This window comes from Akebia trifoliata, chromosome 3 (assembly GCF_017979445.1).
Source record: "Akebia trifoliata isolate Shusen 1 chromosome 3, ASM1797944v1, whole genome shotgun sequence".
Taxonomy (NCBI): domain Eukaryota; kingdom Viridiplantae; phylum Streptophyta; class Magnoliopsida; order Ranunculales; family Lardizabalaceae; genus Akebia; species Akebia trifoliata.
Window position 1 is genome coordinate 16,053,481 of NC_141377.1, and position 144,179 is coordinate 16,197,659.

General features: G+C 39.9%; 1 protein-coding gene and 1 long non-coding RNA gene across 3 annotated transcripts; one reads left to right on the forward strand and one right to left on the reverse strand.

Annotated features, from left to right (window-relative positions):
• The first annotated feature begins 10,063 nt into the window (after window positions 1-10,063).
• On the forward strand, window positions 10,064-34,301 carry LOC147406062 (uncharacterized). 2 transcript variants are annotated; one of them, XM_086433978.1, is made up of 5 exons: window positions 10,064-10,280; window positions 10,449-10,552; window positions 32,380-32,551; window positions 32,993-33,115; window positions 33,203-34,301. In XM_086433978.1, the coding sequence occupies exons 1-5, from the start codon at window positions 10,158-10,160 to the stop codon at window positions 34,049-34,051; spliced, it is 1,371 nt and encodes a 456-aa protein (XP_086290104.1). In that variant the 5' UTR covers window positions 10,064-10,157; the 3' UTR covers window positions 34,052-34,301. The 2 variants fall into 2 exon arrangements, with proteins under 2 accessions (XP_086290104.1, XP_086290103.1); XM_086433977.1 differs by having other exon boundaries at window positions 10,066-10,355.
• A 24,545-nt stretch (window positions 34,302-58,846) lies between these two features.
• On the reverse strand, window positions 58,847-60,592 carry LOC147406063 (uncharacterized). The gene is made up of 2 exons (XR_015176269.1): window positions 59,380-60,592; window positions 58,847-59,083 (listed from the first exon to the last, which is right to left on the reverse strand). It is a non-coding gene; the product is annotated as an uncharacterized LOC147406063 (long non-coding RNA).
• Window positions 60,593-144,179: the final 83,587 nt, after the last annotated feature.

The following is a 144,179-nucleotide window of genomic DNA, read 5'->3' on the forward strand; positions in this document are numbered from 1 at the left end:
AATAGGAGTATTGTTGATACTCGAAACAGATCCAAAAGTGAATGAAATAAACGAGAAAAAAGAGAAAATGACTTACCTCGAAGGGAAACCGCAGTCCACGCGAAATCTTCGAAGCTTTAAAACTCGTCCACGAGCGTTCAAATGCAACACAACCAGTCCGCCAAGGGACTAAATCAACGAAATCAATGAGAGAACGAAAAGGCAAGAAGAAGAATTGCCAAAAGTCGTCGAAGAAAAAGAAAAATCGAAAGAAAGCGAAGAAAAAGGAGAAAATGGAGGGGCACGAAGGCTTTATCGTTTGAAATTCATATTGGTCCGTGCTACTAGCTCGGGCGAAACGAAGTTTAGCTTATTCGTATCACAAACACGGATGAAGAAAATTTGGTTGGAACCATGCCTCAAACACGGATGAAAGAAACAAAAATGCTATCCGTGTTTTGAACACGGGTAAAATCGAACCAAATGCTATCCGTGCCTCAAGCACGGGTCAGTCAATAAATAAAAGGGAAAAATAAAAATAATAATAACAAAATAACAAAAAAATCAAACGGACAGAAAAATCAAAAAAATTTCAAAAATCCTTTCAAGTTGCACACAATTTCGATTTGTTAAAATACGACCGAAAAATACTTAAATTTCAAAAATCACTAAATCTTCATCAAATCCAAGGTCTCACACAAGCTCCGCGCCATCGAGACCAAGGAATAAATAAGGTAACCTTGTCAGACCTCGTGTTTGGGTAACCATTTTCTACAAAAGTCATCAATTCAACCGGTAATTCGAAGTCGTGTTTTACAAAATTTCGTCTGGCCCGTACAAATAGGGGTTTAGTCTATTCTTTGCAGTTCTTTGCACGCAATTCATACAAAGAAGGGCAGCTGTGGACACCCCAATTTGAATGGGCCCTCACTCAAAAGGGCCCAAAAACAGTATTTTTCAATAAACTTGGACAATGGACCTCAAAAGCCCGAATCATTTATACGTGGCATCTTTGTCAAAATCAAGGTTCCTAAGACCCCCTGAAAGTCTAATGGGCCCACCAAAGGGACTTGGCATGCTTCCATTTACCTCGCTCCACTCAAAACATTGATTTTTCGACAAAATTGGCCAATGGGCTTTTTGGGGCCAAAATCACTGAAAAATGGCCTGTTGATTGAACCGAAGCCCCTAAGACCACCCAATGGTCTAAGGGACCTAGAAAAGGGTTGTGACCCATCCTACATGTGTTCAACATCACCGCTCCACCCAAGAATAACCGAGCGCTCGATGAAATCCTCCAACGGGCCTAAAAGGCCCAATTTGCCAACACGTGGCATTTTTGATCGAACCGGCAATTGCAAAAATCTTTAAAAAATTAATAAATTAAAAAATATGAGACTTGGAATGCCTACCCCTCCTCTACTTCCACCGCTCCACCCCCGAATTCGCAAACACCCTAAACACCCCAAAGCCCACAAACCCTCAACCTTTTTTTTAAATTAATTTCTCACCTTAACCCTAACCTAAAAATCAATCCCACATCATTTAAAATCTAAAACCATCCTACCTTCTCAAAACCATTTCTAAAATAGCCTCAAACAATTCTTTTAACCCAAAACCACTTCTAAACCCAGCCCAACACCTCAAAGCCTATAAAATCCTACCCATATCCAATTCATTTCCAACACACAACCTTAACCCATTATCCATTACCCACATCAACCAATCACCTTCTCAAACATCAAAAGATGACACATGTCATCACCAACCTTCATCTCCCTCATCTAATCACCTACCCCCGTCACCACTTTCTAAACAATCCATCTAACCCATATCACTTTTCTTCCAAAATCACCTCATCCCATACCCTACCCTAACCTAACCTATCCCCATTCTCTAACATCATCAATCACCCACACCTCAACCCATACCCTAATCCATCACCATTCTCTAACATCATTAACCACCCACATCACCACCCATATCTCTTACATATCAACCCATCACTTTCCCTTAAAACACTCCAACAAAATCACCTCAACCCATACTTCCCTCATCATCAACCAACTAACCCATACCCTTCTCTCTAATCAAACCACCCCCTATCAACCAATCAACCATTCAACCAATCTCATCACCTCACTCTCTCATCATGATTGTCATATGTCCTCATCCCCTTAATCCTGTCAAAAACCAATCCACCAACCTCTTACATAACCCATTCTCCTAAATCTACACACCTTACCTCTTCAACCAACCTAACACTCCTTTTCTAAATAACCCCCTTACACCCCCACTCCTCCCATCAACCATCACTCATCTCATCCCACCAAACACTCTACCCAAATGGATTTGGGTAAGATCCAAACCATTTAGGTTAAAACACAACCCATTTCCCTCATTACACAAATACCCTCACTTTCATTCTAAATTTCATACCTTCCACCCCTAAAACCTATGCCATTATCCCTCCTTTCAAACTTTCACCCCATTATACCCTAAATCTCCTCCAAATATCTATAAATACCCCTCCCCTCCTTCCAAAAATGGTTACCAAGTCTTAAGAAAAAAAATATAACTATTACTCTACCCTTCTCTCTACTATTCTCACCATCAATCTTCCAAAAAATACTTCCATACTCTACTAAGAACTCAAGAAGAACTCAAGAGGACTCAAAGACATAGAAGAAGAAAAGAGATAAAAGTGACTTTGAAGCTTTAAGGTGGGTTCAAAGTGCACCCCCCTCTCTCTCTCTACCTTCTCCTCTTCCCTCTTCTATCATCCCCCTCCTCTTCATTTCATGTTAGATGACTTAAGATGAATGGACTCCAAGGCTAAAGATTTATAAGGGTCATTTCCATTAATAAAATGACCCTATGATCAAGCCAAGAATAAAATCCCTATTTAGGGTACAAATGCACCCACGTGATACTTCTTTTTTATTTATTTTAAATCAAAATGATCGAGTTCTTTGAGGTTACCGCCACTTGACATGGAGAAAAGGGTGCCTAACACCTTTCCTTTTATCCAACCGAACCGCTAACCCCGAATCTCAAAGTTTGATTACCCCTCATCCATCGTGAGTCACTAAAATGCCAAAAATATCTTTTTTTGGAAAATGTACATCGGGTGACCATTCACACCCACTTACAACATGAATGGTGGCGACTCTAAACTTTAGTAGATGTGGCCGTTGTAATGACGAAAACCACGTATCTACATGATTTTTCCATACCTAGAAACAAAATCATAAACTTAGCAAGAAAAAAGATATACTCAAAGAACAATAAGGTGCAGATACTTCCAACTCACCTAATTATGATGGATTGATTTGTTTTGTCTGTAGAATCCACAAAATAGGGAAAGAAAAAGAGCATAAAAACTCAGAAACAAGTCATGCACTCCTTAATAAACTACAGGTAGTCCACCAAGGAATCAAATTATCTTCAAATATGTATGGTTATGTTCACCTCTCATCATCTCACTGAAAGCAGCATCTGCTATAACAAAAACATGGGGATGGTCTGTAAGTTTCTGTCTATAAGCTATGACGAACTCGTTAAAAAAAAGAAGTAAACCCACACTGCCATTTGAAAGCAAAACTAGAGCATCCTCCTTAGAAGTTGATTGTATCTTTCCAAACTCCCACTAACCATTTGAGAGTTGACACCAAATCTGAAGTTCCTGAAATAGAACCCTCTTGGGTTTATTTATGCATACCAAATGGACCACCTTAAGGAATAAGAAAGAAATCACACACACACGCACGCGCGCGCGCATGCCCCCCCCACACATGAAAAATCACAGCTTTACATATTTAACATGAAACCAAACAGTGAGTATGGGCCCAAAATGAACCATAATTCTCTCGTCATTAAATTAGATTCCTTTCACAGTTGGGTTTAAATGCCTCTTACTTGGCTGACATTATGAAGCTCTGCCTGAACCCCAGATATATCAGGGCTTAGTTTACCCAAAATGGGACTACAATAACAGGAAAAACCTTCCAACAGAAGACAAGCCAAAGTATAAACAGCCTGTCAAGGTTTTGCAACACAAAAAAGTAGCTAATGTAGAACTTGAGTGGAAATATCCTTCATTAATCTAGCATCCCAAACCTAAAATGCATTGGCTAATCTATAATTTGTGTCTTCTAACTGCCAAGTGACCTACCCATTACTCATCACGGTCACATTTTTGAAGATCAAGTATGATTATATCAGTTATCATGAAAATCTATTTCAAGGTCTTGGTTTCCCCATAAACTATGAATAGTTGATATAGTATAGAAGATTAAAACTAAAGTAAACTTATATAGCATCAAACAGAGTTTCAAAGTATTTAAATTTACTAGAAGGGTAGCATAATGTACCGTCTTCGAAAAATAGTTGGCATTGTCATCGTAATTAGACTTGATAAATGGTGGCAAAAAGAGTTCACTAGTATGGATAGTTTGTTTTCCAATGTCAAACTTTTCGAAGAGCTCTAAAATAAAGACATAACTGATCTTTTAACGAATTCAAGTTTGTTTATAAGGATATCCGTGTTGGCATTCAATTGGAATTCATGACCTCATAGAAAGTGATGGTAACAACCATAATCAACATTGAACGAAGTTGAAAAACAAATAGCCAAGACGAATAATAGTATGATGCACAAAATAGAAAGTGATGGTAACGACCATAATTTATATATGACACCCACTGAGAACAAGAAAACATATAATAAAAATTTAAATACGTAAAACATCACATAAATGGTCTATTTTTATATAAAATATTAGCTAGAGAAATGCAATTAATTTCTAAAAAATCAAGAAATCTGAGAGAAATGTTAAAAGAATGAACATATATATATATATATATATATATACACATATACATGAAAATTAAATAACGAATCGAACAACCTTACAACATCCAATTCAGAATCATCGATAGATCACCAAAATATTTAGATCAAGCATCGAAACAAAATCTCAAGTTCTAAAAAATTTAAGAAACAACTTACCTGATCTCCAAAGCTTATAATGTTTAATAAAATCCTAAAAAATGATAACGAAGTAATCGAATCAATCTCTTTTAGAGATTAAGGACACCAACAGACTATCAAAATCTCGCAGATTTAAAAAAACTCTGAAATAGATCGAGAGGAGAAGAAATATTGTTGATGTTCATGTGTCTCGCTTTGTAAATCAAATTAAAATAACATGAAATCCTAATCGGTGGGAAAAAAATCGAATAACAAAATTACCATTCAACTTGAAGGTAAATACATTTGGGAAATAGAAACCAAAATTAATATATTTTGTGGGATTACAAATCCCAGATCTCATCGTCAATAACCTAAATAGGGTTATGGATCTATCAACCTGAGAGAGAGAGAGAGACTCACCTTAAAAAACAACAGAGGACTTCACCTTCACTCCATCATTTCTAATGTTGAGAAATGAGAGATTAGAGATCGAGCAATCATATAGAGAAAGATTAAGCGATCAAATAGAGGGAGAGATGAGATCAATCAAGAGATCAAGGAAGATAGCGAGGGAAAGGGATATAGAGAGATCGAGACATTTGAGAGAGATCCGAGAAGGAGAGACACAGAGAGTGATCTTTGATTTTGTTCTTGATTTATAGAGAGAGAATGCGAAAAAAGATGAAAGGAGAGATTTCGTCACAGGTTTGTTAGGGTTTAAGCCTAAAACGAGCTGAGACGATGAGTTTGGCAATTGTGGACACGAAATTCGTGGTCCATCGACCAAGGAATTTGAGTATTAAAATTTGACGGGCCAGGCCCAATAATTTTTTTCTTTAAAATTTGAGATTTTCACGTAATGGAAAGATGGAAGGTGAAATCGAGAGTGGGCTATAGGCATTTAAGTAAAAGGTGATAGCGATGGAAAATGGGCTGACATGAGGTTGTGAATGAAATTGAGTATGAGGATGGTGGAGTGATACTGGTTTTAATAGAAAAGAAAATGAATTAAGGAGAAGAAAAATATTACGTTAGGCCAAGGCATTTGTGGGGGCTACTATTAATGGTGGTGTGAAGAAGAAGATGGAAAAGAATAGTGAGGTAAGAGCTATTCTTCTTTCTTCTTCTTATTTTTTCTTTAGATTGATCCTTTTTTTTCCCTTTGTTGTTGCATGACCTCCTCTTTTATAAAGTGAGGATGGTGATTTTATGTGAATCCTCCTAGATTCTCCAATGATTTTTCTCTTCTATTTTAAGTGTAGATTCTGGCTTGATTAGAGTGTATTGCATGTCCGAATGAGAATTTTTTTGTTGGTTGAAACATACACCCAAGATTGTGGTAGGACTCAACATGTAGAAAGGGGTTTTCCATTCATTTAGGTGAAGATAAAATCTTCTTTGTAAGATTTCTTACCAAAAATAAATTATGGCACATGGGTGTGATCTATTGACTTTTCTTTTAATTTTCCAAACTCGTCCTTAATCTTGATTAATAAAATTTGTCCCTTTTCTTGATTATTTCCATAATGGTTTGTTAAAGCCTTAGAGATTTCAAATTTAATGTTTGAATTTTTTTTTAAAAAAGGTTGGAGTTTAATGGTGGAAATGTTTTAACTAAGGTTTAAATTTAAATGTTTAAAGGTTTAATATGCCGATAAATGTTCAAATGTCCAGGTTTAAATACTTTAAGTTTTAAATAATGTCTCGGTGTTTTAATTCTCGGATTGAGGCTTCAATTTTTGAATATATTTTTTTTATTTTTTATGAGCAAGAGTGTCATTCCATGTAGATGGAAATCGTCATTTTATGTGGAGAATTTTTTCATTTCATGCGGAATATTTTTTGTCATTTTTTATGGTGAAGTATGTTATTCTACACAATAGAAGTTGTCATTTTATGTCAATAATTTCGTCATCCTAAGCGTCGGAATCTCTTGATTTTGTCAGTTTGCGTGAATATTATCGAAATGCTAAGTTTTGTCCCAAAATCAGGTTTCTATTGAAATGAGGTTTCTAAGTATGAATTGAATGCTAAGGGTACTTTAGTCATTTTTTCAATTTTTTTGAATTTCAATGAAACATTTTATTTAGTTCCAATGTGATCATTTCTAAGTTTCGTGGTCCCATTTTTCAAACGTTGCGAGGTTTCTAAGGTTATCGAAATGTGTAGTGATCCTAAACGTGTTTAATTGCTAAATCGAGTGTGGAGGTGGCAGCGATCCTAAGTGTATGTAGTTTCTAAGTCAAGTGTGCCAAGGAGATAGAGAATGCATTCAAAGAAAACCGAGAGGTCGAGGACTGGGAAAAATGAAGGGAAAATTAGAAGAGGTCTCTTACAAATTTTTGACTCTTCGAATGTATTTTGTGCTTATCATTAGGAATCCACATCAACCGGGTGACGAATTATCAGAAGAGGTTGATGCAAAATAGGGTGTCTATAGAGTAACTTTGCGAACCTTTCCAAAAAAATAAAAAATTACTCTTTATTTTAAATGTTGCATTTCACATAAAAAATGAAAAAACAAATTATCATATAAATTATATTTTTGGCTTATAAAGAAAATCTAGAATTTAAAATCTAAATTAATAGTTTTCAAACAAAGTTTAAATATATTTGAGGCCAATAATATCCAAAATTATCTTTCTCATGCATTTCACAAATAACATATATTTGTTTAAGTGTGTAGGGTGACGAAGATCATGTGAAGGACTATCTAAATGCTATTTGATTTCCAAGAACCTTAAGTCTCTAACCTTAAGTCTCCTATTTTATTTTTAGATCTAACCTGTCAACTTTTGCAAAAAAAAAAGAAGAGGTTGGAGTATACTATTCATGACAACAACCTGATTACAAGTGCATTCTTCAAAAAAATCATACATATCTCGAAAGGATTCCTCCATTAATAGCTCCTCGGCATGAGCCTAAACTAAATATTGCTCCTTAGCACGAGCCTAAATTGCATGATTGCTCCTCGGTATGAGCCTAGAATGCATGTTCTTCTTTAGTATGAGAAGAATAGAAAAAAATAAGAAGAAATCAAGTTGGGTAAAAAGGCTTATTTTTTTTAGTTTCATTATGTAATCCCCATCTCACTCCTCTTTTCGATCTAATCCCTCTCTTTTATATTCAAGTACCTTTACTTTCATGTTATTTTATTTTCAAGTAATGTATATTAGTAGACTTACTAGTTTGAGGCTTGGGGGTAGAGGGTAATCCCTCTTTGTGAGGTAATCTCCCTTAATAAGTCCTCGATAAGCTTCTTAAAAGTATTTTAGCTTTTAATAGATGTTATTTGACTTATGCAATTTGAATTCCTAGTTGTAAATTTTTTCTTTTATTTCCAATGGTTTAAGAGTTAGAGAGTAAAACCTTTGAGAGGTAATCTTCTCATTGTAAACCCACCCATGCATATACACTTGTACACACCACATTATAAAAAGCATTAAGCATGGATGTGGGTCTCCTATGGATCCATATCTAAACTCTCTTGACTAAGAAAAATGACCATAGGGACTAAAGCAATAAAAATATGCTCCCAAGAGGGCACATAAACCTTTAAAAATGCTTGAGGGTTCAAAATAGTAGAATCCATGTGGTTTTTTACAAAAATTCCAAGCTCAATTTTTTTTTCAACGAGCACCCATTTTCTTTTTTAGCTTATACACTAACTTCTTTTCTCTATTTTACAAGATTAGACTATAATCAATTTTTCCTAAATCTTCTCTATAATCCCCTTTACTTTCATAATCCAAAAATGAATTTCTTATATCAACTTTGGTCAACCTACTGGTAACCATCTTTGGGTGGGAGGGACAAGGTGCCTAACACCTTCCTTGTCCCTCAACCAAACCTCCTTATCTTAATTCTCTAGGTAGACCTTTCCCATTTAACTTTTGGATATGTGAGTCATTGTAGCAAAGAAAAAAAAAATTTTAAACTCATTTATGGTGTCTATTCACACCTTAATTGAATGGTGGAGACCTTTTTACTTATACAGATGAGCTCAAGACTCCGAAAAGTCTTGAACGTCCCTAGTCTATACCATGTTTTTGTCGTGTCCCTCATAACGTTTCCTATTGATGATACCAAATGGTAAAGGCAAAAATCCACACCCTACCCTGAGATCTATGAACTCAAATGATATTATCTTGCTTCTCAAAAATCTTTTGGGTGTGCCAACGTCACAGACCTAACATGACTGTTTCGTGCTATGAGCTCTTGGAAAGTTAATTCAGAACAAAGGGAACATGGTTCCAAAAGACATAAGGTCAAGCAAAACTCTCTCGAACGGTGTGTCCCCCAAATCCTTGATTTCTAGGGAGTTTAGAGTTGTAGATTTCTTTTATGAGATGAGAATCCAACTTTTAGATGTTTCTTATTCCATCATTATCCTTATTAAGCAATCTTTGCTTAATTAGGATTTAGTCTCTTTTTGGAATCATTCTTTTCTTAGGTGCATTCTAATAAAAGAAATCTACAACTCCACACTCCCTAGAAATCAGGGATTTGGGGTGATATGTTGTTCGAGAGAGTTTTCCCTGACCTTATGCCTTCTGGAACTATGCTCCCTTTGTTCTGAACTAACTTTCCAAGAGCTCATACCACAGAACAATCGTGTTAGGTCGATTTCCTTTGTATCCCTATAAAACACGTGTCACTATCTCGAGGCTTGCAAATTTGACCTTCAACATAAATTATATTATCATATTATTATTTTTAAATAATCTTTAAAATAATAATTAATTTTGGCATACATGTGCGTTTGCACATGCTTGGTTCTCCTAAAAATGCTGAAAAATAATTTTAATTGTTAGGGAACCCAAGAAAAAAAATAAGACTATCGAGTTTGAAAAGAGTCACCTCAACGCTAACCGAGTCGAGTGGAATTGGCCAATTGCAATTTGTAGAACTATTGATTTATTATTCTTTAAGACTTTGGATTAGAGTATTTGTCACAAAATCCACCTGAACCTCCAAACTTGGCGGCAGCGTGCAGTGTCTCACACCAAGCTACGTTACGTGTCCATTTCTTCCTCTCACTATCTCTTTACACGTGTAATTACTACGTCAGCAAAACCTAGAATCTAAAGAAATCTGTCTCGAAATAAACAAGTCCTTGTTCATTAAATGAGAAAATTATTAAGAATTCGATTTCTAAGAGAGCGTACTCTTAGTACAGCTGCAACCCAAAGAAAAAGAAAATATGGGGACGAAACTGGACGCGCTGCTTGGAAGAAGAAGAAGAAGCTTCTTCAATACCTCAAAATTAAAGACACTCGTAAACCTTTCCATCTCTCGTGTAGCCATCCTCAAGAACCAAAGGCAGGTCCGTTGCTCTCAAGCTCAGTCTGATGTGTGTCAACTCCTCAAACTTGGTCACCATGAACGTGCCCTCCTTCGTGTAATTAACTAACTATGCACACCCAGCAACTCATCTTTGATCATTTCCATTGGTGTCAATAACATGTCTTTTGTTTTGTTGTTATTTATTCAGGTTGAGCTGGTGATGAAGGAGCAGAACATGTTGGATGTTTTTGCTTTGATACAAGAATACTGCCATCTCTTGATTGATAAACTCTTGCTCATCCAAAACAATAAGTTAGTTTTTTATTTTTTATTTTTACCTTTACTTTTAATTTTTGTTTTTATAATTTACTGGTATGTGGCATGTGCAAACTTACAGCTATTACATCTCCATTATTAAAAAAAATTTAAATTATATCAGTACGGTGTTCCGTTCCTATACATTGGAACTGTGTCTACTTGGCATTTTTTAATTGGGGTATAAACACACTGGCATTCGTGCACAGTTTGGTACTTTAAACTCCCACTAAGTTGTGCGCCACGTAGACAACGCTTCTATTTAGGGTAAATTATACTTTCAGCTCCTATAGTTTGACATAATTTCATTTTGACTCCTAACATTTTGATCATTACACACTTACCACCCTTATAATTATCTAAAGGGTTCACATACCGCTTCTGTCAAATTCCTGTCATCCTAACAGTTAAATTCCTTTTATAGAGACTATTTTGCAAACAGAAATATGCGTATGAAGAAAAGAGTTCAATGATTGTTTAGATTTGGGGTTTTTTAATTATTATTTTAAAATTAATATTTTAAATAATAAAAAATAAGAGGGTAAAATCGTAAAATAATATCTGAATTTTAAGATAGAGGGGAGATAACATTAGGGGGTCAAAATAAAATTATCCCAAGCTACAAGGGGTCAAATTGTAATTTACCCTATAATTTACTAGTAAGTACTAGCACGCACAAATGTATATGTGTTAAAATAATATTTATAATTATTTTAAAATTTCAAATACACAATCTAATTTGGGTAAATTACTATTCCGTGAGTTGAATTTGACAAGAATACTATTCTAACTAACTATTCATTTTAATTCTTGTGCACGTCGGAATTCGATGGATGGCTTTGAGAGCCCCAACCCACACTGTTCTGAAGTAGCTCATCGCGGCGGCCTGGTACTTGCCATAGACATTTCGACGCTCAAGTCAGATCGACAGAGGAACAGTAATCAGTACGTCCTCACCCTTAATCTCTCCAGTCCCCTTTTAATAGTGTCTACTGTGCTATTTAACCGCCCCGTACCTCACCCTCGGGTTTCCTCCTCTATAGGCTGTAATCATGGGATTTTTGCTGGTTCGACGAGGTTGTTTACCTGATCGAGATATTCTAGATCGATTGCGCTTATCTGCAGAGATCCTTTTCGAGATTTTCGAGATTGACGTGCACGCAACAGTATTGCGGTTTTCTCGAGGCCTAGCCTGTCCTATTTGGCAAGACTGGCTTCGCTTAGTGCTGCATTGCCCTGCTAGCCAGACTAGGGAGGTCTCTACTTTGACCTGTCCTACTTGTTGGACAACGCCTTACCAGCTGATATGTGTCAGGTACCACTTGGCCGACTTGGACATGTGTACGGTCAAGATTAACGTGCAATTATTTCCCTTTACAACTACCCCCTCTCGAGGATGCGTAAGATCTCTTTGTCTCCTCGAAATGCAATTCTGCTTTCCTACTAGCTACTTAGGCTTTTCATAATTGCACTTGCTATTTTCGAATCGACGCATTCAGTGCAACTTCGCTTTGAATCTCCGCCAACGGCCCAGATGGATTCTTCTTCATCTGCATGCTACCATGTGTCCCCCGATTTGAGACCCTTTGGCTGGGTTCAAACTGTCCTCTCAGGCGTATGTGCTCCTTTGCTTCTCTTTATAAATAGGGGACTCAGTGCACACTTCATCTACTATCGTGCTGGAATTCTGCCAATTCGCTTCTGCACTTTTCTACAAAGACTCTTTTTATTTCTCATCCTACTTTGCTACAGTAGTTACCTCTTCGCTTTGAGGTAATCTCTCCATTTCTCTGTTTGTTTTGTTTTCATTTCTATACTTGGCCTTCTCATGGCCGTCACTATACCCCAACTCCGACGAAGCTTGTACATTCCTGCTTCGGTGTACTTTCGGGTTGGCAGTGACTTTGATACCCCTGGCGACTATTGTCAGGGAGAAATCTTCGTCTATGCCGGTCAAATCAAGGTCGGCTTTAGCTTCCTTCTCTCTGTTTTTCTCAGGGAGGTATTGAGTAAGATAAACCGATCCCTTGAGCAAATGTATGGGAACTTCTACAGTCTAGTGGAGGCTGTGGAGAAAATGGGTGTCAACCATAACGACATCCTCTCCCTATACAACCTGAAGGTGATTCCAATCGGTCGGGATTCTATTTGCTGTCCTCTAAGAGTGCAGCTGTGGCTCTGATCCCTTCTCTCCCAAGCTCTAATAATGGGTGGCACAAAGACCCCCTCTACATTTCCAGTGACTGGGAATTTGCCCGACATTCCCCGCGAGGGATTCAGAGTCCCTCAATCCTTCCAGGGTAATGCTACTTTTAGGTTACTGGCGGAAGTTGCCTCTTTCATTTACTCTACACACACTCAGTACTACTTTCTCAACTGCCTTTCTTTTTCTTGTGTAGAATCTTCTGCTCTGATGGTTGCGGAAGCTAAGAAGATACAACGTAGAGCATCCAAAGATTGGAGGTCAGAGGTAGTGGATCTCTGAACCAGGGTTGCTGAGAGAGTGGTGGTGGATGATCTTCTAGGTGACGTCCCTCGGCTACCTGCACGACGAGCTCTTTCAAGCCGTACCGCGGAGGATCTTGATCCACTTTGGTCAGCTACATGACGAAGGGATCCTAGTCATCCGATTCCTTCCTCCAGCGTACGGGGCTCGGATTGTTTGATCCATTCGGAGTAGCACGATTTTAGTTATGAGGTTCTACCTGGGCCCTTCGACGTCATGAGCATCAATCTCTCGAAGTTCCCTCTTTTATCTACCACCTGTCCTAGCTAAAGTGCAGAGGAAAAAGAGAAGCCACTCTTCCCATGGTGCTAGCCTTTCTGGGGAAGCTGTGCCATCTGGGGAGCCTGCTGCCCTTGTTCCCGTTTCTACTTCTGCCTCTATTGCGGCTACTGCCGGAACTACTACAGGTGCTGTTGATGTTTCTGCAGGTTTTTTCGAGGAAACTAAGGCGGAGGTCGAGCAGAGTTTTGCCACCACTAGGGAAGATAATCCTGTTCTTCCTCTTCGACCACGGAAAAAGTGCCGGCTGATCAGGAAGAATTTAAGGAGCCCTTCCCCTTCTGAGGAGTCTGAGGGTAAGGGCCCCCTACTGCTTAAGACCCTTTTGGAAGAGGTTGTTTTCATTTGGATGGGCTGTAGAACCTATCTCCAGGACGAAAAAGAAAGACAATCTCTTCCGACCCCCTTGCCACATCCACAATAAAGGTTGCAGGATAAAGGACCATGTAACCGTTGCTTCCCTACTCTCCTAGTCCATTTCTCCTATGGACTAGGGCCTTGCCGATCGGGCTAATGCTGACCTGGGCTTCAGTCGTTTCGTCCACGGCTTTCACCAGGTAATTACTGCTTTAACTGCCCTGCTCAACTATTTTCCAATATCTACGCTCTAACATATTGTTTCTTTACTTCGTAGGCTCACGTTTATAAAACCATGGCCTTCCTGAAGTAGCGTGAGGCTGAAAATAGAGAAGCTGCCCTGACTAGAGAGCAAGACGAGAAAATAATTGTGTTTCAGGCTGAGTAGGGCTTTTTTAGCTAATTTTCACAGGAGGCTAGAGAGGAGATGGAAGCTAACCTGGCCCAATTCTCTAGGCCCAACTTGGATTTGGAGGCATCCAATAAGAGGCTGACAGATCTCTAAGGTCTTCTTCAATTGGAGTTGGCTAGCTACAAGGAGAGAGTGCAACGAAGAGATGCAGAGCTAATAGAGTTCTGAAACAGGGTTCAACAACAGGAACTCGAGTTGAACTCCCTGAGAACAAGTACTGATACAGTCAAGACTGCTCATGTTAAAAAGGACGAGGCTGAGACTAGGAAGCTTCTGGGGTAACTACAGGCCCAATATTCCTGGCTAGTAGAGGAGACTTCTGCAAAGGCTTACCATAAAGGCTTTAAGGTTGCTCAGCTCTAGTATGAGGATGATAAGGAAAACAAGGACGACGAGGAGGACCTGGTTGACGCACCCGTAGCATATCCTACCCGGGACGCTCCTTGGACTAGATGCTATGGGCGTGCTCCCCCCTTCCAACTGGACGAGGAAGAGAATCCCATCGCCATCCTCACTCGAGCCCTCGGTGATCTCATGGAGGCTGGTGCTACCTTAGAATTGAACCTTTCTCAAGCAACAAGTTCCCTGACTTAGCTTGTCGACCCACCCCCAATTATCGATGTGCATCAAGATGGAGTCGATGATCGCTCTGCTATTGAGGTAGATCCTTTTATTGTTCCTGCTCCCGGGATCGGTCCTCCTACTTCCACTACACAACCTTCTTCTGAGTGATAATTTGTTCTCTACTACTGCACTTGAGCTCTTTGTACTTACCCATTCTTTTCGTATCTCTCTCTTGTACTCCCTCTTCACTATTAATGGAAAAATCTTTTACACTTATTGTGACTTTTGTTATTTCTTCTTTGTCTCATCACATCTATTCTGTCGACTATACTGCTTGTGTATGCTGATTGAAACAACCCTTATACACTAAGATTTGTCGGGCCTTACTACTATTCTGCTTTAACCTAGCCCATTTCACTGCAAGATTGCTTATACATGCTGCTTTGTACACTATACACCACTTAAACATACTGTAAACTGCAAATTGTTTCAAACGTACTTGCATACTGCAAACTGCTTAAATTGCTTTGTACACTGTAAACTACTTAAGCTGCTTTGTATACTGTACTCTGCTCAAGCTGCTTTGTATATTGTAAACTGCTCAAGCTGCACTATACATTGTACACTGCAAACTACTCATGCATACTACAAATTATCTCAACCATACTTGTACACTACAAACTGCTCAAACACACTTGGACACTACAAACTGTTCAAACTGCTCTAGATAATGTAAATTGCTCAAACACACTTCCCTTCTACCTTACTTCCCCCCAGGTTCTACTTAAAGTAAATTTAACTTTTGGTGGAACCTATTCAAGTTAACATTGAAAATAGTTCTCGAGCCACTATCCTTGAAGAAGGCTCCGACTCTGCTTTTATTCTAAGCTATGAAACATTCTGCACTGAACTAACTCTAAATTTGGCTATCTGAGTCACTGTCCTTGAAGAAGGTTTTGACTATGCTCACACTTGCAATTGTAAGACAATTTGTATGCAGTTAACCCTGTAAACAGTTATCTGAGTCACTGTTCTTGAAGAAGGCTCTGACTCTGCTCATACTTGCAACTGTAAGATGATTTGTACTCAGCTAACCCTGCAAACAGTTATATGAGTCACTGTCCCTGAAGAAGGTTCTAACTCTGCTCATACTTTCAGCTATAATCTTTCGGCTAACTTTTCGATTAGTGAACTCGTGGTAGAGTAGGACCTCGACTAGCTTCTGCCCTACCAACGATGGCAGAGCAGACCCACGTAAGTCCGGACCCCAACTGGATCCACATGGCTATTTTTACTCATACTAGAACTGAGCCCTGACTAGCAATCTTGCTTTGCCAATGAAGGTAGAAAAGACCCACGTAGGCTCGAATCCCAACTGGATTCCACTAAAACGTTCTTGAAGCTCATGACAAAGTAGGACCCCGACTAATCATCTTACTCTGCCAGCGAGGGTAGAGAAGACCCACGTAAGTCTAGATCTCAATTGGATCTACACGGCTATTGTTACTCGTGTCAGAGCTGAGCCCCGACCAGCAATCTAGCTTTTCCAATGAAGGCAGAGAAGACCCACGTAGGCTCGAATCCCGATTGGATTCCCTTCTTCAGCTTAGCCTTGCAAACACATCTAAAAGGTAATCACAGCAAAATAATTATTGATAATATCTTTTTAAATTACATGCATTCTATGGTCTAGGAAATTTCTGACCAAACATGGTGAGTAGGTAATATGCTTCCTTTTGGCCCACTTTGGCCACTCTGTAGGGTCCTTCACAATTTTTTCCTAGCTTACCACTGTTTGGCTCTTTCATGTTCTGGAATACTTGTTGCAGTACTAAATCGCCTTCCTAAAATTGTTGAGGACGAACCTTTTTGTGGAAGTAGTTTTGTAGCTTCTTGTGGTAATGATCTAATCTAACAAACAAGGCGTTTCACTTTTTTTCTACCAGGTCCAATTATGCAACTAGTTATTGGCTATTTCTTTCAGACTGCACTACCTTGGACCTCACAATGGGAAAGTTATTCTCCATAGGATTACAACTTCTATCCCGTAAGCCATGGCAAATGAGGACATTCCCGTGGACGTTCTAACAGTTGTCCTGTAAGGCCAAAAGACCCCATGCAATACTGACATCCACCTGCCCTTGGCTTCCCCTAACCTCTTCTTCAAAATGTCTAGCAGCACCTTATTCATAGCTTTGGCTTGCCCATTACCTTGGGGGTACTGGGGTGTGGAGAACACTGCTTTATCCCATATTCACTTCAAAACTTCCTTACCTGCTCCCCAGTAAACTGCCTCCCATTATCGGAGACTATGGTGCGTGGTAAGTCGAATATGAAAATAATGTTCTCTCAATGGAACTTTAGAAATTCTTGTTGTCGAATTTTGGCCAAAGGGAGTGCTTATGCCTACTTAGTGAAGTAATATGTTGCCACCAGCAAGAAAGTAAGATTGCCTAAAGCTCTGGGCAATGGACCCACTAAATCGATCCCCCATTGGGCAAAGGGCCATGAGTTAATGAGGGAGTAAAGCTGCACTGCTGGTTGCCAGATTATTTTCGCATTCCTTTGGCAACTATAACAATGCTTGACGTATAAGGCCGCATCTTTCTACAAGTAGGGCCAGAAGTACTTTTGAAAGAGCACCTTATGCGCTAAAATTCTCCCTCTTGAATGGTTCCAACAATCGTCTTTGTGGATCTCTCTCAATACTTCATTCACTTCCCTTAAGGCCAGCCAACGCAGTATTGGCACCCCTATGGACTTTCTGTGTAGGGTGCCATCCAGGACCGTGTATTTCTCTACCTTATTCTTGATTTGCTTGGCTTCTTTCAGGCTATCAGCCAATTTCCCGCACTGTAAGTAAACAAGGATCGGACTTATCCACCCTTGACTTCCCTCAACTGCTACCAAGCAAGGCAACCCAATCTCATCTATTGATGGGTACTCCTAATAGCTCAAAGGTAATTCCTTTTGTTCTGCCCGGCCAACTTGGAAGGGACGTAAGCTAGAGCGTCTGCGTGCCTGTTGTCTGTCTGCAGTATGTGCTCAAACTTTGACATATCCCGCTCGATGCATAACAACCCTGATTCTCTCAAGATAGAGCTGCATCCAAAGATCTCGGGCCTCGAAGGTCCCACTGATGTGGTTGACCACCAACTGCGAGTTGTTGTAAATTATAGCCTCCAATACCCCTAGGCCCTGCTAAGGATTCGAGGCCGACCAACATTGCCTCATAATCTGCCTCGTTATTAGAGGCCTTAAATCCGAGGGTCACCGTCTTCTTTATCCTTGCTCCATCCGGGGTGATTAATACTACTCCGATTCCTGACCCCTCAAAATTGGATAATCCATCTACATAAACCTTCCACCCTAATTTGCTTGGTGACTCTTGCTCATCCTCCGTTTGCTGTAATTCTTCTATCAACAAATTGACTTCTTTTTCTACTGAGAAGTCTACTAAGAAGTCGGTTACTGCTTGGTCTTTCGGCCAAACTTTGGGTTTGTATACGAGGCCAAACTCTACTAACTGTATTGTCCACCTAGCCATTCTCCACGTATTTTCTACTTTCCCAAGCACAGACTTTAGGAAAATTTTGTGATGACTTGCACCCGACGTGTGAAAAATACTGTCGCAAGTGCATTGCCATGTAGACCAGCGCTAACCCTACTTTGAGTCCTGTATAACGTATCTTTGCATCTGTAAAAGTTTTACTTAAAAAATAAATAGGCTATTCACCTGTTGTCCCCGTTCTAACTAGGACTGAACTGAGTGCGTGCTCGGAAGTGGCCAAATACACCCTCAGCTCATCTCCCACCTCTGGCTTGGAGAGTATGGGTGGCTTGCCTAGATACCCTTTTAGCTCTGAGAACGCTCGCTCGCATTCTTCTGTCTATTCAAACTTGAAATTCTTCCTTAGTAGCCGGTATAAGAGCTTAGATTTATCTGAAGACCTAGCTATGAAGCGATTCAGGGCAGCGAGTCTTCCTACGAGCTTCTGGACTTGCTAGTGGGTTTTTGGGAGGGAATCTCTAGCAGAGCTCTGATCTGATCTAGGTTGTTTTCAATTTCTCTCTTCGTGACTAGATAACTCAATGACTTTTCTGATTTTAACGCAAAAGTACATTTCTCTAGGTTGAGCTTCATTCCCACTTTCTTTATCCTGGAGAAGACTTCTTCTAAGTCTCTAACATGGTCTTCCTTTTTCTTGTTTTTTACTAGCAGGTCGTCTATGTACACTTCTACTATTTGGCTTAGTAGATCTCTGAATAGCTCTGTTACTAACATCTGATAATTGGCCTCATGTTCTTCAACCCGAAAGGCATCACCTTATAGCAATATAGTCCTTGCTCGATAACGAATGTTGTTTTCTCTTGATCTTCTAGGCTGAGATGTATCTGGTTATAGCCTGAGTAACCATCCATGAAAGATAATCTCTCGTAACTAGAAGTCGCATCTACAAATTGGTCTATCATCGACATCAGGAAGCTATCCTTGGGATAGGCTTTGTTCAAGTTTGTAAAGTCTATGTAGACTTCTGACTTTCCCATTCTTCTTGGGCATCGCCACAGTGTTTGCTATCCACTCCACGAACTGCACCTTTTTTATAAACCCAGTCTTGATTAACCTGTTTACCTCCTCATTTACCGCCTCTCTGAACCTCGATGCTAGTCTCCTTGGCTTCTATTTGATCGAACCAAAGTCTGGCTTGACGTTCAGATGGTGGTAGATCACCTCTAGACTGATTCCTGGCATCTCTTCGATTGACAAGCCAAAATTGTCTCGATTCTTTCTTAAGTACTCTACTATCTTCTTTAACTCCACTGGTTCCAGTTCGATCCCTACGCCTATCTACTTTCCTTCTCCTACATCCACCATCTGTAGGCTTTCCAATATGGGGGTTTACTAAGCTTGGTCTCCCCCAACTATAATTGCTATTACTAAAGTTTTTCTTCGGTTGATTTCTTCCTACTCAATGCGCACATTTACGCCGTTACTTGGTTACCTCAGACATCCTACATCCCCTATGGTTTGGAGAATCGAATAACTTGATAGTAGGTAGATGGGACAACTCTCATCTCATGCGTCCATTGCCTCCCCAAAATGGCGTTGTACTGAGAGCTTGCCTTGACGACCACGAACCGGGTCATCAAGGTCACCGACCCTATTTTGACTAGTAACACTATCTCCCCCCAAGGCTGACTAGATCTTCCATCGAAACCAACCAACGGTGCTCCAGCTAGAGTAAGCACGTCCTTGCTGAGGCCCATCTTCAAAAAGGTCGATGCGTACAAGATGTCCACTGAGCTGCCGCTATCTACCAATACTCTCTTAAGCATGAAAGTGCATACCTGCAAGGTTATCACTAGTGCATCATAATAGGGTCTGGCCACCCCTTCAAAATGTTTTCCAGTGAACGCTACTGTCTGTTCCCCAAAGGGTTCTAGTTCGGTAGGTCCACTTCTTGTCGTAAAAACGTGAGCCATGTGCTCAACGTTTCTTCTCTTTAACCTCTCAGTATTTCTAGTTTGCCCGGATCTGCCATTCTTTTCCCTAAGGACAACGTGTATCACAGTTACCCTTTCATTTTGCCCTCCTACTAGTGGCTATCCTACCTTGAGATTCCTTTCCTGAGGTGAGTTCTCCCTCTGTCTTCCAGGCAAGTCTCATAGTCTACCCTATTTTACTAACTTTCACAGGAATCTCCTCAGGGCCTAACATTTATTAGTGGTGTGAGCTCGCATCTTGTGGTACTCATAGTATCTCTCGCCCTGGTTAATCTGATCTTGTGGAAGTAGTGTGGGCCACTAAAAAAATGGTTCATGGGCGATATCTCGCTAGGGGGCATAATGAAATATGTCCCAGATCTTCTCCTCTCTCCATCTTGATCACGCGGCCGCTTTCTGTACTGCTACTATAGTTGAGGCTACTTGCTAGGTTTTTCAACAGCATGTATGACCTTACTCTTTCCCACTGAGCTCTAGGGACCATCTTCTAAGCAGATATACTTCTCCACTTTCTCGAACAGCTTGCACAAAGTCTCTAGCCTCTCCTTCACAAGGGATCTATACAACCCCGAATTAGAGGGTAAGGAGTTTTTGAATGCCACCACCGCGGTTTGTTCATCACAACTTTCTAGTGACATTGCTTCTTCTCTGAACTTCCTGGTGAATTACCTGAGACTCTCCCCTGATCCCTACCTCATGTTAAGCAGTGCGTTCAATATCTCTTCCCCTCTTTTGGTTGCCAATGTACTACGCAATGAAAGCAGTACAAAGCTCTTCAAACGAACCAACAGATCCATATGGCAGTTTGTGGAACCAAGCCAGAGCATTCCCGTGCAAACTCGAAGGGAACAATCTACACATTAGCCCTTCTTTCTCTTTCCATAACGTGAGCATCTGTAGGAAATGAAACAAATACTCCACCAGGTCTTTCATCCCAGAATAAGGGGTAAACTGTGGCGGCATGAACTTTTTAGGAATTTCTTCGACTAAAATTTTTGCTAAAAAAGGGGACTTCTGGATTCCTTGAATGGCTTGCACTGCTTTTGTGCCCGCGGTGACACCCTTTACCATTTCTTTATCCTTTCTAATCATCTCTCTAACCTCTTTTCGAGTCAACCCTACTACGGGTTCAACTCGAATGGTTGTTGTGGCAACCTCTGTTCTGTCTTCCTTTGTGGGGATCACTAATGGCGTGCTTCCTTCTATACTAGAGGCGTGGCCATCCTTGTTTGTCCTCTAAGGATTTTTTGGCATATTGTCTCGTTTTGCCTAGTGGCGGTCATCAAGACGTTGACTCAAGTTTCGGTTTTTTTATATCAAATCATCCATCCTCTTCTGCATCTCCTCTTGTTACTTTCTCATAGCCTCCAATATCGTAAGAAGCTGTGCGTTTACGGTCGGAGCCGACAGCGGGGATGCATTGACTTCATTTGTTATGGTGGATCTCATCATTGTTTCAATTGAAATCGATTTGCAACTGGTTTTACCACGGATGACGCCAATTTGTGCTGATCGGAATCCAATGGACGGCTCTAAGGACCCCAACCCATACCATTTCAAAGTTGTTCATCACGCTGCCCTCATTGCAGTGGCCTAGTACCTATCATAGATACTACGACGCTCAAGTCAGATCGACAGAGGAACAGTAATTAGTACACCCTCACCCTTGATCTCTCCAGTCCCCTTTCAATAGTGCCTACTATGCTATTTAACCCCCCCGTACCTCACCCTCGGGTTTCCCCCTCTATAACCTGCAATATAGGCTATAATCATAAGATTTATGCTAGTTTGACGGGGTTGTTTACCTAATTGGGATATTCTAGATCGATCGAGTTTATCTGCAGAAATCCCTTTTGGGATTTTTGGGATTAACGTGTACACAATAGTATTGTAGTTTTCTTGAGGCCTGGCCTATCCTGCCTGGTAGGACTGGCTTCACTTAGTGCTGTGCTGCCCTACTAACTAGAGTAGGGAGGTCTCTGTTCTAACCCGCCCTACCTACTGGATAATGCCTTACCAGCTGATCTGCGTCAGGTACCATTTGGCAGGCTTGGACACGTGTACGGTTAAGATTAACGTGTAATTATTTCCTTTTATAATTATCAAAACGTGAGTGTACAAAATCCTAGATTTTTCAAGTGACGAGATCGCAACTTTAAAGTGAAACTCATTGGTCCTCCTGCCTTAAAAAATGACAATCTTGTTGGTTTGTATAATAACGATCTCAAGAAAAATAGTGGAACTTGTGAAATAGTCACTTGATACTTGCGAGATTGCCACTTTAAACTTTTGAAATCGTCACTTTAAAAGCTTTGGTATCATTACTATTCATGTTTTGGTATTAAAATGAATAGTGGGTGAAAATCGTAAATTCGTTGAAAGTTGATCACAATTTTGTAAATATCTCATTTAATTTTATATCATTTAAAATATTATAAGAATTTTTCAATTTAAAATATTAACTGTAGAGGGCAATAATCGCATAGTAATCTAGATCGTGCACATGTCCAGGCCGGTTAAGTGGTACCATGTGCATATCAACATACATAATACTACCTAGTAGAAGGGTAGACCAAGGTAAAGAGCACCTGGCTTGGTTAGAAAGGCAGCATAACACTAAATCGGGCATAGCCTGCGAAGCAGGACAAACCTGGTCAAAGAATACCTGTAATCTTGATGTGCATACATCAAGCCTAGAGATCACGGAGGAGATCTTCCTAGTATAACATATCCAATCTCAAAGATCCCCATTCTATTTAAGGTCCTAGAAATCAAGGGATCCCCCGGGATCATTTCTCGTGAGGAAAGGAAACCCTAATTTAGATGAATGATTTATAAATAACACAAGATGCACAGTCTTAGGGATATTTTTGCTGATTGGGAGTCTAATCAGTATTATCTGTTATTCCTCTTCTATTCTAACTTAAGTATCGGAGAGTTTTTGACAAGTACCACGTTAGTGCTAACGAAGAGGAGAAGGAGGGATCGACTTTTAGTCTATGAGGTAGAATCCATCAGCATGGTTAACCAGAATCTGACCCCACATATCAGGCTCCATCCGTGGGAAACCCAACAACATAATTGATTTTAGTTGAAACAATGAGGAGATCCACTAGAACAACCGAAGTTAATGCACCTCCACCCATAGAGCCAGCTGTGGATGCTCACCTCCTAGCTATGTTAGAAACCACGTGGAAGCAACAAGAGGAGATGAAGAAGAAGATGGATGACTTAGCTGAACAGAATCAAAATCTGAGTCAGTGTCTATAGAATCAGCTACAATTAAGACAAGATCTCCTACTATAAGATCCTCAACCTCCTGCTGGAGATGAACGTGCCTCTATTGTAAAAGTTAGTTCTCAACCACTGATCCTCAGTAGGGAGAGAGAAATGTAAGCCACCGTACTATTTGAGTGGAGTCCACAATGGAACTCAAGAAGAGATTGGAGAGATTATTTGGAAAGAAAAAGAGATGATGAAGAGTGTCGATATTGGCATAGTTGTGGTGCAAACAGTTAGGGGCATTCAGAGATTCACTTTTATAGCAGAGATCTTGGCAAAAGAGATCCCGAAGAAGTTTGTACCACTGTGTTTTACCCCCTACTCTATAACGAAGGACCCAGTAGAGCATTTATTCCACTTTCGATAGATGCTCACACTTTAGGAAGGGAAATAATGTTTGATGTGCAGGTTGTTACCTTCTAGTTTGGAAAAAAACGTTCTAACCTGGTCTCAAAAGTTACCATGTTGATCAATAACTTCTTTCGAGGAGCTTTGTACCACCTTTGTAACTCGATACATTGGTAATAGGAAGGTTAGTGGAGAAGTAGATGCTCTACTCAATATGAGAATGCAATATAGGGAAAGCTTCAGAGATTTTACAAGGAGATTCAGGGAAGAAGCAATGGCCCTAGAACGTTGTGATAAGATAACGACAGTAGTGGCGTCCAAGAACTCTTTGTTATCTGGCTCAAGGTTATATAGGTCTCTTGTGAAGAGAAGACTAGAAATATTAAGTGAGCTATTCGAAAGAGTAGAAAAGTATATTAGATTGGAAAATGATCCTCGAAACTCAATTAGGAAAAGCAAGGTCATACACACTATGGCGAAGCCTAACAAGCGGCAGCAGCCACAACAACAGAGCAGGAAGAGACCGCTCGAGCATGATAGAGAACAAAGGAAAGAAGGGATATATTTCTCTATACCTCATAATGAATTGCTACCCATCATCGTGAATGAACCTTATGTTAAGTTGTCAGTATCGCTTCATCGCGATCAGATAAAATGAAATGAACAATACTACGAGTATCACAAGGTGCGAGCCCATACCACAAAAAATGCTAGGCCTTGAGAAGATTTCTATAGAGGTTAGCAGAGTAGGACAGATTGAAAGATCTACTTAGAAGACAAAGTGAGAACCCTCCTCAAGATAGGGATCATAAGCCTGATCAGCCACCTATTGAAGGATAGGATGGAAGAGCAACTGTTATTCACATTGTCCTAAAGCAAGATTCTAGAAGATTAGGCCTTAGTAAGGCTGACGAGAGAGCCAAAAAGTGGTGTGCAGAGCACCTAACTCACGTCTATGCGATGAAGAGTGGGCTCATAGAGTAGATAGAGCCCTATGAAAAGCAGACCGTGGCTTTCATGGAGAAAGACTTGGAAGGGGTGGCTAAACCACATTATTATGCATTGGTGGCAACCATCCAAGTAAGCACTTTCACTCTCAAGAGGGTATTGATCGACAGCAGCAGCTCAGTCGACATCCTGTATGCCTCAGTCTTTCTTAAGATGAGTCTCACTAGAAGTGTGCTCACCCAAGTAGGAACTCCTTTGATTGGGTTTGATAGGAGGACGGGCCAATCGTTGGGAGAAATAGTCTTGCCCGAATAGGTGGGACCGATAACTTTGATAACTAGATTTATGGTCGTTGAAACGAGCTCCCCTTACAACGCCATATTAGGCAAATGGTGGACCCATGAGATAAGGGTTGTACCTTTCATGCATTACCAGGTCATAAGGTTCCCAATGCCGCAAAGGATATGGAACATTTGAGGGGACCAGGTAGTGGCACAGATCTGCATGTTGGGTAAAGAAGGCCTTTCTGAGGAAAATAGTTAGCAATGGAAATTCGAGCCCAATGAGCCGCCATGCCTAAAGAACATCCAGATGGTGGATGTAAGAGTAGGAAGGCATATTGGAATAGGTGAAAAGTTGGGACCAGAGGAATTGGAAGAGCTGATAGATTGTCTAAGAAGGAATATGGATGTTTTTGCCTGGTCCATAGAAGAAATGCCGGGGATCAGCCCAAAGTGATTTGCCATCACTTAAACGTGGAGCTAGATGTGAAGCTAGTAAAGTAGAAGCCAAAAAGGTTACCACCTCGGTTCAGAGAGGCAATTAATGAAAAGGTGAACAAGTTGATCAGAGCAGGGTTCATCAGGGAAATGCAACTCCCTGACTAGATAACTAATATAATGACAGTACTAAAGAAGAATAGGAAAGTTAGAGTTTGTATCGACTTTACAAACCTAAATAAGGCTTGTCTTAAGGATAACTTTCCTATGTCAAGGATTGACCACCTGGTAGACATTAGCTCAGGTCACGAAAGGTTGTTCTTTATGGATGGCTATTCAGGTTACAATCAGATATAACTTTGCTTAACAGTCCAAGAGAAGACAACATTCATCACCGAATAGGGGCTTTACTGTTACAAAGTCATGCCCTTCGGATTGAAGAATGCAGGAGTAACTTATCAGAAGCTAATAACAAAGCTCATTAGAGATCTATTGGGAAAGATAACAGAAGTTTATATTGACGACTTGCTGGTGAATAGCAAAAAGAAAGAAGATCATGTAGCTGAGCCAGAAGAAGTCTTCTCTCGTGTAAGAAAGGTTAGAATGAAGCTTAACCCGGATAAATGCACTTTAGCATTAACTTCAAGGAAGTTCTTAGGCTTCTTAGTTATGAAGAGAGGGATAGAAGCCAACCTAGACCAAATCATAGCATTACTAGAGAATCCTTCACCAAAAACGTAGAAGTTTAATAAAACCTAGAACGGCCTGCTCTCTTTGCCCCAATTCCAGCTGGCCTACTTCTCTAGTGTGGGTGGGGGTACGAGGAGCCAGATTATTCTTTTTCTTCTTCCTATGCTAGTTAGAGGAAAGAGTAGCCCTGATAGTAGCAGTAAGAGAAAAAGATAACTCTGAGAGGTTAATGTTCATGGCGTCGGAGGACCCTACGGGGGATAGAGGAAAAGGAAGGCTAGAAATAGAAACAAAAGAGAAAGAAGATCTCCTGAGATCTATTTAACCTGATTAAAGGGAACCCGTGGTGTTGGTGGTTGAGGCAAAATAGAAGGGAAAAGATAGATCTGATCTCCTTTGACTACGATTACCTTGTTTTGGAGACCTACTGCCACTAGCCCTTTATCAATGGATGCTCTGCACTACTCTTTCCTAACCTCAACAATAGAAAAAGCAGAAGAATCTGCAAAAAGAAAAGTAAGAAGGGACAAAGTTAGATTAAATTTTGTACAAGGCAAAAAAGTTAGATACAACAAGGTACTTAAAAGCTAGACTTATCCTAAAAGGTCTAAGGGATCCTAAATCCCTCACGAGGAGTGCTAGGGGAAAATTCCCAATTCGTAAAGACAATTAGGGGGTCCTTGCACCACCCTTAGTCAGCATTAAGGAGAGAAGGAATCAATGGAACTACTACATTCTTGGAGGACAGCGAATAGTACCCAGGGTGCTGGGAGATAGCTTTCAAGTTGTATTTGGAGAGGAAGTTATTGGGGGTGACACCCATTTTCTCCACCATCTTTACTAGGTGGTAAAAATTACCAAACATTTGGCCTGGGGCCTGATTTATTTTACTTAACACCTCCATGAGGAAGAGAGTGAGTGGGAAGCTTAGGCTAACCTTGATTTGGTCAATGTAAACCATGATTTCCCCTTGACGACACTCGTTAGGATTCTTAGGGTCTTTGCAGACCCAAATAAATATAGAGGCAAGGATATAGAGTCCCCTCTGAAGTTGGGTCATGTTGGCAGTCATTGAGAAATTAAGTTTGTAGAAAAAAGAGAAGGAAAAAATAGAAGATTACTTCAGTTTGAAAAATGAAAAGATGGCAATGAAGTAGAAAAAGAGAAAGAGAGAAAAAAAAAACATTGTAAGCTTTGAAAAATGAAAACCATAGAAGCAAGAACACAGTAGGCAAAGAAAGTGATGCAAGTCCCTTATTTATAGGGAAGTTTAAATGAATACATATGCCTGAGAGAATAACCTAATCCAACCTAACCGTTGCAGCCTAGGGCATAGTGCGGATTTTAGTGGGACATGTTGACTGCCATAGATAAGGGACGATTCGTCTCAATCGTAAAAAAATATTTGAAACAACATTGCATTGAATATGTCGATTCATTAAGAGACGAAATAATGATAGAGAATCATGACAACTAGTCAAAAGAAGACACATGTCTCAAAAAGATGACAAGATTTCACATTTCCTCGATAAGGGGTAATTGTATAAAGTAATAACCGCATAGTCATCTAGATTGTACACGTGTCCAGGCCGGTTAAGTAGTACCATGCGCAGATCATCATACAGACTACTACCTAGTAGAAAGGCAGACCAAGGTAGAGAGTGCCTGGCCTGGTTAGAATGGCAGCAAATTATTGAATCAGGTTTGACTTGCTAAGCAGGGCAGACCTCGTCAAAGAATACCTGTAATCTTGATGTGTGAACATCAAGACCAGAGATCTCGAAGGAGATCTCCCCAATATAGCATATCCAATCCCAAAGATTCCCATTCCATTTAAGGTCCTAGGAATCAGGGGATTCTCTGGAATCACTTCCCGTGAGAAGGATTCAGAGGAAGGGATCTATAAATAATACAAGATGCATAGTCTTAGGGATCTTTTGGCCGAGTGGGAGTCCAACTTGTATTATTCGTTATTCGTTTGCTACTATAACTTGAGCGTCAGAGAGTTTTTATCACGTACCATGCCAGTGCTAGTGAGGAGTAGGAGAAGGGAGCGACTTTGGGTCTGTGAGGTAGAGTCCATCAATAACGTTCACCGAAAATTGATCCCACATTAATTAAGGTGATTTTGTTGACAAAACAAGAAAGTATTTTTTGTTATTTTAGCAAGCTAAAAACTAACAGACGATGTCATAACCCATGGGAGGTCGTGGGCTTGAAATTCTATACCTTTTACGAATGGGCTTTTCGAGCCTCAACAGGCTCTCCATCAAACAAAACTTTACGAATCCCTTTAGATAGGTGTCTGATCTCAAGAAAATTTGATGTTTTTCCATTTTTCCTGAATGCCTGGTTGATGGAGAGCCTTGACCAGGGGTAGAGGTTAGATAAACACCTATTTGGTCTCTTATTATACTAGGAAAGATTATATTAAAGATACACCTATAAATTGTATCTAATCAACTCAAAACATGGTCAAAGTGTTCTAATTCTTTTTAATGTCGAGTTGACTTAATACTAAAATTAATCGGCCAACTTGTTAAGTTGACTAGGGCACTCTATTAAGGCAATTCCAAACTCAATGAGTCAAAAGAAGTGCGTTAATTCATTCCGACTATGAAGAGAAACTTAGGCCCCGTTTGATTCAGCTGCTTGAATCTACTGTCAGCTTTTACTGTCAGAAGTTGAAACACTGAAAAGCTTGTTTGATAAAGCTTTGTATAAGTGTTGTGGTGTTTACCAGAATCTGGTAATTATTATTTGATACAGCTTCTAGAATCTGCTGTATTAGAGTAACATGACCAGAATACCCTTAAGGTTGATAGTGCACCCAAAATGCATAAAAATTATCAAAATACCCTTATAAATATATAATTACACTAAATATATATAAATATAATAAATTTATATAAAAAAATTATAAAAATAATTATTTTAATTATAAAATTTTTATAATTCTATAAAAAAATTATAAAAAATTTATAATTCTATATAAATTTCGGCAGCATCTCCTCTTAAAAATAGACATATGAAATTTTCCTGATAAACATCCACATTACATCGTATATACATAACAAATCCACATAAGGAAATTAACCACTGAATATCATATATTTTCATCAATCAAACCAAACAATACACTACATTTTAAATTTCATCAAATTTATCAATTAAACTTAATAATCTATCAAATTTCAGATATTTTCATAGATCAAGCCAAATAAATAATTTTCAAAAACATACTAAAGTTACAAAATACATCAAAATTAATGATAGATAAATCATAATAAACAAAGCTACATAGGATTTTGATTTTATTTTTCCCAATTCAAATTTGAAATCCAACGGATGTTACTAACTGCATCAAAATATCAGGTATTCGATTAGATTATCGAATACCCAATAATATTCGATTCAATTTAAGTTACATTAGGATTTCGATTTTATTTTTCCCAATTAGAATTTGAAATCCAACGGATGTTACAAACTATATCAAATGTTATCGGGTATTCGATTAGATTATCAAATATCCGATAATATTCGATTCGATTCAAGCAACATTAGAATGTTCCTCAAACCCTAGTTGAAGAATTTTTCCTCCAAAAAATTCGGCACTAAGTAACGTGTTGCCCAATTAATTCACGAAATTAATCAACATAATCATCCTTAAGACCTTAACCTCTACCTCTTTCATCCCTCGAAACCTTAACTCCGTAATGCACCTATTCTATTGCTTAAAGACAACATTTTTTTTATAACCTCTGAATTTTTCTGAAATTAAACTGAACTAGCCCTATTGAATAATTGTTGAATCCCAAACTTGCTTAGTATGGTTATGTCAACCAATGATATTTTTACTCTCAAAGGTGCAGAATGTAGAGTTTCCAATTAAACCCTTGGATTACTAAGGCGCCTTTAAATGACAAAATTACCAAGAAGTGTATAAATCCAATAGTTCAATTAGCTTAATTTTCAAATACAAGTATAGATCAAAGAACTTACCCTCCAATCTACACATTAAGATGGACACACCAATTACAAAAAGAGGGAAAAACAATTATGCATCAAAGAGATATAAAACAAACAATTGCGAGTTCGACATTTTATCGAAAATCAATTGTGCGTTATTTGATTGTAACTCCATAGAACCAACCTTTTGAATTAAATGTTATAAGGTTTATACACCGAACGAAGCTCTCGAGATGAGATGTCTTAATTATTCGACGGACGATATGGAGATGGAGATGTCTTCATCTCTCTCTCTCTCAACAACAAAAAATTACAAAGGCGAAGGGCTCTTTCTGAAGTTTGAACCTTTAAGAAACTGGAATGATAAGGAATTGTTAATGGGACCAATTCCCATTAAAAAACTGTCGACAACGAAGAGAAGAGAAGAAGAACAGAAGAGAGAGAGAGATCTGTAAGAGAGAGAGAAAGAGCTGTGCGAGAGAGTGAGGGTTTCCTCAACAACAGAGAAGAGAAGAAGAGAAGAGGGGGGTATTTACGACTTTTTGCATGAGCCGTTTTTGGTAATTCGCATCTCCCGCAAACGCAATTTAGAAAAGCTCCAAAATTCCGCTTTTCATATTTGCGTTTAAAATGCAATTTCGTGATGCAATTTCGTGATGCAATTTCGTAACAAACAGTAATTAGGATCAAAACACAGATTTTTAGTGCAAACGCACTAAAATCTGCGTTTGGAGGTTGAATCAAACACCACCTTAGTAACTCATGGATAATGTCGAAACTATTATCAAAATACACATTCCAAAATATTTACCAAATCACGTTTTTTTAAAAACTATTTTGGTAAATTTTTTTTTAAAAAGGGTAAAATAATAGGGGTAAAATTGACGTTTCACTAAACTAATCTAAGGGGCATTTACTACAGAAATCTATTGAAACAATTCTAATAGTTCAATTACATTGCTTGCATGTAATGCGGAGCCAATATTTTCTTGTACAGGCAAGGTTGTAGAATCGTGATTATCTGACTTACCCACGTGTCATACTCAATCAACACCCTTGATATGACAAGTTCGGGAATCATAGATCTGCTCTCATCGGGATACATAATTACGGTTCTCCATAAAAAGGTGAAGTTTTGTATCCCGAGGAGAGTAGATCTACGATTACAAAGCTGTCATGTCAGGGGTGTTGACTGAGTATGTCACGTGGGTAAATCAGATTATCACGGCTTTAATTGGTAAGGGAGAGGGGGGAGGGGGGGAGTCAAATGTGTTTGGTTATAACTTATAAGTTGAAGATAAAGGTAATTAAGTCATTTCTCATATAGCTTATTCAAAGATCTAAGTGAAGGGGCAATGTCATCTTTAACGACATAGGATATCTCAAACATTCACCAAAAGCCATGTATGCCCACCTTGACCTTGGTTTTCTCTAGAAGCAAATACGACGATGTTTAAAATAATGGATAGAAGGTAAGGTTAAATAGATGAAGAGTTATTTACTACAAGGGTTGAAGAGCTTAGTAGTTTACTATAAAGCTATGTTTTGATTGAGAGCAGTGGAGAGAAGAGAAGAGACGAAAAACTCAAATTCTCTCCACTATGTCTGGATTGATAGGAGAGAACTTGGGACAATTTTGGAATTTTAAAATACTTGAAAAGAGATCTGGGGGTAGAGTTGGAATTATAAAATATTTTAAAAGGATTTCTCTCCTCTTATCTCCACTTTTGGAGAGAAAGAAAACTCACCTTTTTTCTTCTCTTCTCTCCCCACTTAACAATCTAAACAAGAGAAATGGAGAGAAATTCATTTATTTTCTCTTCTCTATTCTCCATTTCTCTTAATCGAAACACAGCACAAGGATTGAAGAGCTTAAAAACAACTACTTTTGAGAAGAAATTAGAGGTTAAAACATAGGATATTTGAAAATATCCACGAAAATTAGGGGAGGGGTAAACGAATTGAGAGAATAAAATTAGTGGAAGGACAATCAGAGGGCTGCAATGAGGGGGCAACACCTATGATTAAAGGGGCTGCTATCATTTTGAAAATTATGAAACATAAAGGGGTAACTAAACTATTCTTTGTCTCGGCTGTTTGCATATATAGTTTTAATACATGGTTAGTATCATGTTTCAAGTATTAAAAATCTGTTGAGATCCAATCAATCAATCATAATGGTTAAATTACAATGCTTTGCACGATAGTGGTAATGGCTAGTTTTCTTATTGTTGCTTATTGATAGAGAATGTCCTGATGAGCTCAAGGAAGCGATTTTGAGCTTGATTTTTGCGTCTTGGAGATGTGGTGAGTTCCCCGAGCTCCAAAAGATTCGTCAGGTGTTTATATCTCGATTTGGGAAGGAATTTGCAGTCTGTGCTGTTGACTTACAAAACAACTGTGGAGTGAATTATATGGTAGGTTTGATTGCTTCAAAGACTTCAAGCTTCTGCTTCTTCCCTGAGATTCATTGTGTTAAAAAAGTACTAGAGATACATTAATTGTACCATAATCATGCATTGCATCATAATTGAAAATTTTTGGAACATGATACGTCATAACATTTTACTTATGATTAGTATCATCAAAGCCACCAAAAAATTTGGGCTCCATTCAATTCTATCCAAACTAACTTCTAGTGTGTTCCTATCTGCTCTTAAAAATTAAAATGAGACAAATTTCTGATTTGAAAGCATCAATTAATAAGGTGAGTTAGCTAGAATCTCTCTCTCTCTAATTAGATTTGCTTTCTATATTTGTTCTCAATGTTTAATTTTTTTTTTTTCTATATTTAACCCACTTTGGCTACAATTTACCAGTTTTAATAGAACAATTTCGTCAACAATATATTTCTATAGATGATTCAAAAGCTGTTAACTCAACCACCAAGCTTGGAGAGCAGATTGAAGGTGTTGAAAGAAATTGTTTCTGATAACAACATCACTCTTCATCTCAAGGAAGAATCATCCGTTATCACCGAGGTCTGTAAGAAAAAAATGATTTATAAATCAACATTGTGTCTACAGTTAGAAATAGTTATCATGTCTCTTGATCTATGATGATTGCAGGAACATTTGGACTTGAACCAGAGGTGGAGCCTTCCCAAGCCCAACCCATCTGCTAACTTGGACAAAACTAAGGTTGGAGACGACGCCCATATTTTGATGGAAGAGATAAATGGGGATGACCAATTCTCTGGATCACTACTAAAAGCAAGGAAGTATAGAGATGTTTCTAGTACAGCTCTAGATGCTTTTGAATCAGCGGCTTATGCAGCAACTGCAAGAGTTGTCATGGAACTCTCTCGATCTGAATCTCAATACAATGATTCTGACTATTCAAGTAGTCCCATTTCTCGATACAAAAACAAATATGACAACGATGGGTCTTCAAGATTTAGGCTTGGAAGTCATGCTAGTAATTCAGCTTCAGGGGAGTTTGAATGCTCGATTAGTGAATTGGGATTCAAGAACATCCGAACTATCAACAACTCCAGTTCTGAATCAGAAGGTGAACGATTGCCACTAAGCTATGGCATAGTTCATTCAAAAGAACTCAAAGAATTGAAGAAAAAAGCAGACTTTGAGAGATCTTTATCTGCTTTGAGCTCGGACTCAGTTTCATATACAATGAAGGAGACCAAGATGACTTGGAATCTATTGGACCAGACAGAGCAATCAGAAGGGATTGCTATTGAGAAGAGTGATTATGAGAATGGGAATGAACATGGTGGGATTCCATGGTTGAAGCACTCTGGATTAGGTGTTAATGGAAAATCTAACTTGTCCACATATGAATTCTCAAAAACTAGAAAAACCAATAAAATTTTGGATTCTACCGTGAAAGTTCAACTTCAGCATTTAAACATAGAGAGGAGGCCAATTTCTGTAAGGACCAGACGAGGAAATGGGCAGTGAGAAGCGCATGAGCAGAATCAAGTTGTTATATAAGCTTTTATAAGGAGTATAACTTATGCATCGAATTCCAGTTCCACCATGAAATTCTGCTAAAGTCAACTATTATGTAATCATGTGTGTTTATATCCACTCTCACCATTGAAATATGTCTTTCGTGGATTTCCTTTCTTTCAGAATCTTCAACTTGTATGCTCATTCTAATGGTACTGTTATCAATCATTTCTGTGCAAAGTCAATCAATTTCTCTTTAGATTATCATGTATTCATTTTCTATTTTGTTTTTCTTAATTTCATCGTAAAGATGCTTCCACTCAAAGAACATGATGGGGCTCGTATGATGAGAAAATTTCAGTGGTTGCCTCTGCAAGGTTGGTCCACATACGGAAAGTCTGGATCAATCGTTCAGTGATGTTTACATTATAAAAGCACTAGCACCTCTCCCTACCTTCTTAACAGTAATAGTCTCTGGTAAATGAAAAATACTATGAACTACATAAACTTTTCCATATTGTGAATGATTTATCCATGTTTGATATAAAATAAGGTAGAAAATCTACTAACCTTAAAAGCATATAGAGCATTTAATGAATTGAGCAACCCATAAGCTTGAATCCTATAGGCATCAAAATTTAAATGGGCCCCTGCAGCCTTCTAAGTTAACCAAAAAGCCCACCAAATCAAAATTGGGCCTACAAATCTAAATTGGGTATTCGTTAATCAGGACGGGCCTCATATGGTTTGGATTTGGGTTTCGCAAATAAAACCCATGATCCAGCAAATCTAAGTGATCCATATTAAATATTGGGCCTTATACCTAAATAAATGAGTTTGACCCAATAATAATCCATAGAATCCTTAAATGAGATTTGGACAAATTTAGCCTCTTAAACAAATCAATTAAACTTCTTTAAGTTGGGATATAATTGGAAAGCTAAATTACCTTTAATTCAATAAATACAAGAGCCTCTCTCATTAAAAGGGGACCTGGATCACTTTCTCTCAGAAGACAGAAGCTTTCCCTCTAGAGAAGAAGAAGCTCTCAAGCCCTCCTCCAGAGACAAAATAAGGTTCTTCAGAGATCCGGACTCCGACTAAAATGAAGATCAAGCATAAAGGCCTTCTCCGGAAGCCATGAAAACATTCTCAACGATAAAACGAGAAGCTCGGAAAGAAGAAGATCTACAGAAGATCAATCATAAAGCAAAGACATCGTCAAAGCATCCTTTTCAACCGATAAAGCGCGAAGCACGGAGAGAAGAAAAGCTACATACGTCATCACTATTTTGTTTTTGACTATTAATCAGAGGAAACACTGAGATCTGTATCTACTTTTCATAAAAAATCAATAAATTATTTGCGATCTTATTTTATGAATCTCGAGGTAGATCCGTAGAAATTTATTGTTGACAAATTTCTAGCACGCCCGGTGGGACTATCTCAACCTCTCATCTTTCAATCAACTGCAAGAACATCAACTAAAGTATCGATGGCATCTCGCAACGTCAACGCTATCGCATCTGCCGTTATTAAGAAATGTAAGAAAATCCTTTCTTCCAATCTTGAATCTGCTCAGGTTATTAGTCGCAATCATCATGTGACACGAACAATGACAAAGACTGGTGGATCCAAGCTAGTAAAGCCTCTCCAGCATCACTCCAAGAAACGTGCCACAAAAACGGTACTTAACATGAAGGAATCGTGGGCGGACGTGGTAGAAGACGACTCGTCAGATTTTGGATCTGATTCGAAGTCAAACGAGGGATCATCTAGATCTTTATTGATCACTTCTCCGTCACAAACTCACACATCCATCAGAGCAGTGATGACAGCTGGAACGCTAACGATAGAGGAACAAGTTGCTCAGATGGCAAACACTATCAACAAATTAACAAAAGCAATGGAAGACAAAGATATCCAAATTGCAACTCTCGTCAGCCGTTTGGGGCAGAAAGATAGAGAATGAATCAAGTGCTGGACCTTAACATCTTCCAGGATTCACCCTTGAAGCATACGGGGCTCTATAGACACCCCAATTTGCACGAACCCGTTAGGAAGATCCAAATTTCCTCGAATTGATTCCGATTTAGAACTCAAAATTTTCGACGGACTCACATTGCCACTTGGCATCATTTTCATGCATACATTCATACATGCATCACGTCATATAATTTTGTATGCTCAACCTTCTCCCTAATCCACTCTAATTTCCTATCCCCTATTATGAACCAACCCAGATCCATTTCCCTTTCCTCATTAACCTATCCATCACCCATACCATAACCGAGGTCCATTTCCTAATCCAACCTAAGCCCAAGACAAAGTCCATCTTCTAACCCAAATACAATTCCATTCTTTTAGCCCATTATCAAAGCCCAAAGTCCATAACCCAAGTTTACTCTAAGCCCAACACCAAGCCCATTTTCGTACACCCCTTCAAAAGATGACACATTTTGATATCTCATAAGCCCCCAATACCCAATGCATCATCTAATTGGAGAGTCAACTCCCCCTTATGAAAATTCAAGAATACCCTTCCCAAAAAGATTAGTCAAACCAAAAAGATACTTTGATCTTTGGTAATAATCCATAAAGGCGAGAGAACTTCCAATCATACCCTCAAAAGGTGAGAATCTTCAAGTACATATATGGAGTTCTCCCATTTGTCCATTTCAAAAATATACTTCTACCATTGCTTTATGTGTTATTTACAAATGAACCAAGGTCTACTTTTTACCTACCACTCCACCTTTACACATGTCACTCCCTTATTCACCCTCCCAAAAGTACTTTTGTTCTCTCATCTTTATTTACCAAAAAATCAAAGATAAAGAATGCTTTTAGAGTTTCTTCACAAATGTCATCTTTACCCTCATACAAATGAAAAATTCAAAAATAAATAACCTAAACTTTATGTCCACTCTCTTTATTTTTAGTGTTGGACCACTTTATCCCCAAAAGTTCTCCAAAAACTTTATAAATACCCTAATTTTCTATGAACAACTCATGCTCTCAAGCCCCCATCTCTCAACCTAAAACTCTATCAAAATTCTTACTCATTCTCTCATCTTCTAATTTCAACTCACTCAACCCTTAATCCTCAACCATCTCACTTAACTCTCAAGTCTACCTCTCATGGTTCAAGACCACCAAGGGACAATGTGGGATTAAGATGTAGTTTATTTGTCTTTAGCTTGCATCTTCTTCTTCTAACCCTCTACTTTATTTTCTTTTTAGAAATCCCTTAGGATGTAATGCATACCCTCTCCCATCCCCGGTAGATTGGACTAAGGTTTGATCGAAATAATGGGGGTTGAAACCCTTTTTATCTTAATTTCATGCATCATATTGTACACAATGCACACACCCACCTATGCATGACAATGATGAAGAAATGTGTCACCCTCTTGATGGGGTGAAACACCAAGTTTCTAGTCATGCATACATGCATCAAGGTTGTGGCCTCAAGGGAACTCCATCATGGAATTTCTCTAAAAGCTCAAACCTACATTCATATTCATAAATTTAATGTGACTACATAGGTCATTCTTTTTCATAGAATGCCCTTAATGTCAATTTGAAATCAAATCCTTTGAAAATTGGACATCTCACTCTAATGCACACACCACCCTTGTCATGCATTCTCATGCATTTTAATATTTATTTTCTTAAATTTTTACAAAAGAAAATGGCCAAGCAAAATAACTACCTTTGGTGGAGAGGATGGGGTGCCTAACACCTTCCCCATCCTCTAACTGGATCTCCTTACTTAGATCTTAGGTAGACCATGCCCTTTCCAACAGATGAGAGTCACTACAATGCCATAGAAAAATGGTTTTCAAAAAAATCAATTCAGGTGCCTATTCACTCCCATTTCCAAAAAAGAATGGTGGCGACTCCAAACAATATAGCATTGAGGTTCATGGCGAACATTTCATGTCTACAGGCTCCGTACGAAGAAAAACAACAAGCAGAATATTCTGGTTCACGAAAAGCTACTCGAGATCCACCACAGGGGTTTGTTGCTTCGCTTTCTGTTCAACAACTGTTAGTAATGATTACTGACACCATTCGTGCTCAGTATGGGGGCATGCCACAGTCCTTATTGGTCTACTCCAAACCCTACACTCAACGCATTGAACAAATATGTCTTCCTACAGGATATCAACCATCAAAATTCCAACAGTTCGAAGGAAATGGCAATCCAAAACAGCATATTGCTCACTTCATCGAAACTTGCAACAACGCCGGTACATTCTGTGATTTCATGGTGAAACAATTCGTTCGCTCCCTCTGAGGCAATGCATTCGATTGGTACACTGACTTGGAATCCAACTCAATAAATAGTTGGGATCAACTTGAAAGAGTGTTCCTCGGTCACTTCTACAGCACTAGAAGAATAGTGAGTATGGTGGAACTCGCCGTCGTCAAACAAAGGAAGGATGAACCGGTTATCGAGTACATCAAGCAATGGAGAAATCTTTCCCTCAACTGTATGGATCGACTCTCTCAATCTTTTGCTATCGAGATGTGTGTTCAAGGGATGCACTGGCAACTCCTTTACATCTTGAAAGGAATTAAGCCATACACTTTCGAAGAGCTAGCTACTCGAGCTCATAACATGGAGCAAAGTATAACTGTGCATCAGACTCCATGACTAAGCGAATCTCGAAGGCAAGAAAAGAAGGATGGCAAGTCCTTCGAAACTAAAAAAGTCTTATCTACCATCACCAGCCAACCTGTCAAGATCACAAGTAAGAGAAGAGAAGATCAGCCAAAAACTGATTCAATACTGGAAAAAGAAAAGATTGGAAAACCCTCAAAGAACTTGAGACGAAGGAATACCTTTTTCTTGATGCTGATATTTTGGACATGTTTGAAGAGCTATTGAAATTAAAGCTCATCGAATTTCTAGTACCCAAATGACCCGAAGAAGTAGATCGCGACAATGATTCGAGGTATTGTCGTTATCATAGGGTGATTAGTCACTCGATTGAAAAATGCTTCGTCTTCAAAGAGAAAATCATGGATTTGACACGTCAAGGGAAAATTGAACTTTACTGTGTCGAAAATGTTACTACTTCCAACATGACATCTGTCTCCTTTGGATCTTTTGATCCAATATTCTTGGCAAGTCAGTATGTAACACAGATTCCATCTTCTCAAATCCCAAAAGTTCTACCTCAACTACCACAACCCATGTCCATACATTCTGAGGTTGAAAAAGCCTATCCCACGCTGGGGGCAAGGCCAAATCAAATAAAGATCATCATATTACCCACTTCAAATCAACAATCTCATCCGACTTCAAATTCAAAGTTGAGTATCTCACTTTCTACTTCAGTTGATGACGAAGGGTGGACAGTTGTTACTCATCGAAAAAGACGTCCTATATACGTGCCGATTCTGTTTACTTCAAAGCCAAAGAGAAAAAGAAGAAAGTCAAAACCAAATACAAGATCGAAGAAATGAAAGAGGACAACAAAGAATAAGGCTTTCCGAGTTTCGCCCGTAGACTCTGAAGACATCCTTCAACAACCTCCCCGTGTGTCGGTTACTCTTTTAGAATTCTTACTAAGGAAGCTCTTAAAGGAAGCCTGCACGGTTCATGTCACCAAGTGGAAGCGGAGGTGCTAGAAGATGATACCGATAGTAGATCAGAAGAACATCTTACTACTTCCAATGATGGAGATCAAAAACTTGAGAAAGACAATATCACTTCGAAAATGAAAAATTTGCAGGTTGACTTGGATTTCTCCAATGAACTCCAAAAGGTTCAGTATGCTTCAAAGCAAAGCTCAACTGAATCAAAGTAGGAAGTTCAACCCAACATTGATCCATGAGAAGATGGTCTGTGCATGGCTACAATCACCTTCACTAATGAGGATCTCTAATTGGGGTTTCGACCTCCTAATAGGCCTCTTTATGGTATAATTTATGTGAGGAAAACTAAAATTCAATCCTCCTGGATTGTGGCTCTGCGGTCAACATCATGCCAATTCGTACTATGAAACAAGTTGGCATCTCATCGAATCAACTTGCTCGTAGTAAGTTGATGATTCAAGGTTTCAACTTAGGAGGTCAAAAAGCGATCGGCATGATAAGAGTCAAGCTCTCTATTGCAGATTTGGAGTCAACAACGCTCTTTCATGTGATTGATTGTAAAACTTTATATCACTTGCTTATCGGCCGACCGTGGCTGCATGAAACTAGGGTAGTACCATCCACATTACATCAATGCTTCAAGTATTACCAAGATGGTGTGCAGAAACGTGTAATAGCCGAAGATCAACCGTTTGACAAGGCAAAAACTTATTTTACATATACGAAATTTTATTTTAAAGGTGACGTCATTCAATAAGCACTTCCAGTTTTGATACCTCCTTCTAGTAAGCAAAAACCCTACAAAGAAAATCATATTATGAATGATGCCGAGGAGATTTTTCCTGGTCCTTCGCTTCAGAAAGAACGAAGTAAGAAACAAGAACCAGAAACTCGATAGATCAAGGTGGGTAAATCAATGGTGGACGCGTCATCCACAATCGTGTTGCCAACCCCAATGCTTCGTTACATGCCGCAATCGAGACGGAAGCCAGGACAATCACTTTTCGAAGAGATTTCTTCAAAGACCAAGCCTTTCTGTCTCTAAAATTGAATTGGAGACGTTAAAAAAAGAGTTAACCTTTCCGGTTATACCTCTCCAAAAATCTTACATAGTAAGGACACCCATGGAAAATGTTGTCCCAACTGCGTCAATTGCGAAGAACCATGAAGACAACCTCACAAAAGTAGAGTCCAAAAGTTGGTTCGGTCCTAAAACTTCAAAGTTATTCAAGATTGCCGGTTATGGAAAAGGTGAACCTGTGCGATTGGGTGAACTACCACAAACTGATCAAATTCATGGTTTAACTGCAACACAAATCAAACTCGTTCAAACTGGAGAAAGAGTTTCATTCACACTAGTAGAGCTAGGGTATACGCCAGAGGCTCTGATCAAAATTTCTAAGATGAAGACGGCTTCTTCACAACATACTATAGTAGAAGTCATCGATGAGTTTGTAAAAAGTACACCAATTTCACGAACATTGATCTTTAATCGAATTGGTGACCACATCTCGACCACGTCGATATTTGATCGATTGGGTACTTTAGATGATCATCATGATATACAAATTCATGAACCTCGTGCGTCTGCTCTATTTAGACTTGGTTAGAATGTTGGAGTAAAAATACGAAGAGAATCGCGATGTCGACCTAAGCAAAGAAATAAATATGTAGAGCCTAAAGATAGTAGTGGCTTGTATAGCACTATTCCATCTCGCATGAAACGACAAGTAGCTTTAGAGTTCTCGATATCAGATGCATTGGTTGTGAAGCGATGCACCAACATCCTCACAAACCAAACGAGTAACAGCCGAGCTTTAACTATTGGAACAAACAATTCTGAAGATGTCATTTCGGTAAATCATATTACCATTGAGAAATTCCTTGAAGAAGATTCTACGTCGTCAGATGAAGAACTCAAAAATGCTCCACCTGTCTTTGAAGAAGGCGGACAAGCCACTGTCGACGACTTGAAAGAAATAAATCTTGGGACAGTTGACGAACCACGACCTACGTTCGTCAGCACTCTTCTAAACCAGCATGAAGAATCTGAGTATCTTAAGATGCTACAAGAGTACAAAGATGTATTTACTTGGACTTACAAAGAAATGCCCGGACATGACCCAAAGATCGCTGTTCATCAACTCGCAATTAAACGCGGAGTTCGCCTAATAAAACGGGCACAACGTCGTTTTCGGCTAGAGTTGATACCACAGATTGAGACAGAGGTCAACAAGTTGATAGAAGCTAGCTTCATTCGAGAAATAAAGTATCCAACCTGGATTTCCAACATAGTTCTGGTAAGAAAGAAGAATGGACAGATTCGAGTATGTGTCGATTTTCACGATTTGAATAATGCATGTCCAAAAGACGATTTTCTGCTCCTAATCATAGAACTTATGGTTGATGCGACTACGGGACATGAAGCTTTGTCTTTCATGGATAGTTCTTCTGGTTACAATCAAATTCGAATGTCGCCAAAAAACGAGGAGCTTACAGCCTTTCGTACCCCAAAAGGTATATATTGTTACAAAGTTATGCCTTTTGGACTTAAGAATACTGGTGCCACTTATCAGCGAGCTATGCAGAAAATCTTTGATGACATGCTACATGACAAAGTGGAATGTTACGTTGATGACCTAGTAGTAAAGTCTAAGAAAAGAGAAGATCACTTACAACATCTACGTGATACCTTCGATAGATTACGACGGTACCAACTCAAGATGAATCTATTAAAATGCACTTTTGGAGTTACCTCGGATAAATTTTTGGGATTCGTGGTTCGGCATCGCGGTATTGAAATCGATCGAAACAAGATTAAAGCCATTCAAAAGATGCCGGCACCAAAGAACATTCATGAACTCAAAAGTCTACAAGGTCGACTTGCTTACATTTGTAGGTTCATTTCAAACTTAGCTGGGCATTGTCATCCCCTTAGTCAATTAATGAAGAAAGATACGTCATTTGAATGGGATGAAGCTTGTGAGAATGCTCTGAAAAACATTAAGGAATATCTTCTCAAGCCTCCTGTTCTTTCTGCAACAATTCCTTGAAAAGCCACTGATTCTCTATATTAGTGTACAAGAAATGTCACTAGGAGCATTCTTGGCTCAAGAAAATGATGAAGGAAAAGAAGGTGCACTTTACTACTTGAGTCGAACTCTTGTTGGAGCAGAAGTAAATTATTCACCTATCGAGAAGACATGTTTAGCGCTCTCCGGCATTACATATTATCGCACACAATCCGACTCACTAAGCGAGCTAATCCACTCAAGTACATCATGACAAAGCCAGTCTTGTCGGGAAGACTAGCTAAATGGGCCCTTCTCTTAGCAGAATTCGAGATTATTTACATCCTTCAAAAGACTGTAAAAGGGCAAACGTTAGCCGACTTTCTTGCTGATCATCTTATTCCAGCTGAATGAAATTGTCTCACAACTTGCCTAATGAAGAAGTATTCTCTATTAATGTGTTTCCATCTTGGAGAATATTCTTTGATGGCGCAGCTAGAAGAGATGGAGAGGGGCAGGTGTAATTTCTATCACCCCACAAAATGAGGTATTGCCATTTTCATTTGCTTTGGCGAAATTATGTTCAAACAATGTTTGAGAATACCAATCTTTGATCATTGGTTTAGAACTCGGGCTAGAGATGAAGTTACACCAACTCTATGTGTATGGGGACTCACAACTTGTCATTAACCAACTCTCAACAGAGTATGACGTTCGAAAACATGAGTTACTGCCTTATCACTACTATGTTGTACAACTTGTAAGCCAATTCGAAGACGTCATCATTAGCATATATCAAGAGTTGAAAACAAGCAGGCTGACGCTTTAGCTAGTCTTACTACAAGTCTGGCTATGCTAGAAGAAGAGACAATGAATATCCCTATCTGCTATAGGTGGGTACTACCTCTTTTGATAGATGAAAATTGTGAGTCTCATGAAGCAAACACCGTCGAAATAGTCGAAGTCAAAGATTAGAGACAACCAATTATTGACTATCTACAGCATGGGAAGCTGCCAGACGATCTAAAGCACAAAATCGAATTACGTCGTAGGGCACCTCGATTTTTATATTTCATCGATAAGTTATATCGTCGTTTTTTTGATGATATCTTAATGAGATGTCGTGGAGATGATGATATCCGAGATGTTTTAAAAGAAGTACACTTTGGAGTGTGCGGTTCACATAGTCAGGGCTGAAACTCCATCATAGTCTGAAGAGGATGGGATTTTACTGGCCTACTATGGTGAAAGGTTCTTTAAATCATGCAAAAAGGTGTAAAGCTTGCCAATTTCATGGGGATTACATTCGTCAACCACCGGAGCCATTACATCTTACAATCGCATCTTGACCATTTGACGGGTGGGGATTTGATGTCGTTGGACTACTTCCAAAATCTTCAAGGCAACATCTCTATATCCTCACCGCAACAGATTACTTTTCTAAGTGGGCTGAAGCAGTTCCCCTTCAAGAGGTCAAGAAAGAAACGGTAGTCGACTTCATAAAAAATAATATCGTCTTCCATTACGGCATTCCACGATATATCATGACAGATAATGAAAAAACTTTTAGCAATAAGCTTATGGATCAATTCTGCATGAAATTTAATATTAAACAGAGATGTTCTACAATGTACAACGCTGCAGCAAATAGTCTTGCCGAAGTCTTCAACAAAACTCTTTGCAAGCTTCTTGAGAAGGTTGTCTCAAAATCGAAAAAAAATTGGCATGAACGAATTGGGGAAGCACTATGGGCATATAGAACCTCGTATCGCACCCCCACACAAGCCACGCCTTATTCATTGGTTTATGGAGTTGAAGCTGTTCTCCCTTTGGAACGTCAGATACCTTTCCTAAAGATTGCGATCCAAGAAGGTCTAACCTACGATGAGAATGCCGAGTTACGTCTGGCTGAACTTGAAGCGTTGGATGAAACGAGATTGGAAGCACAACAACAACTAGAGTGTTACCAAGCCCGCCTGTCATGTGCATTCAATAAGAAAGTTCGACCACGTTCTTTTCAAGTTGGAGATTTAGTTCTCGCTGTACAACGACCAATCATCCTCTCACACCGTTCTGGAAAGAAGTTTCATCCAAAATGGGATGGGCCTTATGTAGTGAAAGAAGTATACACTAATGGTGCATACCTTCTTGTAATACTAGAAGGATTACGTCTTGGTCTAATTAACGGCAAATTCCTCAAAAGATACTATGCTTAAAAGAATGTTTCTCCTCGGCACGAGCCTAAGCTGTTTGACAATGCTCCCCAGCACGAGCCTAAACTGTTTGACAATACTCATTATCGTACGAGTTTAAACTACATGATACTCTTGACCCGCATGAGTTAAAACTGTGAACGATAAAAAAAAAAAAAAGAATTTGAGCTCGCTAGATTGAAAGCCCGAGAGGGCTATCTAGGCAAAACTTAGAGCATTATCTATCTGAACTACGTTATGGTTTGATCCCATTTTTGGGTACGTAGGCAGCCTGTAAAGTTACTTCAAGTTCAACAATATCAACAAAAAATAATATACTCGTATAAGGAAAGAAGGGAATTTTATTAATTTCGAACGAAATAAACAATGTTATAATTTCCTAAGTCCTATACAATGAAAAAATGAATAAATAAATAAATAAAGCTTAATATAAAGAAGTAATGTTCCAAAACTTTTTCTTCAAAGACTTCTCTCTGCTTCACAAACAGCTATTTCATCATCATCAATGATTGGAGCATTAGATAGGCGAGTTCACTCCGCTTCAATAGTAAGTAGAGCCTCCTCTTCTTCCTGAACTTGAGTACTAAGAGACTCTTTAGAAGCAGCGACTTGTGATAGCATTTCTCTGATCTGAGTCAATTCGATTTCTAACTCAGCTTCTCATTAAGTTAGTTCAACTTCTTTTTCTTTAACTTCAATCAGTTGTGTACATAAACTATCCACTGATTGACGTTTTAGCTGAGCTTCCTGATCTAAGACGGATAACTGAAGATCCCTATCATCTGCTGACAAAGATGATAAAGCCTTCTCTCATCTTGAAAGATACGCCTCTACTCTAGCTATAAGTGATTCGAAGAAATTTACAAAAGGCATATGATCAGTTCTTAAAGCATCCTTGAGAGAAGAGACGATGGCAGGCATATGAAGAGATTGCCATTCTCTTAGGTTGGAAAAATCAATATTGAGCATCAACTCGACTCTAGATCGAAGGAATTCATCACGAGCTCTATGTAATGCTTGTTGAACGCATAAGTCGATGTCACTATCATGTAAGGAAGCTTGTCGAGTTTGGGTAGAAATAGTAAGCATTTCACGCGACTTCGGAGCAATCACAGATGAATCAACTAACTTATTAGAAGTAGGTAACGCCAATGCGATAAGAGTTGTATGTGTAGTTGAAGTTGATGGAGTGCCATGAGAATTTTGACGAGGACATGAAGAAACCTCGTCCCCATCACTCTTTGAAGGGTCTTCAGTATCAACCAATTTCGAAATCCCCCTACTAAGATGACTGACATTCCAAACATCTCCCATACCCGAGAAGTAAGGGAGGACTACAAAATCCTCTAAGGCGAACAAATCGACAATGGAGTGCATATCGGTTGATGATTCTGCGAGAACGATTAAATCACAAAGAATTAGGTATATATATATACATAAGAAACGTGAAATTTTCAACAAAGAAAAAGTATGTAAAATTACCTCTCCTAGGAAACACATTATTCTCAACTTCAGCTTCTTGCCTATCCAGAGTCACACTCGTATCTTTAGGCTCAGTCTGAACAACAGGCTTCAAAAAATCTATGGGACTTGATCTATGAACAACTTGTTCTATATCTACCCCAAGAATATTGGCCTGCTCCATTTGAGTAGTCGCTAGAGTTGGCAGTATTTTTTTGAAATGCAATTTCAATATAGTCTCCGCAATGACATTCTGCGTTTCATCAATTCGCGTATGTTCTATTCTTCTTTTTCGAGAAGGTTTTTGCATGGCAAGCAAACTACGACGTGTCTCACGGTCTTCAGCTCCTTTTCTTTCATCAAAATTAAAGTTCGGAATGGAGACACTATCTTCAAGAAGACGGAAATCAAGGGCATTCGAAGTGAGGCACTACGTCTTGAACCCACCAATCCCTATAACTCTTATCAAATTGCCGATTCATGTCTTGTACTTTTGGAGGAATAAAAAAGTTGACTCGACTTTTAGTCTGAGTCAAAAACAACCATAAACTGTATAACTCTATCCCATCCACGGATCTTGTGAAAAGAATTGGAGTTCCAGGGATACATTAACGAAAGCCTTGTTGACGAGCAAACCTATGAGGGCTATACATTTCCACCTCATAAACATTACCATATCGAAACATAACAAATCCAGGACGACAGCTTATCATGGAAGCTTGAACTTCAGAAGGATCATCACCATCATCAGTCCGTATCCTTCTATAACCTTTTGGTGGCCAAATCTCCTTAGGATGCCATTTAAAATCACTAGAATCCATGGTGATGATCAGATCTCTCGCATCTTTAGCACTATCTTCCCAATAAAAGTATGTGTTAGAAACACCAGCTGTGCGAACCAAATACGGAGGTCCAAAGTCAGCATCAACGCTACCAAATACTCCCCGAGGAAAATGAAGTCCAACCCACCCAAACAAGTAATGAAGGGGGCAATAACTCGTGGAAGCACCTACAACCTTCTGTGTTTTCATGCCCCAATAGGTCTGAGTTAGAACTTTGTACAAACAACATAGAAGTAGAGGTACCAAGCTGAACGTAGTACCTCGAGCCATCAATGCTGCTACCTTGAAAGTACCTGGACGAATAACATCACCATTCTCACAAGGGAAAACAAAACGACATAACCACAAGGAGAGATATGCAGCTGTCATAACTTCATCTTCAACATTCTGATTTGTAAGAAAATCGAGCCTTATAAATGGATTTTCTCCCTCTTTACGACCTCATTTTGCCAATGTAACTCGAGAGGAAAAAGGTCTTCGTAATTTTATTCTGGGATACTGACGGCCACTACGATCAAAGTAAAATGATTTTGCCCTTTCTTTGTACTCTACCATCAAACGAGGATTAGAAATTTGTTCGGCTTTGGTATACCAGAAATCAAGCTATTCACTATGGCTAACACAATCACTTCCTTTTTCAAAAATCAGTAAAGCATATGCCTTGAACAGATACTGACAAGAAAGGAGAAGCTTTGGAACACCGTTGCAACCCATGAGTTCATCGAAACTAGGCACCACTTCTTCATAATACTCACCCGTGATAGAAAGCTCAGAAATCTTTTGCATTTCCCATAAAGAAATGACAACTTCCCCACAACCCATCACAAAAGTGTTAGTCTCGGGAGATCAAAACTCACATAAAGCCCGATACATGCCGTTGGGATGATTGTACTCCTTACTAGCTACAAATATAACTTTATCAAGGAAAGTTGTCGACTTTTTGCTCTATAGTTTATGGCTCACATCCAAACTCCAGTCCTAAAAACTACTGAGATATCGAATGTCACCTCGAGGTTCAATATCTGAACCCCATCGAGTAGAACGTTGCATGATTTTCTGTGCCAAAATAGCCTGTGGACAATTACGAGCTTGGTCATGATGTGGAGGATGACATAAAGATGGCTGACGCTCTGTATCAATCTCATCTCCAGTTAGTAAGTCAGTTGTTGGAGGATATTTACTTAAATCTGTCATATCAAGTGATGTGTCCCTTTCTGTATCCTACGCCTTCAAAGGACCGGTTATCGGTGTGTGCACAACAAGCTTCAGCTCTACAGATGAAATGTTTCCTCCTCTTAAATGACCAATATCATAACATGGGGAAAATAAAGTCATTTTCCCTTTTGAGAAGGATCTGCAGGATTATCTACCCAACCTTCACGCGGTAAGTTCTGTTTAGAACGGTTTTTATTCCTTGAACATTTCGAAAGAATGTCTCTAGCCATCTCTGTGAAAAAAAAAGAAATCAAATATACTTATTCAAAAAATAAATAAATAAATAAATAACAATGTCTCATTAAGTACTAGGGTCACATTGATTAGAGATATAAATAAAAAAAATCATCATACTCAATAATGATCTAGCGCTAGAGTTTGGCCACCTGACTGTATAAATAATTCGTCGCATGGTTCTTTTATCCAGTTAACGTTTGTCAGCCAATTGACGTTGTGTACTCTTAAGCACTACTGATAAACAATTGCTTTAGAGATTGGCCAACTAGCTGGACAAATAGTTTGTCGCATGATTTTTTCTAGTCAGTTGACGTTGTGATGCTGCTAGTCAGTTGACGTTGTCCACTCCTAAGCACTACTGATAAACAATTACTTTAGAGATTGGCCAACTAGCTAGACAAATAGTTCATCGCATGGTTTCTTTTTAACCAGTTGACGTTTGTCAGCAAGTTGACATTGTGATGCTGCTAACCAGTTGACGTTTGTCAATCGTTTTCCACTCCTAAGCACTACTGATAAACAGTTGATTTAGAAGTTGGCGAACTAGCTGGACAAATACATTGTCGCATGGTTCTTCTGCACATACAAATTTTGCATCCTGTAATTCTTTTAGCCAGTTGACATTTTTCAGCCAGTTAACATCATCCACTCCTAAGCGTTACTAATAAACAGTTACTTTAGAGGTTAGCCAACTAGCTGGATAAATAGTTCGTCGCATGGATCTTCTACGTGCATACAGCTTGCGTACAGCAATTCTTTTAGCCAGTTGATGTCATCTACTCCTAAGCATTATTGATAAACAGTTTCTTTAGAGGTTAGTCAACTAACTGGACAAATAGTTCGTCACATGGATTTTCTATGTGTATAAATCTTGCATCCTGTGATTCTATTAGCCAGTTGACGTTTGTCAATCAGTTGACATTGTCCACTCTTAAGCATTACTGATAAACAGTTGCTTTAAAGATTGGCCAACTATCTGGATAAATTGTTTGTCGCATGGTGCTTCTGCATATACAAATCTTTCGCCATTTGATTCTTCTAGCCAGTTGACGTTTGTCAGTCAGTTGACGATGTCCACTCCTAAACACTACAGATGAACAGCTGCTTTAGAGATTGGCCAAGTGGCTGGACAAATAGTTCGTCGCATGATTATTTTACGTGTACATCTTTTCATCACGCAACACTTTCGACAATTTAACATTATCCACCGTTAAAAAGACTAACAGATAAATGCTCAAGAAATTGGTTAACAAGGGTTATAAGTTCTCGATTTGTAATTCTTTCTAGAGTTCATAAAAAAAAGGATATGCGAAAAGGATAAAGTTTAGGAAATACAGGGGAGAAATGGCTAAAGTCCATACCTTCCTGTGGTTTCGAAGCTGTAGTCGAGCTGTAATCGACCCAAAAGAATCAGATCTTTATATCAATATTATTATCATGGATCTGTAAGAAAAAGAGAAGTTCCAATGAAATTCATTCTCAAGTTCTGAATCATAAAAAAACAATACCCAATAAGGAAAAGAAACCAAGTATGGCAAAATAATCAAAATTGGAGTCAATTCAAGAAGGTTATGCCCAAGAACTCTATTCATATTGTTCAACAAATCTTTGTAAAAGAAAAAGGTTTTGTTATGCTTTGGCAGAAGTTATTACGTCATGGGTGGTCAGGCAATGTTTTCATTTAAAAAAAATTAAAGGAAGAGGCCAAGAAAACACCTTTAAAATCAAGTTTCTTGTCAAATTAATCAATATTATTTGACTTGAATTGATCAATCAGTAAAATAATATTCTTTTCCCTCTATTATGATGATTCAGACAATGAATCAAACTCATCGAGTGAAATCGTCTCGACCCATTTTTCACCAAATGGCGGATAAGGGTCTGATTGGTAAATTGTGGATTTTTAAGGAATAAGGAGTCGCCACCTAGTTTAGGTTTAGGAATCATAAATAACTCCACATGAATATGGGTCGGTTCACAGATCAGAGACTTGGGTAAGGGGTCAGATTACGGGTTTCGGAAGGTGTTAGGAATCGAACCCGCCCGATCGAGATGATCGGCCTCTACTGCGATCTAAACTATCCTACGATCAACGGGTAGAGACTAAAGTCAAGATTATGGTCCAATCATCATCACTATCATCATCAAATTATATCGAATGTGCAAAACGAATCTCAAAACCAATATTCCCCAAATATCACATGATTCTCGAATTCTACACAAAATGAAAATATTTGAAAAAGCCTAAATTCTAGATCATGCTTCAAAGCTCACGTGGCAAGATATTTCACTCACAAATCCGCATGTACAAAGATTTTCCAAATCAAGTAAAATAGGAATTTGTGAAAGTTTTCTAAGTTGGAAAATCATCAATATGGAACTTCTAAATTGGCACTTTATGAGATTTCTAATTCGAAAAATTATTCAAATCAGAAAATCATGAATTTAATGAATTTTTAAATTAGAAATTGACAAATATGAATTTTTCAAAGTAAGAAATTATGATTAGAAAATTTCTCAAATTAGAAAATGACAAAATTCCAAAATTAGAATGTTCCAAAAGTGAATCTTACAAAAAATGGGAATTGTGAACATGAAAATTTTCAAATTACGAACACGTTGTTAATCAACAAGTCGGCTCCTCAATAATCAAAATATTAGGGACATGGGGCACATTAGTGAATCAACCGCTCACACATATACACAAATTTTCGTTTTTTAAAAAAAGAGGACACGTGGAAAATGTTAATAAATTGATTGGTAAATTAATTCCCATATACATAGAAGTCAGTGAGTTGACTCATGCTCATTTTGTTAAAAAAAGATTTAAAATTTCCATGTAAAAAAAATCAGTGGATCGACTCACGTGCTAATTTGGAAAAAGAAAATCATTTTTTTTTATGTTGGCAAATTCTGTGAATTAACTCAACCAAACACTTTGGAATTAATCAAATGTAATACCATTGCATATCAAATTCAAGATCGGTCCGACAATATTAAGAATCAATGAGTCGACCCAATAATATAAAAAACCAATGAGCCACTCACTAACTTGGTATATGAGGGTTAATTCGATTAATCTATTAACACCAAAAATCAGCATATTAATCCACTAATATCAAATATCACAATTCACAGCACGTACACAAAAATTCGCAAATCAATTCAGATGCATAAAAAAAACTTTAGAAATACAAAATAAATGAAAGGGCTTACCTTCACCGAAAAACTTTGGATGCTTGGATCCCTTAAAAAAGCCTTGAAATAACGTGAGACACCAACGAACGCAAGGAGAGGATGAGATGGTGGCCGTTGTGAAACAATCAATAAGAGAAAAGCAAACGGTTGAAGAAGATGAAAACGTAATGAGTCTGCTATGAGGGTTGAGGAGTGTTAGGGGCTAGTTTCAATGGAGGTCTGACGAGTATTCTGGGTTGCAAAACGTAGGGAATGAGAGGTGGATGAATAGCGAAGGTCTGAGATGGTCTCTGTAATGGCCACATCATCTGTCACCTAGAGTTAGGTGTAAGCTCGCCCCGGAGGTACCTGGGAGCACCCATGTAATATCATGTAAGGCTCGTTATGAAGCCATGTCAGCCCCCGTACCAAGGCATATCTGTTAGCTTAGGGTACATGTCAGCCCCGTGCCAGGGCACACTTGTTAGCTTAGTGGCATTTACGTAATAAGGGAGTATGACCGGCCTCCACTTTTGATGTTTCCTTCTGGAAACCTGGGAAAGACTTAGCATACACTTGATAGGAAGGGTGTCAGTGCTATCCCAATCCCTGGCCTACACCCACGTTGTTGAAGCCCAGCTCCGTGGAAGTCCCGCGTGTCATAGGATCATCATTTACTTGTAACACATCTATTACTTTTGTAACGCGTTGCACCGTGTAATTCAATATTATATCAACAAAGTTGCCTCCGGGCTTTGCCTCGTTTACTTGTTTGTCAGTTACGTGTGTGTGGTGTACAATCATTTTACAGGCTTGCAAGTGGATTTGACCCCCTTGCGCCGCACGACCTCGCTTCGAAAGAATAGGGCCGTGACAGTTGGTATCAGAGCTACAGTTGTTTGAGCACAGTTGGTATTCCCCCTAGCTATTCTCCCAAGATTCCATTTAGTTCACGCGAACGATGGCAAGAGGAACTGCTAGTACCGCAGATCAACCCGCTCCCAACACACCAGCACCACATACAAACAAGGAACGCATTGAGGTATTGGAGGAGAAGATAGCCATGCTCTCCGGTATAGTTGATGGTATTGCGCAAATAGATGATCACCAGAACACGATGGAGGAAAGAACCGAGACATTCAGAGCCAGAATGACTGACCTCGAGAAAGATACCCGAGGATCCATAGCCACGTTACAGGAACAGATTACGGAGCTCACTACTAAGGTAGGCCTCCTGGTAAGAGCCGTTGGTAACGAGCGGCCTACTGGTAGTAATGCTTCTCCCTCGCGCTTGCGAGTCCCCGAGCCACACGCCTTCAGTGGTGCCCGCGATGCGAAAGAGCTCGAGAATTTCCTGTTTAATATGGAACAGTACTTCCGTGCAGCTCGTCCGGATTCAGAAGAGGTAAAAGTAACAACTGCTTCTATGTATCTTGCAGGTGACGCTAAGCTATGGTGGCGAACGAAGTACACCGAGATGGAAAGTGGCCAATGTTCCATCGATACATGGGAGGACCTCAAGAAAGAATTGAAGCACCAGTTCTTACCAGAGAACGTGGAGTTCATTGCCCGCAGAAAGTTGAGGCAACTCCAACATACAGATACAGTTCACGAGTACGTCAAGCAATTTTTCGCCTTGATGCTTGATATCCGTGACATGTCAGAGAAAGACAAGTTGTTCTCATTCCAAGAAGGACTCAAGCCTTGGGTTTAGACAGAACTCCAACGGCAACGTATGGAAGATCTCGCGTCTACAATTGAAGCAGCCGAGCGGTTGACTGATTATACTCCCGCGGGAGGGAGCCAACAGTATGTACATCCTCAATCGAAGGGTTACTACCAGCAACCTGAGTACACAAAATAGTCTTCGAATGGCAAGAATGGAGGACACAGAAAGAGTTCCAGTCCGGGATCCTCACAGAACTCTTCTCATTCACAGAGCAGAAGTACCTCGCCAGTCAAGCGTCGTCACAAGCATGGATGTGTTTTGTGTAGTGGGCCTCACAAGACGTTTAAGTGCCCACAGCGAGCCAAATTGACTGCACTTTTAGCTTCCCAGAGTGACCCTAGTCACGAGAGTACGAGTGGGCGAGATTATGAAGATTCTCCTCACATGGGAGCCTTGCATCTTTTGAATGCAATGAAGTAGACATCTGAGACTCAGAATAGCCAGAAACGGAAGGGTCTTATGTATGTCGATATTGAAGTTGGTGGGAAGACCACCCAGGCAATGGTTGATACAGGAGCTACTCACAGCTTTATTACCCCTGTAGAGGCAAAGCGTCTCAATATCAGGCTCGATAAGGGTTCAAGCCGTATGAAAGCTGTAAACTCCCAAGCCACTCCTATCCAAGGTTCGGCCAAGTCAGTGTCCGTCAAGATAGGTACATGGAAGGGTAAGCTTGATTTACTCGCAGTTCCGCTCGATGAGTTCAGAGTTGTCATTGGGATGGATTTCATGCGACAGAACAGGGTTATACCGATGCCATTCGCCAACACCTTGGGCATGCTAGGTGAATGTCCAAGCTTTGTTCCCATCTCCATAGGCAAGGAAGAGGGAAATTTGATTTCAACCATTCAGGTGAAGAAAGGGTTGAAAAAAGGTAAGCAACCGTACATTGCTTCCTTGAGAGTTGAAGCCGGAGAACAAGACCATAGTTCAACTCCCACACAAGTTACACAGGTTTTAGCAGAAATCGATGACGAGATAGCGAATTTGCTTCCGAAGACACTACAACCACGTAGGTCGAATGATCATCAGAATGAATTGCTACCTGTTGCCACACCTCTTATAGAGAGGCCTTATAGGATGAATCTTCCAAGACCAGTTGAGTTGAGCAAGCAACATAAGTATGGGTCTTCGCGACGTTGTATCGATTATCGAGTAGTGAAGAAGATCACCATCAAGAACAAGTATCCTATCCAGCAGAGTGCCGACTTGTTTGATAAGCTTGGGACAACCAAGTGTTTTTCAGAGTTAGGTCAGAGATCAGGTTACTGTAAGATTCAAGTTGCAGAAGAAGCCCCTCAGCCACTTAGTTAGAGTGTCAGCAAGAATTGGGATGTACCTCAGAGTGTTGTCAGCGTCAGAGATTCAAGAGTCACAGGGAAGTTATGGAACGGACCATGCAGATTACTTAGATTCCAGCTTAATTTTCCGAGCAGTGTACATCGTCAATCAGTTTGGCCAACGGAGAGATTCAGTTCTGCGTTGGAGTATTTTAGGCATCTTGTCAATGCCGATTATCAAAATTGGGCGAATTTGTTCAAGTCAACCTATCAGAAGAACTCTTCCTCCAACAAGAGTGCTTTGAACTTATATCAGGCCAACAGTATTTAACTTCTCACACTATTATTTTAGGTTACAGGAGACACAGTCCAAGGAAGTACAAGTTTGCTAAACTCTGGTTACCGTACAGGTTACACAGCATCTACTCTGTCATCTATGCAAGAAGTCTCGAGCCGTACCAAGCAGATCCAGGAGATCCCGCGCGCAGCATTCTAACACGTACATATTCTCATTCAGCTTTTCAGCCAGAGCGTGTTGTCGACAAAGTTCTCGAAGACGTCATTTCAGCAGTAGTTCCATCCAGCAACAGTAGCAACAGCACGTGGAGTACTTTCGTCACACAAGACATGCCAGAATTTGAAGCTACACAAGAGAGTGCAAAGAACCTACAACCTTTCAAGCAACCGATTGAAGAGTTTGCCAGGTCAATGCGACGAGGACGTCTGCAGAATAGGTGGGGGAGTCTGTAACGGTCACATCATTTGTCACCTAAAGTTAGGTGTAAGCTCGCCCCGGAGCTACCCGGGAGCACCCATGTAATATCGCTATGAAGCCATGTCAACCCCCGTACCAGGGCATATCTGTTAGCTTAGGGTACATGTCAGCCCCGTGCCAAGGCACACTTGTTAGCTTAGTGGCATTTACGTAATAAGGGAATATGACCGACCTCCACTTTTGATGTTTCCTTCTGGAAACCTGGGAAAGACTTAGCATACACTTGATAGGAAGGGTGTCAGTGCTATCCCAATCCCTGGCCTACACCCACGTTGTTGAAGCCCTTGAAGCCCAGCTCCGTGGAAGTCCCGCGTGTCATAGGATCATCATTTACTTGTAACGCAGCTATTGCTTTTGTAACGCGTTCCACCGTGTAATTCAATATTATATCAACAAAGTTGCCTCCGGGCTTTGCCTCGTGTTGCCTCGTTTACTTGTTTGTTAGCTACGTGTGTGTGGTGTACGATCATTTTACAGGCTTGCAAGTGGATTTGACCCCCTTGCGCCGCACGACCTCGCTTCGAAAGAATAGGGCCGTGACAGTAATGGTGGAACCCAAGTGTGGAGGAGATGGAATGAAGGTGGGACTGCTGTTAGGACGTATTGGTAGAGGAGGGATGTCTGTGATGACTACTTTGGGTGTTGAACAAAGAAGAACAGAATGTTATAGGTGCTGAACCGAGGAAGAAGAGAGAATGGTTTAGTGTGATGGTGGGACTGCTGGTTTCGGGCTGAAATGAGACTATTCGTGGACTGTTTTAATGGCCAAGATAAGGGCTGTTTGTGGATTGTTTTAATGGCCAAAATAGGGGCTGGTTTTGGGACTGGTTTTAGACTGAAATGGAGCTATAATGGTGTTGTTTTTGGGTTAATGTTGGGGCTGCTAATGGAGGTGATAATGGGGCTGTTTTGAACGGTGATTGGGGTTGTTGGAGAAAGTGATAATGGGGCTGTTCTATAGGCTGAAAAACCAAGGGAATGGGGAGGCTAAAAATGTGATAATGGGGCTATTTTGAAGGGTGATTGGGGCTATTGGAGAAGGTGATAATGGGGTTGTTCTACAGGCTGAAAAACCAAGGGATGGGGGGGCTGAAAACATGATAAAGGAAGGCTGTTAATGAGGCTGTAATGGAAGGTGTTGAGACAATGGTTGGAGAGGAAGGATGATTGAAAGAGGGTGATGAGGGTAGCAGTGGGCTTTTTTTTTTTCTTTTTTTTCTTCTTCCTCCTGGTTCCTTTCTTCTTCGTTTTTTATTGTTATCCAAGAGGACGTGAGGAGAGAAGTAGGAGATGGGGGCAGTTGCAGAGCTTGAGAGTGAGTAGAGGGGGAGAGAGAGAGTTGGGAAGAGAGGGGCTGAGATTCAGAGCTCTCGTAGAGGAGAAGGTTTCCTCTTATAATGATTTTTTTTCTATTTTCGTTTCTCTTCTATCTTTCTTTTTTCTTTGCTTTCCTTTTATGTTTCTCACGTTTCCCTTAGAAGAATAGGGGGTATTGATCTCATACTACCCACCTTAGTAGTCCCTCAATGATGGGTTTGTGATTGGTCGGTTATTTTTATTTTTATTTTCTTTCAATTTTTAATGTGATCTGATTTCGAATGGTTGATTAATGTTATTTTTATTTTATTTATTTTTTATTATTTTTTATCTTGAATGATTGGTTTTAATTTTATTTTTATCCCAAATGGTTGATTTAATTTTATCTTTAATCTTGATTTTTTGGTCTTGATTGGTCGATTGAGTTTAATTTAAGCTTGAATTTTGATTTTTTAATTCGTTGATTGGCTTTAGTTGGGTTTTGATAGATTTTTAATTTGGATTGGTTAATTGGTCTTTAATTTGATTTTAAAATTTATTTTTTATTTAATTTTGAATTTTAATTTGAATTTTAAGTTGATCTTAAATTTTAAGTTGTCGATTAAATTCTAATTTTAGTTTAATGGTTATTTTCAATTTGAAATTTTTTATTTGATCGTAAATTTTAATTGATTTTAATTTTAAATTTTAAGTTAATTTTTATTATTCTAGGTTTTTATTGAAATCTTTTTAATTCTTTAATTGTGTTTTCCTAAGCATCATGGTTTTTAAGAGTCAGACATCGAGGGGAGTTACGGACATTTTGCAATTTTTCATAAATTTCTTCGATTTCATCGATTTGAGTCTCGTTAGACTCAAAATCATGTTTTGAATGCAATGGAGGTACTTTTGAGATTTTTTGAGGGTCTGAAATTCATGAGGGGTATTTTCGTCATTTTATCAATTTTTGTCTATTTTGGTGAATTTTGGTGTGAAGTTTTTTTCAGTCGTAACATGATTATTTCTAAGTCTCGAGGTCATGTTTTCTTAGCATATCTAAGTTATCCAAATGTGTAGCGAACCTAAGCGTATATGCTTGCTAAGTTGCGTGTATAGTGTAGCAATCCTAAGCGTACATAATTCTATGTTGCGTGGCAATGAGAAATAATAGAATAAAATCAGAAGACAGGGGGAATTGGAAGGAGGTTTCTCACAAGCTTTCGAGTTATTTGCGCTCATCATTAGGAATCCACAGCAACCGGGTGACGGATCGCCAAGTAAGATGGATGCAAAAATGGGGTGTCTACATCGAGTCTTTTTTTTTAAAAAAAAAAAAAAAAGAGCCACTCCCTCCAAAACCATCATAGATCTTTTGAATTACTGAAGAAACCGGATGAGTCGGTAAATAGTTCAAATGTCTCGGCTCCAAAAGGGCCAAAGATATTAAACTCTATCGGTAATTATTTTTTTCAGAATGGCAATTCTCGCTGGTTCTCACTTTCAAACGGACATCCCAAATTGAACTGGTTCATCCAAGATGGATAATTCATCAAAGGGGTTAGGCAAATCAGATTGGCCTTTGCAATGGTTGATAGAGATGATGATAACAATGATCATGAAAGTGCAGAAAAGTCTAAATAATTAAGGAATCTATACTTGATTCAGCAATGTTATTTCTTCTCCATTAATTCAGTTGGCAAATCTATCCCAGTCTCAAAGAGGGTCCAAAAGAGACTTTATTTTGTTGATAGATATGAACCTTTGGTTTGCTATGAAAAAAATTGGTCTGTTAATAAAATCTCTAACAAAACCAGTCGATCCAAAGGGTTGGTAAATCTTTGTTCCTTAACATCCACCAATGAAGGAATGAAAGTGAAAAGGAAATCAAGAAAATTACGTCGCAAAGTCAAATCTCTAATGTTTCAATCTATCTCATGAATAACCGTGGTTTCTTTGGATTTATGGTAACCAAATTTTTTTTCTGAAATTCAAAAGTTTACATATCCATACATTCATCTATGGTGTCAGCTTCAGATTTCAGAGTAGAAGAACTCAAATCAAAATAGATTGTCTTTATTACAGGTAAAAAAAAAGACGAACCAATGCTGAAATCACAAAATTCGAGAGAGAGGCTATTGAAGTTTCGTATGAAATTGGAGAGGGACCTTGTAGCTGCTATGACCAATTTGAAGGTTCTGTTTCAGAAATCAAAGAATTCAATATCAGTAGTCTTTAATCCCTAATGTGGAGGTCGCAGCCCCCGTTTTGAAATTTATTCTAGAAAAAAAAAAAGGGAGAACCCAGTCTCAATCCTTTCTTCTTCATAGATGGAATGTCGTCGTCAATTTATGATCCACAGATGTTTCACCCAATTCAGATCAGATTCAAACGAACCCAGATGATTCGTTTGTGGGTAGAGGTCGCAACCCCTGTTTGTCAACTAAAAAAAAAAAAAAATTTAAGAAGAAGAAGGAGAAGGAAGAGAGGTTACCTATAAGCATGTAGCGCTCAAGAATCGAACTTGTTGCTGTAAATCCCTTCAAGAATCAATATTCCAAGTCGCTGCAAATCTCTTCAAGAATCACTAATCGCCGGTAGTAGACGTGTGTTCTACTTATAGGAGAAGAACCCTTCTTGAAATCAGCAAATCTCGTTGGATCTGTTTGTAGAAGAAAGAGTTCCTCTTGAACATGGCAGTGAGGGCAGATACGTGAAGAAGAAGTGAAGAAAAAAAAGTTGAGAGGGAGTAGACGACCGAGGTTCACTGAAGTCGACGGTTTGATCGATTTGAAATCTACAAAGTTCTTCTTCCAGGGCTGAAATCTTCCATGGCTGAGAACGAAGAGAACGCTGAAGTCTGAGAATGAGGAGAACAAGGAGAAGGAGATTTGGGGTTTTAGTTTGGATACAACTTATATCGGCACCCCAACTTTTTACTTCTTAAACTCCAACTTTACATTGACACCCCAAATATTAATTGTTAAGCCTCAAAGGACTTACAAAAAGCCATAAAAAATATATATATGATAAATAGAAAAAATGGGAGACATCAATCCTTCAACCCAATGGTTGTCATTTTCTTCACAAACCCCTTAATTTCATCGTCCAAAACTCTATCTTCAAAACCCATGAGTAGCCACTGTAGCTTCTTGAGAAAGAAAATTTTGGATTCCACTCTATAAACCCACTATCAACATCACCGTTACTATTCTTATCAAGGTATAAATCCCAATCTAATTTGGCACAAAATCTTCGAATGTTGAAGGGGGTAATGCACCGTGTGAAACTTGAAGCCTGTGTGTACTTTTGAACCTTTGCTGAAAGTTTTCTTGATGAAGTTAAAAGGCTGGGAGATGAGAATAAAAGGGTGTGATCATGTGCTTTTCATTCATACTCAACTTTAAGTTTAGTTATATGAGAACAAAAGACGTGATCCTATGCTTTTCATACATACTTGACTTTAAGTTTAGTTAGATGAGAACAAAGGGACATGATCCTATACAACATACACCGTGGCTTAACCAAACAGAAGTTGTTATAATGAGATTCTGTTAAAAAGAAAAGTTGCTCATTTAAGTACATGAGCTTGTTCCCATGCTTCTCATACACACCAAAGATGGTGTTCACACCTAAATCAATTCATTTGAATTTTTGTTTTTCAAGGGTTGATCTCATACGTCTCAATACACATGAAAGTGTTGCTAGTCAAAGGAAAAGAGGAGATGAGTGTGCGATCCCATACATCTCACATAGATAGAATCATATGATGAATGGCCTTGTCCTCTTTTGGTATTGCTTGTGAAGAGAAGTTTTTAAAAAAAGGGAGGGGGGGGGGGGCCTAAGTGGGTAAGTTTTTGATCTATTTAATCGAACAACATCATGATCAAGAACTTCAATTTTAGTGGTTAACCAATCACTCTGAATTCAATGCACTCACACATCTGTCAACATAGTCAAGGATGTATCATCTTCAACTGTGTTTTCAATAACACATCCTTGAGGGGGCATTTGTTGGCATCAAATTTAAATGGGCCCCTACAACCTTCTAAGTTAACCAAAAAGCCCACAAAATCAAAATTTGGTCTACAAATCTAAATCGGGTGTTCGTTAATCAGGACAGGCCTCATATGGTTTGGATTTGGGTTTCGCAGATAAAACCCATGATCCAGCAAATCCAAGTAATCCATATTAAATATTGGGCCTTATACCTAAATAAATGAGTTTGACCCAATAATAATCCATAGAATCCTTAAATGGGATTTGGACAAATTTTGCCTCTTAAACAAATCAATTAAACTTCTTTAAGTTGCGGTATAATTAGAAAGCTAAATTACCTTTAACTCTATAAATACAAGAGCCTCTCTCATTGAAAGGGGACCTAGATCACTTTTTCTCAGAAGACAAAAGCTCTCCCTCTAGAGAAGAAGAAGCTCTCAAGCCCTCCTCCAGAGACAAAGTAAGGTTCTTCAGAGATTCGGACTTCGACTAAAGAGAAGATCAAGCATAAAGCCCTTTTTCAGAAGCCAAAAAAAATTCTCAATCGATAAAGCGCGAAGCTCAGAGAGAAGAAGATCTACAGAAGCCTCTACAGAAGATCAATCATAAAGCAAAGACATCATCAAAGCATCCTTCTCAACCGATAAAGCGCGAAGCACGGAGAGAAGAAAAGCTACATACATCATCATTATTTTGTATTTGATTGTTAATCAGAGGAAACACTGAAATCTGTATCTACTTTTCATCAAAAATTAATAAAATCATTTGCGATCCTATTTTATGAATCTCAAGGTAGATCCGTTGAAATTTATTGTCGACAAATCCATAAGGAAAATGTCATAAGTAGCCAAAGTTTGTGATTTTCTAGGGTTAATAGTGCCCACTATTGTTGATAGGACCTCGATCTCATAGAGTTGATTCACTTTGAAGAGGAATTGTCCGTTTTATAACTAAATTACTTTTTTATTGAAAATCCATTAGACTTCTTTAATTGAGCAAAGACTCTTACTATTAATAGACTTTCAGTAAATAAGCAAAGACTCCTACTTCTCCTAACTAAAATAGAACTCTTAACAACCAACACGACTCTACTCCTAAGAATAATTAGTTTAGGATGCAATGAAAATGAGTCAGTATCTGAAATAGGTGGAAGATGAACGACTGGATAGATTCGGTTACCTATTTTCTTTTTCAAAACTGATAGATGGTAAACCGGATGAATATGACAACTAGGAAGAAGATCCAATTTATAAGAAATCAATCCAATTTTTTGGATGATACGAAGAGGTTTATAGAACTGGGAAAGAGCTTGGTGTAGCCCGAGGAGCCAAGGATAGTGCCTATAAGGCTGAAGCCAGAGGAGAACTCAAATTGCTTATTTGAAAATCACATTCAGTGCGGTTGTAGTATGTATAGAATTTCATCTGGGCCTAGCAAGTTTGCAATCTTTCCTTGAAAAGTTTTAAAATTTGATCCCAATTACTCAAAGTAGTACCAATGACGTGAACAACAGTAGTACCCCCTAAATAGGAAGTAATTGATGGTGGTGGACAGCCATTAAGGTCTTGGAATGGTGTCATCTTGATATCAAAGTGATAAGAAGAGTACCATCATTCTACCCAAGGAAGCCAATTGACCCAATTGGTACCATTGATCCCCAACAAAGCAAGAAAGATAAGTTTCAAGGGTGTGATTTCTGTTTGGCTATCAAATTGTGCATGATAAGCTGAAGTGTGGCATTATTGGGTGTCGTGAAAAGTAAAATATGATTCCCAATAATTACTGATAAAAATGGTGTCACGATCACTAACTATAGAATGTGGCATACCATGAAGACGAACAATATCCCTAACAAAAATATTGGCAATGGTGGCCACTGAATATGGATGGAAGTCCACTAGATTTTGCATACCTAGTTAACTGATCCACCATCACCATAGTTGACGTCTTGGGCATCAATAAATCCAACGATACATCATTGGGAACCAACAAGGATTGAAGAAGGCTGGGAGGTAAGATATCTTTAACTTTATTTCATTGACACACAGCACAAGCAGCCACAAGTGATTTATCTGTTTTTTTAGTCTTGACCAATAATTATTTTCATAAACACGCTTCTAAGTTTAGAGAAAACTGAATTGCCAACATGAGAGGTTGCATGGAACTCGTGTTTATCTTGGAACACCAACACTACAATAATAAATGTCTTTAATGACATTCTAAAAACGCCATTAATGACCTTCGATAATGTTGTTTTGAACACTATAGTATGCGATGCTATCCTTTAGTGATAGCATTTTCCTCGGAATGTCATTAAAGGTTACAAGTTTATAGCATTTATAAAATGCTATTGTTTTCGTATTAGAGCATTTATAAAATGTTTTCATTTGTTTAATAATATTCACAAAAATGTGATTGACGGGTATAAAAGGTAATAAATGCACATTTATTTTGACCATACATATGTCCAGGCCAATTAAGTGGTACCATGCGCAGATCAACATATGGGAAGCTACCCAGCAGAAGGGTAGGCCAAGGTAGAGAGTACCTGGCCTGGCAAGAAGGGTAGCATAGAACTGTATAAGACCTGGTCTACCAAGCAAGGCAGACTTGGTCAAACAATACCCGTAATCTTAATATGCACACGTCAAGTCTAGAGATCTTGGAGGAGATTTTCCCAATATAGCATATCCAATCCCCAAATATCCCCATTCTATTTAAGATCTTGAGAATCAGGGGACTCTCCAGGATTACTTCCCGTGAGAAGGGGAACCCCTAATTTAGATGAGGGATTTATAAATAGCACAATTTGCATAGACTTAGGGATCTTTTGGCTTATTGGGAATTTGATTAGTATTATTTATTATTCCTCTACCTCTTTACCTTGAGGATCAGCGAGTTTTTGGAGGACCACGCTAGTGCTAGCGAAGAGATGGGAAAAACGACTTCAAATTTGTGAGACAGAGTCTATCAGTACCGTTCACCGGAATCTAACCTCACAAATCTAGCATCGTCAGTAGGAACCCAGAAGCATAATTGATTTCAGTCGAAACAATAGGAAAATCCACTAGAACAACCAAAATCAATGCACCTCCACCTGTGGCACTACTTGCAGATGCTCATTTGCTAGGAGTGTTAGAAATCATGAGGAACTAGTAAGAGGAGATGTAAAAGAATATGGATGACTTGGTTGAACATAATCGAAATATGAGTCAGTGTCTAGAGAATCAGTAACAAGTAAGACATGATATCCCATTGCGAGATCCTCAGCCTCCTGCTAGAGATGATTGTGCCTCAAATGTAGAAGGCAGTTCTCAACCACTGATCCCTAATGGGGAGAAAGAAACAGAAGCTACCATTGTTACTACATGAGTGGAGCCCATAATGGGTCTAACTCAAAAGGAGATCAAATAGATGATCTTGAAAGAGAAAGAGATGATGAAGAGTGCTGATGATGGCATAGTTACGGTGCAAGTCATCAGGGGTCTTCAAAGATCCCCTTTTACAATAGAGATCTTAGCAGAAGAGATCCCAAAGAAGTTTGGGCCACCACGTTTCACCCCCTATTCTAAGACGAATGACGTAGTAGAGTATTTATTCCACTTCCAACAGATGCTTAGGTTTTGGAAGGGAAATGAGGGTTTGATGTGTAGATTGTTCCCTTCTAGTTTGCAGGAAAATGCATTGACCTGATTTCACAAGTTGCCGAGTAGATTAGTAGCTTCTTTTGAGAAGCTTTGCACTATTTTTGTAACGTGTTACATAGGCAACAGAAAGAGTAGTGGAGATGTAAATGTTCTACTCATTATGAGAATGCAATCTGGGGAAAGCCTTAGAGATTTTACAAGGAGATTTGGGGAAGAAGAAATGACCCTAGAAAGTTGTGATGAGAGAATGGTAGTAGTGGCGTTTAAGAGCTCCTTTCCATCTGGCTTAGGGTTATATAGGTCTTTTGTGAAGAAGAAACAAGAAACATTAAGTAAGCTGTTCGAAAGAGCAGCACAGTATATTAGATTGAAAGATGACCCCCGAAATTCAGTTAGGTAAAACAAGGTCTTCCATACTCTGGCAAAGCCCAGAAGGTAGTAGTAACCACAACAACAAAATAAGAAGAGACCGCTTGAGCGAGATAGAGAGCGGGTGAAAGAGGGAACATATTTCTCTATGCCCCCTAGGAAAATCTTATTACTTATTATGATCGAGCCTTACTTTGATTGGTTAGCACCACTTCCTTGAAATCAGATAAATCGATATAAACGACACTATGAGTATCACATGGTGCGAGCCCATACCCCCAATAGGTGCTAGGCCTTGAGAAGGTTTTTATAGAGATTGGCAGAGTAGGACAAATTGAGGGACCTGCCTAGAAGATAGAAAGAGAATACTCATCGGGATAGGAATCAGAGGCCTAATCAACCACCTGTGGAGGTAGAAGGGAAGGGCAGTAGTTATACATATTGTCCTAAAGTAAGAACCTAAAAGGTCAGACTTGAATAGGATTGACGAAAAAACCAAAAGGCGACGAGTAGAGCACCTTGCTCATGTCTATATAACAAGAAATAAGGCCATAGAGCAGACGAAACCCTATGGGGAGCAGATTGTGGCCTTCACAGAAAATAATTTGGAAGGGGTAGTAAGGCCCTATTACTAGTGGTAACCCTCCAAGTGAGCACTATTACTCTTAAGAGGGTGCTGATCAACAACGACAATCAAGTTGACATCCCGTACGCCTCAACCTTTCTAAAAATGGGTCTTAATAGAAGCATGTTCTATTTGGGTTTGATGGGAGAACAAGACAAGGCATAACCAATAACTTTGATGACTAGATTTATGGTCGTTGAAGCGAGCTCTCTTTATAATGTCATACTGGGCATATGATGGACCCATGAGATGAGGGATGTACCTTCAACGTATTACCAGGTCTTGAGATTTTCAACACCGTAAACGATATAGGACATCTGAGGGGACTAGGTAGTGACACAAGTATGTACGTTTGGTAAGGAAGAGCTTTCTAAGGAAAGTACTTAGTAATATAATAGTTACAATGGGGGGAATCTGAGCCCGATGAGCCTCCATGCCTGGAGAACATCCAAATGTTGGATGTTTGGGAAGGAAGGCAGATTGGAGTAGGGGCAGAGCTGGGACCAGAGGAGCTGGAAGAGCTCATATATTGTTTGAGAAGGAACATGGATGTTTTTGCCTAGTCTATAGAAGAAATACTGGAGATCAGCCCCGAAGTGATTTGCAATCACTTAAATGTGGAACCAGATGTGAGGCCAATAAAGTAGAAGCCAAGAAGGTTAGCTCATCGGTTCAGAGAGGCAGTCAATGAAGAGGTGAATAAACTAATTAGAGCATGGTTTATCAGGGAAGTGTTGTTTCTCGACTAGATAACTTAATAGTAGCAGTACCAAAAAAGAATGGGAAAGTTAAAGTTTGTATCGACTTTAAATAAGACCTATCCTAAGGATAACTTTCCTATGCTGAGGATTTACCAGTTAGTAGATGCTACTTTAGGCCATGAAAGACTATCCTTCATGGATGACTGCTCTAGCTACAATTAGATTCAGTTAAGCCCGATAGACCAAGAGAAGACAACATTCATCACAGAGCAAGGACTTTATTGCTACAAAGTCATGTCTTTCAGATTGAAAAATGTAGGAGCAACTTATTAGAGGCTAGTAACAGAGCACTTTAGAGACCTGTTAGAAAATACTGCGGAAGTCTATATTGACAACTTGTTAGTGAAGAGCAAGAAGAAAGAAGATCATGTTGCTGATCTGGAAGAGGTATTCTCTCAAATAAGAAAGGTTGGGATGAAGCTTAGCTTGGAGAAGTGCACTTTTATGCTAACCTCAAGGAAGTTCTTAGGTTACTTGGTTACGAAAAGTGGTATAGAAGCTAAGTTGGACCAGATCAGAGCACTACTAGAGATGTTCTCCCCACAAATGTAGAAGCAAATCCAAAAGTTGGCAGGAAGGGTCATAGCTCTTAACAGATTTATATCCAGGGCTTTGAATAAATGCAGGCCTCTCTACCAGCTATTACGGAAAAATTCCAAGTTTAAATGGATAGAAGAATGTGTATACGTTGTAGACACCCCAATTTGAACGGGCCTCGATGGCCCGAATCATCGAAATATGATATTTTTGTCAAAATCAAAGCCTCTAACATCTCTCAATGGGTTAGTAGGCCCACCAAAAGATTCGGCTATCTCCCTTCTACCCCGCTTCACTCAAAACATCGATTTTCGACAAAATAGGCCAACGGGCCTCAAAGGCCCAAAATGCTAAAAAGTAGCAAGCTGATTGAATCGATGCCCCTAAAACCACCCAATCCTTTCACCATGATTGCCACATGTCTTCATCCTATTAATCCTCCCAAAAACCAATTTACCAACCTCTTACACAACCCATTATCCTAAATCTAAACACCCCCACCTTTTCAACCAACCTAACACTCTTTCTCCAAACAACCCTTTTACACCCCATTCCCCCCATCAACCTCACTCATCTCATCCTACAAAACACTCTACCCAAATGGATTTGGGTAAGATCCAAACCATTTGGATCAAAACCTCACCCATTTCCATCCTTTACACAAATGCCCTCACTTTCATTCTAAATTTCAAACCTTCCACCCCTAAAACCTATGCCATTATACCCCCAAACATCCTCCCAACACCTATAAATACCCCTCCCCTCTTTTCAAAAAGGGTTACCAAGTCTCACTAGAAAAAATCTAATCCCTACTCATCTCTCTTCTACTCTCACAATAACTCTTTCACACTCCACTAAGGATTCAAGAGGACATAGAAGTTAAAAGAAGAAGAAGAAGAAGAAGAAAAGAAGATCAAGAGTACAAGGTGGGTTTGAAGTACACCCCCCCTCTCTCTATCCTCTCCTTCTCCCTCTTCTAACATCCCCCTCTTCTCTTTTATCTTTATTTTAAATGAGTGGACCCCAAGGCTAAAGGTTAGTAAGGGTCATTTCCATCAATGAAATGACCCTATGATCAAGCCAAAAATGAATTCCTATTTAGGTACAAAATACACACACGTGGCACTTTTATTTTCTCCATTTTTATTATCAAATGATCGAGTTATTTGAGGTTACTGTCACTTGGCGGGGAGAAAAGGGTGCCTAACACCTTCCCTTTTCTCCAACGGAGCCGCTTACCCGAATCCCTAGGTTCGATTAGTTCCCTATCCGTTGCGAGTTACTAATGCCAAAAATGGCAATTTTCTGAAAAATGTGCATCGGGTGACTATTCACACTCACTTACAATTTGAATGGTGGCGACTCCAAACCATTGTAGATGTGACCGTCGTAATGACGAAAATCACGTATCTACAGCTGACGACTCCGCTGGGGACATGATTCATCCCTCGTGACAACTCGGTCATCTTTGAAAAAAAAAACTTTGTTTACTAACATTGTTTTTTGTTGTTTGCTTCTTATTTTCCATTTTTCAAATGTCCAAAATGTAATATTTACTTACTTTTATTGTTTTTATTACATGTTTGTATGGGGGTCGATGGAAAATAATGAACGAAAATGCACGTATGCACTTGCGAGCATAGCCCCACTTCCGAGCCACCCCACCCTCAATATACATAAGCCCCGATGCTTAGTAGTTCTACGGATTGAGATCGTTATTTCAAGTATCGGGAATGAACACATCAAACTCGATCACAAACCGACGACATGTATACTTCGGCATGCATTGAGGTTTGAAGATCGAGTAGCCTTGAAGCCACCTATTAAACTCATGCATGTGCCCGGCTAGATGAGTTAGGATACAAATTTAATGTTACACCGGCCCCCAAAGCAATGTTGCATGCAATTATTGTGGTCGGGCCTCGAAGCCCAAGTTGTAAGCCCAATGGGGCACCCCTAGTTCACTAGGTAGATGTGCCAATTTATTGTTATCCTCTCTTAGGTAAAAAGGAGTAGTGCACATAACATCATTCAAAAAAAAAAAGGAAAAAAACAGTGAGCAAAAGAGGGGAGACATGGAAAACAGGGGCAAAAGAAACAGTTCTGTGAAATTTCAGGAACTGAATTTCATTCTGGTCCATGTCCATGGCACGGATAGACCAAAATGTACTTCATTCGTGTTGGTAACACGGTTGAAACAATGACTACTTTAACCGTGTTTTGAGCACGGTTGAAACAGTGAATGTCTCATCTGTGCCCAAAACACGGATAACAGAATGAGCATTACATCCGTGCCATTAACACGGACCAGAGTGAACTCGACCCTATAGAGTGAACACGACAGTCCATTTTTGAAGGGGCCCACTTACAATTGATCAAGCATTGATGACCCCTAGGAAAACAAAATCCCAAGTTTTGGACAAATTAAAGAAAATGGATCTTTGTTAGCCAATGTTTCGAAAATAAAACGAAAAAAAAAAAGAGAAAAAAAAAGGGGAAGGAAGAATTTACGGATTTTCCAACTCGAAACAATTTTGTGAACCGGGCCCCCGCTTGTGTCCATTTAAACCGGGCCCGCGATCCGAACCATCCCAACTGGGCCCACGACCCAGATCCAATCCAACTGGGTCCACGATTCAGATCCATTTCCAACTGGGTCCACGACTTAGATCCCATCCAACTGGTTCCATGACCCAGATCCATTTCCAACTGGGTCCACGACCCAGATCCAATCCAATTGGGTCCACGACCCAGATCCATTTTCAACTGGGTTACAACCCAGATCCAATCCAACTGGGTCTAAGACCCAGATCCGTTTCAACTAGGTCCACGACCCAGATCCATTTTCAACGGGATTATGACCCAGATCCGTTTCGACTAGGTCCACGACCCAGATCCACTATAAGCCGAATCCATATCGAATTTCAAACCAAGTCCGTGATTTAAAAAAGATAACAAGCGATCAATCAACTCAAATTAATTCAATCTTTTTCAACTAAAAAAAAAATTTTAAGCACCAATTGCAGTCCTTGATCAAAGTCGGTGCCTAGAAAGATCTTACCCTGTTGATACGAGGGGGATAGACTACGTCTATTCAGGGAATAAGCTGATTTAAGAGTGCCATTGTGCGCGCTGCCTCTTCCTTGGAGATCTGCCTGACCGGCGGTGATTTCAGAGAACTGAATTGGAGGCTACCAAAAAACATGGGTTGTTCCAACTCAATTTATCTTAGAAATTACTTTTTCAAAATGTTTTCCCGACTCTGTGTCGATGCCAGCTCCGTGCTGATGAAATTACCTTTTTCAAAATACCTTCCCGACTCCGTGTCAATGCCAGCTCCGTGCTGATGAAATTACCATTTTCAAAATGCCTTCCCGACTTCGTGTCAATCCTAGCTCCGTGCTGATGAAATTACCTTTTTCAAAATACCTTCCCGATTCCGTGTTGATGCCAGCTCCGCGCTGATGAAATTACCTTTCTTAAAGTATTTTACCGACTCCATGTCAATGCCAGCTCTGTTCTGATGCCAACTCCGTATTGATGCCGACTCCGTGTCGATGCCAGCTCCGCACTGAGTTAATTCCATTTTCAAAAATACTTTACTGACTCCGTGTCGATGCCAGCTCTGTGCTGATGTAATTCTTTTGTAAAATATTTTACCAACTCTGTGTTGATGCCGGCTCCGCGCCGAGAAATTACTTTTTCGCTAAAACTCATAATAAACAACTTTACCCGACTTAATAAAACATCATGCATCTTTATTTTTATAAATAAGATAGTAACACTTGGTTGTCTATACCCACAGGTGGCCAAGCGAAAGAAATACAAGTAGTCAGAAGTGCCTCCATATTTTCTAAGATCATCTATAGTCACCATGAGTTCGTCTGAACCAGCACAACCCCCAGTAACCGAAACGTCTGGTATCGATCCACAAATCACAGCTGACTAAAGATAATTGAGAGGCAAGAAAAGATAGTAAGTACTATGTTAGCCAATGCCAGCATCCTACAAACTCAAACGATACAGTAGCACGCATCTGGGTCGAACCAAGAGTTACCCGAGCAACCTCCACAGGGACCACAGACCACGATGCCACCTGCAGTGCCTGAATACCAGGGGCCTCCGCTCTATATTCCACAGAATCGACCACCCCCTATGGTCATTCCCGATGATTAATGTGAATACAGGGCTACGAAAGCCAAAAGTGCAACAGATGAAAAACTGGCTCAACAAATCGAATCTCTGCAGGAAGAAATGAGGAGGATGAAGGGCCTCAACACTATGAGCGAAACCCGATTCAAGGATCTGTGCTTCTATCCCAATGCTCAATTGCTAGCCAAGTTCAAGTGTCCGGAGTTTGAAAAATATAACGGAGTAGGGTGTCCGCTGTCACATCTGAAGTTGTATTGTGGATCCATGTGTTAGTATGGCGAGTATGACAGGTTATTGGTGCATTTATTTCAGAGGATGCATTTATTTCAGAGGAGCTTAATAGGGCCAGCACTCAAATGGTTTTCTGGATTGGATCACTCGCTCATTAAGAACTGGCATGACCTAGCCGAAATGTTCTGGCAGAATTACCGATTCAATATTGATGTGAGGCTAGATCGAAACGACATGGCCAAGATGACAAGAAAGCAGAGAGAAACGGTGAAAGAGTACGTACAGAGATGGCGATAGTCTGCCTCACAAGTAAGGCCCGCAATGACAGAGCAAGAGATGAATACTACGTTTATCTCAACATTAGGGCACACCTTCTATACTCATCTGGTGGGGCATACCACAGGCACATTCTCGAACCTGGTACAAGTGGCAGATCGGGTCGAGGACGGGATCCGAACCGGTCTGATCTTCGATTTCACGAGCCTAGGGGCAACAACATGAATCCCTTCTTAGAGAAAGCCAGTGCCTCCAGGAAAGAAGAGGGAAGAAACACAGGTCAATAACGTACAGCCGAATCGACCTCTCTTCATCCCTTCACCAGCACTGAGACCACAAGCACCAACAACTTCATGGGCATCAGCAGCACCAACGTGGAACCCTCCACCTCAAAACCAATTCAGGGCAAATCCTCCTCCAGTTACACAACAGGCACCACTATACGGGCAGAACCAGCAGGCACGATCCAACAGAGTAAACAGAGTGTTTACCAGGTTACCCATGACACTATCGGAATTACTGCCAATCTTACTCAGGGGTGAGTATCTCGCAAAACGTCTGTCAAATCCTGAGACTGCCAAAGGGCCAGGATACAACCCCAATTTATTCTGCGAATTCCGCATGGGTGCGCCAGGGCACTCTACAGACCAATGCTGGCAGCTCAAGCATCAAGTACAGAACCTGATTGATAAAAAGGCTCTCATCCTAGATGGGCCTACCAACCCGCCCCAACAACAGAATATCAATCAAAACCCCCTACCTACTTATAATGGAGAAGGGAGTGGGCACAGGGTAAATGTCATCTGCAGAGAACTCGACTTCAATCCTTCGGATTTGATAGTACCTATTGGGACAAAAATCAAGGTCCACCTAACCCAGGAATCCAAGGCGTCAGCGATTAACACAGTCAACCATTACACAACAAACGCATCCCAAAATTCATTACCACCACTCAGATTGGCCGACCTTACCATCCACCACACTTATCAAAATACTGCTACCCGACCACTTCTAATTATACCTTATGGATCACCGAACCATCAAAATTCAACCCGACCTCCTCTGGTTATACCATACATACTGCCAACTCCTCAAAGATCAATCCGACCCCCCTTCATATACCAAACGCCTCCTCCTCACGTCTACCACTCATCATTTCATACAATCCTCATATAGCCCCTCCCACCACTACTACATCCAAATCATCACCACCACCCCTCATCCTCAATATGAAACCCGATCCACCCCCCATAACCATACGCTCACCTAAACCATTCCCCTATAACTCCAATCAAGCAGTTCCTTGGAGCTATGAAACCACTATCACCACAACCGCAGGGGTCAAAATAATGAAAAAAGCAATGGTGACTGATATCGGCCGGATGACAAGGGCAGGGAAATGCTAGAAATTATCAGAAAATGGGGTAAACATCAGGACAGAAATCAAAGAAATTGCAAAAGAGGTAACGGATGAAGAAAAAAGGAAAACGAAGGGGAAGGGTAAACTGTATAAGGATGATAAAATGGAAGAGAAGGCGAAAGTGACGGATAAGGAAGCTGCAGACTTCATTAAGCTCGTTCTCAAGAGTGAGCATAATATAGTGGACAGATTAAACAAATAGCCAGCTCAAATCAGTATCCTGGGACTGATGCAAAAATCGAAAGAGCACCAAGAGGCATTGCTGAGAGTTCTGGGGAAATCACATGTACCTGCAACCACCTCGCCGGCGCAGTTGGAGTAAACAGTCGGCCAGATCATGGCCCCCAATCCTATTATTTTCACAGAGAATGAATTTATGCATGAAGGAACGGGGTACGTCGAGCCACTAAACATTATGGTCATTTGCAAGGGCATGATGGTTGCCAGATTACTGATTGATAATGGCTCAGCGCTTAACGTCTGTCCGCTTGAAACCTTCCGGAAACTCAACACTGATTGGTCACATGTGAAACCCAACAACAAGGTCGTCCGAAGGTTCGATAGTTCAAGAAGGGGTTCACTGGGCGAAGTGGACCTACTGATCACAATAGGTCCTTGCACCTTTGAAGTCATGGAAATACCAACGACCTTCAACTTGTTGCTGGACAGACCTTGGATCCATATTGTCGGAGCTGTACCTTCCTCGTTGCATCAAAGAGTCAAATTTATCATGGGGCAGAGGATGATATCAGTATTGATAGAGAACCTTGTTCCAGCTGGGAGAGCTCCAGATGTGCCATTCATCGATATCAAAATGACAAAGGACAAGGCACTCTACAATTCATACCAATTCGCTGCTGTCAATCACATTGAGAAGGGGAAAGAGATGGTAAGGGCAAAGCTATCAAGGATAAATCTGATGAGTGATCGGGTTATGAAAAGGGTAGGTTACCGACCCAAGCAAGGGTTGGGATCGCGAGAAAGAGGAAGAGCTACACCGGTCGAAGTAAGAAAGCATACTCCTTATTTCGGTCTAGGGTGTAGGCCCACAAAAAGAGATATTACATAAATGAATGACAAGAAAAGAGAGCTTCGACTAGCGAAAAGGCAAAATCGTGAACCAAACATCTGAAATCTGGGCCGAGTCCCTCACATCAGTGTTAGCTTCCCAAGATCACATACCAGACCCGACAATTTATCAAAACCACAACCAGCAAAAAAGCCAACAAGGGTAAATTTCGCACCAGTGCATGTTCAAGAAGACTCAATCATTGAGTCCCAATCATCCGTCGTAGAAGGCATTGATGTTCTATTCAATGGGGATTCCGATGAAAGTCCATCGGAGACCGCTCCAAAATCCATCAAAGAGGAAACCATTACCAATCAAAAGGAAGACTCACCCTTTCCAACAGGTATTGACTGGGCATCAGTTGCCATCCCACCGAGTTTGGGAGAGACTATGCCCCAATCTAACAACAATCAATCGGAGATCATGGTCATCTCCGAACCACCAACCAAATCATTTAACAAACCACTCGCTCATCTCATCCGCCCCCTCAGAGAAGGGGAAACATTGCACAACTGGGAAGAGTTCCCATTAACTCTTGAGGCTGTTGAGGCCTCCAACAAAAAAGCCGTTAGGCGACATCAATTTGCCCGAGGATCATAACGAGCCCTCATCCTCGGGTAAAGACAGTTTTGAGGGCTCCCTATCTTTATTAACAAATTTGCATGATTGTTCTTCTTATTTCAGGTATCCAGAAAATCACAAAAAAATAAATATTTCTCAAAAAGCAAAAAAATCAAAAATTTCTCAAAAACCAAAAAAATAAAAAAGCTTTCAAAATTGCAAAAAAAAATATATTTTCCAAAAATAACAAAAAAAGAAGTTTTCAAGGGATTTGTCTAGATCAAATGAGTACCTAGATAAAATAGAATTTGAAAGGGATGAGTATGATTTCCATCTTGAACTCGACTTCGACCTCATGGGGATAGAAGAAGAGTCTGAGGACGAAATGGAGTACCCACGCAAAGAAATCAAAAACTTGGTAGAACGTCATGAGAGAGATGTTCAGCCAAACATTGAGGATACCGATTTAATCAATCTTGGTACAGAAGAGGACCCACGAATTGTCAAAATCGAAGCTTTATTAACGTCACAACAGAAAGAAGAAATGGTCGAACTATTACGAAACTATCAGGGCGTCTCCGCATGGTCATACAGAGATATGCCGGGGTTAGATACAGATCTCGTTGCTCACAAGTTGCCAATTACTCCTGGAAGTAAGCCAATCAAGCAGAAACTGAGAAGACTGAAGCCAGAATGGACCCTCAAGGTCAAAGACGAGGTCATGAAACATTTTGAAGCCAGATTTCTTGCAGTCTCTACGTACCTTGAGTGGTTAGCCAATGTCGTCCCAGTACCTAAGAAAGACGGAAAAGTATGCAAGTGTGTTGACTACCGAGACCTGAGAAAAGCCAGTCCTAAGGATGATTTTTCACTTCCATACATCGACACTCTAGTTGCTAGTACAGTAGGGTACGGTATGTTCTCGTTCATGGATGGCTTCTCGGGCTATAACTAGATAAAAATGGCAGAAGAAGACCAAAAAAAGAGAGCGTTCATCACACCATGGGGTACTTTCTACTACAAAGTCATGCCATTCGAGCTGAAAAACGCAGGAGCAACTTACCAAAGGGCGATGACCGCATTATTCCATGATATGATCCATAAGGAAATGGAGGTCTGCGTAGACGATATGATTGCTAAATCCAACATTGAAGAAGACCACCTGGTAAATCTGAAGAAGTTGTTCGACAGACTCAGAAAATATAGCTTGAGGCTAAATCCGGTAAAATGTGTGTTCGGGGCAACATCGGACAAGCTACTGGGGTTCTTCGTCAGCAGTAGGGGCATTGAAATAGATCCGGCAAAGACTAAATATATCCTCGAGATAAAAACACCTGTCACAGAAAAAGACGTTTGGGGCTTTTTGGGGAGAATACAGTACATCAGTCGATTTATAGCTCAACTGACGCCTATCTGTGAGCCAGTCTTCAAGCTACTGAGGAAAGATACGCCGAAGAAATGGAACAAAGACTGTTAGGAAGCATTCAATAAGATCAAGCAATATCTGCTCAATCTACCAGTCTTAGTCCCTGCTACGCCAAGGCGAACTCTGTTGATGTATATCTTGGTACAAGAAACGTCAATGGGGTTTGTGCTAGGGCAACATGATGAATCAGGACGGAAGGAACAAGCCATCTACTATCTCCGCAAGAAATTCACCGATTACGAAGTGAAATATTCAACACTTGAGAAGACTTGATGTGCATTAGTCTGGGCATCTCAACGACTGCATCATTATTTGCTCAGTCACTCGACTATGCTTATCGCCAGGATGGACCCCCTGAAGTACCTATTCAAAAAACCAGCGCTAACAGGCCACACAACAAAATGGTAGTTATTGTTATCTGAGTTCGACATCACCTATGTCACTCAAAAAACCATCAAAGGACTACCTCGTCGAGCACCCATTGCTTGACTACGAGCCGTTAAAGACAAACTTCCCGGATGAAGCTATATTATTTACTGAGATTGAAAACGATGATGATGACGAAGAACCAGGTTGGAAGATGTACTTCGACGGAGTAGCCAATCAGAAAGGAAATGGAATAGGGGCAGTCTTGATTAAACCAGATGGGTCCCATGTACTGATCGCAATCAGGTTGAAGTTCCAATGCTCTAACAACGAGGCTGAATACGAAGCATGCATAGTAGGGTTAAAAGCAGCACTAGATCTCGAGGTAGATGAGATTGATGTTTTCGGAGATTCAAGCCTAGTACTCTATTAGACGACTGGAGAATGGAAGACTCGGGAACAGAGACTGGTCCCTTACCACGAGTATCTAGAGGAACTAAGCTCACGTTTTGACAGGATCTCATTCACATACATGCCGAGAGCTAAAAACCAGTTCGCAGATGCACTAGCTACGCTTGCTTCTATGATCAGTATCTCAGAGGACCTAATCATCGACCCAATAGAGATTGGAATTCAAGATGAGTCGGTTTACTGTCTTCCCGTCGAAATAGAAGAATCCGAAGAAAAGCCTTGGTACTCGAACATCAGGGAATATCTTGAAGATCGAACCCTCCCATCAGTTACAATGTCTAATGACCGAAGGACTATTCAGAAATTAGCAGGGCAATTCTTTATCAGCAATGGCATTCTGTACAAGAAGTCATACCACGAGGTCTTGCTTCGATGCGTGGCAGAAGTAGAAGCAAAACGATTAATCGAGACTGTACATGGTGGAGTCTGTGGACCTCACATGAATGGTCACATGCTTACCAAGAAGATTATGAGGATGGGATATTACTGGACAACAATGGAAAGTGACTGCTATCAGCATGTTCACAAATGCCATCTGTGCCAGATCTACGCCAACAAGATCAATGCTCCGCCTTCAGAGCTACATAATATGACAACTCCTTGGCCTTTTTCACTCTGGGGAATGGATGTCATCGGGCCAATCTCACCTAAGGTTGCAAATGGGCATCGCTTCATCTTAGTGGCTATCGACTACTTCACCAAGTGGGTAGAAGTTGCCTCATTCGCCAACGTCACTAAAAGTAATGTCCTCAAGTTTGTCAAGAACAACATTGTCTACAGATATGGGCTTCCCAGCGGGCTAGTGACTGATAATGCCAAGAACATCAAGAACAAGGACATGGTCAAGATGTGTGAAGATTTTCATATCACTCATCACAACTCTGTACCCTATAACCTAAGATGAACGGAGCAGTCGAGGCAGCCAACAAGAATATCAAGAAAATTATCGAAAAGATGGTAGTTACGTACAAAGATTGGCACGAGATGTTGCCTTTCGCACTTCACGCCTATCTAACCTCGTTTAGAACTTCGACTAGGGCAACACCATATCCATTAGTCTACGGAATGGAAGTAGTTTTACCTGTAGAGGTCGAGATCCCTTCCCTCCGGATCTTGAAGGAAGCAGAGTTGGATGAAACCGAATGGACTCAAGCACGGTTCGACTAGTTAAATCTAATCGATGAAAAATGTCTGGCAGCCATTTGTCATGGACAGATCTACCAACGACGAATAGCCCGTGCCTACAATAAGAAAGTCAAGCCTAGGGATTTCTCGCTAGGAGACCTTGTGTTGAAGAAGATTCTGCCAATCCAAGAAGACGTTAGAGGAAAGTTTTGACTGAATTATGAAGGACCATTCATCGTGAAGAAGGTGATGACGGGAGGAGCTCTGATCCTTACGGAGATTGACTGACAAGTATTCCCGCAACCGATCAATGTTGACACTGTCAAGAAATACCACGCCTAAGAACTGACCCTAAGATGACGAAAGGCCATCCTTGATATCCTGAACAAACTATCTACCTTAGTCAATCCTTTTGAGCCATCACGTTCATTTCTTAATCTAAGACTAGGGCCAGTCAACAACTACAAAATGATACTAAAAAAAAAAATGAAAAAAAGGGTGACAAGAAAAAAAAATCAAAGAGAAAATAAAAAAAATCAAGAAGAAAGCATCAAAATACTCCTGGCCCGCATGAGGATAAACTGTGAACGGCTAAAAGTACAAAAAAATAAAAAAAGGTCAAAAACTCGGACACTTGATCTGAGCTCGACCCAAATCTCTAGCCTAAACAAGTTCGAGAGACGCTGGGAGGAGACACAGATCACCTTTTCGAAACAAAAATAGACGAACCCCAAGTCTAACCTACTTTAGACTAACCTAGACCCTTTTTGAAACTTTCCACTACCATTAGCCTAAGCCAACTTTTCGTCCCAACAAAAGTCCTTTTTGATTAGGGAATGTTCCAGGGCAACACAATGACAATGGCAGCATCAATGATCTTACAACTTGATCCGGACCTCCAAAGTCTTATTAGTCATTGGAAGACTCGAGAGGGGAGTCCAGGTTGGATATTCGAAAAAAAAAATAGTACTCGAAATGTAGAGTAGCTGATCTCGCGGCTCAACTTGAGTTGCTGAACCACGAATAGTCGTCAGCAAACTTAAGAGGGGAATCTAGATCGATTACTCAAGAAAGAGTGCCACTACAAGAGTAGAGTCGTCGATCTCGCAGCTCAACTTGAGTCACCAAGCCACAAAGATATAGAGACTCCGAGGAGAATTGTAATGAAAAATCAAAAAAATACAAGCATAGTCTAAAAGGGAATAGTGAAAACCCGAAAGGGCGTTATGAGTAAAAAAATCAGATTATGGCAAGATCAAAGCCACTAGCACGATGAAAATCCCAAAAAGGACGTCGATACATAAAAATGTGGAAACCGGGTCTGGTGAAAATCGTAACTGGCACCAGGGGCAATAAGGGTGAACAAGATACAAAAAAAAAACAATCAACTCCTGGCCCGCAAGAGTATAAACTGTGAACGGCGAAATCCATCCAAAATCCCGAGACCCAAACAGATGATAGCCTTCCAAATGCCAGGGCACTGGGGATGACTCTAAAGGAATCAAAAGAACAATTGACATTTATATCCCCCGTATTTGGCAAAAGCACCAAAATCGTCATAACCAAAGATTTTATAAAGTCTGAATTTATCGTACTCATTTGATAAAGACATTTCACAAGATTACATTTCAAAACTACTATTTTGGCCGATGAAGAAAAATCTAGGACTTATTCAAATTTCGTGAACAATAGATATACCTGAGGCCAAGTAAGTACAAAACCTATTTTCTTTGCATTAATCTTTCAACGTTTTGCATACATTTAATTAATGACAAGAAAATACAAAAGTGGGAATACAGTGCGATCAGTCAAACATCATGGTAAGAAATGAAAAACGAGTCAAGGCGCTCCTCCAAAGCACGAATCCGAGCAGCCTGGCTCATCATCACTTTCTCGGCGTCGGAAGCATCACGGCTCACCAAGTATGCTGCAAAGTCCTCAAAATGAGGACACTGGGCAAGTCGATCCTTCAACTCGGCAACTTCAACTCGAAGCCTAGCCACTTCACCACCATCACTAGATCCAGACTGGGCAAGGGTAGATGTCAGCCGAGCGATCTCTTTCTGCATCTTCTTTTCGGACTTGAGCCAAATGGCTTGAATTCGACGATGATCAGTCTGAGACTCCTCCACTCGATCTCGATAATCAAAAAAGGATGAAGCACCATGGCGTGTTCGGGGAACTATCGACACAGAGGGTCTCACAGATACGAGCTCTCGAATCCAATGCAAGTATGCCAAGAATTGGTGTGCTGAAAAGATGGGTCAACTCAGAACCTCAACCCGACCCCATTCTTTTACGAGTCGACTCAAAAGTGCGGTCGACAACGGACCAACCAACTCATTGAAATTCTCAGGGATGAGCACACCCTGGTCATAGTCGAATTGACGAAGAATCCGAAGTGGTACATAATGGGTTGCCCCGTGAAGACCAATCAAAACAAGAAAACGGGCACCATCAAATGCTTCACGGTTGACCCTCGAGGTTGGAAGGCCCAACCCACCTCACTTCTTCGTCATCAAGGTTGCCGATGAAAGAATACCATTCTTCTTTGCCACCCGAGATGAAGGGAGCAACTCGTCTCGACATCATGAGTACAAGATCAGCATTAAAGCAAAAGGGGCGACTAACAACTTCAGTGGGAGCTAGATGATCCATAAACCAGAGCTACAATAACAGGAGCATTCTAAACTTTGGAAACCAGCAAATTTAAGTTTAAATTTAAATCCAAATTAAGTTTTGAATTTACCTGTAGGAGGGGAGCACATCCTCGAAAAAGCCAATCACGACGAGTAGAACAAGCAGTAAGGGATTGGAACATCTCGCTCAGAAGCATCAGTGCCAACCGGCGTCCTTCCCGGATTTGTTGAATCACGTGAATAATAGAAAGATCTACTATGTCTCCGTCACCTAGAAACAAGAGTTGACTCACCGCCAGCAAAGTGAGAGCATTGAAATGAATCAACGGCTTCGAGGGATCCGTGAGGCGTTCAATCAAGAAGGACTTGGACATTGTCTTCAAAATCGATCCCCCATCCGGAACCTTCAAAAACTTGCGACTTATCCCCAAGAAGTCGGAAGCCTCACTTCGGTATCCATCACGCAATGGTGGAATCACGACTCGGCCTGATATCTCAAGTCCCAACAATACTTCAAATTCCTCAATGGTGGGAGTCATCTCGTGCACCCCAAATCGAAAGAGATTAAGTTCAGGGATCCAATACCCCAGTATGGCCTCAATCAAACTCCATTACAATGAGACCTTGGGCAAAGAAAGAGTAAACCCCAACTTATTCAAGCACCATTGAGCTCTATCATCGTTATCCATGCTATCTATCCAACTACTCAAGAAAGGATCAATAATGCCATACCTTTTTAAGTTGGGAAGAGTAGAAGGCACCTCCATGGAGCGTAAGAAGGAGCTTGAGGGAGAAGAAGAGTAAAAATCGCCCAAAATGTGAAAGAGGGAAGTAAAAATTAAAATGTTAGGGCAAGATGAAGTGGAAACAGGCTTAAATGGAAGGTAAATCGTACTGGCCCGTGTTTTAAACATGGATGAAGGAAAAATTGATCCATCCGTACCAAGAATACGGATAAAATGAAGACAAACCTATCCGTGTTTGAAACACGGATGAGGACAAGTGTAACCCATCCGTGCTTAGAACACGGATAAAAACTAAAATGCCTTATCCGTGTTCTTAACACGTATAACAGCTTGACAAAGCTATCCATGTTGGGAACACGGACCAGAACATTTTTCAGCCTTAGAGCCTGAGATTTTGATAATTCCAGATTACATAATGGTTATCTCAGGACTCGACATCCTAAAATCACATGGAAATGAAAGAATTCCTACGTGCTCGATAGATGCGCTCAAACTTTCAAAATACATACCGGGTACGTAGGAACTTGCTAGAATCATATCGGGCCAGATTAGACCTCTAAGAATCACCTCACTCACCAAACAACTCACGCCACTCGAGAACACACTCAAAGGGTCCTTGGGACCCTAATCGCACCCAGTACCCGCTCGTAAGCTCACCAACACTCAATAGGATTCAAAAACCCTGATGATCGATATCACGCCTAAAAAGGCTCGAATCAATGGCACAGATGATCATAATAATATGACAAATACAATAAAATATGAGCATAAACACACATATATACAAGAGTTTGAAATATTCACATATAATGTCTAAAGACTAATATAAAATGTTTGTTTGTTTACAAGGTACATCAAAAGATCAGATAGAGGGGGGAGCATCGTCCCGAGCACTCTGAGTCTCCGGAATCGCTCCAGAAGAGGATCCGGCCACAGCACCAGAACCCGACACCCCCGTAGAAGGTAGACCGTGCATCTGCAGTCGTTCCTCGGAATCCATGAAGAAGAGCTCTGCATCCAGGGCGGCATCCTGCTCCGTGGTCCTCGCAAGATTAGCACCTGGAACGGAGGGTCCAGTGGAGGGGGAGGCCTAAAAATAAAGAAACAGAGCAGATTAAAGTACAAGCAGTGATACATGCATCATATGTAAGGAAATAAACAACTGAAATGCATATACTTACCTTAGGAGGTGTCGGAGGCCGTGTAGAGGTGCTCGCTCCGTCTTGACGTTGATGATAATCTTGAAAAGAACACAAGAAGAACCAATCAAGACAGGATATCTATGAACTACAATCTGTGAAATGAAAGGGAATAGAAACAACATACCATCTCAGCCTGCAGACGTGACTCTCATAGCACCATCTCCAGCTCTAACTCCTGGATCCTGGCTGCCTGTGCCTCTATACGAGCCTCCTGCTCCTCAATCCGAGCAGCTTGCTCCTCCACCTCCGCTCTAGAGGCCCTCCACCTATTCTCCATTTCCACTGCCCTCGCCTCTTGGGCCTCGATCACATCGTAGCCTTCCAGAAGACGACGAAGATCATCAGCCTGAAAATAAGAAAACCGACCAAGTAAGAATGATAAAAAGTAGAAAATTTTAAAAGGAAGACGGCAATGACAGAATACGTACCGTAACGGCATGCTCCTGTCGTAGAACCCCTCCAATCTCTGTAATCCCAGCACGAGCTGTGACTGTAGGCATAGGACACCCAATGGATGCCTCTCGGAACCAAGCCTGGAAATCACCTGCTCTCACCAGTCCAGCAGCATCTACAACCATCGCTTGGGCGAGATACTCATCTACTGTTATAGCCCCCAAGATAGGCTCAGGTGGAGCGACAGGAATGCGAAGACTCCCGTCGTGCTGGAAGAACAAATGCTCCCCTAGATAGAATGTATATCTCTGCTCGCCAATGAAGTAGGGGTAGCGCTGTCGTCTGGTGTTACGCCTGTAGGCATTCCTCACCTCCTGTCGCTCGCTAACGGTAAGGGGTAGGTCATGTAGAGTGATAGAAAAGATCTGCAAAAGAGAGAATCAGATAACAGGCACATATAATTGCAGGAATAGAAAAACTGAACAAGAGTTAGAATGCTCACGTCTCGGAGCCGACATCGATCAATATGGGCCCGGGCACTCCTAGGGCTGCTTCTAATAGCCCTGGCGTCTCTAGCAGCACAGAATGCGCCCAATGGATAGCCCTCATCAGGGTGGCGACGAGTAGGCAGGTAAAAAGGAAAGTATACATGAACAAAAATTTGGAAGAAGAAGCGTAAAGCGTCAGACAGCAAATGAGATGTCGAGAAGAAAACTGAGGAAGAACAAGACTGAGATCTATTTACCTCAATGAACTGCTAGAAAAATCAGTAGAGATCCCAGCTCCATGAGATGCAGTGATGCCCTCCATTACCCAGTCTAAACAAGCAATAATGGTACCATAAATAAGACTCCCCCAGTCGAAGTCACCAATGTGATCGATATCGTGCATGACTGAGAGGAAAGTGGTAGAGACTGAAAAGTCGTCCTCCAAGAAGAAATAGCTACCGATGAGGAGAAGGAAGCAAATACGAAAAATAATGTCGAAGTCTCTATCACCAAACCGGGCCGACCTCTTTCTATAAGTGTGGGGGGCTCCATCTTCCCCCTCTATCAGCAACAAACCCATCAGCACCTCTGTGCTAATCCTGCCCATCTTCCCTACCATAGAGGCAGGGACTCTAGTAAGGCCCAACAGCTCGCCTACCTGCTGAATAGATAGCATAGTCAAGGGCAGAGGCTCTCCATCCATCGCAATGCCGACAATAGCAACGAAATTTGAAGGCCTGATGCTTATCTCAACCTATGGCATATGAAAAGAGTGAGTCGCTGGGGACCATCTCTCAACCATAGCCAAGAACAAAGGGCGGTCCGCTCTCAGTGCCGGAATCTGCAGGAATGCGCCGAAGCCCACCGTCGAAAACTGGGTCCGGATATCATCAGAAAATAGGGCAGCGGTAGTAAGAAATGCACTCCATCTCCCTTTGAAACTGGCTGACGGGTAGGGCGTAGGAATATCCAAGCGAACGAGCATAGAAACATGCCTCCCTAGCCCACGAAGTAGAGAGGTATCTGGGACCCTCTCGCTCTCCTCCGTAGGAATCTCCACCATGGGAACCTCACGACCTACTTGACCGGCACCTACAGCCCTATCCGCCCGGCCTCGGCTACCACGTTTACCTCTCCCTCCGCTACCACTGGGAAGATCCTCAACAGGACCGCTCTGAGAAGTGCTGGCCTCATCTGCCCTGCTCCCAGACGAAGAACAAGCTATAGACGCTGAATCAGGCCTACGTGAAGGCTGTCTCGGCCAACCATACTCTATGGCCACACTGGACCCCAAAGCAAAGCGGGTCCGGGTTCGGGGCCTAGCCTCCTCCGCTTCGTCTGAAGAATGGCGTGCCACTCGAGTCCTCCTCTCTCTACCCATCTGCAAGGTAATAAGATACTGAGTCGACAAAAGAAAGCGTCCTATTTGCCTACCTCGAGGTAACCCAGTCAAGCTTGTCCAATCTAAAGTCAACCCTAATCAATCTAGTCAAACCCTGTCGAACCTAGTTAACCCTAATAAACCTGGTCAAACCCTATCCAACTTAGTCAAACCTATCCAATCTAAGTCAAACCTATCCCATCTGAATCAAACAGTCAACCCAGTCAACCCAAGGCCCAGTCAACTCGCTCAACTCAGTCAACCTAATCTGACCTACCCAATCAAATCTGAGTCAAACCTACCTAGTTAAATTTGAGTTAAACCTACCCAATCGACTCAGTCAAACCTACCCAGTTAAATCTGAGTCTAACCTACCCAACTTGGTCAAACCTGAGGCAAACCCAGTCAACTCAATCAAACCTATCCCATGTAAGTCAACTCAGGCAAACCTATCCCATATAAGTCAAATCCAAGTCAAACCGATCTAATCTGAGTCAAACCCAATCAACTCAATCAAACCTAGCCAATCTGAGTCAAACCCAGTCAACTCAATCAAACCCAGTCAACTCAGTCAAACATGGCCAATCGGAGCCAAATCCAGTCAACCCAGTCAAACCCATCCAATCCAGTCAAATCTAGGTCAAACCCAGTCAACCCGCTCAACCTAGTCAACCAAACCAACTCGCTCAACTCAGTCAACCAAAGTTAACCCAACTAAAACCTTGGCAACCCAGTTTAACCTAAGTCAACCTAGTAAATTCCAGCCAACCTTGTTAACCCAACCTAATTCGAACAAGCCTTGCCAAACCAGTCCCAACCTATGCGAACCCCTCCTATCCAACCAAGCCTATGCCCATGCCAAGTAGATTAATCATTCATCATAGGAGGATACCATTCAAAAGAGAGAAAATATGCAGATATCCGAAGCAAGTTGAAACATTCACAATCAAGCAGGCAAAGAAACAAACACAAAGAGCATGATAAACAAACAGTTACAACCAAAAAGCATGCCAAAAAGATGCGTCTAAGCCCCTTCACCAACAGTCCAACTCAGTCCCAACAGTCCTAAAACAGTCTCGTGACTTCATCCGACCTTCCCCATTTCATTCCCAAAGTTGGTTTCTAAACCACTTCCCAAACACCTAAATAAACCCCAAAACAACCTTAGCCACTTCAAGAATCGTCCCTTAAACTCAACCCAAGCACGTACTCCAAATAACCTCTAAGAATAGTGCCAAACCATCCTTAAACTCGATCCCATCCTCATTCCAAACAAACCTTAAACCAACCCTTAAACTACCATAGTTCCCACCCTAACATCATACCTAAATAAGTCCGTTAAACCACCCAAAGTATCTACTCAAAAACCAGCCCTATTTCTCACCCCTAACAGCACCTAAACCATCTCGCTCCTCGCCCTAAACAATCCTATCTGTAACCCGACAATCTAGCCACAACCATCACTTCATCAACTCCCTTCTAAAAATATCCAGTCCTTTTTACAAGCCCATACATCCGAACCTGGCTAAATAAACCATGAACCGAACCTACCAAACCCGACAAACACCCAAGAATCAACCGCCAATCCAAATCACACAAATGGTCTAACCTCATCAAAACTCTCGTCAAAACAGTACCAAACTGCTATATCTTATTAACAGCCCGAAATCCACCCCTCCTACCACCCAAAACAGCAATGTCAATACCCCATTATGGTTCCCCGACATCCTGGGAAATTTTTATCCACCACCACTCTCCGTAATCCCGCCATGCCAATTTGCTTCACAATTCAAAAGCCACCAATCATACCCATAACCATCTCCATACACCACAATCAAGTTCCCAAACATCCTGGGAAGCTTCTCACCCAACACCAACGGTAACCCATACATTCATGGAAAGCATAAAAGATTGACAAAATAATTGATATCACATGCAAATGCTTGAGGAAGGAAGGAAACATCGCATATAAAGCATGCAAAAGTGAAAATCAAGTGGGAAACACAAAGCAGAGGCATTGTTCGCGCACGATACAAAAAATTTCATATAAAGTGAGCAAGGAAGCTAAAAGAGAGAGGTCAACCAAAGACTTACCTCGACACAAGATCGTAGTCGAACTCGTCCACACTCCAAATCCTCCAACGAGCGTTCAAAGGCGATACACACTCGCACTTACACTCACAACCAATTCGCCAAAGGTCCAAAATCAACGAAAATAAGGAGAAAATGAAGAGAAGAGGAGAGAAGTTAATAAGAAAATGAAGAGGAGAGAAGATAATCGTCAAAAGTCGCCAAAGAGGGAGAAGAAATTGAAGAAAACGAAGAAGAAATTGAAAATGAAAGGGGCGCGCAGGCTTTAACCGTTTGAAATTCGTACTGGTCCATATTACCATTACGGATAAGGCCCCAAACAGCACCATCCGTGCTCCAAATATGGGTGAAGGAGATAAAATTGCAATCCGTGCCTTAAACACGGATGAAATGGAACCAAGAGCCATCCGTGCCTTAAACACGGATGAAAGTGAATCAAGAACTATCCGTGCCTCAAGCACGGATCAATCAAAAATCAAAAATAAAATAAAATAAAAAGATCAAAAGTCAAATAAAAATAAAAAAATCATAGAAAATTCAAAATCCTTTCGAGTTACAATCAATTCCGAATTGTTAAAACATGACTAAGAAACACCCAAATTTTGAAAAAATCACTAAATCTTCATTAAATTCGAGATCTCAAACGAGCTTCGCACCATCGAGATCAAGGAATTAATAAGGTAAATCTGTCAGACCACGTGCTTGAGTAACCATTTTTCTACAAAAGTCATCAATTCAACCGGTAATTCAAAGTCGTACTTTACAAAATTTCGTCCGACCAGTACAAATAGGGGTTTAGTCTATTCTTTGCAGTTCTTTGCACGCAATTCCTGCAAAGAAGGGTAGCTGTAGACACCCCAATTTGAACGGGCTCTCACTCGAAAGGGCCTAAAAATAGTAATTTTCAATAAATTTGGCCAACGGGCCTCGATGGCCCGAATCATCAAAATATGACATTTTTGCCAAAATCAAAGCCTCTAACACCTGTCAATGGGTTAGTAGGCCCACCAAAAGATTCGGCTATCTCCCTTCTACCCCGCTCCACTCAAAACATCGATTTTCGACAAAATAGGCCAACGGGCCTCAAAGGCCCAAAATGCTAAAAAGTAGCAACTTGATTGAATCGATGCCCCTAAAACCACCCAATCCTTTCACCATGATTGCCACATGTCTTCATCCTATTAATCCTCCCAAAAACCAATTTACCAACCTCTTACACAACCCATTCTCCTAAATCTAAACACCCCACCTCTTCAACCAACCTAACACTCCTTCTCCAAACAACCCTCTTACACCCCACTCCCCCCATCAACCATCACTCATCTCATCCTACCAAACACTCTACCCAAATGGATTTGGGTAGGATCCAAACCATTTGGATCAAAACCTCACCCATTTCCATCCTTTACACAAATGCCCTCACTTTCATTCTAAATTTCAAACCTTACACCCCTAAAACCTATGCCATTATCCCTCCTTCCAAACTTTAAACCCATTATACCCCAAACATCCTCACAACACCTATAAATACCCCTCCTCTCCTTCCAAAAAGGGTTATCAAGTCTCATTAAAAAAAAATCTAATCCCTACTCATCTCTCTTCTACTGTCACAATAACTTTCTCACACTCCACTAAGGATTCAAGAGGACATAAAAGTTAAAAGAAGAAGAAGAAGAAGAAGAAGAAAAGAAGACCAAGAGTACAAGGTGGGTTTGAAGTACACCCCCCCTCTCTTTATCCTCTCCTTCTCCCTCTTCTAACACCCCCTCTTCTCTTTTATCCTTATTTTAAATGAGGCTAAAGGTTCATAAGGGTCATTTCCATCAATGAAATGACCTTATGATCAAGCCGAAAATGAATCCCTATTTAGGGTATAAAATACACACACGTGACACTTTTATTTTCTCCATTTTTATTATCAAATGATCGAGTTGAGGTTACTGTCACTTGGCGAGGAGAAAAGGGTGCCTAACACCTTCCATTTTCTCCAACCGAGCCGCTCACCCAAATCTCTAGGTTCGATTAGTTCCCTATCCGTTGCGAGTCACTAATGCCAAAAATGGCAATTTTTCGAAAAATGTGCATCGGGTGACCATTCACACCCACTTACAATTTGAATGGTGGCGATTCCAAACCATCGTAGATGTGGCCTTCGTAATGATGAAAACCACGTATCTACATCCATTTTCATAGAACTGAAAAAGTACTTGGGATGACTACCTATACTCTCCAAACTAGAAGCTAGGGAGAAACTTGGTATGTACCTGGCAGTTTTTGAGTGTGCACTTAGCTTAGTTTTGGTCAGAACAAAGACAACAGTTGAGTTGTCCATCTATTTCTAAGCAAGACCTTCACCAATATAGAAACATGGTATTCCAGAATTGAGAAGATGAGACTAGCTTTAGTCTATACAATTTTACTGTTGAGGCCGTATTTCCAAGTGCACCGAGTACAGGTCATCATAGAGTACCCTTTGAAGTCTGTCTTAGGAAAGATGAAGGGATCAGGTAGAATGACAAAATGGGTTGTACAACTAGTTGAATTTGGGCTTGAGTATAAACCTAGAGTTTCGCTAAAATATCAAGTCGTGGTAGATTTCTTGGTGGACTTTCCAGTAGAAGAAAGAGAAGAACTACTGGTGAAAGAATTGGAGAATGTAGAAGAAGGACAAGAAATAGGTAACCATCTAAAATGGAAAGTCTATGTAGATGGGTCCTCAAACCTAAAAAGATCAGGAATAGGGGTGGTATTAATCACTGTAGATGGCTCTAGGATAGAAAATATAGTGAGAATGGGAATTAGAGCATCGATCAATAAGGTGAAGTATAAGGCAATGCTGCTCGACCTTAATTCATTGATAATTCTGGGGGTAATAGAAGCTACAGTCTACAGTGACTCACAGCAAGTAGTTAACCATGTCAATGGAACTTTTGAAGCACGAGATCTTAGGATGCAGCTTTATTTGGTAAAAAATTTGGTTTGTCATGCTTCGAGCCGAATAAGTGAAAGTAGAACATATACCAAGAGTAGACAAAGGAGAACTACCATTAGGCTACCAGGAAAGGCCCGCGATAGATGAATCGGAGTTGGTCAGTATGATAGCTACGATTGGGGATCAAGGGTGGATGGATCCAATCTTTGTTTTTCTACAATCAGGATCATTGCTTGATGATCCAAATGAGGCAAGATGCGTAGTGACCAAGGTAGAGAGATATACGATCCTGGATGAGAAATTGTATAGAAAGTCAATAGGAGGGCTACTCCTGCGCTGCCTAACACCAGGTGAAGCAAAAGACATGTTGAGCAAAATCCATGAAGGAGATTGTGTGAATCATTCAGGGACAAGATCTTTAACTCATAAAGTACTCTTCCAAGGGTATTTCTAGTTGTAGTTACAGAAAGACGCAGCTCTATACGTCAAGCATTGCGAGAACTACCAAAGGCATGGTAGAATAATTCGTCAGCCAGTAGTGCAACTCAATTCCCTCATCAGCCCTTGGTCGTTCGCACAATGGGGAATTGATCTGGTAGGTCCACCACCCAAAGTACTAGGTAATCTAACCTTCTTACTAATAGCGACATATTACTTTACAAAATGGACAGAACCCTTCCCACTTGCTAGAATTTGCCAACAAGAAATGCAAAAATTCATTTGGTAAAATATAATTTATCGATTTGGCCTACCGTGTACTATAGTCTCAGATAATGGAAGGCAATTAATAGGGGAATAAATTACATATTTTTGTAGAGAGCATGGGATAACATAGTAATTTTTCACGCCGCAGTATCCACAGGGCAATGGATAGGCCGAAGCCACGGATAAAGTGTTAATAGATATGCTAAAGAAGAAATTGGGATAAGCAAATGATAGATGGATAGTAGTCCTGCACAGGGTATTATGGGCCTACAAGAAGATTGCCAGAACCTCTATAGGACCTCTCCATTTTCTATGGTATATGAAATGGAGGAAATGATACCAACAGAGAACAGCTTCCTGACAACAAGATCAAAAGTAGTACAGACTGACTAGAACAACCAGTAGATAATTATTGAATTGGATTTGCTGCAAGAAAAATGAGAAGTGACGCTGATAAGATTTGAGAGCTATCACTAGAAACTACAAAGTTACTTCAATAAGAAAGTCTATCATAGGTAGTTCAAAGAATGAGACCTAGTATTGCGTAGAGTATTCCAGAATATAGAGGAGTAAAATAGTGGGAAACTAGGTCCAAATTGGGAAGGTCCATACAAAATAACAAAAATACGCCAAAAGGGAGTGTATTATTTTGTGATAATGACAAGTCAAGAGTTGCCTAGACCGTGGAATACATGTAATCTCAAAAGATATTATCAATAAAAGAAATCTCCTCTAGTTGCTGAAAGTCTATGCGCAGAAATAGCCAAATTGGATCCCACCTAGGTCTGGGCCTACGTGGGTTTTCTCTTCCTTAATTGGTAGGGTAAAAAGTTGGATGGGGCCCTACTCTGTCATGAGTAATAAAGTATTAAAAATGGATCTCACCTGGCTCCAGGCTTACGCCAATCTTCTCTGCCTTAATTGGCAGGATAAGAAGCTGGTTGGGGTACTATTCTAATACAAGTACAATAACACTAAAGATAGATTTCACCTGAGTCTGGGCCAATGTGGGTCTTTTCTGCCTCAATTTTAGTAGGGTAAAAAACTAGTAAGGGTCATACTTTACAACAAGTATAATAGCACTAAAATGGACCCCACTTAGGTTCAGGTTTACGTGGTTCTGTTTTACCTTAACTAGTTGGGTATTGAGTTGGTTGGGGCTTTGCTTTGATACGAGTAACATAGTATTTGTAGACACTTCAATTTGAATGGGCTACTTCTCGAAAGGGTCCAAAAATATCGATTTTCCAAATAAATGGGCCAACGGGCCTTAAGGGCCCAAGTCATTGAAAAAAGGACATTTTTACCAAACCGAGGCCCCTAAGACCTTTCAATGGTTTAGGAGGCCCCCCAAAAGGACTCGGCCTACCTTATGCTTTCCCCAATATTCACCGCTCCGCTTCCAAAACAAAAACGTCAAATTTTCGATGAAATTCTCCAACGGGCCTAAAAGGCCCAATTTGTCAACACGTGGCATTTTTTTATCAAACTAATGATTGCAAAAATCTAAAAAAATTAAAAAATTAAAAAGGTGAGACTTGAGATGCCTACCCCTCCTCTATTACCACCGCTCCGCCTCCGTATCCGTAAAAATCATAGGCCCACCTAAGGCCCACAAGCCCTCAACACTTTCCTAAATTGATTTCTCATCTTACCCCTAGCCTAAAATCAATCCCACATCACCTAAAATCTAAAACCAACCTATACCCTCAAAATCCATTCCAAAATAACCCTCAACCAATCCCTAAAATCCAAAACCATTTCTAAAACCCAAGCCCAACACTACAAAGCCCACAAATCATTAACCATATCCAATTCATTATCCAACCCACAACCCTAACCCATAAACCACAACCCACATCAACCAATCACTCTTTTATCATCAAAAGATGACACATGTCATCATCCCATCTCACCTCCTTCATCCAACTACCTACCCCATTAATTTGCTTTAAATCCCATCTACCCACACATCAACCCATCACCTTTTCTCTCAAATCAAACACATCTACCCACACCCCTAACCTATACCTCCCCTAATCTACCCTCATCATTCCCTACAAAAACCACATCTACAACCTAAACCTACACCATCCTCTCAAGTCAAACACTCAACCTCTCCCATCAACATATCCCAACCCTTCATTTCCACCCACTTTAACACATGGCATCATCTCCCTTCACCCTCCCAAAATATCATCAACCACCTCTTTAAATCCTCCATTCTCTTAAATCAAATACCATTTAATCTCAACCACCATCTTAAACTCACCTCACCAAACACTCCACCCAAATGGGTTGGGTAGGATCCAAACCATTTGGGTCAAAACTCACCCATTTAACCCCCCTTCCCTAAATACCCTCAAATCTCCTCTTAATTACACCCACTTCTCTCTTAAACTCATAACCATTCTACCCTTTTTCTTCACTTCACCCCATTATATCCCTAAAATAACTCCTCAACATCTATAAATACCCTCCTCCTCTTCCCAAAAATGGCCCCCCAACTTTCACTACAAAATTATCTCAAACTCTCACTACTAACAACTATCACCAATCCTCCTCAAGTCTCATATACAAAAAAAAATATTATACTCCACTCATCTCTCTCATCATCTCTTCTCTACTCCTTCAACCATACAAGAATTGTATTTTCATAAAATACTAAGGACTCAAGAAGAAGAAAAGAAGAAAGAAGATACAAGGTGGGTTCAAGGCAATCCCCCCCCTCTCTCTTCTACACCCTCTCCTCCTCCCTCTTCTATCACCCTCTCCCCTTCATTTTATTTTTTAGGATGAATGGACCCCAAGGCTAAAGGTCTATAAGGGTCATTTCCATCAATGGAATGACCCTATGATCAAGTCGAAAATGAACCCCTATCTAGGGTACAAATGCACAACACGTGGCACATCATTTTTCGTATTTTTTTAATCAAAATGACCGAGTTGAGTTGAGGTTACCACTATCTAGTGGGGAGAAAAGGGTGCTTAACACCTTCCCTTTTCTCCAACCGAGCCGCTTACCCGAATCTTAAGGGTTTATTCATCTTTATCCATCGAGAGTCATCAAATACCAAAAATGTCACATTTTCTAAAAAAAATGCACATCGGGTGACCATTCACACCCACTTACAAAAATGAATGGTGGCAACTCCAAATCATTATAGATGTGGTCATCGTAATGGCGAAATCACGTGTCTACAGCTTGGCAACTCCGCTGGGGTAAAGGCTCTACCCTCGTGTCAACTCGGTTATTTTGAAAAAAAAAGAAAGGTTTCAATTTTTTTTATTGTTTTTTATTTTGCAAGCTAACAATACTTGTTGTGTTTGTTGTATTTATTTTTTAGGTAGGTTTCCTTTATTTATTTACTCACTTGAAAAAATAAAAAAATAAAAAAATCCGATTTTCACTTTATTTCTCCGATTATGTCCTTTTAAGCATGCGTATCATCAAACAAATGAAAAAAAAAAATTTCTTTTTTGGCCCAAGCCAAAAATCAGAGCCAATGTGCCTCAAAATGGGTATAAAAAAAAAAGTCGTTTTTCTTCTTTTTTGGCCGAATGGACAGTCGAACTTAAAATGATCATAACTTTCTCGTCCGATCTCCGATTAGCTATTAGTGCATATCGATTTGGGGTAGAACAAAATTTTCTACCAAATGTGACAAAGTCAGCAACATTTTGACAAGTCAGAATCGATTTTTGAGCTCATTTACTATCGTTTACGCTATCATTTCCGTTTGACGTCTCGTCGCGATACAAAATGAGTAGGAAAAAAAGAGCATAAAAAAGGAAAAAAATTTGGCCCAAGCCAAAAACCAGAGGCAATGTGCCTCAAAATGAGCACAAAAAAATTTTTATTAAAAAAAAAATTAATTAAAAAAAAAAAAAAAAAATTTTGTTCAACTTGTTCCTTACATCAGTCTTGGAAACTTTCCTTTTGGAACTTATTTTTATTTTAAGTTTTAAAGCTTCAAAAGATCAAATGGATCATCTTTTTCAAACTCAGGGCGTACCGCTCACCACTTTTTTATTGATCAAAATGAAAATTCAAAGTGATCATCGGTTGGACTTTAATAAAAAAAGAGAAGTCCTTTTATGATTAGTTCATTCGTAAAATTGAAAAAAAAAAAAATCGATTGGTTGATGCTTAACTATGAATGTGCAACCCTTATGGACAAATTATCTAAAAAGTTATGATCTGGCCAACGGGCCCACCCATCTGGAAAATGCCCCGGGCACACCCTATCCTATTTGCACACACCACTAGCACGTTTACTTTACTGTATTGCACGCTTGCATGTCCCTAATAGCCAACGTGGCACTAGTGCGTGGCCCGGTCTCCTCGGAGATGCGACGTCATTCATGAAAACCACAACTCCAATCACGTACCGTAAGGTATATAAAACTGGGGCATCAATACCATTTGATCAGGTGATTCTGAAAGGTATATTGATACACCCACGTTGGAGCGACCTGAGCCTTTGTCCTATTGTAAGCCGCACGGTCACATGTCCCGATTGCCAACGTAGTACTAGTACGTGGTCGGTCCCCTCGCGGGATGCGAAAACCATTTATGAAAGCTACAACTCCTGACTCGTACCTGTAGGTATATAAAAGATAATCCAAGTACATCAATTGCACTTCTTGGTCAAAACCAGTGCCTAAGCAAGATCCTGCCCCGCTGTACCCTACTGTACGAGGGGGATAGACTACGTCTATTCTAGACGAGAGGTACTTAAGTGGGCCCTTGCTCAGCATCGTGCGCCACCTCTCAACTGGGGATCAAACTGGCTGTTTTTTGCTTCAGAGAAGTGAATTGAAGTTTTAGATTATCACCTATACGGTATATCAAACCAAGTCACCACGTACCGTCTGATTGAGTACGCTTGAGAGGTATATAGGTGTGCTTGGGCAAGAGTGGCCAGATAAAAATGCATTGCAGTAGTAAGCTTAGAGTCTAGAAACTTTCCCTGTAAGTCACGACTCGAACTTATCGCGGGTGTTCCCGGGTTGTTGAAATGAAACCTGATGATTGATGTATGTGAATGATGTGAATAATGAGATCAAAGTGTATGATTGTCCTCAAGGATCAAAATTTTGTTTTCAGAAATTAAAATGGGTACACCGACCCAATAAAAAATCCATTTCTTGCAAAAATTCAATAATGACCCAGTCCATCTCGATCCAATGATCATGATAGGCCGGGCCATTTAAATCAAAATGAAAATCAAATTTTCAAAAAGAAAAGTGTTTTCAAGAAAGTGTTTCAAAAGAAAAGTAATTTTACATAGACCTTGGAAATGTACTGAACTATTCTCTTGTGTCAACTCAGGATGCTGGTTGCAGGCAACAACCCAATCGACCAATTGGTCAAAACAACCATCACGGGGATGCACACCGTAGAGAAATTCAACTTTGCAAAATTCATGTTGAGATGCGCCCTATACTTTCACGAGTTTGAGATAGATTGAAATCTTTTGCGCGTTATGGCTAAGCGTTGGAACCCTTATCTTCACATCTTCCACATTGGGCATATACACTTGTGTCCTACCCATGAAGACTATTGTGGCATTATGGGGATATCTACTTCAGGTCCTCTAGTCAGGCCTTCATTGAAGACAGGATATTCTGGTGACCTCGCCACAGGCCTAAACATTTCAAAGGAAGAAGCCAAGGCCTTAGTCCGTAACGGGAAATTGGATTTAGTACCCTTATTGAGTCCATACCATTCCCGCAGTCATCCCATCAATGTATAGCCAGAAGCTTGGAGAGCCACTAGAGACTATCGATTGTGTTTAGGAATCTTAGCCCAATACATACTGACCTCCAAAAGTGAGGGTCAAACTGTTCCTGAGTCTTTCATAGACATAGCTTCCCAGCTCTCTAGAAAAGCCAATCCCGTACCTCTTATTCTAGCCGAAACCTTCTCAGGTTTGGATGCCATAAAAAATGATGAGGGAAGGGATTTCAAAGGAAGCCCTCACCTACTTTATATGTGGCTCTGCGACCGTCTCAAAATTGTGGACATTCCTTCAACCCTCGAGTATAGGCCAAAGCACTTTTCCAGGAGAAACATGTTAGTACGTCACAACTCAGTCAAGGCTTGGGGCAAATGGTTGGATTCTCGTCTTGCACGTCATATTGGTTTGAGATGCCCTTGGTGGATGACGGACTACCCTGTTTTAGGTACTAAAGGATCATATTATGTCCGTTTGATCGGACTAGATGAGACATCTTTTTACCAACCTGCTTTGATCCCAGAACAGTATGGAGTACCTATAGAGTTTTCGCTACCTCAACACAAACAATTCTTTTCTCCCGAAACATTGACTGAAAAGTTAGTGCATCTAATTGAGAAGGCTTGGAACAAGCGCACCTTAGGGTATCCAGATGGACCAGCAGAGTTCAAAGAGTCTGTCGTTAGAACTAAAAGAAGCAAGCCTAATTGTCCCAGCAATCCTGATGACGATCAAAACAAATCGAAGCGTCCATGTAAAAGAATGTAAAACAGGATTATTTGAAAGTTGTAATTCAATGAAAATCCTATTTGTCAAACAATTTTCAATAGTTCAATGAAATTTCTTTCAGTTTATTTGTGGATAATCATGGCATAAATGAATTGTTTAATGGGTTGGTGTACAAAATTCAAAATGTAATCTTCTTTTTCAAAATGTCTTACCGACTCCGTGTCGATGCCAGCTCCGTGCTGATGTAATCATTTTTAAATTTTACCGACTCCGTGTCGATGCCAGCTCCGTGCTGATGAAATCATTTTTAAAATTTTACCGACTCCGTGTCGATGCCAGCTCTGTGCTGATGTAATCATTTTAAAAAAAAATTTTACCGACTCCGTGTCGATGCCAGCTCCGTGCTGATGAAATCGTTTTTAAATTTTACTGACTCCGTGTCGATGCCAGCTCCGTGCTGATGAAATCTTTTTAATTTTACCGACTCCGTGTCGATGCCAGCTCCGTGCTGATGTAATCATTTTTAAGTTTATCGACTCCGTGTCGATGCCAGCTCCGTGCTGATGAAATCTTTTTAATTTTACCGACTCCGTGTCGATGCCAGCTCCGTGCTGATGAAATCTTTTTAATTTTACCGACTCCGTGTCGATGCCAGCTCCGTGCTGATGTAATCATTTTAATTTTACCGACTCCGTGTCGATGCCAGCTCCGTGCTGATGAAATCGTTTTTAATTTTACCGACTCCGTGTCGATGCCAGCTCCGTGCTGATGTAATTCTTTTTCAAAATATTTTGCCAGTCCCGTGTTGATGCCAACTTTGCGTTAATGTCGGCTCCGAGTCAAAGAACTTTTTCTTTAAAACTCGTTCGCTTTAAAATAAATAACTTTTAACCGACCTAATAAAATGTCAGGCATTTTTCTTTTTGTAAATAAGATAGTAATGCTTGGTCTTCTGTACCTAAAGGTGGCCAAACGAAAGAAGTACAAACACCCTGAGAAGCCTCCGTATTTCCTTCGATCTACATCAACTATGAGCAACTCAGAGGACCCACAACCTGCGACAAGTGAACTTGCCGAAGCTAATGCAATGATAGCGAAGCTAATAGAAACAACGAAAAGACAAGAACAAATGTTGATGGCTGTTTTTAGTAATACTAACTTCCTACAAGCGCAAGCCGCTCAGCACCAAGCATCTGGATCAAATCCGGAACCCCTTGAACAGACACGACCAGATCAACAGACTACCCCACCTCCTACGGTGCCAATGTATCAGGGCCCTCCACTTTACATCCCACAGAATCAACCACCTCCGGTGGTAATCCCAGATGATGAGTGTGACTTCAGGGTGCCTGAGGCCAAAAATGCCACTGATAACAAAATGGCCCAGCAGATAGAGTCTCTCCAAGAAGAAATGAGACGAATGAAGGGTACAAATACTTTAGGAGGGACAAGATTCAGGGACCTTTGCTTTTATCCTAATGCACAGTTGCCAGCCAAGTTCAAATGTCCGGAGTTTGAGAAGTACAGTGGGGTGGGGTGTCCTCTGTCACATCTAAAACTATACTGCGGATCCATGTGCCAATACGGCGAAGATGACAGGCTACTGGTGCAGTTGTTTCAAAGAAGCTTGACAGGGCCAGCACTTAAATGGTTTTCCGGATTGGACCATACGCTTATCAAAAGTTGGCAAGACTTGGCTGAAATGTTCTGGCATAATTATCGGTTCAACACAGATGTAGGTCTGGATCGAAATGATATGGCCAAGATGACTAGAAAGCAAAGGGAAACAGTAAAAGAGTACGCCCAAAGATGGCGGGAGTCTGCTTCACAAGTGAGGCCTGCAATGACTGAACAAGAGATGAACACCACGTTCATCTCAACACTAGGGCATGCCTTTTATACTCATCTGGTTGGACACACCACAGGCACCTTCTCAAATTTAGTTCAAGTGGCAGACCGGGTCGAGGATGGGATCCGGACTGGTTTAATATTTGACTTCACAGCCCTAAGTGCAGCGGCAGGGACATCGGCACAGAAGAAGTTCGTGCCTTTTGTCAAAAAGAAAGAGGAAACTCAAGTCAACAATGTACAACCCAGCCAACCTCTTTTCATTCAAGCACCAGTTCAGAGGCCGCAGGCACCACAAGTCCCTTGGGCGCCAGTACCTCGAGCTGCTTGGGCTCCAGCACCGCAGAATCCTTTTCAGACAGTTCCTCTGCAAACACAACCAGCACCACAGTATGGGCAAAACCAGCAGGCACGACCTAACAGGGTAAACAGAGTGTTTACCAGATTGCCCATGACACTATCAGAACTACTGCCACTCTTACTCAGAGGCGAATATCTGGTAAAACGTCCACCAAATCCTGAGGCTGCAAAAGGGCCAGGGTACAACCCTAACCTACTTTGTGAATTCCACATGGGTGCACCAGGGCACTCCACAGATCAATGCTGGCAGCTCAAGCATCAAGTACAGAACCTGATCGATAAAAAGGCTCTCATCCTAGATGGGCCTGCCAACCCACCCCAACAACAGAACATCAACCAAAACCCCCTACCTACTCACAATGGAGAGGGGAGTGGGCACAGGGTAAATGTTGTCTGTGGAGAACTCGACTTCAATCCCTCAGATTTAATAGCGCCTATCGGGTCCAAAATCAGGGTTTACCTAACTCAGGGATCAGAAGCACCAACAATCAGCACAGTCAACCACCACACAACAAGCTCACCTCAAAATTCACTACCACCACTCAGGTTGGCCGACCTCACCATCCATCCCACTCATCAAAATACTACTATCCGACCGCCTTTAGTTATACCTTATGGATCACCAAACCACCAAAACTCTGCCCGACCTCCTCTTGTTATCCCCTACATACTGCCAAGTGCTCAAGGATCAACCCGACCCCCTCTCCACATACCATACACCGCATCTTCACGTCCACCACTCATCCTCCCATACACTCCATCAACTGCTCCTACTACCGTTTCATCCAAATCATCGCCACCACCCCTTATTCTTAATGTAAAACCCGAGCCGCCTCCCATGACCATACACTCACCCAAACCATTCCCCTATAACTCTATCCAGGCAGTTCCCTGGAGTTACGAGACAACCATCACTACAACCTCCGGGGTTGAAACCATGAAGAAAGCAATGGTGGCCGACATTGGGCATATGACAAGGGCAGGGCGATACAAAAAAATATCAAAAAAGGGGGTAAGCATCAAGGAAGAGACTGAAGAAATAGCAAAAGGCATGACGGATGAAGAGAAAAGAAAAGTAAAAGGAAAGGATAAAATGAACGAAAGTGAACAGAAAGAAGAGAAGGCGAAAGTCACGGATAAGGAAGCTGCAGACTTTATTAAACTCATTCTCAAAAGTGGGCATAATATAGTAGACAGATTGAACAAACAGCCATCTCAAATCAGTATCCTGGGTCTGATGCAAAAGTCAGAAGAATACCAAGAGGCATTACTGAGAGTTTTGGGAAAATCGCAGTACCTGCAACTACCTCACCCGCGGAACTAGAACAAACGATTAGCCAGATAATGGCCCCCAATCCCATTATCTTCACTGAAGATGAATTTATGCCTGGAGGAACGGGGCACGTCGAGCCACTAAACATCATGGTCATATGCAAGGGCATGATGGTTGCTAGGGTGCTAATTGATAACGGCTCAGCGCTTAATGTTTGTCCGCTTGAGACCTTCCAGAAACTCAACGCTGATTGGTCACATGTCAAGCCAAACAACAAAGTTGTCCGAGGTTTTGACAGTTCGAGAAGGGATTCTCTAGGAGAAGTGGATCTACCTGTCACAATAGGCCCATGTACATTTGAAGTAACGTTTGAAGTCATGGAAATACCAACAACCTTCAACTTACTGCTGTGCAGGCCATGGATCCATATTGTCGGGGCAGTACCGTCCTCTCTACACCAAAGAGTCAAGTTCATCATAGGGCAGAGAATGATATCAGTATTGGCAGAAAATCTTATCCCGGCTGGAAGAGCTCCGGATGTGCCATTTATCGACATTGAGATGACGAAGGACAAAGCACTATATCACTCTTATCAATTCGCCGCTGTCAATCATATTGAAAAGGGGCAGGAGAAGGTAAAAGCAAAACTATCCAGACCAAATCTGATGGTTGGTCGGGTTATGAAAAGGGTAGGTTATCGACCCAAGCAAGGGTTGGGACCAGGAGGAAGAGGGAGAACTAAGCCGATCGAAGTCAAAAAGCATACTCCTTATTTTGGTCTGGGGTTTAGGCCCACAAAGAGGGATATTGCAGAAATGAATGACAAGAAAAAGGAGCTCCGGCTAGCAAGAAAGCAAAACCGTGATCCGAACATCTGGAATCTGGGCCGAGTCCCTCACATCAATGTTAGCTTCCCAAAATCCCATATCAGACCTGACGACCTATCAGAACTGCCATCAGCAAAGAAGCCAAAAATGGTAAATCCTAAACCAGTGCACCCAGTCGTTGAGTCCCAATCATCCTTCATAGAAGGCATTGATGTTCTATTCAATGGGGATTCCGATGAAAGTCCACCAGAGACCACTCTAGAATCCACCCAAGTGGAAATCACCACAAGCTACGAGAAAAAATCACCATTCCCCACTGGCATCGACTGGGCATCAGTCGTCATCCCACCAAGCTTGGGAGGGACCATGCCCCAATCTGACAAAAATCAATCGGAGATCATGGTTATCTCCGAACCACCGACCAAATCACCCAACACATCACTTTCACATCTCATCTGCCCCCTCAGAGAAGGGGAAGTTTTGAACAATTGGGAGGAATTCCCATTGACCATTGAGGCTATTGAGGCCTAAAAAAAAAACGCCGTTAAACGAATCTAGTTTGCCCGAGGATCATAACGAGCCCTCGTCCTCAGGTAAAGACTGTTTTGAGGGCTCCCTATCTTTATTAATGAATTCGCATGATTGTTCTTCTTATTTCAGGTATTCGAAAAGCAACAAAAAAACAAATATTCCTCAAAAAACAAAAAAATCAAAAATTTCTCAAAAGTCAAAAAAATCAAAAAACTTTCAAAATTACAAAAAAATAGATATTTTCCAAAAGTCAAAAAAAGAGTTTTCAATGGATATGTCTCAATCAAATGAGTACCCAGATAAAACAGAATTTGAAAGGGACGAGTATGATTTCGATCTTGAACTCGACTTTGACCTCATGGGGATCGAAGAAGAGTCTGAGGACGAAATGGAGTACCCGCCTAAAGAAATCAAAGACTTGGTAGAACGTCACGAGGAAGGTGTTCAGCCAAACATTGAGGATACAGATTCAATCAATCTTGGTACCGAAGAGGACCCACGAATTGTCAAGATCGGAGCCTTATTAACGTCACAACAAAAGGAAGAAATGATCAAACTCTTACAAGATTATCAAGATGTCTTTGCATGGTCGTATAGGGATATGCCGGGATTGGACATAGATCTTGTTGTTCACAAGCTACCAATTACCTCCGGAAGCAAGCCGATCAAGCAGAAATTGAGAAGATTAAAACCAGAATGGACCCTCAAGGTCAAGGACGAAGTCATGAAACAGTTCGAAGTCTGATTTCTTACAGTCTTTACGTACCCTGAGTGGTTGGCTAATGTCGTCCCAGTACCCAAGAAAGATGGGAAGGTACGCATGTGTGTTGACTATCGGGACCTAAACAAGGCCAGCCCTAAGGATGATTTCCCACTTCCACACATCGACACTCTAGTCGATAGTACAGCAGGGCATGGCATGTTCTCGTTCATGGACGGCTTTTCAGGCTATAATCAGATAAAAATGGCAGAAGAAGACCAGGAAAAGACTGCATTTATCACGCTATGGGGTACTTTCCACTATAAAGTCATGCCATTCGGGCTGAAGAACGCAGGGGAGACTTACCAACGGGCAATAACCGCACTATTCCACGATATGATCCACAAGGAAATGGAGGTCTACGTAGACGACATGATTACTAAATCCGGCATTGAAGAAGATCATCTGGTAAATCTAAAGAAGTTGTTCGACAGACTGAGGAAATACAGTTTAAGGCTAAATCCTGCAAAATGTGTATTTGGGGCAACATAGGGCAAACTCCTGGGTTTCATCGTCAGCAGAAGAGGCATCGAGATAGATCCGTCAAAAACCAAGTATATCCTCGAAATGAAAGCACCCGTTTCAGAGAGAGATGCTCGGGCATTCTTAGGAAGAATACAGTATATTAGCCATTTCATTGCACAGCTTACGCCTATCTGTGAGCCAGTCTTCAAACTACTCAGGAAAGACACACCGAAGAAATGGAACAAGGACTGTCAGGAAGCGTTCGACACGATTAAGCAATATCTGCTCAATCCACCAGTCCTAGTCCCTCCTACTCTAGGACGACCTTTGCTGATGTACATCTCGGTGCAAGAAACGTCAATGGGGTGCGTACTAGGGCAACACGATGAATCAGGAAGGAAAGAACAGGCCATCTACTATCTCAGTAAGAAATTTACCGAATACGAAGCAAAATATTCAACGCTTGAGAAGACTTGCTGCGCATTAGTCTAGGCATCTCAACGATTACGTCACTATTTGCTGAGTTACTCGACTATGCTAATAGCAAGGATGGACCCCTTGAAATACCTATTCGAAAAACCAACATTAACAGGTCGCACGGCAAAATGGCAACTATTGTTATCTGAGTTTGACATCACCTATATCACTCAAAAGGCCATCAAGGGGCAAGCAATCGCGGACCACCTAGCCGAGCACCCATTGCCTGACTACGAGCCATTAAAAATGAACTTTCCTGATGAAGCCATACTGATCACTGAGGTTGAAGACGATAATGATGAACCAGGCTGGAAAATGTACTTCGACGGAACAGCCAATCAGAAAGGAAACGGAATAGGGGCAGTTCTGATCAAGCCAGATGGATCCCACGTGCCAATCGCAATCAGACTAAAATTTCAATGTTCCAACAATGAGGTTGAATACGAAGCATGCATAGCAGGGTTGAAGGCAGCACTGGATCTCGAGGTAGATGAAATCAATGTTTTCGGAGATTCAAGCTTAGTAGTCTATCAGACGACTGGAGAATGGAAGACCCGAGAGCAGAGACTGGTCCCTTACCACGAGTATCTGGAAGAACTAAGCTCGCGCTTTGATAGGATTTCATTTACGTACATGCCGAGAGCTAAGAATCAGTTTGCAGATGCACTAGCTACACTGGCCTCTATGATCAACATCTCGGAAGATTTAATCATCGACCCTATTGAGATTGGAATTCAAGATGAGCCAGCCTATTGCTTACTGATGAGACTATCGTTGTTCTTCTCACCAGAGTTAATAATAATCTTACGTTTACCTTACTTGTGGGGTAAGTAGGGGATCGAACCCAAGAGAAAGGAGGAATAGAGTTAAGCTAAGAATATAAAATTCAAATTAACTAAAAGGAATTAAAACTGTTTTTCTTTTTTATTTTTGAACTTATAAGAAAATGTAAAATTACTAGAAAAGAGACTAAAGTAAATGAAATTAAAAGTAAGTAAACTTATGAAATTAAAACACCATTAGAGGTGGATCTACCTAGAACATGTTGATGAGCAATTCTTAGTTTCAAGCCTTTTTGTAACTCAATCGTAAGGGCTTGGTGTTAGCTCCTTAGATCGGAAAGTTTTGCAAATGAAATGAAATAAGGGAACATAAACAAAGTAGAATTCTTTGAAAACTTCCTACTACCAATTATCTAGTTTAAGCATACTTTATCTTGATCTAATCTAAGCATAAAGTATCTATATTAAGAATAAAAGGTGCAAGAAACTTAAAGAGAATTCATAAGCATTTTAAATAAAAGAAAGGCATGAAATTAAAAATAACACAAGAACTTGCTCTAGGCTTTTCCACTCTCCAATGGAGGGGAACTTAGCCTAATGTCATTGCAAGAGAGGGAAGATAAGAGATGAAAGAACTTTTCTTCATTTCATGGAGAAAATTACAACTTCTTCTTCTTCTACTTCTTACAAGACTAATTAGCCAAAAGGAAATAACTAGAAAATGAAAATACAAAAAATAAGAGAATAGGCAAAGAGCCTTAGATTAAAGGAGTCTTGGATAAGAGAACCAAGATGGGAACCCTTTCTCTAGAAATGAAGGCTCTATTTATAGAGAAAAATGTGTGTAGAAGAGTCTAAAAGTAGCCTCCACTTTTCTTTGCACAAAAAGACAAAAGAGGAGAATATGAGTTAAGGATTAGGGCATTCCAAAGGATTAGGGCATTCCAAAGTGTTAGGGCATTCCAAAGTGGGCCCAAATGCTTTTGCCTTGAGATTTTGATTCCAAATTGTTGATTTTCTGCACAAGAAACACACGTAATTAGATTTATCTAGTAAATGAATTTATTTATATATAATTAAGCCTAATTAACATGCAACGTGGTGGTTTGAGGCTTATCATGATTATTATCTTAATATAGAGAAATAGGTACAAAAATCAAGATAAATATCCGAAAAATGTGCGTATAATTGAGTGTTTGGAGACACTCATCACACCCCCAAACTTACCTTTTTCTAGTCCCTAGAAAATAAAACTGCCACTTTCGCAGGCACCTCGACTGCATTTAGCGAATGCAGCAAGCCCTTGAACCGCTAGGTTACCCCTAGTGGACGAGTTTGACTCGTGAGGGTTTGCAGAAAATATACCCACAAAATTTGAAAACAACTTTGAAGTAAAAATAGTCAAAATCAAAACTTATATTGAAAAGCACAAGTCTTTTTTTTGGTTTTGTCAATCAATTAGAAGTACTGCTTGGTATAGAGTCCCAACCCTTATTTCTCTACGACAAAACTTAGACTTAAATTGACCTTTGAGCGATAGTGATTCTAACTTAGAAATTTAAGAGATTCGATTTCCCAAAATGAGTTTCAACCTTCTAACTACTCAAGAATAACTGGAGTAACTTAGGGTTTAATTCTAAACTTAGCATCCTGTCTGGGGTAGTGAGAAGTGTGGATATTCACTTTAATACCTCTAAGGGGCTTTATCTGTGATATTCCAGTATACTCACATTTTTACACTTGATGGCTTTCACCCTACTAAAACTTTACATAAACTTTTGGATCTTTGACTTTTTCTCTTTTTTTTTTTTATTTTTATTTTTTATTTTTATTACTTCTTCACTATTTTTCTAAGAAAAGTAGGCAGCCCTTTTCAAGGTACCCAGTCTAATTCAATGGTTGCTGTACAAGGTGTATACAATCCAGTTCTGTTTTTCTTCTAATCAACCAACCAATTGAACAAGGAAGTCAAAGTTCATCAAACCTAGTTTTTCCTTAAACTCTAGGTAGAAAGAAGGTAACAAGCTCTTTTAATATAATCTAGACTCTTGGTAACCATATTAGAAGTGACTATAAACCAAAAGATAACTTTGCTCTAATTTTTGCCTAAGAGAAACATAAATGGGGACTCCAGATCATAGCTTCCAATGAAAGACTGATTAAATATTTTCACTAAGTGCTTAAAAGATACAAGCTAAGACTTTGAGAAAAATACAACAAAGTTGCCAACCAAATATTTTTCAATTTTTTTTTTTTGTGTAAAAGAAGAAAATAATAAGTGGAAATCCAACCCATACACCCCCAAACTTAAACATTATATTGTCCTCAATATTTCAACATATACATGCAAAGGTAAAATTGAAATTGACAAAATGAAATGAAGTGGGTTAGATAGCACCTGAGAAAGACCTTATAGTCCTGTTGATATTTAACACAATGTCCCTTGAAGTGCATGGATTGCCTCCCAGAAGCGCTAAGTTTAACGTCTTTAGCTAGACGAAAACATAGTTAATTTTGATAGACGGGATCATCGAGAAAAAGAACTTCCTCCTGCGGAACATACTCGAGAAACGGTTTGAGACGTTGGCCATTCACTTTGAAAGTGGATCCGTCCTTAGGATTAAGGACTTCAACAGCACCATGGGGGTAGACTGTTTGGATAATATATGGGCCAGTCCATCGAGACTTAAGTTTTCCTGGAAAAAGGTGGAGTCTATTATCATACAACAAAACTCTTTGATTAGGAATGAAATTCCTCCTAAGAATGTGCCTATCGTGAAAGAATTTGGTACGCTCTTTGTACCTTTTGGCACAATCATACGAGTCATTTCTAATCTCTTCTAACTCGTCTAGTTGTAACTTTCGCTTCTCACCGGCTTTATCAAAATCAAAGTTGAGGCGCTTGATTGCCCAATATGCACGATGTTCTAGTTCTACAGGGAGATGACAGGCCTTGCCAAAAACTAACCTGTAAGGAGACATCCCTATGGGTGTCTTGAATGCAGTCCTATAGGCCCAGAGTGAATCACTCAATCTCAAAGACCAATCTTTCCTTGAAGGATTGACTGTTTTTTCTAAGATAGTCTTTATTTCCCTATTAGAAATCTCTACTTGCCCACTTGTTTGTGGGTGGTAAGGTGTGGCAACCTTATGCGTTATGAGGTATTTCTTCATCAACGCAGCAAATATCTTGTTGCAAAAATGCGAGCCACCATCACTTATGATAGCTCGTGGAGTACCAAATCTTGAAAAAATCGTCTCCTTGATGAATTTTATCACAACTTTGTGATCGTTAGTTCTACATGCCACAGCTTCGACCCATTTTGACACATAGTCAACGGCAAGTAGGATGTATTGGTAACCCTGGGAGATAGGAAAGGGTCCCATGAAGTCTATACCCCACACGTCAAAAATTTCGATGATCAGGATAGGATTTTGAGGCATTTCATTTCTCTTAGAGATTTTTCCTAATCTCTGACATCTATCACAAGATTTGCTAAACTCGTGGGCATCACGAAAAATACTAGGCCAGAAAAAACCGCATTGTAAGATTTTCATGGCGGTCTTCTTACCACTGAAGTGCCCTCCGCAGGCATGATTATGGCAAAACTCTAGGATATTGACTTGCTCACAGGTTGGAATACAACGTCTAATGATTTGATCGGGACAATACTTAAATAAGTATGGCTCATCCCAGAAATACCATTTTGTTTTTGACAGAAGACGAAGTTTCTCTTGACTAGTCATTTCGACTGGGAATTGACCTGTAACTAGGTAGTTGACAATGTCCGCATACCATGGAGCATTGGCTTGAGAGATTTGCATAAGTTGCTCATCGGGAAAGGATTCAAAGATGGGTAAGGATTCCTCGAATGGCTTGTTAACTATCCTAGACAAGTGATCAGCTACGACATTTTCTGCCCCTTTTTTGTCTCAGATCTCGAGATCAAACTCTTGTAAAAGTAGAATCCAACGGATTAACCTTGCTTTAGCATCTTTCTTTGATAGAAGGTACTTCAATGCTGCGTGGTCTGTGTAGATCACAACTTTAGATCCTATAAGGTAGGGGCGGAATTTTTCAACGGCATAGACCACTGCTAGCATTTCCTTCTCCGTTGTAGAGTAGTTAAGCTGAGCATCGTTAAGGGTTTTACTAGCATATTGGATAACATGAGGTTGTTTTTCAATTCGCTGACCCAAAACAGCGCCTATTGCATAATCTGAAGCGTCGCACATAACTTCGAATGGAATGCTCCAGTTTGGAGGTTGAATAATGGGTGCCGAGGTTAACTCGGACTTGAGCTTGTTGAACGCAGAGAGACATGACTCTGAAAAGTCGAAAGGAACATCCTTTCCCAATAGCTCACATAAAGGCTTCGAGATTTTTCCGAAATCTTTAATGAATCTACGATAAAAACCCGCATGGCCTAGGAATGACCTAATTTCTTTGACCGTTCTAGGAGGTGGTAATTTTTCAATTAGACCTACCTTTGCCTTATCTACCTCAATCCCTTTAGCAGAAACAATGTGCCCTAGCACAATCCCCGATGTTACCATGAAATGGCATTTTTCCCAATTGAGGACTAGATTGACCTCTTTGCAACGTTGAAGGACCAAAGTCAAGTGATGGAGACATTCCTCAAAACTTGGTCCGAAAATTGAAAAATCGTCCATGAACACTTCGAGATATCTTTCTAGCATGTCGGAAAATATACTCATCATGCACCGTTGAAAAGTAGCGGGTGCATTGCATAATCCAAAAGGCATGCGACGATACGCGAAAGTTCCAAAGGGACAGGTGAACGTTGTTTTCTCTTGATCGATTGGAGCAACAGGTATCTGGTTGTACCCGGAATAACCATCTAAGAAGCAATAATAAGAATGTCCTGCTAGACGCTCTAACATTTGATCAATGAAAGGTAAGGGGAAATGATCCTTAGGAGTCATCGAGTTGAGTTTCCTATAATCGATACACACTCTCCATCCATTTTGGACTCGAGTGGGGATTAATTCGTTGTCTTGGTTCACTACCACAGTGATACCAGATTTCTTAGGAACTACTTGTATAGGACTCACCCAACGACTGTCAGAGATAGGATAGATAATACCCGCATCTAGCAATTTCATCACTTCCATCCGAACCACGTCTTTCATGACAGGATTTAGTCGTCTCTGAGGTTCTAAGGAAGGTTTAGCAAAATCCTCTAAACGAATGTGGTGCATCACCACAGATGGACTAATTCCCTTGATGTCAGCTATGCTCCAACCAATAGCTTCTTGATGTTCCCTTAATACTCCTAACAACTTTCCCTCTTGGACTTCATTGAGGTGAGAGGAAATGATCACAGGCAAGGTTTGATTCTTGCCAAGAAATGCATATCTCAAGGTCTCTGGAAGAGACTTGAGTTCCAATTTTGGAGGCTCGACATGAGAAGGAACAAGATTGGATGTGCGCACAGGAAGACTTTCAGCTTTTGCGTGCCACCGCACAGAATCTAAGAGTGGAACGGATTCAAGCAAAGCATTGACTTCGCTTATAGACTCTTCTACGTCCAAGTCAAGGCCAAAGTGAGCCAAACATTTCGTTAGGGGATCAGAGTACCCTAATTCTTGATACGTTTGATTGACTAGCGTATCTATCATGTTCACTTCCTCATACCATCATCTACATCAATTCCTTGGAAATTGTGGAAGACGTTCAGTTTCACTTTCATATCCCCAAATGCTAAAGTCATAATTCCGTTTCTACAACGAATGACTGCGTCAGACGTGGCTAAGAATGGACGTCCTAAGATGATAGGAATATGACTGTTCGAATTGATGACTGGCTCTGTGTCTAAGACAACAAAGTCAACAGGAAAATAGAAATCTTTGACTTTAACTATCACGTCCTCAACTATACCCTTTGGAATTTTTATGGACCTATCGGCTAGACTCAACGTGATATCTGTGGGTTTCAAAACCCCCAAACCTAATTGTTTATAAACCGAATATGGTAAAAGGTTCACACTGGCCCCTAAGTCTAAGAGACATTTTTCGACCACTTGATTTCCAATATGAATAGAAATTGTCGGACATCCAGGATCCTTAAATTTTGGTGCAATCGTTTGTTGGATGAGTGACGAAGCTTGGGCTGCCATAATAGCTTCCCGAGGAAATGGTGTTTTCCTTTTAGCTGTGGTCAAATCCTTTAAGAATTTCGCATAAGAAGGTATCTGCTTAATGGCATCTAGGAATGGGATATTGATATGCACATTTTGGAAGACTTCTAAGACACCCTCAAACTGCTTACCTTTTTAGAATCTCTAAGGCGATGGGAAATGGAGCTTTTGGAATTGGCAAAATGATAGGAGGATTTTCCAAATCTTTCTTCTTCTCTGTTGGAGACTCTATGGCTTCTTTTTGAACTTTGTCCTTTTCTAAGACCTTTTCTCCCGTGTCAATAGGTTGGACCTTGTTGTCCACCTTCTTTCCCGAACGCAAGGTGTGGATAGCCTGGACTGAGTCTTGTGGAGCTCCAGAATGGCTTCCTACTTCGTATTGACCTTTTGATCCGTTTGGAATCAAAGGTTGACCTCTAGGGTTAGGGATAGTCTGACTAGGAAATTGACCTTTCTCTCTTCCACTCAAGGAAAGAGCTAACTGCCCCAACTGAACTTCCATCTTAGCTATGGATTGCGCAGTGACCTGGTTAATCTGAGTTTGATTTTGATGGGTTTGCTGTTGAGTTTGGATGAACTGCTGTTGCTGCCTCATCAACTCGGCAATCATAGATTCTAAAGACGACTGTTGTTGGGCAGGCTGCTGGTAATTGGTCATGGGATCTGGTATGATGGCTCTGCAATCGGTAGATTGTTGGGGTTGATAAGGGACTTGAGGAACAATGGCTTGGTTTGTGGAAGAACCAGATTGCCTAGGAAAACTCCTATTGTAACCTGACGGACCACTAGATTGAATAGGTTCGTTCTGTCTGTATGAGAAATTAGGATGAAACCTATTATCTGGGTGATACGTTTGGCTAAAAGAGTTTGGAGTTGGCTTCTTAAAAGCACTATAGCCATTAATCGCATTTGCTTGTTCAGCTTTGATTTGAGGCAAGGTGGGACAACACTCGACCAAATGGTCATTGCCGTCGCATATGACACACAAAGAACTCGGTTCGACAGTCACTTGCGAAATTGTACGAGGGTCTAGGTGAGGTTTGGATGCTGAGATGGTAAAGGCATCTAACTTCTTCGTGAGATTATTCATCCCACTCACTAGACTACACATGACATTTTTGAGATCAGGGTCTGCCTTCATCTCATACATGCCTGTCTTCCTAACCGGATCATCTCTATCAAATTCTTCTTGGTTAGTACTCCAGTTTTGAGCACTCTCAGCTAACTCTACGAGGAAATCGTACGCTTGGTTGGGAGTCTGGTTCATGAACTGACCCTTATGCATTGACTCGACTAAGGTACGTTGATTCATTGTTAATCCTCTATAAAAACTTTGCACCAACTGTGCTTTGTCAATGCCATGGTGTGGGCACTTGACCAATAAATCATTGAATCTTTCCCAAGTTTGGGAAAATTCATCATCAGGACGGGCTCTAAAATTTCTAATAGAGTCCTTCATTTTCTCAGTTTTGGCCACGGGGTAGAATTTGGCCATAAATTTTTTTGATAGAACATCCCAGGTAGATATGGAATTGGGTGTTAGGGAGTTCAACCACGCAGCTGCATGGTCTTCCAAGGATAACGGGAACAGAATAAGCTTGATACTCTCCTCATCTAGATTCTGATTTCTAAAAGTTTGACATATAGTCAAGAATCGATTAAGATGGGTGTAAGGTTGTTCACGCTCTAAACCGTAGAACTTAGGGAGCATATTGATGGTGGCAGCCCTAATTTCAAACTGAGGTGCATTGTTCAACGGTAAAACAATGCATGTGGGAGGAGATGCGGAAGTTGGAGCGAAGAGCTCATTGAGAGTTCGCTCTCGATCACCCATCATAACTACTGATGGTACGTTCGATATCAGGATCAAATGGTTCTAATACGTTATTTTGTGAACGTCTACCAAGCATACAAATCACACAGTCGATCAAACAATCACGAAAAGAAAAGACTGGACCTAGATAGGTTGCCTAAAGCTAGACAGCTCCTAACTGGGTAGAAATAGCGCAACTAGCCTTCCAACTCGGTTCTATGAAGTCAAGTTTGAATCATTCGGATCTCCAGATCGGAGGAGGCGCATAATGCATAAGCAAGAGCACGCTTAAATACCTTCCTTTCTTGAATAGACTGAGTCTATCCCCTCAAAGGGCAAGATCTTACTAGATACAAAAATGACCAAGAAGCACAATTGGCACAACTTGAAGCAGAATTTCTCCTATTGAGCTTGTGGGCCCTATAGTCAAGTCTAATTGATTTTAATTAATTTGATTGGATGACTAGTGAATTGATTATCCTAATTAGAGCAAGGAATTGGTAATGACTTCCAATCCTTATCTTATCATGCCATCCCTAGGAGAGGGGTGCTCTTTACTACTTAATTAACTATTCCAAGTGTGTGCAAATTGAAAAATAACATACAAAGGCAAGGAGTAACCCACTAGCAAAGAGAGGCGTGGGTGTTTCGGGATTACCTCCCGTGCTAGACGGGGTGAAGACGGTTTGAGTCGACTTAGGCCACCAACTCCAATTTTGGTGTGCGAACCTAAGGAGCCGTGACGGTATTGTCCACCCGTCGTCCTTCCTTAGTCTATTACAATCCAAGCCTTCTTGGATAATTAATAAAAATTACAAGAAATCCTATACAAGAGTTTCTAAAACAGAAAAATAAACCTAACTAAAGATTAAAGGAAATTGAAAGAAAAGAAGAAAAAAAAATGTTCACCTACAAGAAGCAAAACAGAAATATTAGCAGAAATGATAGTAAATGGACTCAAAAACAGAATCTGACTTACCGCAATCTTGCTGACCTTGTCACATTTTATAGAAAATTTCGTTCTACCCCAAATCGATATACACTAATAGATAATCGGAGATCGGAGTAGAAAGTTACAGTCAGTTTAAGTTCTGCTGTCAAGGGTGAAAAAGAAAACGAGAATGATTTTTTTTTTTTCAATGTTTTTTTCTTCTTTCTTCTCTCTTAAAATCTCAAGAACACTTGAACTTATAGAAAGAAACCAAAAGAAAAAAGAAAATAAAATAAAAATGAAAAAAAAAAAATAAATTTTAAATCAAAACTTACCACTACTACCTTTACCTTTCCCCGGCAGCGGTGCCAAAATTCTGATGAGACTATCGTTGTTCTTCTCACCGGAGTTAATAATAATCTTACGTTTACCTTACTTGTGGGGCAAGTAGGGGATCGAACCCAAGAGAAAGGAGGAATAGAGTTAAGCTAAGAAGATAAAATTCAAATTAACTAAAAGGAATTAAAACTGTTTTTCTTTGTATTTTTGAACTTATAAGAAAATGTAAAATTACTAGAAAAGAGACTAAAGTAAATGAAATTAAAAGTAAGTAAACTTATGAAATTAAAACACCATTAGAGGTGGATCTACCTAAAACATGTTGATGAGCAATTCTTAGTTTCAAGCCTTTTTGTAACTCAATCGTAAGGGCTTGGTGTTAGCTCCTTAGATCGGAAAGTTTTGCAAATGAAATGAAATAAGGGAACATAAACAAAGTAGAATTCTTTAAAAACTTCCTACTACCAATTATCTAGTTTAAGCATACTTTATCTTGATCTAATCTAAGCATAAAGTATCTATATTAAGAATAATAGGTGCAAGAAACTTAAAGAGAATTCATAAGCATTTTAAATAAAAGAAAGGCATGAAATTAAAAATAACACAAGAACTTGCTCTAGGCTTTTCCACTCTCCAATGGAGGGGAACTTAGCCTAATGTCATTGCAAGAGAGGGAAGATAAAGATGAAAGAACTTTTCTTCATTTCATGGAGAAAATTACAACTTCTTCTTCTTCTACTTCTTACAAGACTAATTAGCCAAAAGGAAATAACTAGAAAATGAAAATACAAAAAATAAGAGAATAGGCAAAGAGCCTTAGATTAAAGGAGTCTTGGATAAGAGAACCAATATGGGACCCTTTCTCTAGAAATGAAGGCTCTATTTATAGAGAAAAATGTGTGTAGAAGAGTCTAAAAGTAGCCTCCACTTTTCTTTGCACAAAAAGACAAAAGAGGAGAATATGAGTTAAGGATTAGGGCATTCCAAAGTGTTAGGGCATTCCAAAGTGGGCCCAAATGCTTTTGCCTTGAGATTTTGATTCCAAATTGTTGATTTTCTGCACAAGAAACACACGTAATTAGATTTATCTAGTAAATGAATTTATTTATATATAATTAAGCCTAATTAACATTCAACGTGGTGGTTTGAGGCTTATCATGATTATTATCTTAATATAGAGAAATAGGTACAAAAATCAAGATAAATATCCGGAAAATGTGCGTATAATTGAGTGTTTGGAGACACTCATCACTTACCCGTCGAAGTAGAAGAAGCTGAAGAAAAACCATGGTATTCTGACATCAAGGCATATCTTGAAGATCGAACGCTCCCCTCAGATGCAACGCCAAATGATAGAAGGACCATTCAGAAGCTAGCAGGACAATTTTTCTTGAGCAACGGTATTCTGTACAAAAAGTCGCACCATGAGATCTTACTTAGGTGCGTGGCAGAAATAGAAGCGAAACGACTAATTGAGACTGTAAATGGAGGAGTCTGCGGACCTCACATGAATGGTCATATGCTTGCTAAAAAGATCATGAGGATGGGATACTATTGGTCGACAATGGAGAGTGACTGCTATCAACATGTCCGTAAATGTCACCTATGTCAGATCTACGCCAACAAGATTAATGCCCCACCTTCAGAACTACATAATATGACTACTCCTTGGCCCTTCTCACTCTGGGGTATGGATGTCATTGGGCAGATCTCTCCAAAAGCTGCAAATGGGCATCGTTTCATCCTTGTTGCTATCGATTACTTCATCAAATGGGTAGAAGCTGCATCATACGCCAATGTTACTAAGAACAACGTCATGAAGTTTGTCAAGAACAACATCATTTGTCGGTATGGACTTCCAAGTGGATTAGTAACTGACAATGCCAAGAACTTCAAGAACAAAGATATGATCAAAATGTGCGAAGACTTCCAGATCACTCATCACAACTCTGTACCCTACAGACCTAAGATGAATGGAGCAGTCGAGGCAGCCAACAAGAACATCAAGAAAATAATCGAGAAGATGGCAGTTACATACAAAGATTGGCACGACATGTTGCCCTTCGAACTACACGCCTACCATACTTCGTTCAGAACTTCGACTGGGGCAACTCCGTATTCATTGGTCTACGGAATACAAGCAGTCTTGCCCGTAGAGGTTGAGATTCCTTCCCTCCGAATCTTAAAAGAAGTAGAGTTAGATGAAACTGAATGGATTCAAGCCCGGTTTGATCAGCTAAATCTGATTGAAGAGAAACGCCTTGCAGCCATTTGCCATGGACAGATTTATCAACGACGAATAGCTCGTGCCTATAACAAGAAAGTTAAGCCTAGGGATTTCTCGCCAGGAGACCTGGTCTTAAAGAAGATTCTGTCAATTCAAGAAGATGCCAGAGGAAAGTTCAGACCAAACTATGAGGGACTATTCATCGTACAGAAGGTAATGACGGGAGGAGCTCTGATTCTCACAGAAATGGACGGACAAGTTTTCCCGCAACCGATCAATGCTGACACTGTTAAGAAATATTACGCCTAAGACCTGACCCTGAGATGATGAAAGGCCATTTTTGTTATCCCAAACAAACAATCACACCCTAGTCAACCCTTTTGAGCCATCACGTTCATTTCTTAACCTAAGACTGGGGCAAGTCAACAACTACAAAAAAAAAAAAAAAAGATAAAAAAAAATAGAAAAATCAAAAGCATCAAAAGTACTCCTGGCCCGCATGAGGATAAACTGTGAACGGCTAAAAATACAAAAAAATCAAGAAAGTCAAAAACTCGAACACTTGATCTTGGCTCGACCCAAATCTCCAGCCTAAACAAGTTCGAGAGACGCTGGGAGGAGACATAGATCACTTTTTCGAAACAAAAATAGACGAACCCCATGTTTATTCCACTTTAAATAAACTAAGACCCAGACCTTAACCCTTTTGTAACCTTCTACTACCATAAGCCTAAGCCAACGTTTCGTCCTACTTAAAGTCCTTTTTTATCAGGAAATGTTCTAAGGCAACATAACGACAGTGGCAGCACCAATGATCTTGCAACTTGGTCCGAACCTCAAAGTCTTATCAGTCGTTAGAGGATTCGAGAGGGGAATCCAGATCGGATATTTGAAAAAAAAGAGTACTCTAAGTGTAGAGTAGTCGATCTCGCGGCTCAACTTGAGTTGTCGAACCACGAATAGTTGTCAGCAAACTCGAGAGGGGAATCTAGATCTATTACTAAAGAAAAAGTGCCACTACAAGAGTAGAGTCGTCGACCTTGCAGCTCAACTTAAGTCACCAAGCCACGAAGACATAGAGACTCCGAGCAGAATTGTAATGAAAAATCTAGAAAAATACAAGCATGGTCTGAAAGGGCATAGTGAAAACCTAAAAGGGCACTATGAGTAAAAGAATCAGACTATGGCAAGATCAAAGCCACCAGCACGATGAAAATCTCAAAAAAGACGTCGATGCGTAAAAATGTGGAAACCGGGTCTGATGAAAATCGTAATTGGCATCAGGGGCAATAAAGGTTATAAAAAAAATAAAAAATAAAAAAAAAAAAAAAAAAAGAGAAAAAAACAACAGCAACTCCTGGCCCGCAAGAGTATAAACTGTGAACGGCAAAATCTTTCCAAAATCCCGAGACCCAAAATAGTCTTCCAATACCATGGCACTGGGAATGATTCTAAAGAAATCAAAAGAGTAATTGACGTTTATATCCTCTGTGATTTGCAAAAACACCAAGATCGTCGCAACCAAATATTTTACAAACTCTGAATTTATCGTACTCATTTGATAAAGATATTTCATAAAATTTCAAAAAAGAAAAACTATTATTTTGGCCGATGATGAAGATTCTAGGACTTATTCAAACTTCAAGTTTTCAAAGCATTAGATACACCTGAGGCCAAGTAAGTACAAAACCTATTTTCTTTGCATTAATCTTTCAACATTTTGTAATAAAAAGAAATCAATCAAACATCATGAAAAAATGAGTCAAGGCGTTCCTACAAAGCACGGATCCGGGCAGCCCGACTCATCATCAATTTTTCAGCCTGACTCATCATCACGACTCACTAGACAAGACGCGAAGGCATCGAAGAAGGGACCGCAAGCAAGCCCCTCCTAAGATCACTCTCCGGGCCTACTGAGGTAGATAAACCATTGATCATCGAACTTACAGTTGCAGCAATGGAAGAGTTTATAAGAATGACCTAACTAGGAAAAACCCTTATGGATACGTGGCCTTAACAATGCTTAGGAGATTCTAAGTGAAGATGAGTACATACAAACATTCCCGAGGGGAGTTGGGCCAAAACCATTTGGATTGAAATCAGAAGCTTCTCGAGAAACGACCGTTGTTATCATGAATCACATTAACCTTGTTGAGATCCTTATGGATGTGAATCAGTGGTCCACTGTGTTTTCTAACATTATTTCAAAAGCAACAACTCTTGAGGTCGTATCAACAGGCTAGCAGAAAACTATAATGGAGCTCTTCAAGTGATGACAACAGAATTTCAAGTCCCTTCACCTCTTGTTCGGACTCGAGAGAGTTTCTTTGTAAAGTATTGTAAACAACATGCTGAGGGAAGTTGGGTGGTGGTCGATGTTTCCTTGGATCATTTGCGTCCTAGCCCGATATCGAGATGTCGAAGAAGGCCATCAGGTTGTTTAAATCCAAGAAATTTCAAATGGTTACTGCAAGGTTATATGGGTTGAACACGTAGAAGTGGATGATAAAGCAGTTCATAGTATATATAAAACACTGGTTAACTCCAGCCTTGGGTTTGGCGCAAAGCGTTGGGTTGCTACCCTAGATCGACAATGTGAACGCCTTGCAAGTGTTATGGCTAGTAACATGCCCGCTGGAGATGTTGGTGTGATCACAAGTCAAGAAGGGCGAAAGAGTATGTTGAAGTTAGCTGAGAGAATGGTGATGAGTTTTTGTTCTGGTGTAAGTGCTTCTACTGCTCACACATGGACAACATTATCGGGAAGTGGCGCTGAAGATGTAAGGGCCATGATTGGAAAAAGCATAGATGATCTCGGCAGGCCTCCTGGTATTGTGCTAAGTGCAGCTACTTCTTTCCGACTTCCAGTCCCACCAAAGGGAGTTTTCAATTTCCTTCGCGATGAGAACTTTAGAAGTGAGTGGGACATTCTTTCTAATGGCGGTGCTGTTCAAGAAATGGCGCATATTGCTAATGGTAGAGACCCTGGTAACTGTGTTTCTCTACCGCGAGTTAATACTCCAAATTCCAGTCAGAACAACATGTTGATATTACAAGAGAGTAGCACCAATGCAACGGGCTTTTCTAATCTATGCTCCTGTGGATATTGTTGCAATGAACGTGGTTCTAAATGGGGGAGACCCAGACTGTGTAGCACTCATTCCCCCTGGTTTTGCTATACTCCCCGATGAGCTAACAGTAAATAGAGGTAGAATTACTAAAGTTGGGTCTGGTGGATCCCTATGGACTGTCGTATTCCAGATCTTGGTCAACTGTGCTCCAACTGCAAAACTTTCTCTTGGATTTGTGGCGACTGCTAACAACCTCAGTGCTTGCACCATTGAAAGGATCAAAGGTATCAAGGGACAATGCGAATTGAGAGGGTTAGCTTATGATAGAAACAGAGCAAGATCAACAAAGGAAGGCAATAAAGAGGAAATAAATAAATAAATAAATAAATAAATAAATAAATAAAATCATCAAAAAAATCAAAAGAATTTCAAAAACCTTTCGAGTTGCACTCAACTCCGATTTGTCAAAACACGATCGAAGAAATAGTCGGATTTCAAAAACTCATCAAATTTTCATCAAATCAAAGATCTCACACGAGTTCCGCGCCATCGAGATCAATGAATTAATAAGGCAAAACTCTGTCAGACCCTGTGCTTGAGTAGCCATTTTCCACAAAAATCTTCAATACAATCGATAATTCGAGATCGTGTTTTTTACAGAATTTTTCTGGCCCGTACAAATAAGGATTTAGTCTATTCTTTGCAGTTCTTTGCACGCAATTCCTGCAAAGAAGGACAGCTCTAGACACCTCAATTTGAACGGGCCACTTCTCGAAAGGGCCCAAAAATATCGATTTTCCAAATAAATGGGCCAACGGGCCTTAAGGGCCCAAGTCATTGAAAAGGGACATTTTTACCAAACCGAGGCCCCTAAGACCTCTCAATGGTTTAGGAGGCCCCCCAAAAGGACTCGGCCTACCTTACGCTTTCCCCAATATTCACCGCTCATCTTCCAAAATAAAAACGTCAAATTTTCGATGAAATTCTCCAACGGGCCTAAAAGGCCCAATTTGCCAACACGTGGCATTTTTTATCAAACTAATGATTGCAAAAATCTAAAAAAATTAAAAAATTAAAAAGGTGAGACTTGAGATGCCTACCCCTCCTTTACTACCACCGCTCCGCCTCCGTATCAGTAAAAACCATAGGCCCACCTAAGGCCAACAAGCCCTCAACACTTTCCTAAATAGATTTCTTATCTTACCCCTAGCCTAAAATCAATCCCACATCACCTAAAATCTAAAACCAACCTATACCCTCAAAATCCATTCCAAAACAACCCTCAACCAATCCCTAAAACCCAAAACCACTTCTAAAACCCAAGCCCAACACTACAAAGCCCACAAATCATTAACCAAATCCAATTCATTATCCAACCCACAACCTTAACCCATAAACCACAACCCACATCAACCAATCACTCTTTTATCATCAAAAGATGACACATGTCATCACCCCATCTCACCTCCTTCATCCAACTACCTACCCCATTAATTTTCTTTAAATCCCATCTACCCACACATCAACTCATCACCTTTTCTCTCAAATCAAACACATCTACCCACACCCCTAACCTATACCTCCCCTAATCTACCCTAATCATTCCCTACAAAACCCACATCTACAACCTAAACCTACACCATCCTCTCAAGTCAAACACTCAACCTCTCCCATCAACATATCCCAACCCTTCATTTCCACCCACTTTAACACATGGCATCATCTCCTTCACCCTCCCAAAATATCATCAACCACCTCTTTAAATCCTCCATTTTCTTAAATCAAATACCATTTAATCTCAACCACCATCTTAAACTCACCTCACAAAACACTCCACCCAAATGGATTGGGTAGTGAAAGCGCCCTCGATCCGCGGGGTGCGCGGATCCACTTTTGACTCTTGAGGTTTGGGAGTCGCCACCTAGTTATTGTGGTCTAGGAACCAAACTGACTCTAACATGGATAAAAAGAACTAATCTACCACAAAAAATCTGAATTCGGGGATCATGTTACGGGGTTGGAAGGTGTTAGGCACCAACCCCGCCCGGCCAAAGCCGGTCTCTACTAACTCCCAAATATATCACATTGCTAAAAACCTAGATAAAAATAAAAAAGTTACATACCTTTCCGATAGCAAGGATTTTGTTCCCTCAGATCTGACAAAAAGAGCTCCTTGTACTGTACTCCCTTGCTTCGTTCTGTCTCCGGATTTGACTTCGGATCTCCTAGATCAAGGTATCTCCTTGTTTTTGGATCTAAACTCTTCAAGTTTGTTGCGGATTTGGGGGTGTTTTTAGAGGGATTTTAGGTGTTTTCTAGACTAAAATTGAAGGAGGGATGTTAGGTAAGGAGTTGAGGCTCCAAAACTAGGGTTTATGGGGGGGCTAGGGGAGCTACTAGACCTACTTCTCTTAGGGTTTTTTTTTTTATACGAAAATAGGGTGTGAGCATCTCTATTTATAGAATTTTTTTAAGGTTGATTTGGATAGAGTTAGTGTTTAATTAGAGATCTTTTAATTGGAGTTGTGTTTTAGTTAAAATTGTTTTAGGTAGAATTGTGTTTTAATTAGAATTGTTTTAGGTAGAATTGTTTTTAAGTTAGAACTCTATTAGATAGAGTTATTATTTAATTAGAATTCTATTATAACTTTTGGTCTTATTTGATTGACTTTTAATATTTTGACTTCAGTCTTAATTGATTGACTTTTAATATTTTGACTTTAGTCTTGCTTAATTGACTTTAATTTTGAATTTAGTCTCACTTGATTGACTTTAATACCTTGACCTTAGTCTTTCCTGATTGACTTTAAATTTTGGAGAACCCTCTTCCATTATTTCTTTAATTCTTTGGACCCCCAAATGGAGGGGTCCTTAAAGAAATATCCCACGAACCCTCAACAATTTTACCTGAAAGTCCGATTGATCGATTTTTGAGGTTCAAAATTTTAAATTAATTTCATCAATGTTTCACTTTAATTATTTAATATTTTATTTATTAATTTCGAATTTTTTAATTATGAAAATTGTGAAATTACCGTTTTGCCCCCGGAGAGGACTTTTCACGTTTTAAGTCGGTTTTTAATGTTCTAGGATGTTTTAGAATCGGTTTTTCGTAAGGAATTCAATGAGAATGTTGGTTTGTGTCATTTATGAAAATTTTTATGTGAAATGATTGTGACCTTTATGAGGGGCATTTTCGTAATTTTGTCAAATTCTGTTAAAATTGGTGAAATGATTTATTTGGTTCCGATTTGTTATTTTATGTGTTCGAGAGAGTTTTCTTAAACGTAACGTAGGCTCTAGGGTTGTTTTGAGGTTAGGGGTATTTTGGTAATTTGGTAATTTTTTAGTGATTTTTATCGTGAAGTTTCTTTTTGGTCTGCAAGATGATGATTTCTATGTTTCTGGGGTCGTATTTTCCTAGTGTAGCGTGGTTTCTAAGGTTTTGTCAATTCGAGATACCTCATCCGGATTTCTGAAACACATCTGGTAACAAAATAAAGCAACGGAATACACATCCATCATTGGGAATCATTGCAATCGGATTGACGAGTTGATTAATCAGGCGAGTGCAAAAATGGGGTGTCTACAGATGCCCCTCTTTGGTAGAGGGTTGAAGCAAACTAGATAGCAAATCTATTTTGGTAGATAGTGCGATATCTTAATGCCAAAGCTAGTGACAGTTCATTTTGCAGCCTGATTTAGCAATTCGTCGGGGTGTTCGGATCCTTGAGGGTAAAGCTCTCCCCGAATTAAAAGATTGTCAGGTCCTTGAGCGAGAGCTCTCACTGACAGTGTCAGATCCTTGAATTTTAGAGAATTCTCCCTGACTAAAAAGTGCAAGTGTGTGCACTGTGTGAAATTGAGTAAAACAAAACTCGAGAAAATTTGAATGATATTTGAGACAAATCTGAGCAAAAGTTGGGAGAAAGTTAAATGTCCTACTCTACCTACTCTAGGTGAAAAAGTAATAAATTTATATTTTTTTGAGAGTCTTATTCTACCTACTCAGAGTGAAAGAGTAATGCAAAAATTTTTTTTTGGAAAGTTCTACTCTACCTACCTAGAGTGAAAGAGTAATGAACTATTTTTGTTTTTTTTTTTTTTTGGAAGTTCTACTCTACCTACTCGGAGTGAAAGAGTAATGAACTAAGCTTTTTAGAAGTCCTACTCTACCTGCCCAGGGTGAAAGAGTAATGAACTAATTTTTTTTTTTTTTTTGGAAAGTTCTACTCTACTCTACCTACTCGGAGTGAAAGAGTAATGAACTAAATTTGTTTTTGGGAAGTTCTACTCTACCTACCCGGAGTGAAAGAGTAATGAACTAAGCTTTTTAGAAGTCCTACTCTACTTGCCCAGGGTGAAAGAGTAATGAACTAATTTTTTTGGGAAGTTCTACTCTACCTACTCGGAGTGAAAGAGTAATGAACTAATTTTTTAGGAGTCCTACTCTACCTGCCCAGGGTGAAAGAGTAATGAACTAAATTTTTTTTGGAAAGTTCTACTCTACCTACTCGGAGTGAAAGAGTAATGAACCAAGATTTTTGAGAGTCCTACTCTACCTGCCCAGGGTGAAAGAGTAATGAACTAATTATTTTGGGAAGTTCTACTCTACCTAGTCGGAGTGAAAGAGTAATGAACTAATTGTTTTGGGAATCCTACTCTACCTGCCCAGGGTGAAAGAGTAATGAATTAATTATTTTGGGAAGTTCTACTCTACCTACTCGGAGTGAAAGAGTAATGAACTAATTATTTTGGGAGTCCTACTCTACCTGCCCAGGGTGAAAGAGTAATGAACTAATTTTTTTTTGGAAGTTCTACTCTACCTACTCGGAGTGAAAGAGTAATGAACTAATTTTTTTTTTGGAAGTTCTACTCTACCTACTCGAAGTGAAAGAGTAATGAACTAATTTTTTCTAGGAAGTTCTACTCTACCTACTCGGAGTGAAAGAGTAATGAACTAATTTCTTTCTTTTTTAGGAAGTTCTATTCTACCTGCCCAGGGTCAAGAATAATGAACTAAGCTTTGAGGGAACAAACGGGGGATTAACCTCGCATTTGACTTTTTTTTTATTATAAAAAGTTGGATTTTATGAAGGTCTGGTAAATATTTTAACTCTCTTTGAATCTGAGGAGTTTTCAAAATTGCTATCAAGAGGGTAACCTTTAATGTAAAGTTAACCTTATCCTTTGGGGTTGAAATTGACCAGGCATCAGAACAAAAATGCCCCTACTTTGACAAGGAACATTGCACTAGGGATAATTGAATATAATTTGAAAATAAATGCCCCTAGTGTAAGGGGGGAAACTGTACTCTTTAGAAAAAAGGAAGTGCCCTTGTTATGAAAGTTTGAAATCCTTGATTACCGCAAGTGCAATAAAGGTTTAACTTTTAATTTTGACTTTTTATATTGAAGATTTTGAGTCAGGCTCAAAGACATTGGAACAAAATATTTCTTTCTGAAATTCATCATAGAATTTGTTCTTTCTCCCCGTCGATTCGCTTAGGGACATGAAACTCTTCAGATCAATCATAGACGAGATACTTGTATCCACTGAGTCTATATTTGGTTCAAACTGGGTATTGAAACTTGATCATTCGAACTTCTGATATTTCGGCTCGGGCTACCTTTTCAGCTTCTCAACTCAACGGAGATTTTCTTTTATTTTTTGATAGCTCTAAGTTTTGCCTAGATTGCCTATCCAGGTTTTCAATCTAGCGAGCATGCTCTAGCTTTTGCCTAGATCGCCTTTTTAGGTTTTCGATCTAGCGAGCTTACAATTTTTTCTTTTTTCCTTGCTTTGATTGTTGCCAAGGTCATCCTTTCAGATCTTCAACCTTGCGAGTTTACCTTAATTTTTGCCTAAGCCGCCCTTTTTGGGTTTTCAACTTAGCAGATTTTTTTCTTCTTCTTCCCTTCTGAACTTCTGGAGTTGCTGTCTGATCATGCTTTGCTATCTTCCTTGACTTCTCGCACGGTACTTAGGAGGACTTTCATGGGTAAGCTTAGGACTAGGTATAAAAAGAAAGGGATTTTGAGGCTCAAAAATCCAAATGCCCCTTGTGTGACATTTCCTTTTAAATTATTTTCTTTTTCCTTGAATTTTCTTCCCCACTTTGACAATTTTTTTCTTTTGAATTTTTTTTTTTTTTTTTTGATTTTTTCTTCGTCGGGGAATCTATTTTTATTTTTTTGATGTGGTCGGGCCTGAAGTAACTTCTCAGGTTGCCTACGTACCCCAGAATTTTGGGATCAGACCAAAACATAATTCGAATTTTCCCTCCCCTAGGTTAAGTGATCGGGCTGAGAAAGAAAAATGCATCATTTTTTTTGAAAAGGTTATAAAGGGCTGAGAAAGGAGATAATGAACTGGGTAGCAGGAAAATTGATTCGGCCAAAGATGGCCTCCTTAAATGTAGTACCATTTGATCCGGTCAAGGTTGGTTGACTCTAGTAGTTCACTTCCATCATGATCTTGAAGTCTGACGACTTTTCCAGACAGTATTTCCTTAATGAATGAATTTCTCCAATTGGGTTCAGACTTTCTCCTATAGTCGAGGAGGAGTGTTCAATTTTCTTTGAAGTCTGATAGTTAAATCCTTGACTTGTAAATGATGAGCTTTGATCTTTTTGTCAAATGCACGGGTGACTCTTCTTAGATAAGCTTGCACATGGTACAGGGCTTTAACTAATTTTCTTCGATCAAGTTTAATTCTTCATACTGCTGTCGAACCCAATCTGTTTCTAACAAATGATTTTCCAACAAGACCCTGAGAGACGAAATTTCCATTTCAACTAGCAAGACTACTTCCATGCCATACACTAAGGAGTAGGGAGTAGCTCCAGTAAAGGATCGAATTGAAGTTCGATATGTCCATAGCGTGAATGATAATTTTTCTAATCAATCTCGATGTGATTGACATATTTTCTTGATGATAGTCTTGAGACTCTTAATAACTGCTTCAACCGTTCCATTGATCTGAGGATGGTAGGAGGATGATTTGTGCTTCCGGATCTTCAACTTTAAACATAGAGTAATGATTTATGCTTTGAAGTACGACCCATTATCAGAGATCAGTTCAAAAGGTACCCCTATATCGACTGATAATATGTGATTTGAAACTCAAGATGTAGTAAGGATAGTGCTGATACATTTTATAACATCTTCTTTGATTCCATCGATATAGACGAGTATCTATTCCGTGTTGAACAACACCCAAGCTTGTACCTAACATACCCTCATATGATCACACGAACAAGTCTTTTGAAATTTCTGAGTAAATTCATTATCCCCTCGTGTTCCATTAGGGATAAGATGGTTTCTATTTGAATCTCTTTATGAATTATTTTTTGTTTCGAGGTAAAAGACCTTCCTTTCTCGATTAAAGGTTGAGCCCGACTCTTATCTTCTTGTTCAGAAACGAAATCTATTAAATTATTAGTTAATTCGTTAATGCGCTCGAGGTATTCAAAAATTTCCTTTATCCGATCAATTTCAGATGGGGCAACAGACACCTATAGACTCGATGAACTAACCTGACTCAATAGGAAAGAGTAGACTCAATCTAAGGAAGACATGACCTTACTGGAAAAAAAGACTCGAGCTAACCCAAATGACTCATGAAAACTCAAGACAAGTACCCACACGAGTTTGATTAGGACTGAGGACTGAGATATTACTTACAACCGGTAGGATTGAAGCACTATAATCTTCAAAGAATAACTGAACGATGTTGAGAAATTTTGAGGTGATTTCTAACTGTTGACTTGATATTGACGTTTACTCTAACTGACCGGATTTACAACCCTAGCTAGACGATAGACGATTGAGCTTAGATACAATGATAACACTTAAAACCTCTTTGAAGGTGAATTTAACTAATTTCAGTGTCACCCCCTTGATAACATTTTAAATGAACCCTGAGATTTTATAGAATTTTGTACACCAATCCGTTAAACAATTCATCCATTCAATGATTATTCAGAAGAAAAATAATTTTATTGCACTCTTGAAAATAATGTTTTTATTGAATAACAATTTTCACAATACTGATTATTTTTTGCAATCATTTTCTTTTTAGAAAAACATATTTTGATGATTTTATAAGGTCCATGCAAAAAATAGATTTTTGGTAAAAAACATATTTCAAAAAAATTTCATGCAAACATAGATCTTTTGTAAATCATTTTCTTTTCTTTTGGAAAATATTTTCTTCTGAAAAATATTTTTCTCTAAAAAATAGTTTTTTATTTGTAAACATTTTCTCTTGGAAAATCTTGTTCTTATGAAAAATATTTTTTGGAAAACGTTTTTTCTTAGAAAATATTTTTTTCTAGAGAATAACACTTTTTCTGGAAAACACTTCTTTTGGAAAACATTTTTTTCTGGGAAATATTTTGCCTTTATAAACTATTTTTCTTCTTTGAAAATTTGATTTCTATTTCGATTTAAATGGCCAGGTCCATCAGGACTATTGGATCGGGATGGACTGGGTTATTATTATAAAAGAATGGATTCTTTATTAGGTCTGTGCACCCATTTTGATTTTCAAAAATAATATTTTTGATCCTTGAGGACAATCATACACTCTGATCTCACCATTCACATCACTCACATACATTCATCAATCAACGGACTCCATTCAATAAAGAACCCGGGAACACCCACGATAAGTTCGAGTTGTGACCTACTGGGAAGGTTTCTAGACTCTAAGCTTACTACGTGCAATGCATTTTTATCTAACCACCCTTGCCCAAGCACACCTATATACCTTTCGATACGTGGTGACTTGGTTTGATATACCTTATAGGTGATAATCTAAAACCTCAATTCACTTCTCTGAAGCCAAAAATAGCCAGTTTGATATTCAGTTGAGAGGTGGCGCACAATGCTGAGCAAGGGCCCACTTAAATACCTCTTGTCTAGAATAGACGTAGTCTATCCCCCTCGTACAGTAGGGTACAGCGGGGCAAGATCTGCTTAGGCACCGGTTTTGACTAAGAAGTGCAATTGATACACTTAGATTATCTTTTATACCTACGGGTACGAGTCAAGGGTTGTAGCTTTCATAAATGGTTTGGCATCCCACGAGGGGACCGACCACATACTAGTACTACGTTGGCAATCGGGACATGTGACTGTGTGGCTTACAATAGGTCAAAGGCTCAGGTCGCTCCAGCCTGGGTGCATCAACATACTTCTCAGAATCACCTGATCAGATGGTATTGATGCCCCCAGTTTGATATACCCTAAGGTACGTGACTGGAGTTGTGGGTTTCATGAATGACGTCGAATCTCCGAAGAGACTGGGTCACGCACTAGTGCCACATTGGCTAAATGGGACGCGTAAGTGAGTAAAACAGTAAACGTGCATGTGGTGTGTGCAAAACAGGTTGGGGTGTGCCCGGGACCTTTTTCAAACAAATGGGCCCATGGATCCAATCAAACCAATCATACATTTAATCAAAACTAAAATCATTCAAATCATATGAATATTCAATTAAGATCACATTATTCCCATCACATAAGCACATTAACATTACGATCAACATCAATCATGTATTTCAAGCAAGATCATGGTAAATTAATCAATAAATATGGCATATGATAATGATCAAACAAACATTGCAATAGGCATAATTTTTATAATTTTTAAGGTCCAATCAATGATCACTTTTGGGTGATCCAAAATAAATCGAGATTCCAATAGGTGTTACATTGATGATAGAATGACAATGGTTGAGATGAGCTCACTCTCAAGAACATTAATTGTGCCAACATTAGATAAATTCAGATTTTCTGTGAATTAAGAAAATACAATCTGAACTTGCATCGATGATATCTAAGGCTCCCGATAACGAAATCGAGTGAACTCAAGTTCTAAATTAATCTACTCGATGAGATCTACATTTTATTAATAGGTGTCCAGACTTAGTTCTCACCAGAATGTTCTGTAAAAACGTTTTAACGTTGCTGTCCCAACTTTCATTCAGAAATAATTCCAGATTTACAGATTGAACTTGCATCGATGATATCTAAGGCTTCCGATAACGAAATTGAGTGAACTCAGATTTTAAATTAATCTACTCGATGAGATCTATGTTTTATTAATAGGCTCCCAGACTTAATTCTCATTAGAATATTCTCTAAAAAAGTTTTAACATTGCTGTCCCAACTTTCATTCAGAAATAATTCCAGATTTACAGATTGAACTTGCATCGATGATATCTAAGGCTTCCGATAACGAAATTGAGTGAACTCAGTGTAGACACCCCAATTTGCACGAACCCGTTAGGAAGATCCAAATTTTCTCGAGTTGATTTCGATTTAGAACTGAAGCCTCTCAATGGACCCGCATTGCCACTTGGCATCATTTTGATGCATACATACATCATCTCATATCATTGCATGCCCATACCTTGTCCCTAATCCACTTTAAACCTATATCCATCACCCATACCCAAACCCAAGTCCATATCCCAAATCCACTACCTAGCCCAACTTAAATCCAATTACCCAAATCCATTACCTAGCCCAACCTAAATCCAAAATCAAGTCCAACTTAAGCCCAAAACCCAAGGCCATTCTAAACCCAATTACCTAAATCCATTACCTAGCCCAACTTAAACCCAATTACCCAAATCCATTACCTAGCCCAACCTAAGCCCAAAACCCAAGTCCATCCTAAGCCCAAACCCAAGTCCATGTCCTAACCTAAACCCAAGTCCATATCTTAACTCAAACCCAAACCCAACACCAAGCCCACTCCAAGTCCATTCTCTCACCCCTTCATATGATGACACATGTTGATACCTCATAAGCCCCCAGTGCCCAATGCATCATCCAATTGGAGGGTCAACTTCCTTTTTGTGTAAACTCAAGAATGCCCTTCTCAAAAGATTTAGTTAAACCAAAAAGGTTGTTTGGTCTTTGGTAATAATCCATAAAGGTGAGGGAACTTCCCATTATGCCCTCAAAAGGTGGGAATCTTCAAGTACATACATGGAGTTCTCCCATTGGTCCATTTCAAAAATATACTTCTACCCTTGCTTTATGAGTTATTTACAAATGAACCAAAGTCTACTTTTCACCTACCACTTCACCTTTACACATGTCATCCTCCTATTCACCCTCCCAAATGTGCTTTTGTTTTCCCATTGGTCCATTTCAAAGCTACACTTCCACCCTTGCTTTATGAGTTATTTACAAATAAACCAAGATCTACTTTTTACCTACCACTCCACCTTTACACATGTTACTCCCCCATTCATCCTCCCAAAATTACTTTTGTTCTCTCACCTCTATTTATCAAAAAACCAAGGATTAAAGCATGCTTTTAGGATTTCTTCACAAATGTCATCTTTACCCTCATACAAATGAAAAATCCAAAAAGAAATAACCTAAATCTCATGTCCATGTTCTTTATTTTTAGGGTTGGACCACTTTATCCCCAAAAGTTCTCCAAAAACTCTATAAATACCCTCATTTCCTATGAGCAAGGCATGCTCTCAAGCCCCTATCTCTCAACATAAAACTCTACCCAAATTTCTACCCACTCTCTCATATTCTAAATTTCAACTCACTCAACCTTCAATCACCTCACTCAACTCTTAAGCTCACTTCTCAAGATCAAGTTCATTCAAAACCATCAAGGGACAAGGTAGGGTTTAACATGTAGTCTATCTATTTCAAAGCTTGCATCTTCTTCTTCTAACCTTCTATTTTATTCTATTTTTAGAAAGCCTTAGGATGTAATGCATACCCTCTCCCATCCCCGGTAGGTTGGACTAAGGTTCGATCGAAAGGATGGGGGTTGAAGTCCTTTTCACCTCAATCTCATGCATCATATTGTACACAATGCACACACTCACTTATGCATGGCAATGATGAAGAAATGTGTCACCCTCTTGATGGGGTGAAACACTAAGTTTCTAGCCATGCATACATGCATCATGGTTGTGGCCTTAAGGGAACTCTATGATGGAGTCTCTCTAAAAGCTCAAACCTATATTCATATTCATAAATTTAATGTGGCTACATGGGTCATTCTTTTCTATAGAATGCCCCTAATGTCATGTTAAAAATCAAAACCCTTTGTTAAGGGAACATTTCGCTTAATGCACACACCACTCTTATCATACATTCTCATGCATTTTTAATATTTGTTTTCTCAAGTTTTTACAAAATAAAATGGCCAAGCAAGGTAACCACCTTTGGTGGAGAGGATGGGGTGCCTAACACCTTCCCCATTCTCTAACCGGACCTCCTTACCTAGATCTAAGGTAGACCTTGCCCTTTTCCAATGAATGAGAGTCACTACAATGCCATGGAAAAAATGGTTTTCAAAAAATCAATTCGGGTGCCCATTCACAACCATTTCCAAAAAAGAACGGTGGCGACTCCAAACAATATAGTATTGAGGTTCATTGTGAACATTTCATGTCGACACTCAAATTCTAAATTAATCTACTCGACGAGATCTATGTTTTATTAACAGGCTCCCAGACTTAATTCTCACTAGAATATTCTCTAAAAACGTTTTAATATTTCTGTCCAACCTTCATCATTCCATCATTTTCATAGGTCAAATTGAATCTTTCGTAATTTTGTCAAATTCTGTTAAAATTGGTGAAATGATTTATTTGGTTCCGATTTGTTATTTTATGTGTTCGAGAGAGTTTTCTTAAACGTAACGTAGGCTCTAGGGTTGTTTTGAGGTTAGGGGTATTTTGATAATTTGGTATTTTTTTAGTGATTTTTATCGTGAAGTTTCTTTTTGGTCTGCAAGATGATGATTTCTATGTTTCTGGGGTCGTATTTTCCTAGTGTAGCGTGGTTTCTAAGGTTTTGTCAATTCGAGATACCTCATCCGGATTTCTGAAACACATCTGGTAACAAAATAAAGCAACGGAATACACATCCATCATTGGGAATCATTGCAATCGGATTGACGAGTTGATTAATCAGGTGAGTGCAAAAATGGGGTGTCTACAGGTAGGATCCAAACCATTTGGGTCAAAACTCACCCATTTAACCCCCCTTCCCTAAATACCCTCCAATCTCCTCTAAATTACACCCACTTCTCTCTCAAACTCATAACCATTCTACCATTTTTCTTCACTTCACCCCATTATATCCCTAAAATAACTCCTCAACATCTATAAATACCCTCCTCCTCTTCCCAAAAATGGCCTCCCAACTTTCACTACAAAATTATCTCCAACTCTCACTACTAACAACTATCACCAATCCTCCTCAAGTCTCATATACAAAAAAAAAAATATTATACTCCACTCATCTCTCTCATCATCTCTTCTCTACTCCTTCAACCATATAAGAATTGTATTTTCATAAAATACTAAGGACTCAAGAAGAAGAAAAGAAGAAAGAAGATACAAGGTGGGTTCAAGGCAATCCCCCCCCTCTCTCTTCTACACCCTCTCCTCCTCCCTCTTCTATCACCCTGTCTCCGGATCTAATTTCTGAGCTCCGAGGCAAGGTATTTCTTTCTTAGATCTGGATTCTTCAGATTTGTTTATGGATTTCTGGGTGTTTTTGAAGGTCTTTTGAGTTAAAGTTGAGGTATAGGTGTTAGGTAAGGACTTAGGACTTCAAAATTAGGGTTTATGGGAGGCTAGAGAAGCTTTTTGACCTACTTCTCTTAGGATTAATTTTTTTATACGAAAATAGGTTGTAGAGACCCCTATTTATAGATTTTTTTAAATGCCTTTTAGATAGAGTTAATGTTTAATTAGAATTGTTTTAGGTAGATTTAGTATTTAATTATAATTATTTTAGGTAGAGTTATATTTTAATTAGAATTGTTTTAAATAGATTTATTACTTAATTAAGATTGTTTTAGATAGAGTTATTATTTAATTAGAATTTTATAAGGGTTTTGACTTTTAGTCTCACTTGATTGACTTTAATATTTTGACTTTAGTCTTACTTGATTGACTTTAATATCTTGACTTTAGTCTTACTTGATTGACTTTAAGATTGATTTTAGTCTTACTTGATTGACTTTAAGTTCTTGACTTTAGTCTTACTTGATTGACTTTAAGATTGACTTTAGTCTTACTTGATTGACTTTAAGATTTTGACTTTAGTCTTACTTGATTGACTTTAATTTTAACTATGATTTCACTTTACATAAATTAATGTGTTAATTATTAATTTCGAAATTTTTAATTATTAAAATTGTAAAATTACCGTTTTACCCTTGGAGAGGACTTTTTGCGTTTTAAGTCGATTTTCAATGTTCTAGAATGTTTTAGAATCGATTTTTCGTAAGGAATTCAATGGGAGTATTGGTTTTTATCATTTATAAAAAAATTTGTGCGAAATGGTGGTAAACTTTATGAGGGGTATTTTCGTAATTTTATCAAATTCTGTGAAAATTGGCAAAATGATTTATTTGGTTTCGATTTGTTGTTTTATGTGTTTGAAAGGGTTTTCCAAAGCATAATGTATGCTCTACGGATGTTTAGAGATTAGGGGTATTTTGGTAATTTGATCATTTTTTAGTGATTTTTACCGTGAAGTTTCTTTTTATCCGAAAAATGATGATTTCTATGTTTTTGGGATTATATTTTCCTAGCGTAATGGTTTCTATAGTTTTGTCAGTTCGAGATACCTCATCCGAAATTCTGAAACATATCTGTTAACAACATAAAGCATTGGAATAAACATCCATCATTGGGAATTGTTGCAATCGGGTTGACGAGTTGATTAATTAGGCGAATGCAAAAATGGGGTGTCTACACCCGAAAATAGCAAAAACACTTTAATAGATCCCTTCTGAGAAATAGGATGTGCATGATACAACTATACCTTGAAAGCATTAAACGATATCCTATATTTCCTTAATGGCCGTAATACTGAGTTAGAGCTTTATTATAGGACAGTAACACACAAGAACTACCTCGAAGCAGAAGTTCATATTACTTAAAATTCTAAGTAATATCCTACTAAGTGTCTGATTCCGAAAAAGGTTCTACCTAAGTAGGGAAGAGAAAGTGAGTATATATTGTGCAAACGCAAGTAATTCAAGTAGTGTAAGGTGATAAAGTATAAGCTGTGTAAGAAAATAAATTAGATTTTTGCTGAAGTGCTTAAGTAAAGCTAAGTGCACAGAGCTAACAGTGTGAAAAGGTAAAGTCTATGCTAAAAGCAGAATAACGCTTGATAGAATAGCACTTTGCATAAAAGTAAAGTTTCTTTTTTCATTAGTGATAGAATAAGTACAAGAGAAATCCCAAAAATGGGAGAGTATAGAGAAGAGTAGCAAAAGTAGAGCGACAACAGAGTACAAGAAATGACTGGTTGACAGGAGATGAACCTTAACAAGATTGGGAGGATCGACTGTCTCATCCTGATCAACGTCGATAATAGGAACATAAAGCAGATTACTAGTAAGTGCATGTGAACCGATCAGTTTGGCTTGATTCAAGTCAATGACCTGTCCAACCTCCATGAGCTTACTAGGGACTTGATCCAAGATAGCAATTGGGTTCCCCTCCTCATCCAGTTGAAAGGGTGGGATCTACCTATAATCACTAGACGACTTGAGATTCTCCCTAGGTGGAGGACCAACATGACCATTATAGTCCTCCTTATCTTCTTCGTCGTCCTCCTCATATTGAAGCTAAGCAACTGCGAAGTTTTCATGATAGGCCTTAATAGAAGCCTCTTATGCCAGTCGTGAATATTTAGCTTACAGTTAAGCCAACAACTTTCTGGTCTCCGCTTCATTCTCTTTGGCCTATGTTGCCCTAGCAGACTCAAGACTAGCCCTGAGAGAGCCTAACTTAAGTTATTGCTGCCGTATTCACTCTTGAAGATCTACCAGTTCTACATTTCTCCTCTGCATCCTTTCCTTGTAGTTGGCCAGCTCTAGTTGAATAACATCCTAGAAGTCTATCAGCTTCTTATTGTTGGCTTCCAAGACTAAGTTTGCCTTGGAAAATTAAGCAAAGTTTGTCTCTAAAAGAGCCCTCTATCCGCGGGATGTGCGGATCCACTTTTAATTTTCGAGGTTTGGGAGTTGCAACCTAGTTATTGCGGTCTAGGAACCGAGCATTGATTCGAGATGGATAAAAACAACTCATCTACAAGTAAAGAAACTAAGTTCAGCACATCCCGCCCGGCAAACGTCGGTCTCTACTATTTCCAAAAAAGACTACATTGCTAAAAGATCTAAAACAAATAGAATAAAAAAATATATCTATATGATGATCACAACGGTTTGTTCCCTCAGAATTGATAGAATGACTCTTCGTAAAATACTCCTCGCTTTGTTTTCGTCACTCAATCCGCTTCGAATTTCTTAGATAAAGTGCATCCATCTTAGATCTAAGTATTTTCTAAATTTTTTGATGGATTTTTAAGTATTTTTTAGAGAATTTCTGGGAGTTTTTCTACAAAACCTAGGGTTTGGATGATAAGTAGGGAGTTAGGGTTTCAAAATCAGGGTTTGGGGAAGGCTAGGAAGATTTTTTGACCTACTTGTCTTAGGATTTTTTTTTGCCTACGAAATTAGGTTGTGGAAGTTCCTATTTCTAGATTTTTTTTGGAAGAATTAGGGTTTGACTAGGTTTCCTTTTAGACAAGGTGAATTAGGATGTTGACTTAAGTCTTATTTGATTGACTAGGTTTCTTTAAATTAGGGTTTTAATTAGGGTTTTGACTTAAGTCTTATGAGATTGACTTGGTCTTTTAAAGTAGGTTTTGTAATCTTGCATATAGTGAAATAATATATTTTTAATTTTTGTGAAGAACCTCTTAATTATATCTTTAATTATTTAAACAAATGGAAGGGTCTTTTAATAAATATCAGGGGGCTTCACTTAAATAAGTAGGCAACCATCAACAATTTTGCCTCAGGGCTTGATTGATTAATTTTCTTGGTTCAGTTTTTTAAATTAATTTTATTAAGCTTTCACTTTATGGTAATTAATGCTTTATTTATTAATTTTGAAATTTAAAATTTTTTTAATTAAAAAATTACCATTTTACCCCTGAAGAAAACTTTTGCGTTTCAAGTCATTTTTCAATGTTCTGGGATGTTTTGGAATTGATTTTTTGTAAGGAATTCAATGGGATTATGGGATTGTGTCATTTATGGATTTTTGGTGTGAAATGATCATGTATCCTATGAAGGGTATTTTCGTAATTTTGTCGAATTTGGTGAAAATTGGTGGAATGGTTTATTTTATTTCAATTTGTTGTTTTATGGGCTTGAAATGATTTTCCTAAGCATAATGTAGGCTCTAAAGATGTTTTGATGTTAGGGGCATTTTGATAATTTGATCGTTTTTTAATGATTTTTATCGTAAAGCTTTTTTTTCCTGTAAAATGATGACTTCTATGTTTTTGGGGTTATATTTTCCTAACGTAGTGTGATTTCTACAATTTTCTCAGCTTGAGATACCTCATCCAAATTTTTGAAACATTTCTAGTAACAAATAAATCATCCATCATTGGGAATTGTCGCGATCGAGTTGACGAGTTGATTAATCAGGTGAGTGCAAAAATGGGATGTCTACAGATACCCCTCTTTGACAGAGGGTTGAAGTAAACTAGATAGTAAATCTATTTTGGTAGATAGTGCGATATCCTAATGCAAAAGCTAATGACAGTTCATTTTGCAATTTGATTTAGCAATTCGTCGAGGTGTTCGGAACTTTGAGACGAGAAGTATTTAAGTGGGCCCTTGCTCAGCATCGTGTGCCACCTCTCAACTAGGGATCAAACTGGCTGTTTTTGGCTTCAGAGAAGCGAGTTGAAGTTTTAGATTATCACCTATACGGTATATCAAACCAAGTCACCACATATCGAGAGGTATATAGGTGTGCTTGGGCAAGGGTGGCCAAATAAAAATGTATTGCACGTAGTAAGCTTAGAGTCTAGAAACCTTCCTTGTAGGTCACGACTCGAACTTATCGTGGGTGTTCCCGGGTTGTTCATTAAATGGAACCTTATGATTGATAAGTATATGTGAATGATGTGAATGATGAGATCAGAGCGTATGATTGTCCTCAAGAATCAAAAAATTTGTTTTTAGAAATTAAAATGGGTGCACCGACCCAATAAAGAATCCATTTCTTGCAAAAATTCAATAATGACCCAGCCCATCTCGATCCAACAATCATGATGGACCAGGCCATTTTAATCAAAATGAAAATCAAATTTTCAAAGAAGATAAATAGTTTACAAAAAGGAAAATATTTTTCAGAAAAGAATGTTTTCCAAAAAAAGCGTTCTCTAGAAAAAATATTTTCCAAAAATGTTTTCCATAAGAACAAAGTTTTTCAAAAGAAAAGTAATTTTACATGGACCTTGGAAGTACACTAAAATATCCTTTTATGTCAAACCAGGATGCTAGTCGTAGGCGATAACCCAATCGATCAGTTAGTCAAAACAACCGTCATAGGGATGCACCCTATAGAGAAGATCAATTTTGGGAGATTCATGTTGAGGAATGCTCTTTACTTCCACGAGTTTGAAATAGACTGAAACCTCTTACGTGCTATGGCTAAGCGCTAGAACTCCTACCTTCACATATTCCATATTAGGCATATGTATTTGTGCCCCACTCACGAGGATTATTGTGGCATCATGGGGATATCTACTTCAGGACCTCTAGTCAGGCCCTCATTGAAAACTGGATATTTTGGTGACCTTGTCACAGGGCTGAACATTTCCAAGGAAGAAACTAAGGCCTTAGTCCATAACAGGAAATTGGACTTAGTACCTTTACTAGGCCCTTATCGCTCCCGCAGTCATCCCGTCAATGTAAAACCAGAAGCCTGGCAAGCCACTAGAAACTATCGATTATGCCTAGGAATCCTAATCCAATACATACTGACCTCTGATAGTGATGCCCAAACTATCCCTGAGTCCTTCATAGATATAGCCTCTCAACTCTCAAAGATAGCCAACCCAGTACTGCAGACACCCCAATTTGAACGAGCTCTCACTCGAAAGGGCCCAAAAACAGTAATTTTCCAATAAACTGGGCCAACGGGCCTCGAAGGCCCTAAACATTAAAATCTGACATTTTTTGACAAATCGAAGCACCTAAAACTTCCCAACTGGGTTGTGAACCCACATGAAAAAATCGGGTATCCTCCCATCTACCCCGCTCCATTCAAAATATTTATTTTCCAACAAGATAGGCCAACGGGCCTCTAAGGCCCAAAACATTAAAAAATGGTAATTTTGATCAAGTTAAGGTTCCTAAGACCTCCCAATGGTCTAGGAGACCCATCAAGGGGGTATGAATTACCCTCACCTCTCCGCTTTTGCATCCAAAATACCCGATTTTCAATCAAATCCTTCAACGGGTCTAAAGGGCCCGATTTGCCAACACGTGGCATTTTTTATCGAACCGATAATTGAGAAAATCTCAAAAAAATTAATAAATTAAAAAATGTGAGACTTGGGATGCCTACCCCTCCTCTATTCCCACCGCTCCACCTCCGAATCCGCAAACACCCTAAACACTCCAAAGCCCACAAACCCTCAACCCTTTTCTAAATTAATTTCTCACCTTACCCCTAACCTAAAAATCAATCCCACATCATCTAAAATCTAAAACAAACCTACCTTCTCAAAGCCATTTCTAAAATAACCCCAATCAATTCTTAAAACTCATAACCACTTTCAAAATCCAAGCCCATAAAATCCTACCCATATCCAATTCATTATCCAACCCACAATCGTAACCCATCAACCACTACCCACATCAACCAATCACAATCTTCACACCAAAAGCTGACACATGTCACCATCCCTTTCCACCTCCCTCATCTAATCACCTACTCCCATCACCATTCTCTAAACAATCCATCTAACCCACATCACTTCCCTCCAAAATCACCTTAACCCATACCCTACGCTAACCTAACCTATCTCCCTTCTCTAACATCAACAACCACCCACATCACAACCCATACCCTACACCCCCTAACCTATCATCATTCTCTAATACCATCAACCACCCATATCACAACCAATATCTAGACCCATCACTTTCCCTTAAAACACTCCAATAAAATCACCTCAACCCATACCTCCCACCATCATCATCAAACTAACCCATACCCCTCTCTCTAATCAACCAACCACCATCACCAATCAACCAATCTCATCATCTCCTCATTTGTCACATGTCATCATCCCCTCAATCCCCTCAATCCTCCCAAAACCCAATTAACCAACCTCTTACACTACCCATCCCCCCCAAATCTAACCCCTTACCTCTTCCATCAACCCAACACTCAATCAAACATCTAACACCTTACACCCCCGTTCTCTCCATCAACCATAAACCATCACTCATCTTATCTCACCAAACACTCTACCCAAATGGATTTGGGTAGGATCCAACCCATTTGGATCTAAACATCACCTATTTCTATTCATTATACAATTACCTTCACTTCCACTTTAAATTTCATACCCTTCCCCTCTAAAACAAATGCCATTATCCATTCTCCTAACCATTCACCCCATTATACCCCTAAATGTCCTCCTAACACCTATAAATACCCCTCTCCTCATTCCAAAAATGGTTACCAAGTTTCACTAAGAAAAAAATATTTTCTCTACTATCTCTACTACTACTCTTTCAGACCATCTTCTAAAAAAGTAATTTCTCTCATACTCCACTAAGGACCTGAGAAGCATAGAAGAAGAAGAGGAAAGAAAGAAGAGAAGAGAAGCTTCAAGGTGGGTTCAAAGTGCACTCCCCCCTCCCCTCTCTCTACCCTCTCCTCCTCCTTCTTCTATCATCCCCCTCCCCTTCATTTTATTTTAAATTTTAGGATGAATGGACCCCAAGGCTAAAGGTCTATAAGAGTCATTTCCATCAATGAAATGATCCTATGATCAAGTCGAAAATAAACCCCTATCTAGGGTACAAATGCACCCACGTGGCATTTTATTTTCCTCTTTTTTTATTATAGAATGATCGATTTACTTGAGGTTACTGCCACTTGGCGGGAAGAAAAGGGTGCCTAACACCTTCCCTTTTCTCCAACCGAGCCGCTTACCTTGATCTCTAGATTTGATTAACCCTTTATCCATCGTGAGTCACTAAAATGTCAAAAATGACAATTTTTTAAAAAATGTACATTGGATGACCATTCACACCCACTTACAATATGAATGGTGGCGACTCCAATTCATCGTAGATGTGGCCGTCGTAATGACGAAAACACATATCTACAGCTGGCGACTCCACTGGGTAGGCATGGCACGTCCCTCGTGACAACTCGGTTGTTTTGAAAAAAAAAAGAAAAAAAAAAGATTTTTTATTTACTAACATTGTTCGTTTGTTGTTCCTATGTTTCTTTTTTTATTTTCTCACATGTACGCGTTGTAATATTTATTTATTTTCATTGCTTGTATTATTGTAAGGGGGTCGACGAAAAGAAAGAAAAAGAATGGCACGTGCACTTGCGAGCATAGCCCACTTCCAAGCCACCCCACCCTCAACATACTTAGTCCCGATGCTTAGTAGTTCTACGGCTTGAGATCGTTATTTCAAGTGTCGGGAATGAACACATCAAACCCGATTACCAACCAACGACGTGTGTACTTCGGTATGCATCGAGGTTTGAAGATTTGGTAACCGTGAAAACACCTACTAAGCCACATGCATGTGCCCGATTAGACAAGGGTAGGACACGAGTTTTTGACATGAGATCGATCCCCAAGCAAGGTTGTACTTACTTGAAATTGTTGTCAGGCCTCGAACCCACAATGTAAGCCCAAGAAGGCATGGTTGTATAGATCATAGGATGCTTTTATTTTTCTCATATTCCTTTCCTTAGGTAAGAAAAGGGAAGTGTGTTGTATCATACATGTACACAAACAAAAGAAAAAAAGAAAACAGGGAGTGAGAAAGCAAAAATAATGAGGGAACATTGAAAATAGTGGGCCAAGGAACCATTTCTGTGAAAATCCAGAAGCTGGAATTATTTCTGGTCCGTGTCCGTGGCATGGACAGGCGAAAATGTATCCCATCCGTGTTGGGAACACGGTTGAAACAACATGTACCTCAACCGTGCTCTAAACACGGTTGAAGTGACGAATTACCTTATTCGTGTCTTGAGCACGGTTGAAACAGTAAATGTCTCATCCGTGCCCAAAACACGGATGACAGAATATAAATTACATCCGTGCCATTAACACGGACCAAAGTGAACTCGACCCTACAGAATGAACTCAACAGTCCACTTTTGAAGAGGCTCACTTACTAATCGATCCAACGTTAATGGCACCTTTAGAAAAATCCCAAGTTTTAGACAAATTTAGTAAAATGGACTATGTTAATCAATGTTTCCAAACAAAACAAAAAAAACAAAACAAAACAAAAAAAAAAACAAAACAAAACAAAAAAACAAAAAAACAAAACAAAATAGAAAAAAATGGGGGCGGGAAGAATTTGCAGATTTTCCAACTCAAAATAATTTTGTGAACCGGGTCCCCACTTGCATCCATTTAAACTGGGTCCACGACTCAGATTCAATCCAACTGGGTCAACAACCCGGATCCAATCCAACTGAGTCCACGACCCAGATTCAATCCAGCTGGGTCAGCAACCCTGATCCAATCCAACTGGGTCCACGACCCAGATCCATGTACCTTTTCAACCGGGTCTACGACGCAGATCCATATCCATACCGACTGGGTCCGAGACCCAGATCCAAACCCATTTCAACTGGGTTTACAACCCAGATCCATTTTCAAGTTGGGTCTACGACCCAGATCCATATCCATACTAACAAGGTCCACAACCCAGATCCGAACCCATTTCAACTAGGTTTACAACCCAGATCCATTTTCAAGCTGGGTCTGCGACCCAAACCCATATCCATACAGACTGGGTCCACAACTCAGATCCGAACCCATTTCAACTGGGTTTACAACGCAGATCCATTTTCAAGCTGGGTCTACGACCCAGATCCATATCCATACCAACTAGGTCCACGACCCAGATCGGAACCCATTTCAACTGAGTCACGACCCAAAACCAGTTCAACTGGGCTCACAACCCAGATCCAAACCCATTTCAGCTTGGTTTACGACCCAGATCCACTACAACTGGGTCCAATACCCAGATCCGTTTCAACTGGAACCACAACCCAGATCCGTTTCGACTAAGTCTAAAACCCAGATCCACTACAAACCGGATCCATATCCAATTTCGAACCAAGTTCATGATCTAACAAAGATAACAACCGATCAATCGACTCAAATGCATTCAACTTTTTCAAAAGAAAAAAAAATGTCAATTACAGTCCTTGATCTAAGTCGGTGCCTAGAAAGATCTTACCCAGTTGATAAAAGGGGGATAGACTATGTCTATTAAGGGAATCAGGTGATTTAAGAGTGCCATTGTACGTCGCCTCTTCCTTGGAGATCTTCCTGGCCGACGATGATTTCAGAGAACTGAATTGCAGGCTACCAAAATATGGGTTATTCCGACTCGATTTATCTAAAATTACCTTTTCAAAATATTTACCCGACTCCGTGTCGATGCCAACCCCGTGCTGATGAAATCACTATTTCAAAATGTTTTTCCGACTCCGTGTCGATGCCAGCCCTGTGCTGATGAAATTACCTTTTCAAAATATTTTCCCGACTTCGTGTCGATGCCAGCTCCGTGCTGATGAAATCACTATTTCAAAATGTTTTCCCGACTTCGTGTCGATGCCAGCTCTGTGCTGATGAAATTACCTTTTTAAAATATTTTCCCGACTCCGTGTCAATGTTAGCCCCGTGCTGATGAAATCACTATTTCAAAATATTTTTTCGACTCTATGTCGATGCCAGCCCCGTACTGATGAAATTACCTTTTCAAAATATTTTCTCGACTCCGTGTCGATGCCAGCTCCGTGTTGATGCCAACTCCGTGTTGATGCCGACTCCGTGTCGATGCCAGCTCCGTGCTGAGATAATTTCGCTTTCAAAATATTTTTCCTATTCCGTGTCGATGCCAGCTCCGTGCTAATGAAATTACCTTTTTTAAAAATATTTTACCGACTCCGTGTCGATGCCAGCTCCGTGCTGATGCCAAATCCGTGTTGATGCCGACTCCCCGTCGATGCCAGCTCCGAGTTGAGTTAATTCTGTTTTCAAAAATATTTTACTGACTCCATGTCGATGCCAGCTCCGTGCTGATGTAATTGTTTTGTAAAATATTCTACCAACTCCGTTTTGATGCCGGCTCCGCGTCGAGAAATTATTTTTCCATTAAAACTCATAATAAACAACTTTACCTGATCTAATAAAACATCATGCATCTTCATTTTTGTAAACAAGATAGTAACTCTTGGTCTTCTGTACCCATAGGTGGCCAAACAAAAGAAATTCAAACAACCAGAAGTACCTCCATATTTTCTAAGATCATCCACAATCATCATAAGTTCTTCTGAACCAACACAACCCCCAGTAACCGAAATGTTAGGTATTGATCCATAAATCATAGCATTATTGAAAATAATCAAGAGGCAAGAAAAGATAGTAAGTGCTGTGTTAGCCAACGCCAACGTCATACAAGCTCAAACAATACCACAACGTGCATCTAGATCAAATCAGGATTTACCCGAGCAACCTCCCCAGGGACCACAGACCTCCATGCCTCCTGCAGTACCTGAATACCAGGGGCCTCCGCTCTACATCCCATAGAATCGACCACCCCCTGTGGTCATTCTTGATGATGAATGTGAGTACAGGGCTATAGAAGCCAAAAGCGCGACAGATGAAAAATTGGCTCAGCAAATCGAGTCTCTACAGGAAGATATGAGAAGGATGAAGGGCCTCAAGACTATGAGTGGGACTCGATTCAAAGATCTCTGCTTCTATCCCAATGCTCAACTACCGGCCAAGTTCAAGTGTCCGGAGTTTGAAAAATATAACGGAGTAGAGTGTCCTCTGTCGCATCTAAAGTTGTACTATGGATCCATGTGCCAGTATGGCGAGGATGACAGGTTATTAGTACAACTATTTCAAAGGAGTTTAACGGGGCCAGCACTCAAATGGTTTTTTGGATTGGACCACATGCTTATCAAAAATTGGCAGGACTTAGTTGAGATGTTCTGGCAAAATTACCAATTCAATACAGATGTGGGTCTAGGCCAGAACGAGATGGCCAAGATGACAAGAAAGCAACGAGAAACGGTGAAAGAGTATGCACAGAGATGGCGAGAGTCAACCTCACAAGTAAGGCCTACAATGACCGAACAAGAGATAAACACCACGTTTATCTCAACACTAGGGCACGCCTTCTATACTCATCTGGGGGGGCACACTACTGGCACATTCTCCCATCGG

Bases quoted from the DNA above. Each gene is read 5' to 3' on its own strand.
- LOC147406062 (XM_086433977.1), top strand. From the start codon at position 10,158: ATGGGGACGAAACTGGACGCGCTGCTTGGAAGAAGAAGAAGAAGCTTC. The intron at 10,356-10,448 runs GTAATTAACTAA...TTATTTATTCAG, and splicing joins ATGAACGTGCCCTCCTTCGT to GTTGAGCTGGTGATGAAGGA. The intron at 10,553-32,379 runs GTTAGTTTTTTA...GCTTATTGATAG, and splicing joins TTGCTCATCCAAAACAATAA to AGAATGTCCTGATGAGCTCA.